The sequence below is a fragment of the Mauremys reevesii genome, linkage group 7 (genome assembly GCF_016161935.1).
Source record: "Mauremys reevesii isolate NIE-2019 linkage group 7, ASM1616193v1, whole genome shotgun sequence".
NCBI classification, from domain to species: domain Eukaryota; kingdom Metazoa; phylum Chordata; order Testudines; family Geoemydidae; genus Mauremys; species Mauremys reevesii.
The window spans coordinates 32,272,566-32,416,744 of record NC_052629.1 but is presented as its reverse complement, the minus strand read 5'-3'; the positions used below and the strand labels follow the sequence as shown (position 1 = coordinate 32,416,744).

The 144,179-nt window shown below is 42.5% G+C and overlaps 1 protein-coding gene and 2 long non-coding RNA genes across 7 annotated transcripts; 1 reads left to right on the top strand and 2 right to left on the bottom strand.

The window, feature by feature from the left end:
* The first annotated feature begins 59,206 nt into the window (after positions 1 to 59,206).
* On the top strand, positions 59,207 to 142,092 carry HECTD2 (HECT domain E3 ubiquitin protein ligase 2). Of its 5 annotated transcripts, XM_039481012.1 has the most exons (23): positions 59,207 to 59,469; positions 59,966 to 60,051; positions 72,216 to 72,273; positions 72,605 to 72,734; positions 85,254 to 85,392; positions 88,643 to 88,745; positions 89,896 to 89,985; positions 94,347 to 94,411; positions 98,235 to 98,280; positions 99,612 to 99,721; positions 100,814 to 100,962; positions 108,422 to 108,545; positions 115,240 to 115,336; positions 115,887 to 115,994; positions 117,375 to 117,507; positions 118,485 to 118,573; positions 120,040 to 120,198; positions 122,397 to 122,471; positions 123,348 to 123,435; positions 123,698 to 123,804; positions 130,118 to 130,233; positions 131,345 to 131,488; positions 137,897 to 142,092. In XM_039481012.1, exons 3-23 carry the CDS (start codon positions 72,253 to 72,255, stop codon positions 138,015 to 138,017), a joined length of 2,214 nt encoding a protein of 737 aa, XP_039336946.1. In that variant the 5' UTR covers positions 59,207 to 59,469; positions 59,966 to 60,051; positions 72,216 to 72,252; the 3' UTR covers positions 138,018 to 142,092. The 5 variants fall into 5 exon arrangements, with proteins under 5 accessions (XP_039336946.1, XP_039336945.1, XP_039336947.1 ...); XM_039481013.1 differs by lacking the exons at positions 59,207 to 59,469; positions 59,966 to 60,051 and adding an exon at positions 61,502 to 61,575; XM_039481011.1 differs by lacking the exons at positions 59,207 to 59,469; positions 72,216 to 72,273 and having other exon boundaries at positions 59,796 to 60,051.
* LOC120368676 lies at positions 60,537 to 65,011 on the bottom strand. The gene is made up of 4 exons (XR_005582721.1): positions 64,847 to 65,011; positions 64,143 to 64,284; positions 63,850 to 64,056; positions 60,537 to 60,886 (listed from the first exon to the last, which is right to left on the bottom strand). It is a non-coding gene; the product is annotated as an uncharacterized LOC120368676 (long non-coding RNA).
* LOC120368675 lies at positions 67,236 to 81,585 on the bottom strand. The gene is made up of 3 exons (XR_005582720.1): positions 81,534 to 81,585; positions 79,854 to 79,976; positions 67,236 to 67,462 (listed from the first exon to the last, which is right to left on the bottom strand). It is a non-coding gene; the product is annotated as an uncharacterized LOC120368675 (long non-coding RNA).
* Positions 142,093 to 144,179: the final 2,087 nt, after the last annotated feature.

Below are 144,179 nucleotides of genomic sequence, written 5' to 3'. Positions count from 1 at the left end.
CCATGGCCTAAAAGTGAATGGTTATAAAGGTAGTGTCTGAATGAATAGTCTTATTCTTGAAGGAGGTTGTTTAGTTTGGAACTTACTGTGATTGATAGAAGGTCTCTGTCCCCAAGGGAGCTTCCAAATTTTGCACCACTATTTGTCTTAATATCTCCTGTTATAACCCAGCCCAGTCCCCCTCTTTGAGTGGACACCAGTCTGTTATGATTGGATCTGGATCTTTTTGCAGGTTTAGAACCAAGAGCTGTGGGGGCCCAGGGTCTCCAAAACTCCCTCATTGCTACCAAGAGAGACAAATGAAAAGGCACCTCACCAGTCTGGGATTCTCAGGTCCCACAGGAAGTCCTATCAGAATACCCAAGGGGCACTGCTACTTAAGCCAGGAAGTGAGCCAGATGGGCTGTCTGAATAACTGCACAGACTCTCTGTTGCTGCTGCATTGGACTCTGCTCTTTGCCTGGCCCCCACGATCTGCAGCCAACTTTTGCTCCCATTTCCTGCCTTGCTCCTGCATTGTGTTTGATCCTTGTCTCATCTTTGGTTTCTGCCCCTACGCCTCACTCCTGACCATCAGCTATCAATCCTAGCTCCAACCCCGGCTCTCGGCTTTGGGTATTCAGACTCTGACCCTTGGCTCCAGTTCCTGGCTCTGCCTCTGCTTGACTCTTGGCTTTGGCATCCAGTTTCTGAACCTCCGCTCCATTTCCTGACTCCTGCTTCAACTGCTAGGCCAGACTCCTGCTCTGACTGCTAGGCCAGACTGCCTGTGTCTTGATTCCTAACAGGATACAGCTACTGAATCCCATGTGCTTCTAAGTCCCCTGAATCTGGATAGTGACTGATCAGTGCTCCTAGCTCTGGGTCTCTCAAGCTCAATCCTAAGTGCAGAGCCAGTGTCTGACAGCCTTCTTGGGAAGTGGGACCCTGCAGTCCAGCCACCTAGAACCAGTGCCACAGCCCTCCCAAGCCCCCAAGTTGCTTAGATACACTCTGCCCTGTCCCCAACCCTCCCACCGAATCCAGTAGTTTTCTAGTTGCACTTTTCAGGGACAACGTGTCACAAAGCAAGGAAACACAGGCCTTGCAAAGGAATTTCTTATCCACAAACACTTTACTCTTAAAAAGCACAGAGAGTTAAAGATCTATAGAAAACAACAAACTCTTGAATGCAGTCCCTATCAGTATCATTTTATAAGCCATGTGAATCCTCAGGTTTGGCTATCTACCTTATGGGAGGCCAATTCCCTCTTACTTCCACTCTCTCCAGCTCGGTCTTCTCTTTCTGGCATTGAGGTGGAGTCCTTGACTTAGACAGCATTTCCCTTTTAAAAAACAGCCTCTGATCCTTTTCTACCCTGGAACTTCTGTTAGGGAACTTCCAGGCTACAAACCCCACTTAGGCTTCTGGGTAGATGACCAGTATAGACAATTACATTTCTGATGACAATAGATGCCTGTGTTGAATTGGAAAAGCAGTAGCAAAAACTTAGATGGATATATACTGAATAAATACACTTGGCCAATAGATGAAATAGGGTGTTGTATTTGAGACTGGAGTGGGAGACAAATGAAAGCATTTCCCCCTCTTCCCACAAAAACCATGAGCCAGTCATGTAGCGCTAACACAGTTCATCCAATGAGACAGACAAGAGTTTATGTGAAAAAACATTTGTAACTGGAACTAACAAAGTGTACACAACTACAAAGCTGTGTGTGGTTGACAGAGATTGCAATGAAGATGCAGACCAGTAAATACTGTAAATGCACTCAATGTATAAGAAAAAGGTGGTTCCATATAACAAGGAGAAAGTGGCTAAAATTCATCAGATAAACTTTTCACAATGAACAATTCAACTAGCTTTACTGGCTAAGATAGTTCTAATTAGATCGGCCCTGATCCAATTCCCATTGCTTCCAAAGGGTGTTGAATTTGGTCCTAAGTAATGGCCCTGAAAATCCAATATTGTCTCATTTCCATGTGCTCTGGCTTTCAGACAGGGTCCGATACCACATCCCTTACTCACTAATCTTTATGTGCATGGAATTGCAATGAAATCAATTAATGAGACTAAAAGTTTCAGGAGGGGCTTCTGTAAGTTTATAATAACAATAGTTTGCAATATTATCTAAAATTTTACTCCACACATAGCTTCATGAAAAACTCTTGTTTTAATACAGGTTCTGGAAGAAAACAATCTTACTTTAATGTACTTCATTATAATGCAAACAATATAGAATGTGTAGTCTAAAATAGCAGATAACACTGAGCAATCATCATTTGAGTTTTATGAAACAGCATTGAATCTAAATGTAAAGAGCAAAATGCAGCATTTAAAATACAGTGTTCATTTGTATGGTTCATAGTGAACACCTGAAGTTCTGTCTCTGCTGCCATTACCAGCTATTTTCCAAATTTTATGAGCTGAACATTTCACATCTCATTGAGATGAAATTAGACATGCAAAGTGTCAACACCAAGGCAAATGACTTCATTAGATTTTTTAAAATAACACTTTATAAGCAGATAGTACAAATGTGAAATCTAGAATCTTTTTTGGAGAAAAGGGTTTTAAAATGTCTTAAATATTTAACATTAAAAAGTAACTACCAGATTTGTACAGTAGGATTCAATAAACACTTAGCACATTTTTGAAATAGTTGACAAACATTTACTCAATGTTTATAACTAATCCACTTCTGAGGCCGGTAATCAGTACATATTCATTACACCCATTTTATAGATAGGAAAAATGAGGCAGAGAGATTAAGTGACTGTGACACAAGGTCAGAAAAGTAATTAAAGTAGGGAGTCAGAAGTAGAATTTTTGTGCTCTTAAGTCTCCCAATTGATTAATCTTGTAAAGGGCTGAGCCCCTTAATATGTCAACTCATGAGTCAAATAAATAGGGAGCTTGTGTACTAATAAAAGTTGCCATGCATAGTTTGTTATACATAAGGAGTAATTACTCTCCTTGACATTTAAAAAAAAATCAGTGTTTCTAAATACAATCTGTTGAAGGGAATGCTAAGGGTAATGCATACTTTAGTATGAAAATCAGTTGCAGGGTAAACCATTCAATACACAAAAAGAGAGACCCTTTGTGACAAGATCTCTGATACCATTGTAGTAGCAGATCTGTTGGGCAAATAGTTCTTTATTTTAAATCTTTACTGTCAGTTTTTAGTACATGCTTTTGTGCAATGCCTGAACCAAGTGACAGCGCTGTAGCCTGCTCCCCTTGGCTATTATAGTCCTTAGTAAAATTCAGTCTTGGCCTCTCATGCAATGAAAAAAGGAAATACTTAAAACAGTCTATTTTTATGTCACCATACTGGATCTGCTATCAAAGTTTCAGCATGCTATCATTCCTGTTGCTCAGGCCTGGTCTACACTAGGATCTTAAATCGAATTTAGCAGCGTTAATTCGAACCAATCGCTCAACCGTCCACACCAGGAAGCCATTTAATTCGAACTAGGGGGCTCCTTAGTTCGAATTTGGTACTCCACCCCGACAGGTGGAGTAACGCTAAATTTGCACTTGCTAGCTCGAATTAGGCTAGGTGTGGATGCAAATCGAACTTAGTAGCTCCGGGAGCTATCCCACAGTGCACCACTCTGTTGACGCTCTGGACAGCAGTCCGAGCTTGGATGTTCTGAGCAGCCACACAGGAAATGACCCGGGAAAATTTGAAATCCTTTTCCTGTCTGGACAGTTAGAATCTCATTTCTTGCTTTGACATCGGGGCGAGCTCCACGGCACCTGCAACGATGCAGAGCTCTCCAGCAGAGGAGTCAGCCCAATGCAAGAATAGAAAGAGATCCCCAGCATGGACAGACCGGGAAGTCCAGGATCTGATCGCTGTGTGGGGCGAGGAGTCTGTGCTGTCGGAGCTGCGCTCCAACAAGCGTAATGCAAAGACCTTCGAGAAGGTCTCCCAAGCCATGACACAGAAAGGATACAGCCGGGATGCGATGCAGTGCCGCGTGAAAGGACCTGAGGCAAGGCTATCAAAAAGTCAGAGCGGCAAACGGACGCTCCGGAGCACAGCCCCAGACATGCCGCTTCTACGAGGCACTGCATGCCATTCTCGGTGGGTCTGCCACCACTGTCCCACCAGTGACCGTGGCCTCAGTGGATGGCATAGTGAGCCAGGACAGTTCCTACTCGATGTTCGCCGATGGGGAAGACGACGAAGGGTCTGTGGAGGAAGGCGCAGGCGACAGCGAACACAATGCCGCTTTCCCTGACAGCCAGGATCTGTTCCTCACCCTCACAGAGATCCCCTACCAACCCTCACCGGCCATGAACCCGGACTCAGAGTCAGGGGAAGGATCAGGCGGTAAGTCGTATAAACAAGAAAATATTTATTTGTTCGAAAACATGTATACCAAAAATATAAATTCTATCTATAAATACTATATCTAAAAGTTTTTAAAGGGAAACTAAACGAACAGTAGGTCTACACAGATTGGGATGGAACAATAGTCCTCCATGGACAATTCCACAAATGCTTCAAACAGTTCCTCAAATACCCTCCGCAGGAGGTTTCGAGGAAGAGGTGCCTTATTTGGTCCTCCGGTGAAGCTCACTCTTCCACGCCACGACATCCTCAGATACAGGGGAACCATCGCCTCTACCAGCATGGCCGCGTAGGGTCCCGGTCGGTGAAGTGCTTCCCTTAACATCCTTTCTTTCTGCACTCGAGAGACACGCCTCAGGGTAATCTCGTTACTGAAGTGCTGCATCTAATTAGGGCAATTAGCGAATAGTTACTGTTCTTAATGGTTTACTTATACTTTGCATAACAAAGCCCCGTGCTTAGCAGCCACGTGCTGTAGGCCACACAGGAAAAGCATATATTGATCTTTCCCCTGCAGTGTCGGGAGTGGCTGCAAAAGGGTCATAGTATCTGATTTCCAGATTGCCTTTAGCATGACGGCACAGCTATCCGTTAACTGATAAGCATAATGTACTGTAAGGCTTACCAGGACTCTCTGCTAGTCGGATTCTGCTATCTCTCCCGACTTCTCCGCTCTCCTGTGCAATGGCGCAGCCAATCAGAGCGTAGGCCAAAATGTTGTGCTTCTCTGGAGACCACGTGACACTTGTTGTCCGGTACGGTCTTCTTCATAGAAATTGACTAGACAGTGTTCACTGTTCGCAAAAATGTATCTGTACAAGGAAATCACTAACTTTCCCCATCACACAGCTTCGGCTCCTTCCCGGACTGCCCCGGCATCCCCCTCGCAGAGACTGGCAATGATTAGACGGTGAAAGAAGACGACTAGGGACGACATGTTTGCTGAACTGATGGCCTGCTCCCGAGCAGAGGCTGCAGAGCAGAAACACTGGAGGGAGACCCTATGTGAGCAGCATCGCACACTCATGGAACGTGAGGATAGGTGGCGGCAGGAAGACCAGCAGACCACCCAAAGCGCTGCTTGGTCTCATGAAGGAACAAGCGGACACGCGCCGTCGCCTTGTTGATGTCCTGCAGGACCGCAGGCTGGAGGACAGGGCCCCCTGCAGTGTCTCTGCAATCGCCCTCCCCGCCAAGAAGTCCTGGCCCCCTCACCCAAAGTACAAGACGGAGGGGTGGTAGAGGCCGTGAGAACTGTCACTGAACCAGAGCAGAGCGGCCGTGTACCGCACTTCTCACGTTAGAAATTTGTAGAAGTGCTTCCCTTATAGGCTCAGCCAGTCCCAAATCCAAGGTTCATCCCCACTGTTTATTAGATTAATAAAAGATGTTTGCTGTTAATCACTGTTTCCGTCATGTCTTTCCTGTCAGAGGATTTTTCGGTGTATGGGGTGGACAGGGTTTCATACTTGCACGGTATAGCCTACAGTACCAGGGTACAGACTTGGGAAAGGATCAACTGCGGGGCACACACACACTGCAGTCAGTAGGCACCAGGGTCATTCTGTGTTGTGTATGCTGCCCCTGATCATTTCGTAATGTGTATGCTTGTCCAGGGTCCTAGCGCCTGCCACGCCATTACTGTGAAGGCAGGCTGCCCTTACGATGCACTTGCAGCGGATCCACGAGCCTATCCGCTGCCCTGAGCCCCAACAAGAGCCCTCATCCACGGACAGATAGTCACCCTTCTCCCACACCCATCACCCCTTCCCACGCAGAAACCCGCAGCCCACTGCCGTCATCCAAACCCCTATGCAAAGAAGGCACCACTCGCCCCTTCCTGCAAACCCTCCCCTTCATGCAGAACCACTTTCATCCGTCCCCCACCCCAGAGACCTATGTAGGAGCAGGAGGATGTCAGTCCTCTATGGAGGAAGCGGTCTGTACGTCAGTGCACACCGTGCCGAGCACAGTATGCGTCCATGTCTCAACACCAGAACAGAAATGCAAAGTAAAAGAAAGATTTATTAATAATGAGTGTAACAATTAATTTGCTTAAAAACGTGCTTTGGAAGTGGGGGAAACTTGGAGAACGCGGCATGTAGCCGCAGATCCAAATCGACACAAACTGACACAGGCCCAGGGTCAGTTTCTCTTGAAAGCAAGTGGAGAGTCATAGGTTACCCTGATCTCCGAGGAAACTTGCTTTCAAAGCCTCCCGGATACAGAGCGCTTCCCGCTGGGATATTCTCTCGGCACGGGTGTCTGGCTGAGCGTAAACTGCAGCCAGGCGATTTGCCTCAACCTCCCATCCGGACAAAAAGGCCTCGCCCTTGCTCTCACACAGATTGTGCAGCACACAGCATGCAGCAATAACTACGGGGATATTCTTTTCGCTGATGTCCGAGCGAGTCAGTAAGCTCCGCCATCTCCCCTTGAGACGTCCGAAAGCACACTCCACCACCATTCTGCACTTGCTCAGCCGGTAGTTGAAGAGTTCCTTCTCTCTGTCCAGGGCGCCTGTATAGGGCTTCATGAGCCAGGGCATTAGCGGGTAGGCTGGGTCCCCGAGGATCACTGTAGGCATCTGCACATCCCCAACCGTTATTTTGTGGTCCGGGAAGAAAGTACCTGCCTGGAGGAGTCTAAAGAGACCAGAGCTCCTGAACACGCGTCATGAATCTTGCCCGCCCACCCGACGTTGATGTTGGTAAAACGTCCCCTATGGTCCACCAGTCCTTGCAGCACCATGGAAAAGTAGCCCTTTCGGTTAATGTAATCGCTGGCCTGGTGGGCCGGTGCCAGGATAGGGATGTGAGTCCCATCTATAGCCCCACCGCAGTTTGGGAATCCCATCGCGGCGAAGCCGTCTATGACAACCTGGACGTTTCCCAGGGTCACCACCTTTGAGAGCAGTTGCTCAACGATTGCGTGGGCTACTTGCATCACAGCAACCCCCACGGTAGATTTGCCCACGCCAAAGTGGTTCGCTACTGACCGGTAGCTGTCTGGCGTGGCAAGTTTCCAGAGGGCTATGGCCACTCGCTTCTGCACACTCAGGGCTGCTCACATCCGGGTGTCCTGGCGCTTCAGGGCAGGGGACAGCAAGTCACACAGTTCAAGGAAAGTGCCCTTACGCATCCTGAAGTTTCGCAGCCACTCTGTGTCATCACAGACCTGCAGCACTATGCGGTCCCACCAGTCCGTGCTTGTTTCCCGGGCCCAGAATCTCTGTTCCACAGCATGAACTTGACCCATTGCCACCATGATCTCCACTGCCCGGCGTACCCTGCTTTCTGAGAGGTCTGCGCCACTCTCCTCACCGCGCTGCCGGAGCCTCCTCGCCCGATTTCTCAGCAGCTGACTGTTGCAGAGGTGGACGATAAGGTGCGAGGAGTTGACAACGGCCATAAGTGCAGCGATGATCACAGCGGGCTCCATGCTCGCAGTGCTGTGGCGTCCGCGCTGTAACCGACCAGAAAAGTGCGCGAACAGATTTCCCGCCGGCACTTTCAGGGAGGGAGGGCGTTTGTGAGTGACGGTTGAATGATGACAGTTACCCAAAACCACCCTCGACACATTTTTCCCCCAGCAGGCATTGCGAGCTCTACCCAGCATTCCAATGGGCAGCGGGGACTGCGGGAACTGTGGGATAGCTTCCCACAGTGCACCGCTTCCAAAGTCGACGCTGGCCCCGTGAATGTGGACTCAGAAATTCGAATTAGTGTATTTAGTATGGATACACAAATTCGACTTCATAAGGTCGAATCCACAAATTCGAACTAAGTTGATTCGAAATAGTCTTGTAGTGTAGACAAGGCCTCAGGCTCATGGGGCTTTCTCCTAGTATATGTCCATCACACAAAGACTCAGATAACAGTAATAGTGCTAGTGTTGGCTGCCAACCTGAGAAATGGACTGAACAGGAACACCAAGTACCTACTCACCTTTCCTTCCCACCATTAAGAAAGCTGGGTTGGGGAGGGAAACATTTGCAACACAATAACTTTTAATTACAATCAGTGACCACAAAGTTCCTTCTACATCTCCAAAGTCAAAAAACAAGCTGATTCACTCTTTCCTTATAACAAACTTAGTCTTAATGGTTCATTTGGCTCTTTAGAGTGAAAAAAAAATTATAAAAGGCAAGTTATAAAGATTTATATGCAATCTGTTGCTTATCCAAGCTAACAGCTGGTGTAACAAGCTTTAGCATTTTCAGATGCAACAATACAAGTTTTCCCTTAATTTGTTGCAGACAGCAAACATCTCTGGCTTGCAGAGTGAAACTGCAAAGAATGAGATGAAAAACACTCCTAACCTCTCCATTCTCTGCTTTATTATTCCTTACTTTTCAATTGCTTTCATGATACCTGCCAATTTAGTGTTATCTGCTAATTTAATTAATATAATATTTACTCAATTTGTAGTCATTAATGGAACCGTTGAGTAAGACCTGCACCCAATGGGATAACACCCTTCCTCCTCCCCTCAGTTCAGGTCACTTCCAATTTGTTAAGGTCCTTCAGACTCTCTTCAGAGCACATTCCCATCCAATGCAATTTGAACAAATTTTTCAAATAACATTGAAGGCTGCGCCACTGATTTGACACCACCAAGCAATCCCCCAGATACGAGAGGTATTTCTTGGGGCTGGTGAAGCTTGTACTGTGACTTGTGTATGGCTGCAGAGGCAGTGACTTTAAACTTGAGAATTTACTCTGGAACATTTCTAACTCATTTATATCTGAGCCTTCAGTATCTGAGTCAGTGAAACAATGAGGCTTCTCTGTTCTTGTTATTTGTATCTCTGGTGGATAGTTATTTAATTTTTTTCCCAGACCACACAACAGGAGTAGTAGTTTCAGTAGAGGTGTATAGCTCTTTGCCTTAAGAAGTGACAGTGTGTTAAAGTTATCCAATGTTGGAACTTGCCTGCCTCATTGGTTGTGTAAGGTTCTTGATTCATGGAGGTTTGTAAAACACTTTGAGTTGCTGTAGACACACCTGTTATATTTCAAATGGTGGAACTGTAACAAGATTGTAAGTCTTGGTTTGTTTTAGTGTCACATAAGACACTCAATAATCTTCCTGCTGCATTTTGTGCTTGGAGAATTTATTTTTAAAGAGTTTTCATGTTGGTCCTGCCTACTGGCAATGCTCTACAGTGCTGGGTGGGAGATGCACATTCAGTTGCCAGGGCCATTCTCCTCTTTGTCAAGATAGTGGTGCTTCGTGTGTTGAGTCCTCTGAGAGGAGAAAATGTCTTGTATTCCTCAGCTCTGATTTCTCTGTCCAGTTAAGTAGCAGAATTAATGGGCTCCAAAGGGAATCTTGTCCTTTTTGCAGGATCATGGCCATGACAAGCAATCTGAAAGATCATTGTAGCCTCAGCATGGGGCCTTTAGAGAGAGATCAAATTAATGTTACAAAAACCTTGCAAATAATATCAAGACAGCTAGTTAATATCAGCTGAACATATTTATAGTAAACACAACTTTAAACCACAACTGTTGTGAGAAGTACATAAAGTAAATTGTGACAGAATTATTTAGTTAAAGGTATATTTACTGGATTCTCACTAAAGTTCTAAGATTGTCTTCAGCCTTGTACATCTGGTATTCCTTTGGGTACCTACAAGTGGTAGCTGCTGTTACAAAAGTAGATCCAAATCTCATCTAAAAGCTAGCTTGTGCACAAACTGTCCAGCTTCCTCTCTTTATTGATTGATGGGATAGGAGATTCCAGATTTTCTTCAGAAATGTGGAATGCTGGAAAAGGATCTATTGTACATGAAAGTCAACAATTTCTCCTTGTCTGAGCACTGTCTGTCGTTTATGCTGCTGAATATGGAAGGAAAAATGTTCTTTCCTATGGCTATGAAATGGGAAGGGCTCAACTTTCAAATTCAGACTCTAAGGTTAGGTATCAAAACCCACTTTTGGGATATGAATCAGCACTTACCTAAAACAGGAATAGACATGTATCAGGGTCAGGGGACAAGATGTAAAGTAACATTGGAAAGATCAACAAGGAGTCCGGTGGCACCTTAAAGACTAACAGATTTATTTGGGCATAAGCTTTCGTGGCTAAAAAACCCACTTCCTCAGATGCATGGAGTGAAAATTACAGATGCAGGCATTATTATAGTGACACATGAAGAGAAGGGAGTTATCTCACAAGTGGAGAACCAGTGTTGACAAGGCCAATACAATCAGGGTGGATGTAGTTCACTCCCAATAATTGATGAGGAGGTGTCAATTCCAGGAGAGACAAAGTTGCTTTTGTTGTGAGCCAGCCACTCCCAGTCTCTATTCAAGCCCAAATTAATGGTGTTAAATTTGCAAATGAATTTTAGTTCTGCAGTTTCTCTTTGAAGTCTGTTTCTGAAGTTTTTTTGTTCAAGTATGGCTACTTTTAAATCTGTTATAGAATGTCCAGGAAGATTGAAGTGTTCTCCTACTGGCTTTTGTATGTTATCATTCCTGATGTCCAATTTGTGTCCATTTATTCTTTTACGTGGAGAGTGCCTGGTTTGGCCGGTGTACATGGCAGAGGGGCATTGCTGGCTCATGATGGCATATATCACATTAGTAGATGTGCAGGTGAATGAGTCCCTGATGGTGTGGCTGATGTGGTTGGGTCCCCTAATGGTGTCACTAGAGTAGATATGGGGACAGAGTAGGCAAAGAGATTTGTTACAGGTATTGGTTCCTGGGTTAGTGTTTCGGTGGTGTGGTGTGTAGTTGCTGGTGAGTATTTGCTTCAGGTGGCGGGGTGGGCTGTCTGTAAGCGAGGACTTGGCCTGCCTCCCAAGGTCTGTGAGAGTGAGGGATCATTTTCCAGGATAGATTGTAGATTGTTGATGATGTACTGGAGAGGTTTTAGATGGGGGCTGTATGTGATGGCCAGTGGTGTTCTGTTGTTTTCCTTGTTGGGCCTGTTCTGTAGTAGGTGACTTCTGGGTACCCATCTCTGTCAATCTGTTTCCTCACTTCCCCAGGTGGGTACTGTAATTTAAAAAATGCTTGATAAATATCTTGTAGGTGTTTGTGTTTGTCTCTGTCTGAGGGATTGGAGCAAATTCGACTGTATCTTAGGGCTTGGCTGTAGACAATGGATTGTGTGATGTGTCCTGGATGGAAGCTGGAGGCATGTAAGTATGTATAGCGGTCAGTGGGTTTCTGGTATAGGGTGGTGTTTATGTGACCATCAATTATTTGCACTGTAGTGTCCAGGAAGTGGATCTCCTGTGTGGACTGGTCCAGGCTGAGGTTGATGGTGGAGTAGAAATTCTTGAAATCCGTGTGGAAATTCTTTGAGGGCCTCCTTCCCATGGGTCCATATGATGAAGATGTCATCAGTGTGGTGCAAGTAGAGGAGGGGCACTAGGGGACGAGAGCTGAGGAAGCGTTGTTCTAAGTCAGCCTGTCACAGGATCCCCACAGGTTTCCACTCTTTCGTGCCTGTGCCCTGCGTTGGCAGGTTAAAATAAAGAGTCCCCACGCCTTCTTCGGTGCTTCACCCTTGTGTCTTTATTTACAGTGCCACAGTGTTATCCCCCTATTTCCCCTAGTGGCTATCCCCAGTCAGACCTGTCCAGGGTCTCCTGGCCTGTGAGGCTCCTTTCCTTTGGTGAGGAGTCAGAAATGTAAGCCTCCTATCCCCTCCCAGGCTAGTCTCCTGACTGAGCTTTCCCCTGGACTTTTATAGCCCCCATCCTCTTCAGCCCAGCTGTCGCTACTCAACTCAACTCATAGCAGTGAGCCAGCTCTTGTTAGGGCTTGCAGCTGGGCTCTCTGCTGACTGAGTGGGCCCCCACACCTGGCCTTCATACCAGAAATTAGGACTTAGCCAGCATTTTAGCAGGGCATTCAAGGGGTTTACTCCTGCCCTGCCACACAGTCATAAAAATGTTGGCATACTGTGGGGCCATGTGGGCACCCATAGCAGTGCCGCTGACTTGAAGGTATAAGTTGTCCCTGTGACGAAGTGGGACTGTTCTTAATGTTTCCTCTGAATACTGTTTGGGTGCCTCCGTTTCTGGCCAACACTCTGTCTCCGTAGCAACTAATGGCCCGGGCCCTTCCCTCCTGCAAGGGGATGCTAAATGTGTGGGAGAACAAAGAGCTCAAGTGACCTCCTGGCCCAGGAAAGAGACAAAGGCCGAAAGGAGGGTCTGGAGGGGGTTTCAGTATGGGGCTGGCTGGGGATGAGGAGTGATTGCAGATGGGGTTGTCTGCCTTCCTGGGCCCCAGAATGGACCCGGCTGAGGGGTCCAGTTCTCTGTACCTACACGCTCTGTTTTAGACCATGTTCCTGTCATCTAATAAACCTCTGTTTTACTGGCTGGCTAAGAGTCACATCTGACTGTGAAGTGAAGTGAAGGTGCTTGCAGGACCCTCTGGCTTCCCCAGGACCCCGCCTGGGCGGACTCGCTGTGGGAAGTGCACGGAAGGGCATATGCTGAATGCTCCAAGGAGAGACCCAGGAAGGTGAAGCCATGTGAGCTTCTTGCCCTGAAGACAGTCTGCTCCAAGGGAGAGGAGGCTCCCCAAAGTCCTGATTGGCTTTGTGGGGAGCAGTTCCAAAGCATCGCCCAGGGACTCCGTGACAGTCCCCAAACCTGAAATGGTTGTGGATGAGGACAAAGTCACAAAGATCAGCCACGAGGTGTTCCATGGCCTCATAAGGGATACTGTTCTTAACAGCTTGTAGTCCATCCTCATGTGGAATATTGGTGTAAAGACCTTCTACATCCATGGTGGCCAGGATGTTGTTTTCTGGAAGATCACCAATGCATGGTGTTAAGTATCAGGGGGTAGCCATGTTAGTCTGTATCCACAAAGACAACAAGAAGTCCGATGGTACCTTAAAGACTAACACATTTATTTGGGCATAAGCTTCCCTGGGTAAAAAAACCACTTCTTCAGATGCATGGAATGAAAATTACAGGCATTATTACACTGACACATGAAGAGAAGGGAGTACTTCACAAGTGGAGAATCAGTGTTGACAGGGCCAATACAATCAAGGTGGATGTAGTTCACTCCCAATAATTGAGAATTGGGAAGATCAGCATTCTGTTGCACCAGAAGTCATGCAGGATTTGCTTTGGAGAGGGTATGAAATTGTGGAGAATGGCTATCACCCATGGCCCACCACTTCCTACATTGTGAAGCTCATACCATGTGCAGCACCTGTGCAGACGCGTCTGTTGAGCCAGGGGAAGTGGGTGGGCATGGCTCTTTTCGCCCTGTCTTTCATCACCTTCACCACAAGAGATGAATGAGAATACACCTCTTTAATTTTAGAAAAGAAAATGTTTTTTCTCCTTTATAACCCAAAATGAAATGTGTAAAGTGCCCACTATCTCCGTTAGTCTTAGGACCAAAGGTCATGCTTAGAGCTAGTTGGGTATTTTCCACCAAAATGATTTTTGAAAATATAGCTTCCACAAAATCAAAATTTTGTGTTCAGGACCCACTTTTTTTAAGTCCCTCCAATTGGATCAGTTTGCATGTTCAGCATGCCACTCCTGGCCATCATGTCTCTCTTGCATGGGAGTGTCCATTAAAACCCATCAAAGTTATGTTTCATTAACTTTTACACAAGAGTCTTTGATCAGAAGTCCCATGGGGGGTGGGGTGGAGACCATATGATTATTATTGCCTCATTATGTTCTGGGAGTTTCCTTCCAGCCTTCTGTCTCCAAGGTCTCCAAGGTTATGTTACTTCAAAAGCCTCCGCTTTTGATCTTGTTCCTGTCTATCAGTGCTAGCTCATACCTCCTTCTATCTATCTAGGGTATTTTTATAGCCCCCATTACCATAGAGTTTGAGCCACTCACAATCTTAGAATAAATACACTGAAGACCCCTATGAGGCAGGGAAGTACTATTACCCCCCTCTTTACAGATGGGAAACTGAGGTACAGAGAAGCCAAGTGACTTTCCCAAGATCACAGAAGAAGTCTGTGGTGAAGCAGAAACTTGAATCCAGTCTAGTGCACTAATCACTGGAACCATCCTTCCTCTCTGCATGCATCCGGTTTCTTTCTGGCACCATAACACATACATGACTGAGGGACTCTTAATCCTCTGTCACGTGCCTAAACGTGCATTTAGTAGCTGAACTTTAGACTCCTATTTAAAAAAAACCTCAGCTATATAAACTCTCTGCATATAGACTCCGAAAAGACATTTCTCAAGAATGTTGATAAGGGAAAACCAAAAAGACTTAAATTTCAAGGGAAAAGTTATGGACCAAGTTCTTTGCTGGTCTAACTGATGTTAATCTCCAACATGCATATATTATTTTCAAAATGCAGTAAGGCCAATTACAATTAATAAACTGGATCATGTGTTTGTTTACTGTGTTTTATTAGAGAAGCTCCATTTTAAATAAGTACATTTTAGTTATGGGTTTTCTTAAATATTCATTTGTTGGACCTATTAGCATATTCCTATAAAAACTTTCCAATTTTAGTGAAGCAAGAATTTTTTATCTATGATTCAAAGTTCTTTTAAAAAAAATAAATAAATAAAAGCTCAGGGAAATTATTTCCTAAGCATTGCTGATGAAAGAATAATGATCCTTTCATTAGATAACACTTTGAAGGCGTATTTTGCTGATACTTCATAGCTGGCACATTCTTTGTCCATCCACAGGCTTGGCCATATGCCAGGCTTATGCAAGCATTTGTAACCCATTTAAATGTGCAGTAGGGTGAGTGATGTATTCTCATGTATCTCAGATTGTGAGCTCATATCTTTGGTTCTTGACAGATCTGAAAGCTTCTGACATCTAGCACAACCTTGTTTGGTACATCTTTCAGACACTGCTCACTAGATTGTCGATATCACATCATTCCATTTGGAAACTAAGGCAAATTAATGATGTGTTAAAACCAATGTTACAGAAGGGTAGAATGTGCATGCATAGGAATTGAAAGATTGGGGGTTGCTGCCAAAATCAACAAAGAACTAAACTGTAACAGACAATTGAATCTGATGTTACAAAACAAAATGTTCCTTTTTCCAGTTCATTTAAGTTTTATGATAGGCTTACCCTAAAGTATGATTGTATTAATAGAAGGTGATAAGCACTAATGGATTTTTTGCTAGAAAATATTTTGCTCTGTGGTTGTGTTTAGATTTTCATATGAAGGATCATTTTTCTTAGTACTATCTTTATCCCCTTAATATGCGTCTGTTCAGTGTCTGTTTTCCCCTATTTGTTATACAAAAACAATATTTAACCTTAGAAAAAGACTTCTTGATTGATTTTTTTTCTTCAGCATGGTATTGCACCATTGTATATGTAATTTTAAAATTCCTGATGTTCATGTATCATTTCAGCCAGATTGGGATATCCTTATTCAAACATATATCCTACTACATAAGCAGTCCCATTGAAGTCATGAGTACAGGTATCACAGTTTGGCCCTTGGTACTTTCCCAAACTAAGTTGAAATGTATTATACAAAATAGAGAAATATTTATTTGTAGTTCAGTAGCACCCACAACATACTGTCCACTCACATCTGAAAACAAAATCCCTGCTCTGAAGAGCTCACAATCACTGTACAATTATACCAACACAACTTTGCTACAAGAGTGATTGTAAAACCCTTTGCTGGCAGATGGAAAATCTTATGCTTCAGTTACTTCAGCCACCATTTAATGAGGTATCTTCATAAAAAAAAAACCTTAATCCTAGTCATACCACATATCCAAAATCCCCATACTTGTTTTGCTATTTCAGTAGCATCGGCTGACAAACACTGTCCTTGTAATTGGTAAAAGATACAATAAAAAGGAGTCCAGTTTAAGCACAGCTAATCTCACAATGGTTTATTTTATTTCATCTAGTTTATTTTCTGTACAATAAACCAGATTCGTTGAAAGAATTGTTAAGGAATGGGAATTTGTTTTAGATTTTGAATTTTAACTAATAGACAGCAAAAGTTTGTCAAAATTTAAAGGTACTGATGTTAAACAGCAAGTAGTTCTTGTGGTAATAATTCCTCTCTCCTAGAAAAATGTCACTTCATAAAACATGAGTTGGATTGCTAGCTTCATATGTTTGCTTACTGCAAGTAAAGGAATTCAGTAACTGGGAGACTGGAGGTCTCTAATTTGTAACAGGATACAAAGACTCTCACTTTGAAGTCACTGGACTGAATTTAACTCAGCCTGTAAGCAGCCAAAAGTAGTTACTATTTAACAGCTATTGAAAGATTTATTGAGAGGCAGGGTCAGTTCCTCCTGGACAGGTGTTCACTTCAAAAACAACAAAAAGTCAAAACTAACATGTTTGCTGGTCAGCCAAGGGCAAAGACTGAACAGTCACAGACTGATCTCCCCATTCATCTCTAGAAGTGACCCTCCAGCTCTGGGCTGTTGAGAGACACAGTGAGTAGTGTAGAAAGGCTAGTGCTGCTGCTGCTTGTACTGTTCATTGTATGTTCTTTGGAAAAACAACAGGCTCAAATGTTCCACACTATGGCTGTTTTGCACCACTCTGGCAGCAGATGGGGCAATCCTCCAGTGACACAGGGCTACCGTGACAGCTCCTAGATCACCCTTTCTGTAGGCCATTCATACCTGCCTTTGTGACTCACTTTCTCAGTCTGAAAGTCATGCTAGAACCGCAACTAGTCAGAAACGGACAGAAACAGGGGAAAAGAGGGATTTTTTTTTTTACCTATCTGTAGCTAGTGAGAAGTGTAAGACCATTCCTTTCAGGTGGAGACCTTGCTACATATTAGCCTTGCCTTTCTCACTTAGATGTTAGAATACTGTAATGTGCTTTACGTGAGGCTATCCCTTAAAGACCGTTTGGAAGCTTAATGTGAAATTAAAGCTGTTTGGAATGTGGCTGTGGTACTTTAGGCAGTAGACATGTCGTTGGTGTTCTGTGGTCTATGCTAGCTTCAGATTTGCTTCCAGTTTAAGTTGTTCTTGACCTACCACATAAAGTCCAAGGGTTTCGGGGGGCTGGCTTTCTTCAGAGGCCATGTTTCTCCCCATGCAATGCTGCCACAGCCAGCAGAAACTTCCAAGGCAAGCACCACTGATTTGGAAGCAGGGGGTGGTGGTAGGGCATTTTCCTTAAGAAAGTCCTTTGCTCTGGTTCTCTTCTCCCCCTTTCTTCTTACTCTAATGGAACCTGGGCCTGTTGATCTTTAGAGTATGTTGCAAGGCTTAGCTCTGTTCTTGGGACTTTGTGGAGGGGTATGAGATGTCCAGATATGCAGAGTGCTCTATCTGTTTGGGCAAGTTTTTGTTTTAGCCAAAATTGCATGGGTAGCTTTTTGTACTTCTATTGCGTTGTCTCTTTTAAATATTAAAAAACTGTTTGGATCAGTGCTTTAAAGAATCCTAAATAAATAGTCTTTCCCAGATGTTGGCTTTGTTAGGCACAAAATTCTGAGCACTGGCAGTGATCAAATAGGAGCTCAGTGCAGAAAACATCCAAGCGGTAGTTCTGGTCCCTGCCAAACTTTGAGTTAGCTTTGTGTTAATTATGGAAACACCTAGTTTAGGACAAAAATTCTGTTAAGAAACTAAAGAAGATAAGTGAAGCACAATGGGGACAACGGAGGATCAGGAACTGGGTTTGTGAGGTGGCCGGTACTCTTACCCTTTCTCTCAAATGTTTTTAACTGAGTGAACCACTAGTAGCTGCATGAAGAGACTTGATCAAGATAAAAGTATCAATTTATCCTTATTTCTCTGATGCAAAATTTACCCTTTTACTATTGTTTTGTGATTGGGTGGTAAAGAAAAGCCATACACTGTTCTAAGATTTCCTTTCCTACTTAGCTAAGGCTCTGGAAAGCAATGCTGCTTAATTGTTAAGTTATTCTTAGATGAAATAGCTCTATGTAACTGATTGATGCTCAAGTATGATTCCCACATCAAAATCTCTGAGTTACATTTATGATTGCTTTACTGCATTCTGTATTAGCACAATCACTAAAAATTCAGGAAATCATGGATTTAAGCTAAAATTTATATCAACATTACTCTTCATTGACATGCTTTGCCACCCAAACCTCATTATATTCAAACATTCACAGATTCCCTTTCAACTCCAACATATTATCAACTACAGTGCACAAATATAACTCCTCACTGTCCAACTATAGCGCCCAACCTAAAACTCCAGTCTTAGCTAGGCTTGTCTGCACTTGAAAGTTAATTCAGATTAGGGTAGGGTGTGAATTTAAAACTCAATGGCTATTCTTGATTAACTCTTTTTGTGGAAACACTTTTATTCTGGAATAAGAATGCCTTGTTCCTGTTTAGCTTAATCCACTTTCAAATTATAGCTATTCTGGAATTATTCTGTGTGCAGACAAGCCGTTAAATAAACTACTTACAGATGTATGTGTAGTGGTAAAGTCTATAGTGTGCTACTTGTACATGAAAAAGTATGAAGTAGGATTTGAGGCATTATATTGGGGTGGATGTGAATGATTATCCAGAAATTTCCTAACTGGGAATGAGTTAATTGCAGTTACAGCTATTTCACAGTAAAATATTTTTTTTATGTTGGAATTTCTCAGGTTTTTAATAAGTATGTCCCTATTAGTATGAATAAGTATCTTCAGTGATATCATTGCTGATATGTATTGTTCTCCAGTAACTTCTCTCAAAGTCCTGATGTCCCCCATGTCCTCTGCCCAACCCTGGTTCCCACTCTGCCCCTCCCACATGCAGCTGTCCTGCTTCCTCATGTCTCCCTGAAAAGCCTCATTTGCCAACCAAGCCTTTCCCATTGTACCCCAGATTAATCCTCTACTCCCTTTCATCTCAGGAAGCACTGTTCCCCCCGCCCTTCTGCACAGATCTACTTCAGTCTCTCTCACTCACTCACCAATGCCATTCTAATGTTAAATGCTGATCTACATTGATATTTATCAATTTATAAGTGGAATGAGATAGGGGACTGGAAGGGCATGGGGAAAGTGGGGCTGTGAGTACAGGAGAATGGGGTCAATATCTAGAGAGGTCAGAGCACCTTGTGGGGAGTCCTAGGTGAGCTCTGATGAATCTCCTTTGGTTTCTCGAAATGGAGCCTTCTATGGTGGTGAACTATAGACAGTATATCCGAGATCAGCTCCACTCTGATGACCCATAGGAGAAAAAGCTGTATTGTCAGAGCTGAGCTGCTAGGCCAGCTTCTTCCCTTCTGAAGTTTGTGGGAGAGGGGGAGAGAGTGGAGGAGAAGTGCGAGGTTGTGCAGGATATGTTTTGGGAGTGGAGGGAACAGGGATTCTGAGGAGGTTGGGGAGGAGCCCAGTTTTTATTTTATGTATCAATGTCTCCGTCCATATGGATGGAATTTCTCACTGAGTTATTACCCTAACCCTAACCCTTGGGGAGCCCTTGTTGTGCTGAAGCCTTGGCACATAGATAATCTCCATTGGGAGCCATGTACTGGGAAAGGAGAGCGCTTTGGCTTTGTACTGCACTCCTTTTCAAGTTGCTCAAATGATATCTGCATTTGTGTAAGTGGTGTGATGCTCTGGAAGACATCATTTTTCTGACCATAATATGGGCTCATTAGATTGTAAAATGTGTACAAGTGAGTTGTTTTTCATGGGGGGCAAAGAAAGTAGGCCTCTGGTGAGACCTGTATATTTTAAAAGTTTCTCTATTTTCCTCCAAACCTATTGGTGTGTGGGCAGACCTTGTATGGACAAGAAAGGGATGTACAGTATTTCAAATGGACCAGAAGTTCTGAGCATTGCTCTATTTGTGCACATTGCTGTTGGTAGTTTCCTGTGCAGAAATCCAAGATGGCATTGACTTGTGCAGCTAGAAAGGAAAGATTCAGTTTTGGTAGATATATACTCTTGTTTTCTTTCTTCTAATGAGGCTAACTCTAGCAAGTTTTAGGATGACTGTTGTTCAAGACAAACTGTGTAACTCCTATTTTGGAGACTCTTTAAAAACTGGATACGGGACTATTTTTTAAGTTTGATAAAATGGGGCTGGAGTGCGTGGAGGGGTTATGGTAGGGCAGTTATGTCTGACCTATAGATTATATATTTAATTATTTATACAGAGTGTAGAGATTGAGAAAAATGAATATCCCATAGCCAGTGGCTAGGGCACTCACCTGGGAGATTAGAGGCCCAAGTTCAAATCATGCAGAGAGGGAATTGAACCCTGGGTTCCTACATCCCTGGTCAGTGGCCTAACCATTGGGCTAAAAGTTATCAGAGGTTGCTGCCATCTCCTCCTTCTCCCATTTTGTGAATCTAGCCTGAAACTTTTTTTGGCCAAAACTATTTGATGAATTTGGGTCAAATTTGTGAACAGTTTTGGATAGACTGAAACCACATTTTTTTTTTACAAATAAACTATTGGCCTAAAAAATCAAGAAGTTTTAACTCATAGGATGCTCATTTTATAATGTTAATGCAAACTTTCCAGAAAAGTGACAGGTTATGCCCATGATACAAGCTGTGAGATGTAATTTGCACTGAAGGGGTATAAGTCTAATGCACATAGCTCTGTGATATAGCCTGAAATATTATTTTTTAGAGAGAGAAGATGGATGAGGTGATATCTTTTATTGGACCAACTTCTGCTGGTGAGAAAGACAAGCTTCTCCTTACCTGAGGAAGAGCTCTGTGTAAGCTTGAAAGCTTGTCACACCAGCAGAAGTTGGTCCAAAAAAAGATATTACCTCACCCACCTTGTCTCTGTAATATCCTGACACTGACATGGATACAACACTGGATACATATTATTTTTTAGTAAGTAAGTTGAATTAGAAGTGCAGTGGAAGTGGAAATTTTTCAAGATTTTTTACTGAGACTATGTGCTAGTGAGAGGGGAATAACTGCTGTTTTTTATTTTTCATCTTAAAACCCAAGATGGTGCCAACTCTTTATATTAATGACCTCATTGCTATTTCTCTCATGCAGTCATATGATACTGACCAGAACTATGAAAGAAATGTTTGAAATGTATACCTAAGTTCGTACTTCTGTTCCAGCAATTTGTACTGTAGGATATAAAGTAATATGAACCAGTAAAAGGGGCACAAGGTGTCAGTTAACACTGTTCTGGAAGGTTTATTACCTTCCCCAAAAATGAGAAATTCTTCTTGGTTGAGTGATGTTATTGTGGTGAGAACTCAATTTGAAAACCCACATACTGTGAAATTCTTGAAAACTTTCCCTTTGTACTACTGTGTAGTAACAGTCTGTCAACCAGTGTCATCCACAGGACTGCTGCAGTAGCAGAAAGATTTTCAACACTATTTCAGGAACAGGAAACATTTTTTTCATTTCTAGCAAGTTTCATCACTTTAATTTAAAAAAGTTAAAAGATACTGTAGTTCCAAATGAGAGGACATGAATTACTGTGCTTCCTTAAAAACAAAAATAAGGTTAAGTACTATACAGTATGGCCTTACTTCATATCACTTACCCTAGTCCTGTCTCATTTCTAAGCTACCTTTCACCAGGAACCCCACTGTGCCATCAGTTTTAGGCTGGATCACTTGTACACTTGATATTAAAGGGCACAGTCCTACAGTTCTTCTTCGAGTGATTGCTCATATGCATTCCAGTTAGGTGTGTGCGCGCCGCGTGCACGTTCGTTGGAAGATTTTTACCCTAGCAACACTCGGTGGGTCGGCTGGGCGCCCCCTGGAGTGGCACCGCTATAGCGCCAGATATATACCCCTGCCGACCCATCCGCCCCTCAGTTCCTTCTTACCGCCCGTGTCGGTCGTTGGAACAGTGGAGCGTGGCTTAGCTGACCTCCACTTCCCTAGCTACTCGTAGTTTCTCTCATTAATTCTTGTATATAGTTCAGATTTATATAGTTGTAGTTAACTTTATTCGTTTGTAGTATAGTTAGTGTATTTAGTTCACAGGGGTTCGGGGATTATCCCCTTCCCTGCACCTGGTGCCGGGTACGATGCCCGGTTCACAGGGTTTCACAATGCTCGGCCGGCCACAAGCCGATGCCGACAAGAGATCCTCTCCTAAGTGCCTCGAGGAATCTCACCTAACAGATAAGTGCCACATTTGTAAGGCCTTTAAGCCGAGAACAAAAGGGGAGCGGGACTTTCATATCAAGCAGCTCCTGAGGGAGGCAGCTCTTGCTCCTCCGCTCTCGGCACCGAGCGCTGGTTAGTCTTCAAGAAGCGCTCCCTCGGCACCGGATCGCCGGTACCGCCAAGGCCTCTCGGCATCGGCCCTCGCTGGCTCCGACGTCCGCTCGGCATGGATTCCTCTCCTGGAGGATGAAGAGGCACAAGACTCTTGCTGCGTCCGAGCCATCTGCTCCGCAGCCCAAGTGCTATACTAAGTCGGACCGCCCGGCACCGATGTCTGCCGCGGCACCGACAATATCGGCACCGTTAACTCCGGCCATGCAAGAGCCGTCGAGTCCGGTGGTGGAAAGCTCCCCAGTACGAGCCATGGTTGAGCTCACTATTAAGCTGCGTCAGAGCCGCCTGCTCCACAGCCCGAGCACTATGCTAAGTCGGACCGCCCGGCACCAATATCTGCTGCGGCACCGACAGTCTCGGCACCGTCGACTCCGGCCATGCCAGAGCCTTCGAGTCCGGTACCGGAAAGCTCCCCGGTATGAGCCGTGGTTGAGCTCACTATTAAGCTGCGTCAGAGCCACCTGCTCCACAGCCTGAGCACTATAATAAGTCGGTCTGCCCGGTTCTGATACCTGCCGCAGCACTGACAATATCGGCACCGTCGACTCTGTCCATGCAAGAGCCATCGAGTCCAGTGTCTGAACGCTCCCCGGTGTGAGCCGTGGTTGAGCTCACTATTTCCTCCACGCCAGAGAAATTTCCACGGCAAGGGAGTTGATGGCAATGACAGCGCCTACGCTGCCTCAACCCCCGGCACCGCCTGTGTGGGTTATATCGTTGATCGGCAAGCCTGCCTTGCTCAGACCACCCTGCGTCGGCACCGCAGAGCGGCAACGTTCACGATCGCGGTCCTGCAGATGTTCCTGGTCCCGTCGCCAAGCCAGGTGCCGACACCACTCACGGTCCTGGCACCGTTCTCCATTTCGGTACCGGTCATACTCGTGGCACCGATCAGCGTCCCGTTCGCCGACCTATACACTCGGCGCCGATCCAGCTCTCAGCACCGCTCCAGGCACTGGATCTCGGTCGACCTCCCGGCACCGCTCCAGTCGCAGGTCCCATTCTCGCTCCCGGTACTGGTATGCCTCCCGGTACCGATCCCCGGTGCCGCGTCGAGCGACATCAGCTAAAGAGGGAGACTCTGCCCAGGGCTTTTAGCTCCTCCATGGCCATCCATTCGGATGTGCACACCAGAGTCTTCCAGGTGCCCAGGCACAGGACCCTGACCCCCATCAGTGGCCACCCTGTACATCTTGGGCGTGCCATCAGGCCAAAGGCCTACCTGTGATCCCATCTCGCTCTGTTCCGTCAGAGCACTGGGTGCCAGAGGCGACAGTTAGCCGTCCCCCTCCGACCGGTACGGAGGAAGCCCCGGTTCAGCCACCGGATTCCCACATCCCACCGGATCAGGAGGTCGCCCAGGAGCGTGCACCCACACAGGACCCACTTGTCCCCGGCCTTTCTTCTCCCTCCTCCCCAGATGAGGCGGGTGGCAGGAGTGTACTCCTCGGGCCCTCCCCTAATCGACTTGGGGACCCATCAGGACCTCCCGAGACGGGTGGCACTCAATATGAATCTCCAAGTGGCCACTATCCCGCCCATGGGCACGGGAGTCGAATGCATGTGCATGGTATCCTCCAGGGGCGACAGGCACCTATATGTACGTCTTTCCCCCTGCTCTCTTGTCATCTAGTCCGTCAATGAGACGCAATGCCACGGCCAACAGGTACCAGCCCCTAAATCCAAGGAGGCTAGGCGAATGGACTTCCTGGGCCATAAGATGTACTTGGCAGGCGCCCTGCAACTTCGTGTAGCAAACCAGCAAGCCTCGCTTAGCCATTACTATGGGCGGTGGTGGGAGAATTTACGGAGTCGGTTTCTCAGAACTCCCGTCAAGAGTTTGATGCCCTCCTGGAAAAAGGGACGAAAGTGGCGAGAGCTTCCCTCCAGGTCTTGTTGGATGTAGCTGACTCCGCAGCCACGACTCTGGCCTCGGGTGTTGCCACGAGGCGCATTTCATGGCTCCAGTTATCGAGCCTTCACTCGCAGCTGCTGCACACTATACAGGACTTGTCCTTCACTGACAAAGGCCTGTTCTCAAAAAAAAAAAAAAAAAAAAAACCTGACCCTAGGCTGCAAGGCCCAAAGGACAGCAAGGTCACTATGCACTCCCTCTCGGCATGTACATGTCGATGTCTCACCGCCGACCTTTCCGCCCAGCCTCGCCGCCCTTACCCTGCGCCTAGACAAAGACAGGGCTTTGCCAGCAGGCGTCACTGACGCAGTCGTAGGCGTTGGTCAGGACCCCAAAGGGGCCAAAATCAGGGTCCTCCTAACCACCAATCGGGCAAAAGCCTATCCCTCCTCGTCCCTCTTAGGCACCCCTCTCACAAGCAATTGCTCTTGCAAGATGTGCGGACACTCCTCCCCATCGGAGCTATAGAGTAGGTTCCAAGGACGAAAGGGGCAAAGGGTTCTAGTCCCACTAATTCCTGATCCCCAAGGTGAAGGGAGGTCTCAGACCTATCCTAGACCTACGGGAGCTCAACAAGTTTATGATATATCTGGAGTTCCACATGGTATCCATGGGGACCGTCATCCCATCCTTGGATCCCGGAGACTGGTATGCCGCCCTCGATATGAAGGGCGCATATTTTCATGTCACCGTTTATCCTCCACACAGAAGGTACCTCCGGTTTGTGGCCAACCGTCATTTCCAGTTTACGGTCCTCCCGGTTGGCCTCTATACAGCCCCATGTGTATTCACAGTGTCTGGCTGTAGTCGCCGCCCTCTCTGCCACCGTCGGATACACGTTCTCCATATCTAGATGATTGGCTCATTCGAGGGACCACCGGGGCCCAAGTTACCACTCATGTGGGCGTCGACAAGGTCCTATTCCTGCGTTTAGGCCTGATGATCCATATAGAGGAATCCACCCTGATTCCCACACAGGGAATAGACTTAATTGGGGGCCATCCTGGACTCCAGTATCGCACCGCCTGCTTACCTACACCTTGATTTCACGCGATGGTACCATTGTACAAGGTCTACGGACCTTCCCGACAACTTTGGCTCGAACTTGCCTAGGTTTCCTGAGTCACATGGCTGCCTGCACATTCGTAACCAAACATGCCAGGCTTCGCCTCCGTACACTTTAATCGTGACTCACCTCGGTATACCACCCGGGCAGAGACAGCATGGTCATGGTCACCTCCACCCCCCCCCCCACTTGAGCGTCCTAGGCTCCCTCGACTGGGAGTTGACGCCCTCCCTGATGTGTGCAGGGATGCTGTTTCATCCACCTCACCCCTCGGTGTCCCTCAAGATGGACGCCCCATCTCTCGGCTGGGGTGCTCACTTGGATCAGTTTCGCACTCAAGGCCTTTGGTTGGCTCAACAGCTGGCCTTGCCCATCAATGTCTGGGAGCTGAGAGCAGTCTGCCTTGTGTACCAGGCGCTGCAGCAGCACCTCAAGGCTGTTGTGTCTCGGTGTTCACAGACAACACAACGGCCACGCATTGCATAAACAAGCACGGAGGAGCACGGTCCTCCCCTCTGCAGGGAGCTATCCGGCTCTGGGACTCCCGCACAGCCCAATCGATGGACCTGGTAGCGTCCTTTCTCCCAGGGGTCCAGAACACTCTGGCGGATCGCCTCAGCAGATCCTTCCTGTCTCTCAATTGATCGATTCCTCCGGACGTTATCCATTCCATTTCCGGAAGTGGGGTTTTCCCCACGTAGTCCTCTTCGCTCTCGCGAGAACAGAATGAGAGAGAAGTTCTGCTCATTCCGAGGCCTCTCCCCGGGCTCGATCTTGACTGCTTTTCTGATGCTGTGGACGAGCCATCTGCCGCACGCTTTCCCACCGTTCCCGCTAGTTCACAGGGTCCTGCTAAAACTCCACAGGGACAGAGCGCACCTGATCATGATCGCTCCAGCGTGACCCAGGCAGCACTGGTACACCATGTTGCTAGACCTGTCGGTAGCCAACCCGATTCCCCTGCCTCTTTGCCCAGACCTCATAACGCATGATCACGGCAAACTTCACCACCCAGCCCTGCAATCCCTGCACCTCACAGCATGCCTGCTGCGGGTTTAAACCAATCCGAGTTACGTTGTTCTGCCTCGGTTCTACAGGATTCTCCTGGGTGGTAGGAAGCCTTCCACGCAGTTAACGTATCTGGCCAACTGGAAGTGTTTCTCTTGCTGCTACGAAACGCCAATGTTTCTCCCACCAAGGTTCCGATCCATTCCATCTTGGACTACCTCTGATCTTTCGAACAGCAGCGCCTGGCGCGGTCATCATTAAGGGTACACTTGGCAGCCATCCCTACCTTCCACACAGGGGAGAGTGGCCGCTCCATATTCTCACACTCTGTGGTTTTTAGGTTCCTCAAGGGCTTGGGGCGTTTATACCCCCAGGTTCGCCGCCCCGCCAAAACCTGGGTCTTCAACCTGGTTATAACCAGACTCATGCCTGCCCCATTCGAGCCACTGACAACATGCTCGCTGAGATACCTGCCCTGAAAGACAGTTTTTTCCTTGTGGCCTTTGCATCGGCCAGACGAGTCTCCGAGCTTCAGGCTCTCACAGTGGACCCACGGCATACTGTGTTTCGCAAGGACAAGGTGTGGTTGTGACCACGTCCGGCCTTCCTCCCTAAGGTGCTGTTGACCTTTCATATCAACCAGGATATCTTCCTTCCGGTCTTCTTTCCGAAGCCACATTCATCGCGAAGGGAGCACATTTGCCCTCCCTAGACGTCCGTAGGGAGCTTTTTATATCGACTTTTTATATCGACCACACAAAGCCCTTTCGTACGCCCCAACTCTTCGTTGTATTGGCAGACCGGATGAAGGGCCTACCTGTCTCCTCCCAGAGGTTTTCATCTTGGGTGACGTCGTGCATTTGCACCTCTTGTGACTTGGCCCATGTTCCATCAAGACACCTTACTGCTCATTTCACCAGGGCTCAGGCTTCTTCTGCTGCCTTCCTGACTCACATACCCTTCCCGGGGATATGTCGTGCTACTACCTGGTCCTCAGTCCACACCTTTGCCTTATTGGTCTAACAGTCCAGAGATGATGCAGCCTTTGGCTCAGCAGTTTGCATTCTGCAACATCTCACTCCGACCCCACCACCTACGTAAGGCTTGGGAATCACCTAACTGGAATGCATATGAGCAATCACTCGAAGAAGAAAAGACGGTTACTCACTGTTGTAACTGTTGTTCTTCGAGATGTATTGCTCATATCCATTCCAGACCCGCCCTCCTTCCCCACTGTCGGAGTAGCCGGCAAGAAGGAACTGAGGGGCGGATGGGTCGGCAGGGGTATATATCTGGCGCTATAGCGGCGCCACTCCAGGGGGCGCCCAGCAGACCCACCGAGTGTTGCTAGGGTAAAAATCTTCCGACGAATGTGCATGCGGCGCGCACACACCTAACTGGAATGACACTTGTGGCATGAGAAAGCAGATACCTGCCAGCACAGAGATCTCGTGCCCTTGGCCTCTGTTGTAAGTTGTATAGCAGTTTCTCATTTACCATTGTATTGGGTGTCAAGCTGTCTGGAGTGGCTGTGAGTGACAACCTCAGGGCAGACTGCTAAGAAGAAGGGCACAAACTCCAAATTGGTTGTGTGTTCTATATTTGGATTTCACCAACCAAGTATCAAGTGTGAACTAGTCAAGTACTATTAACAGCCTTAACTTGGAGTTAGAGACAGTCCCCTTGGGTAACCCAGTCTATCCTGCCACTCAGGTAAGTTTGTCTTTGTAAGAGATGGTCCCTTACACCAAAAATAACAACATTCAGGTTACTCCCAGTCCCAAAGGACCAGTCACTTACCCCAGGTCAATTGTACCTCATCAGGGCTTGTCTACACTACAGAATTATTGACTTCATCTAATTCTACCTTGAGCCTCCAAATTAATTAAGTTGATTGTGCATGGCCACACCATGCTCATTGTCTCAAGGGAGTGCATCCTCACTAGCAGTGCCTGTATCGATGCACAAAGCAGTGCATCGTGGATAGCTATCCCAAAGTGCAACTTACCGCAGTGTGTTTTGGGAAGTTTGTGCAATGCCTCATGGGACCAAAATATTGTCGCAGGGGAGAATGGGAACAGTGCGTCGGCATCCCATGATCAGGGCCAGTACAATCATTTAGGCAACCTAGGCGGTCTCCTAGGGCACTAGGATTGGGGGGGGCGCCATTTTCTTTGGCAGCAACTGCGGCGGCCAGATCTTCGGCCGCCCCGGTCGCCGCCGGTATTTACGTGGAGGGAGGTGGGGCAGGGGGGCACGAGGAGGGACGCCTGCAGCAAGTAAGGGGGGAAGCGGCACGCAGAGGAACTCCCCGCCCCAGCTTACCTCTGCCCCGCCTCCTCCGCAAGCACGCCGTCGCCTCTTCACTTCTCCCGCCTCCCAGGCTTGCGGCGCCTAAGCTGATTGGCGCCGCAAGCCTGGGAGGCAGGAGAAATGAAGCAGCCACAGCGTGCTCGGGGAGGAGGCAGGGCAGGGGTGAGCTGCTTCACTTTTCCTGCCTCCCAGGCTTGTGGCGCCAATCAGCTTAGGCACCGCAAGCCTGGGAGGCGGCAGAAGTGAAGCAGCGACGGCGTGCTCAGGGTGCTCGTGCGCGGAGCAGGGGTGAGCTGGGGTGGGGGGGGCACCTCAGGGCGGAGGGAGGGTGCCGCCCCAGGGGGGGCTCCTCAGGGCGGAGGGAGGGCCTCAGGGCAGGGGTGCGGGGGGGAGGGCGCAAGGTTGAAGTTTCGCCTAGGGCGCGAAACATCCTTGCACCGGCCCTGTCTATGATTCACTGTGCTCAACAGCAAACAACCCAGTGGTTTTTGCGCCTTAAAACCGCTGGGCATACGCCATATCCCTAGAAGCATGGAGCCTGCTTGGCTGTGCACTCTTGCTGTGAGCATCTCAAACACCTCGCGCCTTTCCCTGCAGTATTTCCAGAGCCGAAGTAGGGTCTGCTGCACTGAACATAGTGATATCCTGCAAGCAAGCCACTGAAAAAAACAATTCACAGTTGGTGCTGGCAGTCACAGAGCATCTGCTCTCTGTTGAGTGACGTTTCTGGTCCCGTGAAACAAGCACTGACTGGTGGGACCGCATCGTTTTGCAGGTATGGGATGATGAGCAGTGGCTGCAGAACTTTTGAATGCAGACGGCCACCTTCCAGGAACTTTGTGCAGAGCTTTCCCCTGTCCTGCAGTTCAGCAACACAAAAATGAGAGCTGCTCTGACAGCAGAGAAGGAAGTGGCCATCGCTATTTGGAAGCTTGCAACGCCAGACAGTTACCAGTCAGTGGGGAATCAATTTGGAGCAGGTAAATCAACCATGGGAAGTGCTGTGCTGCAAGTGTGCAGGGCCATTAATCGTCTTATGCTACGAAAAGTAGTGAGTCTGGGAAATGTGCAGGACATAGTGGATGGTATTGCCGTAATGGGGTTTCCTAATTGCGGTGGGGCGATAGACAGAATGCATATCTCCATCTTAGCACCAGACCACCCTGCCAAAGAATACATAAACCGAAAGGGAATGGTGTTGCAAGCACTGCTAGATCACAGGGAGTGTTTCACCAACATCAACGTAGGATGGTCGGGAATGGTTCATGATGCGCGCATCTTTAGGAACTCGGGTCTGTTCAAAAAGCTGCAATCCAGGACTTTCTTTCCAGACCACAAAATGAACATTGACAATACTGAGATGCCTATAGTTATCCTTGGGGACCCAGCCTACCCCTTGCTCCCATTGACAGCAGTAAGGAGCGGTTCAACTATAGGCTCGGGAAGTGCAGAATGGTGGTTGAATGTGCCTTTGGTCATTTGAAAGGGTGCTGGAGAAGTTTACTAACAAGGTTGGACCTTAGTGAAGAGAACATCCCCATGGTTATAGCTGCCTGCTATGTTCTCCATAATATCTGTGAAAAAAGGGGAAACATTTTCTGCAGGAGTGGGCAGTTGAAACAGATCACATGACAGCCATTTTTGAGCAGCCAGACACAGGGTAAACCTTTTGTTGCTCTTGTGCTAGGCACTGTAGAAGCATAGATCAGTGGGGTCCTCCTGCATGACTAGGGTTCCTAGGCACTACAGTAGTGTAAATAAATAATAATCGTAAATTCTGTGTATTGATATGATGACTCCCTGTAGTCTAAGCCAATGAGTCTCTCTATGGCAACACTTTTCCACTTTCACGAATGGAGGGAGTAAAAAGCTCTTTCCCCTCTGGAGCTTCTGGCCATTGGACTTACATGTTATATCCCAAGTAGAGTGGGGCAGGGGGAGGTGGGGAGGGAATCAGATGCTCAGCCATACACAGGAGAACATTGTCAGCATCTAGAGTAGATGTATTTTGTTTTCAATAGATCAACTTATTACTTTACTATACTCTGTTGCATAGGTGCCAACTCCGTGGGTGTTCCGGGGCTGGAGCACCCAAGGAAAAAAATTAGTGGGTGCTCAGAACCCACCAGCAGCCCCCCCCCATCAGCTCCTCCCCCTCCCTGCTAGCTTCTTGTGCCTGCTGGCGGGCCCCGCCAATCAGCTCTTCCCTCTCCCTCTCAGCAGCTCCCACCCACTGCAATCAGCCGTTCAGCAGTGTTCAGCAGGCGCTAGTGGAAGAAGTGAGGGGAGGGTGTGCTCGGAGGAGTGGGTGGAATGGGGTGGGGCAGGGGCGGGAAGAGGCGGGGGTGGAACAGGGGTGGGAAGAGGTGGGGTGGGGGTTTGGACTGGGGACGGGGCCTGAGGTGAAGTGGGGTAAAGCACGCCCCAGCAACTCATAAAGATGGTGTCTATGCTCTGTTGTCTTAACACAGCTGCTAATATATTGATGGTGCACCCCTTCCTGTAAACCTTTTTTAAATACAATGGGCAGATTGAGAATCTTTTGGGATATTGCTTCTTATGGGTTGGAATAAAAAGTGTTAAACCATTTTCTCAGTGAACAATAGTTCCATTATACCCTATCAATTTTTTTTTCTGAATGTAGTGATGCGATCCATGATTTTTCATGGAGAGGACCTACATGTGAGATAACATTTAAGAGTCTTTTCAGATTACACATCTAAGTTCTTATAAGCATTACGCCAATTTATAACTGAGAAAATTTACAGATGAGAACAATATTGTTTTAGCCTATTTATAAGTAATTTTGTTAAGACATTTAGGTTATGTGCTTCTTGAACAGTATAAAAGAAAATAAACTCTAAAAAGTATCTTGCATATAAATATCACTCTTTTTAGTAACACCATATATAATTACACTATTTATTTATGTATTACAGATAATGGGAAAATTTTAAACATTGTTTTAAGAAACAATCATAAGAAATAGTTACTTTACTAAAATATTTAATAATTACTCAAATAAACATATTTTATAACAAAAGGGAAAATATTTGTTAGAAGTACATTATTAAAATCATTTAAGTTTAATCCATATATAGCTTTTGTATTCTTTTACATTTGTCATCACATCTTTCCATTCCTTTCAGATCCATCCCTAAGAAGATCTTTCACAACTGTATTTATGACAAATAAGTGATTACTATGGGCAAATCTAAGCCCACTAGTGTTTGCCTAGGTTATGTTCAACAAGATAAGCAATTGTATGTGCCCAGCATATTTTTTTGGCTACATAATACAGTACATATCAGATATTGTAAACATTTTGGCATGGAATTACATAGACCAGATTACTGGATCCACCCTCATGACTCTAAAATGTTACATGCTATACTACTTCTAGGGGCAGAGCGAATAGACAGTTGCTCATTCATTTTGTGCACCTGTTATAAATTTTTGTTTACTTTTCCTCTGTGTATTCTGTTGATATTAAATTCACATTAGTACAGACAAGGGGAGATTCACCAGAGTAATGTTCAGAGTGTGTTAGAGCATGGGAGTCTCAAAGCATAGGGTTTCACTGTTTGATTAAATTGTATCCCTATATCCAGACATTCACCTTGTAACACTCTACCCAGCCCCTCATCCCCATATCCACCTGATCTGATATTCTAAATAGAATAATAAATAGGTCATGAATAGAATTATTAAAGTATTATTCAACAGTAGAAACATTAGGACAGAAGATTTAATTTTCTTCAATAGTATAGCTAGTGACTTAAAAAGTAAATTATTATAGTAGTTTGAGACTAGTTATGTGAATGAAGTGGGCAGGATTTAACTCTGTATCTCTCTCAGGCTGAGACATTTTCTGCAATCGAATCATATTTGTTCCAGAATCCTTTATCCAGAGTATCCTGTTTACTACTTTTTCTCCATTGCAAAAATATTTTCTTAGAAAAAGTGCCTAAATTGTTCCTCTCCTTTGAATATTTGATTGTGTAGCTTAACAGCATCCCAAATGAAGGTTTTTATTTCATGTGTTTAGAACGCTGCTGACCTTAACCACAATAACAAAAAGGGCCATGGGAGCTTTTTGAAAAGTGTTGTCAAAATATTGATTCCGCTTTAACTGCTGCCTCAAATTAAGATAGTAATAAATGACTCCTCCCCCAGAACAAAAGAGGGTAAGAGAGGTCCCATTACAACATCCTCAATAGATGAGCATGCATTGTGTGTAGCAATAAAATGGAATTTTATATGGTGCAAATATATATACACTGTTCTACTTACATATGACTCATTTCTAATTATAGATAACTGTTCATCCCAGGGGATGGGGGATAGGAATTTGAACCAAGTACTGGCTTGTTTTGTTAGCTACTCAAAGGTTTACTTTAAATGTTTGGTTATAAGATTTCCCTCTCCTATGGTTCCCTCCTCTCCTATGATGACTTACACTCTGTCTTTCCTTTCCGCATGTGATAACACTCCTTATTTACATGCACTCAGCACAGAGTATTTTTAGGCACATGTTAAAACTCCCTAGATGGGAATCAAAACCAACCACAACATTCTCACTTCAATGGTATCATGTCTAACCATTGCTATTCAGCTGGTACAGCCTTAATTATATCTGTTGAATACTAGGTTATAATTCTTTGCCCTTGAAGGTTACTGCAATATGTCATGTGTCAACTCAAGTCATAAGCACAAAATATTTTCTTTTCCTTTTTTGGATATAACCACTAAGAATTACCTTAACGTAGTCACATAATTTTAATATGTAACATTATGAACCATATTATAATATGTAATATTACAAAAAAAATGCCTCCTGTTCATGCGTACTGCTTGATCTACTATATCCAACCATGTGTTTCATATATGAAGGTAACCTGACCCTGAGCTAGATAAGATAAATCACCCTTATATTTCAAGGATTTGAATTAGAGATGGAGTCTAAAAATCATAAAGGGCATGATCAGTGCTTACAGCAGATCAGCATAGCTCCCCTGTTTTGATGGCCATTGTGAAAGATCTAGAGTTTGTGTTGTGATATGAATTTTTTAAAAGAGAAAAAACATATTAAATAACAATGGCTGAATCAGGCTAAAAGAGAATCTCCACAAGCTGTGAATAGTGTGACCCAGCATCTCAGTCAGTTGTGAACAATTTTGTGGTCACAGACTGAAGGGCAACATATCACAAATACCTAACTAGATCTGAAATTCAATCCAGCAGAAGGCATTGTTTTAGGTGTCGGAGAAATTATTATTCCTGGCTTCCACAAGGAAAATGTCTTTAGAAGTTCTTGAATGTTTATTCCACAGCTAGCAGTTTTATGAATTAAGACCTTCTGACAGCTTTTTAAGAAATGGTATGTTTCTTAAGGTGCCACGTTTACAGAAAAACTCATGTTTATTAGTGCCAACTCACTGTGACTATCCAGGGCCAGATTCATCAATTGGCTGTGGATACTTTATGTTGCAATGCAAAGCAGCTGTAAAGATAGCTTAGCTAGCTGGTTAAATTGTAGTGGCACAAAGTAATCAGAGTGTACTAGTGAATCTCGGCCCCGATGTTCTACTCTTGTAATTCTACTCTTGTAAGTGGTTAGGTGACCTAGTGCTTGCACATTCAGTTACACCAGGAGCGGGCAAACTATGGCCCACAGGCCGGATCCAGCTCATTGAGGTTTTGGATCTAGCCCGCGCGATTGCCACCCCCGTGGTGCTGTGGTCCTCGCGCCACTGCTGGAAGCAGCCAGCACCATGTCCCTGCAGCCCCTGGAGGAGGGGGGGCAGAGGGCTCTGTGCACTACCCTTGCCTCCAGGCACCACCCCCTGCAAATCTTATTGGCCAGGAATGGGGAACCGTGGCCAATGGGAGATTCGGGGGAGGTACCCGCAGGGGAGGGCAGCACACGGAGCCCTCTGCCCCCCCTCCCCCAGGGGCTGCAGGGACATGGTGCCAGCTGCTTCCGGGAGTAGCGCAGGGCTAGGGCAGGCAGGGAGCCTGTCTTAGCCCCTCTGCACTCCAAGTAAGCGGCGCTGGGCAGGAGCCTGCACCTCAAACCCCTCCTGCACCCCAACTGCCTGCCGCACCCCTCCAGCACCCCACACCAATTCCCTGCCCTGAGCCCCCGCCGCACCTCTCCCACACCCCAATCCCCTGCCGCACCCCTCCCACACTCCAACCATCTTCCATGAGCCTCCTGCCTAACTCCGCACCCACCTCTCCTGCACCCCAACCCCCTGCCCTGAGCCCCTTCTTGCACCTCACCCCCTCCCACATCCTGCCCTCCTTCCTGCACCTCAACCCCTGCCCCAGCCCTATATTCATGGCCCTGCATGCAATTTCCTCATCCAGATGTGGCCCTTGGGCCAAAAAGTTTGCCCACCCCTGAGTTACACAATACTTTTTTAAATAATTAACCCAATAGCTTTAATCAAACTTTCAAGCTTGGAGAATTTCTGCAGAATTTAGTCTTCATGTAGGTCTTTCATTTTTAAAATCACACACATGTCTAGGAAGAGCAGAGATTTCACACCTGCAGGATGAGGCATGACCATCTGCAGGGGAAGAGGGAATTCCTGTGCCAGTACCCAGCTCTTGTAAAGGACTGGAATTGGAGAACTTCTAAAGGAGTTGGCGCTCTCCTGGACAGTGCCTCATACTGGACAGTCTTTGGGATCTTTTATGAGGTTACCTGCAGTGGGAGCCTCTATGCTACAGCAGAAGTGAATAGAAGATCCTGAAGTAGACTGTATGTACATCCACAGGGTCTCTTGTGCCTCAATGATTGTCTATCCATGATATCTCCATGATTCTACAGATTAGGCCTCAGTTGGTTCAATAAGGCGCAAAAACTGTTCCTCCAAGACAATCAAGCTTGTCTGTTCGCCAACCATCCACCTTGGAGATGCAATACTCAGAAGAATCGAAAGAACCTTCTGCAAGGGACAGATGGACAACAGGACAGTGTGCTTCCTTCCTGGAGCCAAGACAAAGATGCCACTCTAAGACTGGATAGGCTTCTGAAGTTGATACATTAGGATCCACTGGTGATTGTTCATATCGGCACTAATGACACTGCATTGCAGGATATCTTGCAGACAGTAGATTACTTCAAGGAACTCGGAAGCATGCTGAAGAAGAATAATGTTGAAATAATCTTCTCTGAGATTCTTCATGTCCTACAAATGGAGGAAGACTGGCAGAAGATCCTTAGCTAGGTAAGTTGTGTAGAGTTTTGGTTTTGTGGAACATTGGTCCAACTTCTCTGGGGGGAGGAGGCAGTATAGTTTGGATGGCCTCCACTTCAGTAGAAGGGGAACCCATCTTCTTGAGGATAGGCTGACTAGAGTAGTCAGGAGAGGCTTGAACTAATAGCAAAAAGTGAGGGTAAAAAAAGGGAAGATATTAGCACTCTGCACAAAATTGAGATGTTGAGAACAAAATTAATCAAGGAACCAAAGGACACAAAGAGAAGAAATTCTTGAATTGCCTATACACAATGCTAGGAGCCTGGGTAACAAACAAGAGGAATTGGAATTGCTCATTTATTAACATAAATTTGATCTAGTTGGTTTTACTCAAACCTGGTGGGATGAGTCTCACAATTGTAATGTTAAAATCAGTGGTTATAACCTATTTAGGAAGGATCAAGTGGGCAAAAGTGGGCATAGTGGCATTTTATGTCAAAAATAGCATTTTCTCTTTCCAAGTCACTGATAGCTCAGAAGAAAATGATCTTGAATGCTTAGGAATCAATGTCCTAATAGATAAAGATGGATAGTAGTTGATGTCTGCTACAGACTACTAAATCACACTAGGGAACAGGATGACTGGCTCCTTTCACACCTATCTATAAAGGATAGGAAAAAAAGCTGCCTGATCATGGGGGACTTTTGAATAACACATGCTGGAGGTCTCATGCTGCCATACTAAAACATCCTTGGAATTTCTAAATGTAATAGATGACAATATCCTAACTCAAAAAATGTTGCTGCCAACATGGGGGAATTATTATTAGACCTTGTCCTAGCAGACAAAGAGGAACTGTTCACAGAACTAAAAATTAATGGTAGTTTAGGTACAAGTGATCATGACTTGATCACATTTATAATGTGCAAGCAGAATAAAGTCCAAATCAGTATTATATATGTTTGGTGCTTTAATTGGGCCAGTTTCACAAAGCTGAAACAATTACGAGCCAAATCAGCTGGGAGGAAGAATTTAATCAGAAAAATATGAAAGATAATTGGGAATCATTTAAGAATTCCTTTACTAGATGCTCCAAAAGCTACAACGGAGGAAGAAGGCCATGCTGGTTAAAAAATTGGCCTGGTTTAGAGGGGAAGTGAGGGCAACTATTAAAAATTAAAAGAAAAATGTAACAAATGGAAAAGAGGGGATGTTGACAGTAACGAATACAAATCAGAAGTTAGGAATTGTATAAAATTGATGAGGTATGCCCAAGGGACACAAGGAGAAATCTATAGCCTGCAGAATTAAGGACAATAATGATTTTTTTAAGTATATTAGGAGCAAAAAGAATCCTGACAATGATATTGGTTCAATACTAAATGGAAATGTAGAATTATCAATAATGATGCAGAAAAGGCAGAAGTGTTCAATAATTTTTTTCTATTTTGTATTTTTTGGGGAAAAAGGTGATATAGTCTCATTATACTGTGATAACGCTTTTTCCATTCCACTAGTATTTCTGGAAGATGTTAAAGAGAAGCTATTAAAGTTAGACATTTTAAAATGAGCAGGTACAGATAACTTGCATCCAAGAGTTTGAAAAGTGCTGGTTGAAGAGCTTCCTGGACCAGTAATGTTGATTTCCAATAAGTCTTGGAGCACTATTTTAAAAAGAGTAAACAGAATAACCTCAGTAATTATAGGTTTATCAGCCTGACATCGATCCCTGGCAATAAAGAATGTAGGCCGTACTTACAGGACAGAGGACTCTATCCTGGTACTCAGTGACTCTGAAAAAGATTTGGGGGTTGTGGTGGATAATCAGCTGAACATGAGCTCTCAATGTAATGCTGTGATGAAAAGAGCTAATGTGATCCTGGAATCTCTAGTAGGAGCAGAGAAGTTTTTACCTCTAGATTTGGCATTGCTACAACCACAGTTGGAATACTGTGGGCGGTTCTGGTGCCCACAATTCAAGAAAGATGCTGATAAATTGGAAGAGGGCTCAGAAAAGCCATATGAATGATTAAAGGATTAGAAAATAAGCCTTATAGACCCAAACAGATCAATCTATTTAACTTAACAAAGAGAAGGCTAAGGGGTGACTAGATTGCAGTCTATAAGTGTCTACATGGGGAACAAATATTTAATAATGAACTTTTCAGTCTAGCAGAGAAAGGTGTAACATGGTCCAATGGCTGGAGGTTGAAGCTAGACAAATTCAGACTGGAAATAAGGTGTACATTTTTAAGGGAGAGTAATTAGCCATTGGAACAATTTACCCAGGGTTGTGGTGGATTCTCCATCACTGCCAATTTTTAAATCAAGATTGGATGTTTTTTCTAAAAGATATGCACTGGGAAGTATTTAGGGGAAGTTCTATGGCCTAAGGTGTACAGGAAATTAGACTAGGAGATCACAGTGGTCCCTTCTGACCTGGGAATCTATGAATCTATATCAATATTGGTAACATACAGACCAACTCTCCCCTTCTGTGGAGAAACCCACAAGAGAGATTCCTGATGGACAGGAAAACTCTGAGATTCACCTCATAGTGTTTACTGTAATTCATGCTCTCCAGGGGATTTGGAGTTCCTAGAATGGGAAGGGGATGCACCATGTCTCCGACCTCTATGTTGCTCCACTAGTCCCCTTCTCCCTGGCAGTATGACTTCTTCAGGAAGCATGTAACAGTTGGCTAGATAGCCGAGAGGATGATCAGTAACAGAAATGAAAAAGACAAAGTGGTTAATAGAGCTCTGAGCTGTGCCAACTCTCTCCTGGAATTCCATGCAGAAATGAGTGAGGGTTTTGCAGGTGAGAGTGCCCTGACCAGTCCCATGCTCCTCTCCTCCACCTCCAAACCTCCAGGAACCCCTTCACAGGGAGCAAGGGAGGGGAAAGTGCCACAGAGGTGACATTGCATACCTCACCACCTTCTGGGAAGGGAGAGGAAGATGGAGTGATGATATGAAGTTGAAGACCCCATACATCTTCAGCTCCCAGGGAGATGGACCCTTCCAATGTCAATAAAATTATGTATTTTTCTACTTGTACTACATTGGCCATATTATCTTGTCCAGTATGCAAACCCACATTTTCTAGATATAACAACTGCCTTATTTTCCCTGCACTAGAAACTTTTTACTGAGAAAGAATTGACTAAGTAGAGAAGAACCTGCTGTCAGTTTGGGTCACAGTGGGAATCCAGCATTTAGAAATAATAAACCAAATTCTATTAATGTTTGTACTACACATAACTATTTCTTCGCAAAACATGAACATTTTGGATCAAACACCACACTTGATTAGATGAGAAAGTGGGTTCCTAAGTTTTGGTATGTTAGCTATGAAACAAGTTTTCCAAAGGGCATGTGTGAAATAGAGAACATGTTTTCTTGTCATCAAGGATAGTTGTAGGGGGAGGAGAGGAGACTTAATGCCAAATTTCTCATCAAATAATGATGGGGAATGTGTGACCTTGCCAATAATGTATGGCAGCTATATTGTGAAGACTGGTGGCAGTGTATGCTCCAGCTGGCATTATTTCAAAACCTACCCATAGACTATTCTTCATCAACATCTGCCTGAAAGCCAGATAAATTAACTCAGCTTCCTTGCATATTCTCACCCTAACAGAAAGGACTGAATACGGCTTAATTTTGAAGGCTAGAAACATTTGCATTTCATAGAATGTTAAAGATGGGTTATTAAATCTTGACCAGTAAAGAGATTGTTATGGCATTATCATCCATGAATTTGCCACTACTGAATATAGTAAAGTATGTTTTTAGGGAGAAAGGGGCAACGAGATACTATGAAACAATATAGACATGGAATATTCAAATATTACAGTTCTTAAGGGGCAAAATTATTAAACAGTGAACATTTGACTTTATGTATAGATCCAATCCTACAATTCTTTCATCTTGTGAATAACCATTCCACACAGGAGAGGTCCAGTTGAATTCAATGCAATCACAGGATCTGGTTTTAAAAGTGTAAGCACATTGCCAGTTTGTTGAATGCTCATTGTTTTCTGTACAAATGCAATGGATCACCCAGAGAATGGTAACAAAGGAGTAGCACATTATTTTTTATTGGCACTGGTAATTCCACAAAAAGATGATTTCCTACTTGGAAAAAATCAAAATTTAGGAACTTGGAGAAATAACTTCACGCTAAACAGGCAAAGCATGTACTGATACCTTTTCATCATCATTATCGTCTTCAGGTAATCTTGAAACTTGGAAAATCACAAAAAACATGAGTGCCAGAGGACAAGCACACAAAGATGAATATAGATAAGTATTTTATAACCTACTGCTCAACTATTACAGCTTTTGAAAATGTAAATATACTTTTCACACATGCAAATATCTACATGTGTTTTGTCCACACTCTTTGAAAATGGAGCCTTAGTGACCTACATTAAATCCACTGTAACAGACCTGTGACTGACCAGGATTACAATAATCACTGTACTGTCCACTATGGCCAAGTCTTAAAATCATGACTTCAAAAGCATAGCCCCTTACCAGTCAAACTAAATGAGACTCTTCTTTCACAAAAAGGTTCATAATACCTGTGAACTGGTCTGACCTTCCATCCAATTGGGGATAGCTAGAACCCACCTGGTTGAAAGGAGAGGTAGGCATTGGCAGGACATTCTCTATGAGGAGTCCTTAGCTATGGAATTTGCTTCCCCACCAGAGGTCAGATCTGTTAACTCCAGGATGTGCAGTAAGACCCATCTTTTCTTGGGCATAGGGGAGCAAGCAGATTAAGATGTTGGAATATATTGTTTGTGTGTTTGGGTGGTTATTGGGGGGAGTAATTTGATTTTACTATATGTGTGGGAATCTCAGTGAGTGTTACAGATTATTAAAATGTTGTGCTTAATAATATTGTTTTAAAAATTGTGAAGCCCTAGACTTTGACATAAGTGCTGCTAAATAAATAAGGACAACCTTATCTCACATTAAGTAGTATCTTACTCTAGGCCAGATGTTGCCACATTTACTCATGCTTACTCTAGAGAAGTCCCACTGACTTCAGTAGACTGACTTGCAGAGTAAGTTAATACTCAGCATTAGGACAGGTATCAGAATCTGGACACACACACTGAGTAACTCTCCTGGTCTCCTGCTCTTGGATATTATGTTATTTTGATGACTTTTTTCTTTATTTGCTATGTTTGTTACATTGGAAGAGATACTCTGGGGAAGACACTGTGCTGCACTTCTCAGGCTTTAAGCCACCTCTGTTCCCTTCCTATCCTGGGCTGCTCCAGGGGCTGAACTTTGACAGTGTAGGCTGTAGTTATATGGCAACATCCAAGGGCTGCTCTCTGGGTTGTGGTACTGCCTGGAATCTCCATAGCACAGCATGGTGCTGCCCAGCCTCTGACACATCCTTCCATTCCAGCATGTCCCCTATGCCAGGACTTGCGAGGGGGTCCTCAGAAGGCAGCTTTATAGCTGTCTTCTGCACCTGGGAAATTCTCCTTCAGCTCAGACCGAGGTTTTTAGAGCCAATTTACTCTACTCTAACCCTTTTACCAGGGGTACAGGGACCCTTGTAAGGGTAAGGATCTTACCTTCTATTTCATTGTACTGATTTGTAATACTTGGTCATCACAATTGTACTATATTATACTATATCCATCACATCACATCCATCCATCTGTATTTCCCCACCTGGTTTCTGGGGACTCAACTCATATATATAACTATATTTCAGCCACATTATTGGTAGTTTGGATTCTTCTCAGAGAATACAGTTATTCCATTACTGTTATTTTGCCTCCTGTTCTTCATTGCTGAGGACTCTAAATGCTGGGATATGAAATTAAAAATATTATTTTAAAATTAATCTTTTGTAGTTAGAGCAGCTGAAAAATAAAACATCTGAAACCACTGCATAAGTAAACCATTTGACACCTTTAAAAGCTTTAACTTACACTATTTTTAGAATAAAACTAACATCTGGGCTGACAGCTTGAAAGCCAAGTTTCAGCTTGATGTAAATTTAAAATGTCCATGATGAAAACTGCTGAAAAACTGGACATTTTTATAATGAAAACCTGATCTTAAATGACATTCAAAATATACAATAGTTAAGCCACAGTATTTATGATACTATACATCACACATTTGTAAGATGTAAAATAATCTTCTTTAGAATGGGTTTACCAAGAATGTGTCTCGGTCACATGAAAGGTTATTATAAATAGCACTACTTAACTTGGTTGAATAAAATTACATAATAACTTGGCAACACCACTGACTTTGAAGGGACCTTGAAGAACACTGATTGCTATATTCATACCTCATGGTGAACGTGTAATACCAGAATATTTTGTAATATTAACTGAAAATAATGGAGCCTTTGTAGCAGAGAAGAGGGATCCAGTACCCTCCTACAGCCCCTTGCAGCCAGGAACCTCTGTGATAGTGTCCCCATCTCTAACATATACAAAAATAATACTGACCTCAGATTTAGGGGATTTGCCTGGATTAATTACCGTAGTTAATCTGAATGCCCTATTTTGAAGATCTAAAGCATGATGGCCCAAATTCACGCCATGCTACAGCAAGCTAGCACAAAGTCAATGCACCATTTAAATCTCACATAAGCTTGCAAAATAGGTGTAAAGTTGGATTTAACTAGGGCACAGGCCTGTGCCAACCCTCTGCACTGTTGTAAATGTTGTCCTTCATTAGTTCAAAGTATCTGACTACTTTGCAAAGGCACTCAGACAGTGTCCTACTTCTAATGGAGAAACTGGTATATCACAAAAAGGTCTGAGTTGGGGTCCAGAAGCCTACCTGAACTGTATGACTATTTACTTCTGTAGAGTCCCCTCTACAGTTTTTACTAAGTAGCCAAAAAGAATCTAAGCTTATCTGAATTGGATGAATGTTAACTCCTGGAGAGTCCTCTCCACAGCTATTACTAAGAAGCCAAAAGGTGACTCAGCCAATGATCAGATGGATTGTTGGAATCATATTGCTGGGGAGTGGGGCCAATCCAGCCATCTGGCACAGCTGTCATCAATGCAGGAGGTGTTTCAACAGATCTAGGAGTGCCCTTTCCTTCAAGTTGCTGGGATCTGTGGGAGTGGAAGGCTTAATGGATTACTTATTCCATAGTACTCTATGTCCCACCACCTCAAGAGCATGATTCAGTGAAAGCTCTGCACGAAGTTTTCTCTTCTTTTTGCCTTTTTCCTTCAAGGTCAGGTGAGGTGGAGTGGAGAAACAATCTGAGTTTAGCTTTTCACTAACTATCTTTAAAAAGTTATGTTCTATCCACCCAGCTAGAATCAGCCAACAAAATGTTGTGTGACCTCAAAACATTTCCAAGAACAAAATCTAAAAGGTGTTTTGATTTGGGTTTTTTTAGGATCAGGGAATTTTCTGTTTCAGGATTGGTAATAATTGTGACAGAGGTTTTTGAACAGCCGTTAGTTTCAATTTCTGGTTTCAATTATTACAAGTATTTTGTAACCCAAACTAAATTCCTCATTAAGGTAAACAGTGGAAAAGTCCAGGGAGTGTATTACTGTCAGATATTATTTCAAGGACTGGGGAAGCTGGAAATTTTGTGTGTGAAAAGTTTGACCTTTTTTTGGGTGTGTGTGGGTGGGTGTGTGTGTGGCGGGAAATGTTGCTTTTAAAGGAAATTACTCAGGAACAAACCAGTTAGATAAACAGATTTAATATTCACCAGTGCTACACTTAAGAGGTATTTGGTGAGTGGTGTAACACATAATTGTTAAAAAACAAGAATTCCGTGAGGACGAATGACAGAAAATGTATGAAATGGTAAAGAGGATGCAATATAACATGGGTTTATCAAAAGTAGATCATGCCAGACTAACTTAATTTCCTTCGTTGAGAAAATAACCAATTTTCTTTTAGATAAGGGAAATGCAGAAGAACTAATAGACTTAGACTTCAGTAAAGCATTGACATTGTGCCACACTATAAATTATTAATTAAATTAGGGAAGATGGGAATCAGTACAAGCATTGTAAAGTGGATAAGGAATTGGGTACAGGGGAGAAGGCAATGGGTTGTGCTGAAAGCTGAATTATCTGAGTGGAGGGAGGTTACTAGTGGAATTCTTCAAGGATTAGTCTTGTGACCAACCTCATTCAATATTTTTATTAATGACCATGGGACAAAAAGTAGGTGTGTGCTAATGAAATCTGCTGATGATTCTAAATTGGGAAGCATTGTCAATACAGAGGAGGATTAGAATGTTATTCAGGAAGATCTGGATGACCTTGAAGCTTCAAGTGACAGAAATGGGATGAAATTCAATAGTACAAAGTGCAAGGTCACTTAGGTTCTAGTAATAAGAATTTATGTTACAAGATGGGAGGGGGAGGTCATCAGTTGGAAGTGCAGAAGACGAGAGAGACCTGGGTGTGTGAGTCAGCAGGATGTCTATAAGCCACCAATATAATGCAGGTGTAAAAAGGGCAAATGTGATTCTAGGATGTATTAGTTGAGGCATTTTTAATACCATTGTATAGGGCACTAGTAAGACCTCACATGGAGTACTGTGTACAGTTCTGGTCACCCACGTTCAAGAAAAATGAATTTAAATTGGAACAGGTGCAGAGAAGAGCTACTAAGATGATCAGGGGAATGGAAGGTCTATTTTACTAGAGGAGACAAAGAGCTTAGATTGTTTAGCAGAACCAAGGCTGAGGCGGGGATATGATTGCTCTCTATAAATACATTAGAGGGGATATATATATATATACTAGGGAGGGCGATGATCTTTTAACCTAAAGGACAGTGTTGGCTCAAGAAGAACAAATTGGTCATGAACAAATTCAGGCTGGAAATTAGAAGGTTTCTAATTGTGCTTTCCTCTGCATCATGTGGGGTTAGGTCTCTTGCTAGGATTATCTGGTTGTATCTCACTTTCCTTGCCAGTGGGCACTGGTGTATCTCAGTCCCTCCTATCCTCTGCCACTGGCACATAATAGTCTAGTCTCCTGTGGGTTGTAATACTTTGATCTCATTTTGGTTGCTGAGTTAGTGTGTGAGTGCTGGGTGGTGGTGGTGGCCTGTGCTATACAGGAGGCCAGACTGGATGATATAGTGGTCCCTTCTGGTCTCTGATTCTATAATTTTTCTTAAAAAAACCCAAGAACTCTGTGAGGAGAAATGGCAGAAAATGTAATGAAGAACTATGGGTTAATAATTCCTCGGGAGAAGATGGACGTGGAAATGCACATACAGGGTATTAAATATAGTCTGGCTAATAATGAACAAAGGTATTTGACAATATATGAATTTTTTTCACAAATATTTGGGTGACTAATTTATATAAATGTTTGGAGAAGAGGTTTTATTAGCATGAATATTGGTATTTGTGTATGAATGAGCATGTTCATGTGTATTGATGGGTGTTTCTGTCAAAAGTACTAGCATGTTACTCACCTTGGCTGGGCTGTCTCTACACTAGGCTTCTTTTCTGAGTATTCTCTGTTGCTACCACTGGTACAGCCTGAGCCAGTGCTAGGCATAAGCAGACTAAGCAATTGCTTAAGGCCCCGAGTAGCTCAAGGGGGCCCCCTATTAATTATTAGTATGTGTCATGAGAAGGGGGGGGGAATATTCCTGCCTAGGGCCCCCAGTGGGCTGGTACCAGCACTGGTACAGCTCTGTCAGTGAGAGCAGGAATTAGACTACACAGTGTTGATTCTTCACTGTGTAGTCTAATGGTGCTGAGAGCACTTCTAAGCAATTTGTTTTAAACATGGCCAGCTGGTTTATAGTAATACTCCCAGTAGAGCTCCACTTCTGACACCAAAGGTGGGAAACCTTAAGGAAGTCTACTGTAAACAGACCCTGGGTGTTGGGTGTTAGGAGGCAGTGAGAGATACAGAACAGATTTTAAAATCATTGACTTTTTCAAACAAACAAAATAAATACATTATCATGAGCTTCAGTCAGGAGGAGAGGAAGACAGGCATAACAAGTGATGGTTAAGCATCAGAAAAGTCTGTTATCTTCTAGAGGCACTTTGCATGTAGTCTAGACCCAGTGCAGGATGCAAGATATCTGCAGCCTATGCAGAAGCAGGGGTGGGAGATAGATCAGGACCTGGGACCAAAATGCCATATATTCTATATGTATAAGGACCTATGGCCACCATTGCAACATAACAGGTGTCACCATTGCAACATAACAGGTGCCACCGGACTCCTTGTTGTTTTTGTGGATACAGACTAACACGGCTATCCCCTGATACGTAACAGGTGTACTAACTGGGGTGAGAGTAATCAGACCCATGTTGCCATTGTTGGAGAGAAATGTGAGGCCAGCAAGCAGCAGCAGCCAGAGAGAGTCACAGATAAAGTGTGCACTCCACTTATCTACCCTGAGGTATTCAAAACCCCTATGATTTGTTCAGGCATCCCTCCTGTTTATAAAGGTTAGAAGGCCACCTGGTCAGGAAGCAGAATCCATACCACATACCCTAGGTGACCAATCAGACTCACAAAATACCAAAGTCTGAACACCAAAAGGAAAACTTTACCCCAGGGTTGGCAGATCCCCATGTAGATATATATATGTTCCTTTTTTTTAAGTTTGTTGAACAATTACAAACAAGGATCAAATTTGAGAAAATCCTCCTCATTTTGAAGATAATTATTTAGCCCTGCTCTCAAATTATCTAAACAATTTAGAGCAATTTGGTTTTAACAAATAATTCAATCAGCTTTAGTAATAAACCATCCCTCCAAATGTGAAGGATTTGATGAAACGTGAACTGAATCCAAAGTAGTATGCCTGAAGGTTGCCAGTTGCAGCTGCACAGGAGTGGCACAAAAAGCCTATAAAATAAACCCGTAAGGCTCACAGAGCTCATTGAAGTCAATGGAAAGGCTCCCATCTAAGTCTTTCTATAGGCCTCAATAGGTGTTATATCAGATCCATATTACCATATACTGTATGCTGTTCCAGCTTAAATGCTTCAGGCAGCCGACATTCATCCCAGCAATAACCAAGGATAAAATAGCTGAAAGTCCTGACTTGGGTGGGTGAGTATCACTTTGTGATAAGCTAGTTCAGCATCTCAGTGTTTTTATGGGTCACTAAAATGTGTCTTTCTGCTGCCAAGATGTGTGGCCCACTTCAGATAAGGCTGAAAACTGCTTTTGCTTCCCTCATATGGTCTCTACATTTATCTAAAAGAAAACATTCTTTTCAGAACTTTGTTAGCAACACAATACATTATATCCATTGATAATATGGATTTTCCTTCTACAATATTAATGACTGGCTATATTCAAATTAATAATCAGTAATATGATTCATTGTTTATTTGCTTTTGAAATTGCCAACATTTTCAAATGTCATTCCACATGCATATTATGAAAAAGGAGTCACTGTGCCAAAATTATTTCCCCATATGTAAAATCAGGATAATATTTATCCACTTTTGTAAATTACTTTAAGATCTATGGCTGAAAAGTGCTATATACAAGCTAAGTATCATTTACTGGAATGTTTCATTAAATGGGAACCAAGATACATGGAAGGGTGAGATATTGTACCTTTAATGTTTAGACATCAGGTAGCATGTAAATGCTATGAAATTCTCAGTACTTTAGCAGTGTGAAGGCCCCAGTGCTGCAAATATTTACATATGTGTTTAAATTATTCATGTGAGTACTCTCATTTATTTCAAAGATATTATTCATACAAATAAAAACAAGCACATACATTATCTGGCCCTAAATAAATAATTATTAAAAAGGGGCCCAACATTTGGCAACTCCTATATTTGTCATACTTCCTATGAAGTAAGGAAGAATTAAAAAAATAGTCAGGAAATAAGACTATAGCAGTTTGTAATGCTACTTCTATGAAAGATGCTATACTATAATGTGGACATTGTTACTACTAGCATATACTGCTGGACAGCCACAAGAGGGAGCCATAGCCACAGTTACATTATACAAACACCTGTAATACAAATAGTGTTTCACTGACACCATGACTAGCACATTTTGTTTGTAATTCCATAGACTGTGCTAATATTTCAGTTTAGGACTCCTTTAAAGTAAGAGAGAGCACTTATTGGGGGGAGGGATAGCTCAGTGGTTTGAGCATTGGCCTGCTAAACCCAGGGTTGTGAGTTCAATCCTTGAGGAGGCCACTTAGGGATCTGGGGCAAAAAATTGGTCCTGCTAGTGAAGGCAGGGGGCTGGACTCTATGACCTTTCAAGGTCCCTTCCAGTTCTAGGAGATTGGTATATCTCCAATTATTACCTTTTATTAATATGACTTTCTCTTTTTCTCATTTTACTATGTAAGTAACATCAGTTCAAACATTTTTGCTTCCTAAAACAAAAATCAGGCAATTTTACTAATCTGTAAATAAGTGAAGATTAGGCAGTACTCCATATCCTAATAAGCCATTATCCACCTTCATACCTCTTTGTAGGGAGAAATTAGGAAACCAAAGCAAACTTCTTAATACAAAACAATTAAGTGACTTGATTTCCTGCCTCAGACTATTATAGACCAGCACTCTCTGGTATCTTCCTCGTCATGGTAAACTTGCTTTTTACTCGCTTCTCAGGTAGGAATTGGCCTGACAGACCATGCATAAAATCTGGAAGTATCTTTTACAAAGAAATAAAAATAGATGCAGGGTCAGATTCACCAAAGCTGGCACTATCTTTCCTCCTGCACTTTATTGAGGGATTTACCCTGGGGATAAGTAGGCTGTGATACAGCTGTCACTCTCCCTGAGACTTTTTATTGCTGAAGGCCGATGGAGAATTTACAGAGTGAGCACATAGCCAAGCCGTGTCCCATCCTGAGACAGTATCAGCTTTCTGGGAACAGTTGGCCTTTTGTGGGTCCTCTATTGGGGGAAAGGCTGACCACTTTCTACCACCTCACTGTCTCTTTTTGATGGATTTTATCTTGTCATGGGTCTTCTTCAGGGTTTACATCAACAGAAGCAAGTACAGTCCTGGGATTAATATGGTCCATTATTTATTAATAGCCTCTATCCCTTTAATTTTTTTTACTAGCAGACTGGGGAAAGCCTCCAGCTGGCCCATGCCTGCTTACATCATCTAATTGTTAAATTTTCAGACAAGGACCTTTGTGCTTTCTCCCATCGTGCCCCACACGCTTGGGAGAAGCTCCCTGTAAACATCAACAAAGCTACCTCGTTGTCCACCTTCAAATCCTTCCTCAAAACTCTCCTTTACCATGACACCTACAAAAAAACTTGACTAGGACAAGTCTGGTGGAGTGCTGTGACCACGGCCTATGATGTTGACCAGTATTGTGTCATTGTTTCCTTGTACTCTCTGTTGTCAGAGTTGTACCGGTGTGGTGCTCTGCTTTCTCCAATGTTGATATCACTCAGCTGCGTGCGTGTGTTCCCTCTGTGTGCTGCCCCAGCTCTTCGAAGATAGCTGACCCAGCAGACCCGATGAGAACCCCCAATAACCACAAAGTCTAGTAAGGTACGAAGGCACGTCGGCCAGGTTTATTGTCGAAAAAAGCACAGCCTCCGGCTCCCTGGCAAACATAGTCGAAGGTGCTGCTGCGATACAGCTAGCCAGTACATATGTACTCCCTGACAATGGACTCAGCTCAGTCAGTGGCGGGATTTCCACTGCCCCCTAGGCTGGACAAAGACACCGCCCCAAGGATGCATCCTTATACACAGATACAAACAAGTTACACATCACACCTGACGTATTGAGGTGCCACCCCTCTATGCAGCAAGGTTCAACCTCTCTACGTATTACGGTGCCACCCCTCACCTTGTACATGTTGGTTCGATCAAAACAACTCTATCCATCATTTTACCCTTTTGCCCCTGTCATTGGGATGGGTCGGCCTGTCCTCCTCTTATCTAGGGAATGTTTCAGTATAGTGTGTTCTAGTGCTGTGTTTATGCTAGGTGAATAAATGTTTATGCAGCATCAGCCCTTTTCATGCCAGCTTCTGTGAGCAGGGCCTACCTCTGGCTCACAGCTTAACTTTGCTTTATGTTAGCAAAGTCTTGACCATTACTTTAGTTCAGGCCTCAGGCCTCATACTGGGCCTTTATCAGGGCCTGCACTTACTACACTCTCCCATCAGTCTCTCTGTATCCATCTGTTGTCTTTTATCTTATAATGTAAATTGGGAAAGCTCCACAATGCATCAGTGCCATCTTACTCCAGCTGAGGCCCTGCCCATAGGAGCATAAACTCCAGTACTGAAGTTGTAATTAGGGTTGTCAGCCCTCCAAGATTGGCCTGGAATCTTCCAGAATCAGCATCAATCTCCCAGTGACTATTGAAAGCAATCAGGAAGATTTAATAGGATATTTTAAGAAAATGACATTACGTCATGTTGAGGGGAAAAAAATCTCCTAGAATAGCTTCAGTCAGAGTTGGCAAAAGATAATCACGTAAATGCTTGGTGTTTGTACAGCTATGCTTGATTATTTATATTTGTACAAACTACTGGAAGCATTTGCGAACCAAACATGGTGAGAAATTGAACCTGAAAGTTAAACAAGTTATCTTTTAGTAAAGCCAGCTCTTAAATTAAATTTAAATTTAACTTAGTAAGAAAGAGCAGGGAAAAGCACATTCTTAATTAAATCTAATAAATTTAAGTTTTGAGTTAACTGCTTGTTAACTCAAAAAAGGAAATAAAAAACTTAATTAAATGTTGTTCTACCACAGGGGTTGGCAACCTATGGCACGCGTGCCAAACGTGGCATGCGAGCCAATTTTTAATGGCACGCGGGGCGGGCTGAGCGGCTCAGCCCGTCGCCGCTCAGGCACTTTCTGCACTGGCTCCTGCCAGCGGGGGACCCTCTGCCAGTCTCACTCAGCACCCACTGCCGGCCTGGGGGAAGGAACCCCAGGCTGGCAGGGGGCTGAGACCCCAGCTGGCAGGAGCCCATGGCTGAAACCCCAGAGCGGTGGCGGGCTGAGCCGCTCAGCCTGCAGCGCTCTGGGATTCCCGCTGCTGGCCCTTTGCCAGCTGGGGTCCCCCCTGTGGCAGCCCCACTTACCTTGTGCAGGCGCCCTTCCAGACAGGGTCCAGGCCTGCGGCCCTGCTCAGCCCTACCGGGGCCAGCTCACTCACCTCAGCTGCCAATCTGGGGTTCCAGTTGCTGACTTCCTGCCAGCCCGGTCTAGATCTCCAGCCCTGCTCAGCCTGATTTCTGGCCTGGAGTCCCTGCAGGCCACCCTGGGCTCTTCTCCTGGCCTTGGATAACTGCTCTGCAGCCTCACTGCTGTGGCCCACTGTTCCCAGTCTGGGACAGTGAGGGTTGCACACAAGGGAAGAGGGGGTACAGCTCAGCACCCCCATCTTAAAATTGTTTATCTCAGCCCACACTGTGTTTGACCTTGTGCCTGTCTTCTATCGCCATTTTTTTCCCCACTGAGAGTTGAAGGGAACATTTGACAAAATGGCAGCTCCTAAGAAAGTGAAGCTAGATGTCCGATCATTTCAGCCTGCTTGGACAGACGCATTTGGGTTTATTGAAAAGAAGGACCGTGCTATTTGTGCTTTCTGTTATGAAAGTGTTGTTTGTCGCACGTCAAGTGTTTGACGACATTTTGAAACGAAGCACAAGAAAACTTTTCTTGACGAAGCAGACAAGACTGAATCAATCAAAAAGGCAGTAGCAGCCTATGAGAAGCAAAGTAGTGTTTTTAAAAGCTTAAGTGTAAGTAAAAATCAAGCTACAGAAGGAAGTTACAAGATTGCACAGTGCATTGCAAAAAACGGAAAGCCGTTTACAGATGGGGAATATATAAAAAAAATTTCTCAGCAGTTCGGAGATTTTGTTCAATGATTTGCCAAATAAAGATACAATCATATCTAGAATAAAAGAACTGCCCATCTCTGCCAGAACAGTTGAGAGATGCATAAGTGAAATGGCAGAAAACATTAAGGAAAAGCAGATGACTGCATTGAAAGACACAGCAGTGTTTAGTGTTGCAGTTGATGAGAGTGTGGATATAAACGACGTTCCACGTTTGGCAGTTGTTGCAAGATACTGAGCTTCCGATGAAATCCAAGAGGAACTTTGTTGCCTAAAACCCCTGCATGGCACAACAAAGGGGGAAGATATACTGGAAAGTTTTGTAAACCATTTTGAAGAACGAGGAGTTGATATCAGAAAAATATTTTGTGTGACAACAGATGGTGCTCCTGCCATGGTCGGAAAACAAAAGGGATTTGTAAAGTTGCATGAAGATCAAATTGGCCATCCGACAGTCAAATTTCACTATATCATCCATCAAGAAAACCTGTGTGCTAAAATTTCTAATTCAGAGCTTAATAATGTGATGAATACAGTGGTGCGAATTGTGAATTTCCTTGTTGCTCGATCTGCTTTGACTCGCAGACAATTTCAAGCACTGCTAGAAGAGATGGACAGTGCTTATAACGACATCCCACTTCACAGCAATATTCGGTGGCTAAGTCGTGGCAAGGTTTTGGTGCGCATTGTTTTGATGCAATCAAGGCCTTTTTGTCAGAAAAAGAACAAAACTACCCCGAACTGGATGATGACAAATGGCTGTGTAAGCTCATGTTTCTGACTGATATCACCACTCACCTAAACGAACTCAACCTCTGTCTCCAGGGTGCAGGGCAAACAGGTCTGGATCTTTATGAAGCCTGGAAAGCATTTGTTGTGAAACTAGCAGTTTTTTCCAGGGATATTCAAACTTCTACTTTCCGCTATTTCCAACTCATAAAAGAGCTATCGACACGTTGCACTGTCAATGTCGGTGAGATTGGAAAGTACATGCAAGAACTGGAATCAGAATTTTCTGACAGATTGCAAGATTTCCAGCAATTTGGCCCAATGCTTTCTTTTCTAATTAAACCTGAAAAGTTCAACGAAAGCGACTTGGATTTGTCTGTATTTCAGTGGATGAGTGTTGAAGATTTCGAAATGCAACTCATTCAGTTAAAAAGCTCAGAATTGTGGACATCAAAGTTTGTGGATCACTCAGAAGCCTGTGTGCAGCTTAAAGTATCCAAATACGTTCCAGACATTGGAAAACTCAGCAAGGAAAAGCAAAAGTAAGGATCACACTAAACTGATAAGATCTGCATTTTAATTTAATTTTAAATAAAGCTTCTGAAACATTTTGAAAACCTTGTTTACTTTACATATAACAGTAGTTTGGTTATATATTATAGACTTAAAGAGAGACCTTCTAAAAAACATTAAAATGTATTACCGGCACGCGAAGCCTTAAATTAGAGTGTATAAATGAAGACTCGGCACACCACTGCTGAAAGGTTGCCGACCCCTGTTCTACCACCTCAGTATCTATTGCAAATTTAATTCAGTCTCTGCTCACTGAATCCTTACATGGGGCCTATATAACTCTTTAGATCCACCATCCATCCCATCCCACTCACCATGGGTAATTTGAGTATTGACAGTGTTAAGAAAAAGTATATGCTCTGTTTTCATCTGAAAAGTCACACATTGAAAAGATTTCAAAAAAGTGACACATAGCTCATCTTTGCATTCCCCTGATATGGCTGCTATGTCGGGCCATTCTCCAGGCATAAACTAGAGTAGCCTGAGGGCAATTCTAATTTAGACTGGCTGCTAATAGTCCAAAGAGCCAAAATCAATCTGTGCAGCTGAATGACATGGCAGCCATAGTTCCCTTCTGACTCTGACGGATTCCCACTCCCTTGTGCTCTCACCACCTTTACAGGCAGAATCTGCCAATGCTATAGTGAAAAGCGGCTGCATTTCATCAGAGGATCTAGCCCAATCAATGTGTCCTGTGTCATGAAGATGAATTCTCATAGTGCAGCATTGCCAGCAACTGTGCAAAGGCTGTGGAATAGTTACTAACATACTTCTAGTTCAGGGGTCCCCAGCACGGTGCCCACGTCTAAGTGCACCCGTGTACTGGCCGGCGGACGAGCATCCACCAAAATGCCACCGACAAGCTGCATCATCCAGAGGCGTTGCCGCCGAAATGCCACCGATTTTCGGCAGAATTTTGGTGGCGATGCCTCTGGATGACGTTAGTTGTCAGTGGCATTTCGGCAGCGACGTCTATTGACGTTGCCACTTGTTGGCAGAATCTCGGTGGATGCTCATCCGCCGCCACAGTCCTCCGTGGTTCGTCGTCTGGCGCCTGCCAGACAAAAAAGGTTGGGGACCACTGTTCTAGTTTGTCTAAATGGACTGAAGATGAGAAATTGCCTGTCAATGGGCAATATTATGTTCTCATTTGGCAACTAAACATTGTATGTATAATTGGGTTATGTTTTCCAATATGCGTTACTTTGCATTTATCTACATTGAATTTCATCTGCCATTTTGTTGCCAAGTCACCCAGTTTTGTGAGATCTCTGTGACTCTTAGTTCTGTCCAAAACTGACTGCAATCTTGAGTAATTTTGTTTCATTTGAAAACTTTCCCCCTCACTGTTTACCCCTTTTTTCTAAATCATTTATGAATATGTTGAACAATATTGGTCCCAGTACAGACCCCTGAGAGACACCACTATTTACCTCTCTCCACTGAAAACTGACCATTTATTCCTATCCGTTGCTTCCTATCTTTTAACCAGTTACTAATCTATGACAGTACCCAGGGGCGGCTCTAGGAATTTGGCCGCCCCAAGCAGGGCGGCACGCTGCAGGGGGTGCGCTGCCGGTCGCCGGTCCCGCGGCTCCGGGGGACCTCTTGCAGACGTGCCTGCAGAGGGCGCGCTGGTCCCGCGGCTCTGGTGGAGCATCCGCAGTCATGCCTGCGGGAGGTCCACTGGAGCCGCGGGATGAGCGCACCCTCCGCAGTCATGCCTGCGGGAGGTCCGCTGGTCCCGCGGCTCTGGTGGACCTCCCACAGGCATGACTGCGGAAGGTCCGCCGGAGCCGCCTGCCGCCCTGCCGGCAAAATGCTGCCCCAAGCGCGCGCTTGGCGCGCTGGGGTCTGGAGCCGGCCCTGACAGTACCTTCCCTCTTATCGAATGACTCCTTACTTTGCTTAAGAGCCTTTGGTGATGGACCTTGTCAAGGCTTTCTGAAAGTCCAAGTATACTATATCCACTGAATCATCCTTGTCCACAAGTTTGTTGACACCCTCAAAGAATTCTTATAGATTGGTGAAGCATGATTTCCCATTACGAAAGTCATGTTGACTCTTATCCAACATATTATGTCATCTGTGCATCTGACAATTCTGTTCTTTACTATAGTTTCAACAAGTTTGCCTGGTACTGAATTTAGGCTTACTGGCTTGTAATTTCCAGGGTTACCTCTGAACTCTTTTTTTTTAAAATCGGCATTACATTGGCTATCCTTCAGTCATCTTCTACAGAAGCTGATTTAATTGATAGATTACATGCCAATTAGTAGTTATGCAATTTCATATTTGAATTCTTTCTGAATTCTTGGGTGAATACCATCTGATCCTGATGACTTATTACTGTTTAATTTATTAATTTGTTCTATAACCTCCTCTATTGATACCTCAATCTTGAACAATTCCTCAGATGTGTCACTTAAAAAGAATGGTTCATGTGTGGGAATCTCCCTCACATCCTCTGCAGTGAACACTGAGGCAAAGAATTCATTTAGTTTCTCCAAAACAGCCTTGTCTTCCTTGATTGCTCCTTTAGCACCTCAGTTGTCCAGTGGCCCCACTGATTGTTTGGCAGGCTTTCTGCTTTTGATGTACTTAAACTTTTCTTTTTTTGCTGTTAGTTTTTGTGTCCTTTGCTAGTTGTTCTTCAAATTCTTTTTTGGCCTGTCTAATTATACTTTACACTTTACTTGCCAGAATTGATGTTCCTTTCTATTTTTCTCTGTAGGATTTGACTTCTAATTCTTAAAAGATGTCTTTCAGTCTCTAACCTCCTCTTTTACTCTGTTCAGCCATGGTGACCTTTTTTTAGTCCTCTTACTGTTTTGTTTTTATTCGGGGTATGCAGGTAGTTTGAGACTCTATTATGGAGTTTTAAAATAGTTTCCATGCAGCTTGCAGGCATTTCACTCTTCTGACTGTTCATTTTAATTTCTATTTAACTATCCACCTCATTTTTGTGTAGTTCCCTTTTTTTGAAGTTAAATGTTACCGTGGTGGGTTTCTATAGTAGTTTCACCCCCTACAAGGATGTTAAATTGAATTACATTATGGTTGCTATTACCAAGTGGTTCAGTTATATTGATCTCTTGGACCAGATCCTGTGTGCCACTTAGGACTAAATAAAGAATTGCATCTCCTGTTGGGTTTCCAGAAGTAGCTGCTCCAAAAATCAGTCATTAATGGTGTCTAGAAATGTTCTCTCTCCATCCCATCCTGAGGTGACATGTTACCTAATCAATATAGGGATAGCTGAAATCCCCCCATCATCAACTGATTTTCTGTTTTTGTAGCCTCTCTAATGTCTCTAAGCATTTAATAGTCACCATCCTGGTCAGGTTGGCGGCAGTATATTACTACTGCTATAATCTTATTATTCAACCATGGAAATTCACTTGAGATTTTACTCTATTTGATTCTATGCTGTATTTCACATATAGTGCCACTATTTTATACTCTGATAGTACCATGTCCCATTGGTTATCATCATTTCACCAAGTTTCTGTGATGCCTATTATATCTATATCCTCATTTAATACCAGGTACTCAAGTTCACCCATCTTAGTATTTAGACTTCTTGCATTTGTAAACAAGCACTTTCAAAATTTGTCAATATTTTGTTGTCTGGCTTTATGTGATGTAAATCAATCAGACTGTCTTTCATTTGACTGTTTCTCTTCAGTTCCTGTACTTTATAACTTCTATCCTCTCCTCTTTATTAGGATATAGAGTATCCCCTTTAATAAATCCTCACCTAATGAATGTGTCGTCAGAACCATGTGCTCCACGCATATCGGCTTTCCCCCTTCCCTTACTTTAAAAACTCCTCTACAACTTTTTTAATTTTACCTGCCAGGAATCTGGTTCCATTTTGGTTTAGGTGGTGCCTATCCTTCCTCCTTTCCCAAAAGGTTCCCCAGTTCCTAATAAATCTAAATCCCTCCTCCAAACACCATTGTCTCATCCACACAGAGACTCTGCAGTTCTGCCTGTCTAACTGGCCCTGTGCTTGGAGTTAGTAGCATTTCAGAGAATGCTACCATGGATGTCCTGGACTTTACTCTCTTACCTAGCAACCTAAATTTGGCCTCCAGAATCTCTCTCCTACCTTTTTCTTTGTCATTGGTTCCTACATCTACCATGACCACCATCTCTTCCCCAACAATGTCTCAAGAAGTCTGCAACCTTTGCACCCTTCAGGCAATTCACCATGCAGGTCTCCTGGTCATCACCAACGCAACTATCTATATTTCTAATGAATGAAACCCCTTTTACTATTACCATCTCTTACTAATAGTAGTGGTCCCCTCCCTTGGAGAGATGTCCTTAGTGTGAGAGGTTACCCGGACATCATCTAGAAGGAGGCTCCCAACTATGGGATCATTTCCCTCACTCCAAGTTCTCCTTTCCCAAGACTTTCACACTCCTCAACAGCACACAGGCTCTCAGATGGGACTGTGATGTGTCCTGAAAAGTGTTATCTATGTACTTCTCTGTCTCCCTTAGCTTCTCCAATTCAGCCACTCTGGTCTCAAGAGCCCAAACTCTCATCTCAGAGGGCCATGAGCTGCTTGGCTGAAAAGGGACCCTGGCAGCTCCAGTCAGCACTGCTGACCAAGCCGTTAAAAGTCCAGTTGGCAGCGCAGGCAGGCTCCCTACCCGGCTCCGCATGATTCCCGGGAAGCTGCTACATCTCCTTCTGGCTCCTAGGCGGAGGGATGGCTATGGGGGGCTTTGTGTGTCTCCCCCCCCCCCCCCACAGCCTGCCAGTGCCAGCTCAGCAGCTCCCATTGGCCAGGAACTGCGGCTGAGGGGAGGGTGGCTGCAGGTGTGGGCAGCATGCAGAGCCATGTGGTGGCGCCTCCACCTAGGAGGCAGAGGGAGATGTTGCTGCTTCCCAGGAGCCACCTGAGGTAAGCATCGCCCTGAGCCCACACCCCAACCCTGAGCCCCAACCTGCAACCCAAACCCTAGTGCCACCACAGAGCCCTCACCCCCCCACACACACACACCCTAGCCCCCTGCCCTAGCCTGGAGCCCTTTCCTGCACCCCAAACTCATCTCTTGCTGGCCCCACCCTGGCATCTGCACCCCCATCCCTCACACCCTCCTGCACCCCATGCCCCTCAGCACCAGCCCTGCCCCAGAGCCCACAGCTGGGGCCTTCACTCCCTTTCACACCCCTGCCCCAGCCTGGTGACAGTGAGTGAGGGTGTGGGAGAGTGAGCCAGGGAGGGAGCGGGGATGTGGCTTTGGAGAAGGGTGTTGGGTTTTCTGCAAATAGAAAGTTGGCCACCTTATGGTCACTGGTGAGGGCTCTGGCTTCCCCTGGCTTCTGGGGACGTTTGTTGCCTAGTGCCATGCGGTTGATGGGGAACGCTTTGTCCCCAGACCCCATGCGCTTCTGCGTGGGCTTTGTGAGCTGCACAGCCCTGAAGGGCAGCTATCGCCGTGGTTCATAGCTGGAAATTGACTGGGGTTTGATCCCCGAATTGCTTTGAAATGCTGCGGGGGGGGGGCAAGATAGGGAGACTCCCTCGATGAGAGGAGAATTATCCTCCATCTGGCAAACGGGGGTGCGACAGAGGAAGGGCTGGTTTGATTGCGGGGGAGGAGGAGAAATCCCCTCTCCGGGGAGGGCGAGGGATTCCGCTGTCCTGTGAGGAGGGGGAAAGGGAGGGATTCTCTGTGTGCGGGCGGGGAGGCTCCGCTCACGGGGTGCTGCTGAGGGAACGCCTCACGGGGGGGGGGGCTGGGAGAGACCCCTTCGCGGGCCCTCGCGAGCCCTGTGAGCCCCCGGGCGGCGGAGGGTGTCGCAGAGTCCCTAGGCGGGCTGTACGCCCATGACGTAAAGGGTTGGTTCCCCTATGCCCGCCCTCCCGGAGCGCTCGAGTCTGCGGCTGCGCAGAGCGAGCGGGCAGTCCCTGCTACGTGACCGGGGCACCGCGGCATTTCTTACGCTGCGGAGTTTCCGTAGCCGTGTCCCCCCGCTGCCTTCACGCTTCGCTCGTGTGTCGCCAAGCGCGTTTCTATGAACAGCCCGTAAACAACATGGCGGCTGTGCCGGCTCCTTGTCCAACTCTTGGGCTGTAGGCGGCTGTGAGGGACGCGGGCAGCTGCGGCCGCCTGGAGCGCTGAGGGCAGTGGGCAGGGTTCCGAGAGCGGGGAGCGCGACAGGTCTGGCCGCTGGGCCCAGTGAGGGCGGCAGGGCCGCGCTCCCCCCACAGAGCCGTGCGGGGGTGTGTGTGAGCCCGCGAGTAGCGCCCGCTGCGGCACCGCGGCTTGTGCCCGCAGTGCGCTGGGCGGTCTGGGCAGGGGGCGTTAGGGGAGCTGGTTGGGAGGTCTCGGGGGGGCTGCGGAGGTGACTGGTTCTCTTCTCTGGGGTGGCCTTAGTGGTTTTGGGGAGGCGGTGGGTGTTTGGGGGCGACCTGGTTGGAGGCGGTGACCGAGAGGCTGGTGCCTTGGGGAGGCTGTGGGCGCGCGTGGGGAGGCAGTGACTTGTTGGGGTGATGAGTTTGAGGGGGTGATTGGGGTGTAGGGGCTACTCGGGGGTGTTTGTGGGTTTGGTGGGGGCGGGGAGGTGTCGTAGACCCGGTGCGTGTTGGCAGGGCGAAGTAGCGATGTCACTGCAGACCCCGCAGGCTGCCACAGCCGGCTCAGATCTCCCCACTGTGACCGAGAAAGGGTCCTTGCTGGGTTACAAAATGGGCGAGGACAGTTTTGTTCCCCCGTCAGTGGAGGAGGAAGAAGAAGACGGGGAGGAAGAAAAGGAGAAAGAGAAATTGCCTCCTATCCTGACTGCATCTAATACTGCTGGTGGGGTATGTGGAGAGCAAGTGCCTTTTCCCTGATGCCATAAGGCTCTTGACACAGATGCTTTGTGAATCATTATGAAGGGGATTGTGTGACCTGTCACTTTTCGTTAAAGAGCATAACTCAGATTTAATCCAATTTTTTTTAAGGGCTTGAAAACCAGGAAGCAAAATGATTAATTTTTAAAGTTTTTTTTTAAATTTTACTTTATTTTATTCTTAGTAGATAGACATTTTTTCTTTTTTATGTTACTTGCTTTGAGGTGTTAAGTTTTTGTTTTTTAGAAAGTGTACCAATAATCAGTGACATAGCTGTGAATTTTAAATTTGCATGTGGTTGTTTGTTTTATAGTGACGCTTCCGTTTTTTGTTGGGAATGAGTGAGGTCTACAACATTGCAAATTGATTTAAAAACACTTTTTCAGATTGTAATATACTTATGGTAAATTTACCATCTTGAAAGTAATGTAAATGCTAATTATTTTCAACCCATTGCATTGTCTGCAGTATTTAAAGAATTTATTTAGAAGATTCTTTTATGTTTTTCAGTCTGCTTAAACAAAGATGACAAAATATTGTTGGTGATAGAATTACTGCTGTATGGGTTAATGCAGACCGCTTTAAACTTACAAATGTGTGAAACAAAAATGGCCATATTGGATGAGAACAGCGGTATCCTGTCATCTGACAGTGACTGGTGCCAGATACTTCAGAACAGGGCAGTTTATCAATTGATCCTTCCTTTGTCATCCAGTCTCAGGTTTAGGGATACCCAGAGCATGAGGTTGTGTCCTTGACCATCTTGGCTAATAGCCATTGATGGACCTATACTCCATGAAGTTATCTAATAAAATTGAAGATAAAGAAAGCTAGATACGCTGGAAAAAAAATCCATTTAATAAACCTTATTATTTTAGTGAAATCTCCGTACTTGTTGTAATTTAAGTTTATTTCTGATGAATATATAACATTTCCCACAATTTAACCTTGATTTCCTTGCTATAATTTGCCATTTTTTAACTAGCTCAAGTAACTGGGACTATTTTCCTAGAATAAAGGAGCAAACAATAGTTTCACTAATCCTCTAGTGTCAGAATTCTGAGGTTGAGTAGATTTAAATGATGCCTGAATTATTAGAACTTATCATTTTACACAATTTAATTTTTAAACTGAGTGACTGCAGTGCTTATGACACTGACAGCATTAAAGACCAGCTAGTGAAGGCAGACTATGTAAACTTCTCTGCACAATTCCACCAGTGCACCTTGGTGTTTGTGTACAATCAAATTCAAGGCCTCTGGTTCATTAAAAAGATTGTCAATTTTGCAAATCACTAATCTGCACAAATATGGACTTGGATAAGATCCCTAGATTTATTTGCACCTGTGAACTCAAGTCAGAATTAGTAGGAGATAATCAGAAGCACAAATGGCAGTTCTAACTCCTGTTGAAAGTCAGTTGGAGTCAGGCACCCAACTGCCACTTGGCCTGGACACATGAAAAGAAAGACAGAGAGAAAGGAATATGGCTTAGGTAAGGCCACAGCTTTATTATTTAACTCATCTGGGAACAAATTGTTACAGTGCAAGTCATGATTCCTTAAGTTACTGTTGGAGGGCTGCCATCAGCTCCCCACCCCTCCACAGCTAATTGCTAGGACCCCCCACCACCTTCCCTTCATATGAAGGTTATGGGGCTGAAGAAAGGGAGTTGTCTCTTTGCTCTACCGGATGTTACTTGCCCCAGCCCAGTTATCCAGTTTCTTTACATCCAATGACTACATGTACTGGACACTAGCCTTAAGGAGACATCAGCAATTAGCTTGGCTGACTGCCCACACACCCCAAGCTGGGTTCCCAAATAGCTAACAGTTCTTTCCCTAGTGGCCAAGTAGGTGTACCCCATTACCTGAATAATTCAGGTACCAAATATATTTTGGGTGGATAATTACCGATCCTCCCAGATCCTATTCCAGATGCTTCATATGACTACTGGCTTTGTCAAGCTGCACAGACCAGGTGGCTCGCCACCATACCTATTGAAGCTTTTCAGACAAGTTTACAGTCATGCCCCAGGCAAATGTTGTGAATCTGCCCTATATCTCCTTGGGCTCCAATTAGGAAGTCAATCCACTAATGGAATCCCAAATTGTTTTCACCCAAGTGTACTAGAATCATTTTAGGTGTCTGCTTCCTCACTGCCAAGAGTATGAGAGAGTTATAAATTGGTTTTAGAGCATGTCCCTCTTGCCATGCCAATTCAGATTCGCCTCTCCACCAAGACCCACCTGTAAACCTCCAGGGGAACTCTACTTGTACAGGTCCAGACAGACTCTCATGACCCATTTCCCAGCTGCCTGTAGAGCACCCCTGCATTCATGCTAACTCAACTGCCTCATCACTTATGCCCAGCAGTATATTCCTGATGCCCAGCAGTATGTTCCTGGAGGAACCGGCTATCTGCCTGTGTGCCACATGCACAATCTTATCTCTGAACATCTAGTCACCAACTCCTGTGACCCAGTCACGTGATCCTGAAGGTTTAGTGCACAAACCACTGAATTATCCTCCCAATAGGAACCTCCATACTTTTATATGCATTTGGATGTCACCAAGTGTAGGCATAATCTCTTAGGTTCCTATTCCAGGATGTGCTGTGGATTAGCGCTTGGCAAAGAGTTTATTTTTCATTTTTCCCAGCAAACCAAAAACTAAACTAAACTATTGATTTGGTTCTGAAAATGTTCAGAATTTGTCAGCAAATCAGAAAAGTCTATTTTATGTCGGTCACCTTCAGCAAAGCATGTGTCCATCCATTCCTCTTATAACCTTTAGCTTAGTGCTTAGGGCTCTTATGTGGAGGGTGGGAGACCTAGGTTTGAATCCCCACTCTGGAGCAGGGACTTGAATTCTGGATCTCCCATGTGAATACCCTAACCCAGGGATGGGCAAACTACAGCCCGGGGGCCGCATCCGGCCTCTCAGAAGTTTTAATCTGGCCCTCGAGCTCCTGCTGGGGAGCGGGGTAGGGGGCTTTCTCCACGCAGCTCCTGGAAGCAGTGGCATGTCCCTGTTCGAGCTCCTACAAGTAGGGTTAGCCAGGGGGATCTGCACGCTGTCCCTGCCCCAAGCACCACCCCCGCAGCTCCCATTGGCCACCCTGAACTCATTTCTGGCCCCACTCCAGAGCCTGTACCCCCAGCTGGAGCCCTCACCCCCTCCCAACCCCCAATTTCATGAGCATTCATGGCCCACCATACAATTTCCATACGCAGATGTAGCCATTGGGCCAAAAAGTTTGCCCACTCCTGCCCTAACCCCTATGCTATAGGCCAGTGATATTCAGACCTCACTGGTTCAGGAGCCAAATTAGCAATCAGCATTACCCAAAAGAGGCACAGTACTGTGAATTCATTGTTTCATTTAATATAGTACTATATATTCATATTAAAACAGTATGATGGGGCAGTATTTGATATTTTATATATATAAAATTAATTCACAGCAAAATGGCTGACCAAGTAATATTCTTTTATCAACTACAGTTGGTTAATGACATAGTAAAAACATCCTGATTGGTTAATAATTAAATCACACTGTTTTAATATCGTGTGCTGCAAAAAGCCACAGGAGGCATTAAAGAGTCACTTGCGGCTCAGGAGCCTCAGTTTGAGTATGATTGCTATAGGCTTTTGTGCTCTTAATCTATCCTGTTAAAAGCTGTTTCACTTTATATAAACACATAACTATTCATTGGACCAGAAAGAGAATCAGAACAACTTTATAGCTTATTGATTAAAGTGCTCACCTGGGAGATGATACTCAGGAGATGTGGATTCATCCAAAACTGCATTTACAAAGATTAAACAATTCTTCCATAAACATTTGCCCAGCTCTGCTTTTGTGTAACCAATCCAGTCCTGGCAGAATGAGATCCCACTTTTATCAGGGGAACCTCAACAACATGCGCTTTGACATTGCCATAAATTGAAAATCCTTTCCCAAGATAACTCCTCTGTGAAGAAAAAGTGGCACCTTCATTGGTGCTTTGATTGGGCTAATCTCAGCTTCCCCACACTCTCTTGAAATATTATGCTTCACCTTGCCATCCTTTAATTGTTTTTTGACATGCTGAAATTCATTGTGTGAGATCCATCATTTTGCTTCCCTCCTCATTCCCTTTGCAGTTCTCTAAATTCTGAAGACCTATCTAGATCCTTCCTTGGTGAACTCCTTAATAGCCCTGATGGAGAAAGAAGTAAATTTCTCCACATCTTCAATGTGCACCTAAATATAGAAGCTTTAAGTTGCACTAAGACAAAATGGTCAATCAAATACTAAGCAGCCAGAGGTCTAGCTGCACCAGAATGGCTTCCTCACTGGCTGCCAGCACCAACTCTCAAATTCCACCTCCCTCATACTCTGAGCAACTCAAATGGCTAGTTACTAATGTGGACTTCTGCCTGAATCGCCTCTCTAGTCCCTGACTTCATTCTTGCAAGTAATTTCCGCCACTGGAAGGAGAAAGAGCTCTGTATGTTATGCTCTCATCCTCCCCCAGATCCAATGAGCACTGCTTGCTGTGGTGAAAACCCCAGAACAGATATCCTCAAGTATATTCTAATCAACTTTTCAGGTCCAACTGTCATCCATCCTCCCTTCATGGAAATCCTATTGCACTGACTAGGAGATTTTCCAACACTCAAAACCTCCATCTCTTTCTTTTCCCTAAATAAATAGGTTCTGGACATAACTGAGGAAATAGCCAGCTACGAAGTGCAAAATATCCATCACAAGGGCACCACCTAAGGTGTGAAATTGAAGATGGCTAGGCTTGTAGTTCATGCAAACTAATCTTGGACATCCCAGTCCTCCACAGCCAACTCCTACAATCCTGCAGTTTATTAACAGCAAGTAGAGATATCTTCCTGTCTCTGATGCAGACTCCAGACAAGCCAGCCGGAGGCTCACTGTGATTTCTTTACTGGTATTATTCAGTGGGCTTGTATCCTCTCTTGAATTCACCCTTGCTGCAAATAAGAGTATCCAGGTGACCACCACCTGCAAAGTTGGTCTTAACCCAACTGTAACATTTGTGCTTCAATTACTCAGTGTCAGGTGGGGAAAGGTTTCCTGTTGCCACCCCTACCCCCAAGTTATGGCATGCTCTCTCTTGTGTGTCTGTCCCTATCCCTGCGCTGTGTATGTGTAAATGAGTAAACCCTCTCTGGTTTAATCTTATACTCCTTTCCCAGGGACAGCTTCCTCTCTCTGCCCCGCCTCCATGTGGGCTGCAAGTCAGGGTCCCTTGACTGAAGTGTCCCTCAATAGCCATAGTCGCCCTCTGTAAAAGGTCTTCTATTATAAGCATAGCTACTGCATATATACTTTTCCCACCCTCTGGTAGGTATCCCATATTGTGCAGTACTCCTTAAGAGCCTCAGTTTCCACTTTCAGCTGAGATTTTAGTCACAGCAACACTGAGCTGTGCCTCAATTTCCCAGTTTAGGCTCCCAGTTTCAGCTGGGATCTTTCTTGGCCATAGCAACACTCAGCTGTGCCCCAGTTTCCCCCTTCCAGCTAAAGTTCTAGCCACAGCAGCACTCAGCTGTGCCTCGATTTTGGCTGGGATTGTGGCCGCAGCAACATTCAGCTGTGTCTGTTTAATTGTTTTGGCTACCTCACCACTGTGCATACTCTCACGCTGCAATGTGGGAGAGCCCAGCCAGCCCTTCTACCCTCTAGGAGCCATATGCTCAGGAGAAGCAGTTGCTGCCCTGAATTGCACCCCCACCACACACGTGCTCTTGCCCTACTGAGGGGGAGGGCCAGAGGCGAGCCAGCTTCCCTTTCCCCCAAGGGGCTACCCACTCATTTTGTGGTGCCCAGCCAGCCTGCCCCTGCTGAGAATCACTCGCCCTTCCTCTTCTGGCTCCAGCAGCTGCTATTGCAGGCTGCCTCTGTGTTGCCCCTTCATCCTATCCCTTCTTCCCATATGCATGTGCTCTCCTGGCTGGCAGCTGCACCACGCATGCTTTTGCTCTGGGCAGAATGAGGGAAGGAAAAGGCACAGCCAGGTAATCAAGGGGGCTCACTCAACCTTCTCTGGCCCAGGGAAAACTGGTGAAAAGCTAGTACACTGAACCATCTATAGTTAAAAATCAAAGTCATGTTATATCAGGTCTGATGTGTATTATGCTGAGGTTAATTGATATTGTCAGAGTGCAGATACTATAACTTGAATCTAGATCTGAATTACTGGAGGTTTTTAAGAACAGGTTAGACGAACACCTATCAGGGATGATCTAGATAATACACCTCTACCCCGATATAATGCTGTCCTCGGGAGCCAAAAAATCTTATTGCATTATAGGTGAAACCGTGTTATATCAAACTTGCTTTGATCCATCGGAGTGCACAGCCCCCCCTCCCCCCCCGGAGCACTACTTTACCGTATTATATCCGAATTTGTGTTATATCAGGTCGTGTTATATCGATATAGAGATGTACTTAGTTCTGCCTCAGTGCAGGGTACTGGACTAGATGACCTATCGAGGTTTCTTCAGGTCCTACATTTCTATGATTCTATTATTCTAATGTAGTTAATTCAAGGAAGATGTCGGGTCAATATACTGCAGAAGTTTTTTAAAAAGTGAATAATTGTTTGTCCTGTTAAAACAGAATAAAACATTACAGTGAGATAGTGTAAATTTGTCTGAGACTTTAATACTTCATTCAGTTTTGATCACCTTGTTTTTAAAATGGTATAAAAGAGATTTAAATAGATTGATCTACAGCAATAAACCCACTTTAGAAGATGCATGAAGGACTTTTATAAGTAATACATTTACTTAGCACTTTTTATCTTCAGTTACTTAAAACAATCTTTACATTAGTCTTGAGTTAGGTATTTACTCATTTTACATATGGGGAAACTGAGGCAGAACAGTTAGTTTGTTGTCATGCAGAGGGAGTTGGTTTCACACCTAGGATCATTACTCAGGAGTTCCTGACTCCTAATATTATGCTTTAATCCACTTCATGCCCTTCTTACATGAAGAATGAATCAGAAGACTTGAGTTCTTCATACTAATAAGAGTAGGTGTAATAAAAGCACGTTACAATAATTAACAGTATAAAGAAAGCAGGCCATCGAATCCACAACTTTACTTCTGTTTTCCTAAGGATTGTAGGGGCGGAGAGCAGGTGAAGCTATGAAGTCATGAGGAACTTTACCTCTGTGTACGGTCAAGAGAACAATATTGGGGATCTCACCACTGAATATGACTTTAAGCAGCAGCTCAGAGGTCGATGCAGAGTGAGCATCTGTAGTCCAAACATTCCTGCAGAAAGCTCTGTTGAGGATTAGAGCTCTGGGCCTGCAGCCGTCTCTTGTCAGTCATGTGTGGGATTTTCAAACCCTGGAGATACATGAAGTTTTTAATTATAGAAAGAGAGTTGGTGGGACTTTAAAGTTTGCAAAAGGAGTCATGGTACAAGGCCTGATGTTCTCCATGACCCTGGATTTCTCTTTATGTAAGCATGGAGAGAAATTTTCAAGCTGAATAGACAAAATTGGTAAGGTTGCTAAGGTCACTGGTTATGGAGCAAGCTGCTTTGATGAAGCTGATGAACCTTGGAAAATTGCTTTGCTGTACCCTTGTGCTCACTAAACCCAGATATCTGGTTCCAGGAGCTTGTATAGTGTGCCACCAGATCCAGTGCACCTTACAAGTTCTTTAAAACCAAATTTTTTGTTGGTGCATCAAGATCAGTGTTACAAAACGCAGATCAGGTCTTATAAAACACTTGTAAAAGAAAAAGAAAATTCTCAGACCCAATCTTATTAAGTTACAATGAAGGTTGCAAGTTTGTATAACAGCTTAAGAAAAAAATCCTTATTAGAACTTGTAATTTTACTTTAAAAAACCCACCACTGACCTTAACATGCAAGGAATTTTTAAGCTGAAGTCTCCTTGCTTTAAAACAAAAAACAAAAAAACACCCCAAACTCTGTACATGTGAAAATGCAGTTAACTAACTCTAAAAAGCATTAACTTTGCTGCTGTATCCCTGTATATATGATCTGTCCAAATTTATGTGACACATCTGACATCTTGTGAAATGAGCATCATACTCCTTCTGCAATACTCCACTAGATTTTCCTGTACTTGATATATTATGGCAATGTGCTAGACAACAACTGTATATTTGTACAACTGACCTCTCTAGACTGTCTTGTAATTATTCCTTGATGAACCAAACAACTCCTTGGATGTACATCAACCAGTTATGTTACTAGTTATGAAAGTGCAGCAGATCCAGCTTCCTGGCTGATGAGAAAAAGTATGCCTTGCTGTCTGCTACTTTACCGTTTTTCTCATGAAACCTTGGTGATGGAGGTGTCAGGGCTCAAGGAAAGGCTGTCAGCACATAGGTAGTATATCACAGAATCCTGAGCTGTGGCATTTAGAATCATTTGTATGAAAGGCTTACATATACATGGCTGTAGCCCTTTGCATTGTGACCCTTCATGGCCATAGGTGAAGTGGAACTACAGAAGGAGGATTCCATCATGACCTATCCTCTTCCCTAAGAAAAATGTTGGGCACTTAAGAAACTTGTACATGAGTGCATTGGTCTGACCATGCAGTCAGTTCAGACCTTTGCTGTGCATCAGGGCTTCTCCCTTTAGGATATCAATAGTTCTGTTTGGCTGTAGGTATCCAGATTCCAGCAAGAGAAAGTTTAAGAACTTGCCTTTCACTAAAGAGAATTTGTTTGAGGAGTAGGTGGTGCCCTCTGCCAAGGAAACAAAGGCCACTCTGCATTTTCTGGGGCCTCTTTCACCTTCATGTTCTTTTTTCAAGGGAGGAAAAGGAAGGGCTCTGCTTCATAAACAGGTATTACATTGATGGTATGCTTCAAGGGAGCTGAGTGCCTTACCTCTTGCAGGGAGTTCAGGCTTTATACCAGAAATGTAAGTGTCCTAAGCCCTCTTTCAGCAAATGTTGTTGTTATTTCTATTACCATAGTTCCAAAAAAAAACATTGACAGAGATTCAAGAGTGTTGAGTCCACCTGCCTTTACCAATAGTCTGCCAGGACCTCCCGACTGGAGGAGGATAGGGAGCATTTTATCTTCAGTGGCCCCTGTTCACCTCAGATATGTGAGTCGTGAGCATTGTTTGGATCTGCAGAAATCAGGTTTTCAGAAAGTTCTTAAAATCTGCCTCTCCTTCCCTGTGGTGCAGTACAGTTAGATTCAAAAGGATGCCTTTATTTGCTGCTCACAAGCGCTGGGCTGTCTTCTTCACTTATCTTAAGTCTAATTTATACTCACTTATACGCACATTGGTAACTGCTTCGGTCTGTCATGAATTCCTTGAAGGTAGGCTGATGTCTGTCTAGCCTCTTGTCAGATTCATGCAGGATTTAACTCAGGAATTCTCAGTTGGGACCCCTCAGAGGGTCACAAGGCTATTGCGGGGGGAGGTTACGAGCTGTCAGCCTCCACCCCGAGCCCTGCTTTGCCTCCAGCATTCATAATGGTGTCAAATATATAAAAACGTGTTTTTAATTTATAAGGGGGGGTCACACTCAGAGGCTTGCTATGTGAAAGGGGTCACCAGTAACAAAATTGAGAACCACAAGTTTAACTTTTTTGAAACTCTTCATTAATAAATAGTATAGTGGGTTAAATGTGATCCTAACAAAGATGATAAAAACCTTTTTGAATCACTTAGTTCCAGTGAGCTTAAATTTTGTACATGGAAGTTCATTTTTCTGATGGCAGTAAGTGCGCTTTAGCCCCTCGTGACTGGCTGACCACCTTACAAGTTTTTATAAGAATGAGATTTAAATGTATCCAAGATACTCTCCAAGGAAGTGTCAGTTCCTCATTAGCAAGTCCATAGCCCCTTTTCCATATGTTTGATGTTGAAAAGTCCTTGACACTCTGCTTGGAGCAGACTAATGCCATTAGATTGTTAACTTTTTGTTTCATTTGATACCAGCATTCTGGGCAATGCTGTTTTCCAGAGGACAGTTTCTTGTGGTTCAAAGGGATGTTTCTTGTGGTTCACATTGCTGTGCCCTGGCTAGCTTGAAATTGAGAAGGCCCTGAAAAGGGTTGTATAGTCAGAGATAAGGCTGCTACCACATCCTGCTTCAGAGATGTTTCCATTGCATTTATCTACAAAGCAGATTCATGGTTCTCTGTTCTTCATAATTGAACTCAAGTTCCAGGAGGTTGTCTGGCTTTGTATTCTGCAAGCTACAGTACTTGATTGCAAGGTGGCCACCCCAAAAGAGTTTTTCATTTCAAAGTGTTCCTTATTTTCAGCTGACTAGTTCTTGCATGTTTTTTTCCTCAGGTTGTGGATTTATTCTACAATCTTGTATGTTACACACGTTACACATGATAAGTTTTTCATTTTTAACCTTTAAGATAGAATAATAGTTTGAGTGGTAGCCTAGCACATTGCATGTCAACTTTTCTGTGACCTATTTTTAGCACCTCTGGCATGTCAGGGGTTTACAGTAGGAAATTGAAATTCGTCAGTCTAGAGGTCCTAAAGATGTCTTGTGCTGTTCTAAATTTGTTCAAATTTGGCTGAGCCAGGGAAAATGGCCGCTTGTGTAAGTGCAGTAGAAATTTCAAAACTGTTTAAAATTTCTGGCAATGTTCCAACTCCTGCCATGCTTCAATGTGCAATTTTCTGGGCCCTTCTGAGCCTACTGTAGTATTTCAGAATGACTGTGTGGATGTATAGCTTTTCTCAGAACTCTACCTATATGATTTTTTTACAGATGTGTTTTTTTTTTAAAAGGAATGAGAGAACTTGGGTTTTAAAAAATGGGTGGAATAATGTATTTCTAAAAATAATATTGAAATTACAGTTTGAGTTATGAAGATTTATATAAAAAGTTATAATTTAATGTAGAAACACAAAACAACTCCATATTTGTAGTGATCAGAGCATTGGCAAGGTTTGTGGGCCAAATTTGTCATTGGATTAGTGTGAGGACCAAATTTATCACTGGCAAAAGAGTGAAATTAAAGAAGAGTAAATTCTTGAAGTGAGAAGACCTTGAATCTGCCTATGCCAAATGTGAATTGAACCTTGAGAGTTCTAATAATCTCCACTCTACTGCTGACTTCCTGTGTGATCTTGTGCACGTCACTTAGCTTCTCTGAGACTCACTTTGTTTGTTTGTAAAATAGGAATAATATCACTTTTGTAAAATTCTATAGAAGTGCAAAGTGTTGTTTCTTAAGGGAAAAAAAATAATAATCTCCCCCTTAAAATAAATTGACATAATCATTTGCATGTTCCATCATACTGGTTCACGTAGGCTCGATGCTGATTTTTAAAGTTTATTTCCATACAACATTGATGGCAATTGTTTATGCAGGTTCCTCACTGGCATCAGATGTTCAAGCAGCTTCTCTTGTTGTCTCAGAGAATGCTCAGTAGTTAACCTTTTATTTGTAAGTTAAGTGGCAGCCAACATTGAAAGCTCAAGTTATTGGCCTTCTGATTGGCCTGTAGATTAACATTACCAGCAGTCAGCCCACAGTTCATGGCCACATGCCTAAGTTCAGGCGCTCAGGGAACCGGCCCATGGACCTGCTGGGGTAGGTGCGCCCCTCCGTTGGCCCGAACCCAGCCATGGCCTGGACCTGCCAGGGGAAGGGCACCTGTCCTGTGGTCCCATGGAGCTGCCATGGTGGGGAAAGGCAACTCTTCCCCCCAAGCCCAGGTGCTGTTGCAGGGAAAGAGAGCTGGGGGGAGTCCTCTCTCCACTCTGTAGCCCCGGAGCACCCTCCAGCATCCCAAACCCCTAATCCTTGACCCCAACCGAGAGCCCACACCTCCAGCCAGAGCCCTCACACCCCTGCATCTCAACCCTCCGCCCCAGCCCTGAGCCCCTTCCCACACGCCAAACCCCTCGGCCCCACTCCCTCAACATTACTTTTGTTATGTGCACCAATATAAAGGTGATGTGTCACATACCACCTCCATATTGGTAGGCACATAACAAAATTCATTCTGCACATGGGTGGTTAAAATTAGACTGAACACTGAAATTAGGGACATTTTTAAATATCAGATTTTTTTAGATTTCTGCTCTAAAAACAGTTGTAATACATAAAAGTATTTTGATGTAGGAATGTGAGACGTGCTGTTGGATACGAACTCAGTTGCATGCAAAAAAGAAATACAAAGGTAATTATTAATTAGGATACAGGGAGTTAGAATAATATATTGAAATCATTTTAGTCATATCTGCTACTCCCAATTTATCTACCGAACTCTTAAGTACTGTAAACTACCTTATGCATTTTAAAACATGAGGAAAATGGGAAGGAATCTTAGTGGCTTTTATTATTCAATTTGAAACAAATTTGTTCAAAAATATTTAAGTATTACTCATGGATCTGTTCCTCATTGAAAAGGCATGTTGTTTAAGTGTTCCATAGAATGATTTATGAGTAAAATTACTTTTGCAGTAATAGATATTAGTGCTTTATTATTATTACTGCCTTCCTAATTACAGGGATTGGAGAGAGGAACCAAAAGCCAATTTTCTACTTTTAGCAGTTTTATTTCCACTATCAACCAAAAGAAAGAAGCAGCCGGAAGCAGCAGCTCACCTACACAACTTGTTATACCCAACATCAAAAATGGTAAGAGAATAAAATGCCTTATTTAGTTAAGTTATTAAATTATTCTGGGAAATGTTCAATATGCTGTAATAATTATCTATATTACCATAGTGCCTTCAAACCTTGACTATGTTGAGTCTCCATTGTGGTAGGCACTGTACGAGCATATATTTAACAGTCCCATGCTCTGAAGAGCTTACATTCTAAAAGACAAGACCTAACAGGTGGGTGAGACAAACAAGTGGGTCAGTGGATGGAGAATGGAGAACAAAGTAACAGAAGTTTTAGTGTAGACTCTATATGCACAAATTGCAGAGCCAGTCAGTAGCAGTAATCACAGCTTTCCTATCCATCGTTAGATGGCAGATTTTGTAGACATCATGGCAAAGATGGGTTTTAAAGAGGTACTTGAAGAATAATGTAGATATTCTGCAGGAGAAAGTGGACTATACCTTGCAGGATTGGGCCCTATATTACTTAATGATGACGATATCTGTATCCACGCTGGCTATAGTGTGACTACTGTGCTAGGTGTATTAAAATAAATGTAACATTAAATTTCATAGCTGTTCTTGAGTAGACAAGTACTTCAAATCAGAGATAACTGAACTGCAAAAGGCAAGGCAATTACAAATCTATAAATCATGTAGTTCATCTTAAATTAGATATTTTGGGGAGGATTCTCCAGTTTGCTCAGGTTATTTTGCACAATACATATAGTGCAAAGTAGCCTGAAAGTAGTCAGAAAAGGCTAGTGGAGGATTATCCTAGTGTAGAGTTGGGAGTGGGTGTGTCAGGGACAGCATGTGGGTAAAACGAAGAGGGGAGGTGTTTTATGAATCAGGTCAGAGCTGTGCCCTCTGCTCCACTGGCATAGGTCAATTCAGGACTTCCTCTCTGCAGCCCTAGCTTAAACCAGGGCCAGGGGTCCTGAAACAAGAAGCTGCAACCAGCTCCCTATGGCCCTCCCTCTCACCCTTATAAATGTAAATAAAACCTTTCAAATGTAAACTGAGTATAAATTGATGCAGTCCGTTAAATCTGAAAAGATCTCTGAAAAATGTAAAATTATCCATTCAAATCAGTGCACTGTTACCTCTGGAAGCTAAAGACGACATTTGTCAATATTAAATTCACCGGTAATCCATTTTTGACAGAAATGTATAGTTAATGTGCTTATTCCACAATCCCAAACTATTTCCTTTGTCTTGCTGATGCCACAAACCCCAGTTGTTTCCTTTTCAGCTATAAAACTCTAGCATCGTGGAAAAATTGTATAATGCAATCTTGTGTTGTCAATACCAAAATCTGCAGCACATTGAAAGTTGGAATAGTAAAATAAATTTAATATTGAAATAAGTAACACAATGGATATAGTACCTTTTCTAGAATTCACATCCATATTTAAATTTTAAAAACTCAAATTTTCAATTTGTCTGTAGTTGCCAGAGAATATCTTGTCCTTCACTTAAGTGCCAGAAGAATTTAGGTCCAGCTTTTTTAATGGAACATAGACGCCTGGTTATTATTACCCCAGCAATAGTGATTTTGTATGTATTCATTCAGAAACACTTATTTTGGTTATGACTAGATTTTCTCCTTATTATACAGTCAATCCTGCAAACACTTTAGTAGTCTCACAGAATTTGCTAGTACTCACATATTTGCAGTATCAGTACCTAATTTCACCATAATCTGTTATGATGAGGGGTAGAAAATTTTTCAAAACTTGTTTGATTGTGTCTTTCATAGATTGTACCAGATACTGATACATAACTTTACGCTTTGTGAAATTGCTCATTGAAATAAACCCAAAATTGTAAAAGCTTTTCCTTTTGTGTCCCTTTATTTTAATGAGAATTATGGCATTTGTTTAGGAAAAAATACAAGTGAATGAATACATTAAAACCTTGATAAATTAAAGTTAGTGGAATTCATATACCATGAAAAAGATAAGCTAAGGCAAGTACTGTTGATAACATCAAATTATGTTTAAGTACAATTGGTATAATAGCAGCTACAAAGATTGAATTGGTATTACAATACAACGGCATAAATATCTATAATGAAAAGTCTTTTTAATCAGGTTGGTTTTTCTAGTTTTACTGTATAGTTAAAATATGGATAGGGTTTTTTTTTCACTTTGACTGATTGGAAAGGCTGATTGCTCAATGGTTGTCAAGTCATTTCAGAAATGCCACTGTTCTAGACCCATTCATTTTTAATGTCTTTGTAATAATCACTCCCCCCGCCCATACCAGTATGGTTTTGTGCCTCAGAGTTCTCACATTGCTTGTTACATATTGGTTAAGGTTTTACCTAATGTAACTAAGCAACCAGCTAAAAATGGTAACACAATAGTATAAACATTATTGCTGCTTATCAATTCAGCACATAAAGTTCCAAGTATTAGCTGAATGGAACTCAAGTACCAGGTTTTTAATTATGAATATTTTTGTACCTTTACAGAGCATTATGATGTGGTGTACAGTGGAGAAACTGTGCATTTGTTATGCATGGTGGAAGTGTTTAGAACATCAGTTTGAGATTAATTTAATATCTCACTCTCCTCTTTGTTGCTGATTACTACTTTTGCCTTTAGATTGTTTAAAAGTCCAGCTGTGAGAACAGGCAAAAAACACTCTCAGATCAATGCTACTGATATTCAGGGGTCTGAGGACAGGTCTCATCTATTGTCATCTCATGAGTGAAATCTGAATAAGTCACATCAGTAGTTTGACTCTGTCATTAATGTGGGTGAAAAGAACTGACATTCTTTCTTCAGCTGCAGCCTCCTTCTGGGATTAGTGGAATTGGCAGCAGACTAGCAATAATACTTTGGTATTAGTTAACATTTTTTCTAATTAACCACTCAAACAAGTTTTAGTGAAAATGGATACCTGTTGGGTTGCAGATAAAAGTTTTAGATGATCTTAGGTTTAATATGCATTTATTGTATGTGACATCTTTTTGTATAGCATCTTTCATCCAAACAATACCTCAATTATTATACATAATTTAATAATAAACAACAGGAAAAAAATTAGTAGTATAAATAAGGGAAAAACAAGATATTTGAGAAGTGAGAGAGGGTCAATGAAATGTGTTTTAAGTATGATCTGTTATAGTTTGTTTGATCTGACTAATCTTAGCAAAGGTAGGGCAGATTGGAAAATCAAGATAAAATATGGAGTTAGATGAAAAGACCTCAATGGAACCCTTTTTCTTCCATATGGAGAAGATGTTCTAATGTCATAGTGACAAAAAGTTGGAAGGTAGAGTAGGCACAGTAAAAATTATCTGCAAAGAAGTTAGAGTTGAATTTGTAGACTTTGCAGACCTCTGCCTCCTATTTAATTCAGTAGCGGGATTCTTAAAGAAGGATGACCTCCCTTTGTCCTGTGCTTCTATTGTAGGCTAATGGAACCTTGGTGCTGTAGTGCTGATGATTCAATAGGTGACATTCTTCTCTCCAAGTCAATGATAAAACCAGTGATTGAGTGCCAGGTCACTGAGCTACTAAGATGCCATCTTTTTAGAAAGAACAAAAATTAAAGTTTTGATTACACATGGTCATTCTAAAATTCTTCTTTGAGTAGTGCCCCTGTGGGTGCTCTGCTTCAGGTGCACGTGTGCCTCTTGAGCCATTGATTAGAGATTTTCCGTTAGTAGCGTCTATTCAGCCTGCTCATGTGCTCTGTACAACCTTGTGTCGCGCTCTCAGGGTATATAGGGCTGCATGGGCGAACCACCCTCAGTTCCTTCTCTACTACCTTGGACTAAGACAGAGCTCTAGCATGTGTACCTCAGTGTGTTTACAGTTGTTATTTAGTTTGTTAGTTATTAGTATTATTTAGTATTGCTTATTAGGAATAGTTAGATAGCTTTGAGAGATGTCAGTTTGTCCTCTCCCGCTTTTTTTTCTGGGGAATTGATCTGGCCTGGCTTGCCATGCCTGGCTCACCAGGTTTCAAATGCTGCCTGTCTAGTTAGGAGGCTGTCCCGATCAGTGATGGCCACTCCAAGTGCATGCATTGTTTGGGATGTAATTTTTGCCTGGCTCTCAAATCTAGAATATGGGAGAATCAGGAGATCAAATTGAAGCTGCTATTGATTGCCTCCAAGTCAGGTCAGGTCAGACCGCCCTCAAACATGTGTCTCTGGGCCGATCCAGTGATCCTTCATCTTCAGCTAAGGTATCTCCTATGAAGGGAAAGAACTCAGGGAAGACTCCAAAAAAGAGGAGCTCTGTCTTTCATCACAGGGAGTCAGCTCCCAAAAAGCCCTGATCTCTCACTAGGTCTATGGTGTTGGAAACCTTGACCTTTCAACGTGGTACCATGGTGGCAAACTCTTCCTCCAGTACCAGTGAACTAGGGAGAACCCAGAGCACTTCAGAGAAACAAGGCTCCAGCAGGGCCCCGGTACTGTCCATGAAGGACAGGGAGGTACAAGACATACATTCCTCCAGAATGTCACTGTCTACCTCGGCCTTACCAACAGTACCTTCACACTCAAATCCATCATTGTCAACAAAATTGAAGCCTTTGGCATCAGTGCCTACAAGCTCCAAATCAGCAGTTTTATCTGCTGTGTCAGTACTGACCCACTTGGTACCTCAGAAATTCCACTACAGCAGGGACTTGTCAGTGTTAGACGAGCAGGAGTCCCCACTGCTTATGGGGACTGAACAACTCTTGGTGCTGAGACCCGTCTGCAGATTACCATCACTTCCCAATACTGCAGAATTCTCTGCCCTTTTCTGATGGGGCCCTCCCATTGGATAACAATGAGGAGGCTGAAGGAAACATTCAATCAGACTCCTCCTTTTCAGTGCAGAATTCACCTCCACATCGTTCCAAGAACCTATATTTTGACAAGGATCCTCATCCGTGTCAGGAATGGTGGAATCAGCCCTGAGTAATATCCCCTCTCCTGCATGGGCTTCCTCAGTGGCTATACAGGGATCCTTGGGTGATGTATCGGCAGAAATTTGCCAGACCTCCATCTCCATTCCACAGGGAGATTAGAGCCACACAGTCCCCTATACCAAACCACCCCCATGAAGAGACCTTAAAGGAATAGGAGGCTAGGGTGGACAAGGAGGCTACCCCTCAAGGCCCTATTTCATCTCCGGACGAGGCAGTCACCACGATTGATGGCCAACAATTTTTGTCAATTCCAGCACCTTGTGAAGAGGGTGGTTAATGCCCTCCAGATACCTCTTGAGGAGGATAGGCTCTTAACATGAGCGCCTGGACATTTTGCAGTCAGCAACACCCACCCAGCATGTGCTACCAATTAATGAAGTGCTCCTGGATCCAGCAAGAACAGTGTAGCAAACTCCTGCCACCATCCCACCAACTTGTAAATTGGCAGATAAGAAATATTCTGTTCCTACAAGGGACTAAGAATTTTTGTTTTCTCACCCCTAGTTTATTTAGTTCACTGCTGGTGAACACTGTAAATGACTGGGGTCAACAGCAGGTCTAAAGGCATATTTATCTATGACCCTCCAGTTTTGGATTGCAAGTTATTAGGTGATCACAGACAAGTATGATTACACAAATTACAAGAAGTTTGCATTCTTTATTGAGTATCTTCCACAGGAGCATTCCAGGCCATCATTAAGGAGGGTCTTCTATTAGTAAAGCAGCTTGGGCAGCCCCTGGGCCAGCCGCACCAGCCGCTGCTGGGGCAGTCTCAGGCCACCACCCCCTACCCCTCTGCAGCAACAGGAGTTTGGGTGTGGGAGGGGGCTCAGGGCTGGAGGTTGGGATGAGGGAGGGAGTGAGGGTTCTGAGTACTGCTTACCTTGGGGGCTCCCCAGAAGCAGCGACATATCCCTCCCTTAGCTCTGCATGCTGCCTCCGCGCAGAGGCACCACCCCCGCAGCTAATGGGAGATGCGAAGCCAGCACTTGGGGCAGGGGCAGCGTGCGGAGCTAGAAGCCGAGGGAGGGACATGTCGCCACTTCCGAGGAACCGGGTAGGGATCCTGCCAGCCCTGCCAACCCCCTCTCCCAGCAACAGCGGGGGTCCTAGGCTGCATGCTGCCACCCGCCCCACCCTCACCCTGCACCAGCAGAGGTCCTGGGCTGCTCCCTCCCCCAAGCACCTGTGGTGCCCCCCAGATTACTCCCTGAGCACCTATGGCACCCCCTGGGATGCCCCCCCATGAGCACCTGTGGCACCCCGGGCCACCCCCGACCCCACCCCCAAGATTTAGTGAAGGGTACATAGTACAAGTCATGGACAGGTCATAGGTCATGAATTTTTGTTTACTGCTTGTGACTTGTCCATGATTTTTATTTAAAATACTTGTGATCAAAATGTAGCCTTACTTATTAGCCAAAACCTTTCTTCAAGTGTCTTTAGATGCTGCGGATCATCTCCACAGCAGTTGTTGTGCACAGGGCGTCTTGGCTCCAGTCACCAGGTTTCTAAGAGTAGTTCAGAATACACCTCTACCCCGATATAACGCTGTCCTCGGGAGCCAAAAAATCTTACCACGTTATAGGTGAAACTGTGTTATATCGAACTTGTTTTGATCCACCGGAGTGTGCACCACCCCCCCGGAGCGCTGCTTTACCACATTATATCCGAATTTGTGTTATATAGGGTCGCGTTATCTCGGGGTAGAGGTGTACTGGTTAAAACCTCCTGTTTGATGGTCAAAAACTCTTCTCAGGAACAACTGACAAGTCCTGCACATGCTGAAGGACTGTAGGACCACACTGAAGTGTCTGGGTATATACACCCCCACAAACAACAGATGATGTGCAGGCAGTGTACAATGCAAAGTGGAGATGGGCGGATCATGTAGTCCCCAGGCAAGACAATAGGTGCACATCCCACATCAGTGACTGGATCCTCAGAGACCACAAGGGGGGAGGGATAGCTCAGTGGTTTGAGCATTGGCCTGCTAAACCCAGGGTTGTGAGTTCAATCCTTGAGGGGGCCACTTAGGGATCTGGGGCAAAATCAGTACTTGGTCCTGCTAGTGAAGGCAGGGGGCTGGACTCAGTGACCTCTCAGGGTCCCTTCCAGTTCTATGAGATAGATATAACTGCTGGGCAGACCAAAAACACACTGGAAAGAACGTGCTCCAACAAAACAGAATGGTGTAACATCGACTTACGTTCGTGGAGGGACAGACGAAGACAAGCCACACAAAGGTGAAACAACAGAAGATTTAGCAGGTCTTAAACTGCCCAGTGATCGCTCCCAACTCAGTTCTCTAGTTTTCACTGAACCACCAAACCTGTTAGAAAAAGACAAAGGTTCCAGAGGAGAAGAGCATCTCCCCCTCCATCATCGAGTATCCAGTCATCATCAAAACAGCAATTTTCATGGGCTGGTCAAGGGTTCGACCCTTCCCTCACCTATAGTTTGTAAGCTGCAACCCTTTGCCCACTTCTCCACTTTTGGAGATTGCCTTTGCCATTTCCAGCAGGCCTTGTGGCATGTTACAACAGACAAGGAGATGATAACTTTGGGCTACACCATTCCCTCACTGCCACCCAGCAGCAGCTGTTAGCTGCCCACACCCTGTGACCCATAATCCAGAGAGGTTCAGCGTGGATCCCTAGCTAGCTGTCATGACTACCCTGCTTCTCTGTTCCTGAACTCCTCAGCTCTGACTTGGATTCTGATTCCTGATTGACCCCTAGAACTGCAACACAGACCCTAATACCTGGTATTGACCTTCAGCCTGATTCCTGACTGTCTCTGACCCTTGTCTTAACTCCTGACTCCGGTTTGACTCTCAGCTTGACTCTTGACCCTGATACTGGCTCTGACCCCTGGCTTCAGTTCCGGAATCTCAACCTCCTGCCACTAATCCTGCCTACCTTCGCCCAGAATCCTGACCAGTACTATGCTATCAGTTAATGTTCAGAAGATGATACCTGGATTAATTTTTTTAATGTTACAGATTACTACACATGGAAAAAGTACTTCAGATTGATTTCCGATCTTCAGCAAAAAAGAAGCAGTTCAGTGGTATTGATTATCAGCTTTGTTTATTATGCCAAAGGAGTTGTAATGAGGCACTAGTTATGACATCAGCATCCATCCAGAAATAACTGGAATCCATCTTCAAATGGTATGCATATAGTTACATAACTTACATTACTTAACATAATTACAATCCCAGAGTAATTTATAAATTTACAATCCAGAGTAAGGATAAAACAGTATCCTTGTTTTTACTTTGGTCTCAATCATTTTTAGGAATTAATGGGGAGACAAAGAATACCAGCTAGCAGCAGAATCTTTGGAGAATATCACCCCGGAGGACCTGATTGAACACAACACTTGGCATTGTGAACCAAATTTTTGCAGGGAAAAAGTTGTGACTTGCTGTAGAATCACACACCCAAACACTCGTTACCCTTCAAAAATGCTAACTAGATGTCATCTTAGAAAAGCATACTGATGTGTTTTAAGTTGTTTCTCAAAGGGTACAGGACTTGCAAGATGAGTTCCACACGTTCAGTGTACATTCTGTATTCAGTGACCATTATTATACATGATGGAGAGCTGCAATATCACAGAATGGATCATGAAATTTAATGAGGTTAAATTGATGACAAAGCCAACTTTTGGATTAGTGCAGTAATACATGAAGATGGTTGAGTCTTTGCTGCTCTTTATTTGATCTGCTAATTAGAATTTGCATCTCACACTGGAAGACATAGCAAAATACGTTTTTGCTTTAGATTTATCCAACTATTCTGGGATGATTGCCTGCTACCTCGCTGAAATAAGAGGTGTAAAAAGTCTGACCTTCTGTTATCTTATTATCAAACTATCTTACTGGAAGGTGTTTGATTCAGCCTCCAAAGACTCTTTCCTCACTCTGAAAGTTCTTGGAATGCATGAGACAGTCACTGATGAGGTCATAAATGAACTGGAAGCATTAATATACCAAGTTTACCATTTGAAGACTAACATTATGACACTTGCAGAACTATGTTGGTGAATGTTTTCCAAGAAGCAGATAAACTGAGAAAAATTGTCATTGATGAGGGGCACTATTTATACTTGGTGTCATGAGGGCAAATTATCAAGCAATGGAATGTTCTCTGGAATGATCGACCATATCCAGAACTACCCTCCCCTACTGGGCATGGTTGGGTCTTGGAGAATGAACTGATCTCACCAGTTGTGTGAAATACCATGTGGTCCCAGTCAGTACTTCAGCTAATCAAATGCTCATGTGCAAAGACCAGATGCTTACCATTCTGCAAATGTTTGGCCAGTCGCCTGCCTTGCACAGACTATATGCAAGTGCAGCTCAGACAAGGATCAGTTTGAGACTATATCTAGCAGTTTGAGACTATATCTATATCATGGTGCCCTAGATGACGATGACATTGATGACTTTGATAAATAAATGTTTTCAGTCCTACATGTCAAGGCTAACTTCCCTAGAATTGCAAAAGATCAGTGTCTTTTTTATGTAAGCAATGCATCCCTCTGTTAAAGTATAATTTTAAAAATGTTGATTTTAAATATTTTCTCGAATATATCTACATAATTGTTCTAGGTTTGTCATGTTTGGTGCCATTGTGTTGATGGGGGAAAGGGGCTTTCGAATGATACCCAACTCAAGCCATTTCTGACAGCACTGTATTATCAACTGTATTATCAAAATTTCTACCAACTGGACGACCTGAAGCTGGGTGCCAGGGGAGCAGTAAGCCCTCCCCACCATACCACAGACGGTGGAACAATTGAAACTGTGATTCTGTAGGTTTTTAGAAATCAAATGACACCTCCATCACCTTTCTATCACTAATTTGCCCACCGAATGAGATTTTACTATATTGTGTTCCCAGATTTATGCTGAAAAATTTGGGTAGAGCTGTGAATAATACAATATAGGGCTATCGATTAATATTAGTTTTAACTCATTCGATTAACTCAAAAAAATTAATTGCAATTTAATCACACTGGTAAACAATAATAGAATACCAATTGAAATTTATTATAAATATTTTTGGATGTTTTCTACATTTTCTAAAACAGCAAAAGCTATTTTATTTGGCATGTTGGGGAAGTGGGGATGCCGGTAACTGAAAAATGCCGGTTAACTAAGAGGGTTTGGGTGCGGGAGAGGGCGGGGCATGGGCTCTGAGAGGGAGTTTGCATGTGGAAAGGAACTCAGAGCAGCAGGTTGGGGAGCAGGAATGGGAGCGGGTTGCCTCCGCCTGCAGGCACCGCCACCACAGCCAATGGGAGTTGCAGAGCTAATGCTTGGGGTAGGGCGGGGGCAGCCTGCCGCGCCTCTGCCTAGGAGCAGCCAGGACAAGTTACCACATGTGAGGGACCGCCCAAGGTGAGCACCCCCCGCCCCTGGATCTGGCACCTCACGCCACAATCCGCGCCACAACCCGCTGCCCTGAGCTCCCACACCCAAATGCCCTTCCTGAGCCCACACTCCACAACCCCTCCTGTGCCCCAACTCCCTTACCCTGCCCCGTGCCAATCAGTCTATAAACTGGAATTTCAATGAAGATTAAAAATGCTGGTTTATAGAACTTTACAGATGGTGAAGTGTCAGATAAAACAGCTTTCACTGTATATTGATTTCAACACAGAATACAAAGTGTACAGTACTCACTTTATATTATTATTTTTTATTACAAATGTTTGCACAATACACATGATAAAGTACTGAAGTGTAATCTCTTTATCGTGAAAGTGTAACTTACAAATGTTGATTTTTTTTTGTTACATAACTGCACTCAAAAACAAAATAATGTAAAACTTTAGAGGCTACAAGTCCACTCAGTCCTACATCTTGTTCAGCCAATAACTCAGATAAACAAGTTTGTTTGCATTTGTGGGAGATAATGGTGCTGAAAGTGAGAACAGGCATTTGGATAGCACTTTTGTAGCTGCCATTACAAGGTATTTACAAGCCAGATATGCTAAACATTTGTATGCCCCTTCATGCTTCAGCCTCCATTTCAGAGGACATACTTCCATGCTGATGACACTCATTAAAAAAATGTGTTAATTAAATTTGTGACTGAATTCCTTTGGGGGGGCCTGTATGTCTCCTGTTCTGTTTTACCCATATTCTGCCATATATTTCATGTTCTAGCAGTCTTGGATGATGACCCAGCACATGTTGTTTGTTTTAAGAACATTTTCACTACAGATTTGACAAAAAGCAAAGAAGGTACCAATGTGAGATTTCTAAAGATAACCACAGCATCCGACCCAAGGTTTAAGAACCTGAAGTGCCTTCCAAAATCTGAGAGGGATTGGGTATGGAGCGTGCTTTCAGAAGTCTTAAAGAAGCAACACTCCAGTGCAAAAACTGCAGAACCTGAACCACCAAAAAAGAAAACCAGCCTTCTGCTGGTGGCATCTAACTCAGATGATGAAAATGAGCATGCGTCAGGCTGCACTGCTTTGGATCGTTATCGAGCAGAACCCGTCATCAGCATGGATGCATTTCCTCTGGAATGTTGGGTGAAGCATGAAGGGATATATGAATGTTTAGCGCATCTATCATATAAATATCTTGCGACACCTGCTACAACTGTGCGATGCAAATGCCATTCTTACTTTCAGGTGACATTGTAAACAAGTAGCGGGCAGCATTAACTCCTGCAAAGTAAACAAACTTGAAGTAGGACTGAGTAGACTTGTAGGCTCTAAAGTTTTACACTGTTTTATTTTTAAATGCAGTTATTTTTGTACATAATTCTACATTTTAAATTCAATTTTCATGATAGAGATTGCACTACAGTACTTGTATTAGGTGAGTTGAAAAATACTATTTATTTTGTTTTTTACAGTGCAAACATTTGTAATAAAAAATAAATATTAAGTGAGCACTGTACACTTTGTAGTCTGTGTTGTAATTGAAATCAATATATTTGAAAATGTAGAAGAGACTAAAAAATATTTAAATAAATGGTATTCTATTTAACAGCATGATTAATCATGCGATAAATTGCGATTCATTTTTTTCATCACTTGACAACCCTAATATAATATAAACATTGCAGCTGGTCAGGCAGTAAGTAAGCTTCACTAAAACAGTCAAAAGAAATGAAAATTTCTGGTTTAATTTGAAATGTGATTTATTTATTTATTTTACATTTTTAAAATTAATTTTTTGGAAAAGATTTGGAAGAGAAAATACCATTTTGTCTCACTCCTTTTAGTTATTTTCACTGCAAAAAAGTAAGAGGAGGAAATTAAAATAGCAAGAATGTGTTTTTTCCCAGTGAAATTTTAAATTTTGATATTTGTCCAAAAAATTAAATTTTGAGCAATATGGAAAAAATTTAAGCTAATTCTTATACTGGTTGAAAAGGCATTTTCTGTCAGTTTCACATATATACGAGTTCCTAGTTTACAAAAACAATGTTTAGGTTCTCTTTACAGATTACTTTAATCCTTTTGTATAGTTCATATACCTTTGTGTTTTGCAAGCTAAATAAATCAATGTTTCTTTGTAAATTATGTACATGATTACAATACATTTAACACTTCTTTAAATTTTTTCAATAAGTGAGAGATCTACCACCAATTTGCCTTGATGTTAGGCAAAAGCAGCGCATCTCTATAGATACACTACCATCGGAACTGAAAGCTCCAGTCCCACCAGAACCTTCCCTTCCCATCCGAACCAAAACTATGAAAGACTTCCAGTAAGTTGTATTGGTTTTAGCTGTATACTCTGTTTTGGTTTTTATTGACTGACTTTCCATTTTATTTATGTATGTATGTTTGTTTGTTTATGTATGTAATATATTTATTTTCTGGCTGACCCCTAGTGATGGGATCAGTACAAGATAACAGAATGATAGATAGAATGTATTTACGTACGTTAATTTGGCTAGGATGCTGGAATGAATACTTCTGTGTCTGTGGAAATTGTCATGACTCCTTGCTCAGCTTGGGTTTTATGCATCACCTAAAAGATAGCACCTCAGCAGCTCAGTGCCACATGCATTTTTTTCTACCGTTACTGTTTTTTGGGAGGGAGAGGGGGAAAGAACTACTGATATTTAGTGGATATTTATTTTCAATCAAAGATCCTCAACTCTGACTGAAGACATTGTGTACCAGGCCTTTAATTTGTAATGTTCTGTATTTTTGGACCTTTGACAATAGTTAATAATATAAGCTGTGCTACCTCTCACTTAAATGTTTAAAATGTAGAAATATTTTTTCATATTATGTCAAAGGACACTGGTGTCAGCAGTTCACTCTTTTTGTAGTTCCTTTTTATTTTTTTTATCCTCCTTTCTATTGATGTTAGTGCTATTTTAAATAGTGTAAGTAAGCTTGAAACCATATTGGGGAAATCCCTTATGTGAGAAGCACTACACTTACTAGGCCTTTTATTTTTGTGGACTTAGATCAGAGTCCATACAGCTTTATACTGCTGTCCTCTTACAATTTGGCAAAAGGACAATATGATCACTGTGCCAAATCAATTTAGGTTTGTTCCACTTTCATGTTTACTCCCTCTGTCAGAACACAAACCTAACTGACCTCATTTATCAAGGAAAAGTTCACAGTTGTTCTTAGTGACATATGAGTTTATCTTCTTTTAACAAGTTGGTTGCTTTTTTTGTGTGTTTGAGATTTCTCACTTTCAGTAGGAGGTTAAAAGTAACAAATTTTCTGATTTGTCAGGTGTTTCTTTACTTGGTGCAGAATGAGTCAGGTATCACAAAGGAATTGGTAAAAGAATATTTGTCTAGAACTCAAGTGGTCAAAAACGGAAATGTGACAAACCCATCTACCATGCATTTTATTAATTTTGACTAAAATTTTCAAAAGTGTCCGTGACTTAGGAACCTAAGCCCCACTGACTTACAGCAAGACATGCTCCTAAATCCTTTAAGCACTTTGAATATATTATGTCTGTTCTCACATTTACAATGTGTTTCATTGAAATACACAGGTTTATCAGATGAGTGATTATATAAAAATGTTTTATGTTGTGGAGGAAAAAATAAATTATGATTTGTATCACTAACATGTAGGGCCAATGTTTTCTGGAAATTGCCGCTATTACTGCTTTTTTTTTTTTTTTTTTTTTCCCCCTAAATGACTCTTCACTTCTGGAATAGCCCTTAATTTTTGGAATTGCCATTCAGAGGGTGAGCAGGGCATGCAGGGTGATGTCCACAGTACCTGTCACCCACTCATCTCCCCTGCACACAGCTGACTCCTTTCCCCTGCCACGCAGCACACAGCTTGCCTGGCCCTCATCCAGTCCTGCTCTGCCTCCAGGCCGAGCTCTGCCCTCATTTCTTCTCTGCCCCTAGACCAGCTCCACCTCTAGCCCCAGCTCCCCCCCCCCCCCCCCCATCCCCAGTTCTCCACCTTCTGCCCAAGCTCTGCTGCTAAGGCCTGGTCTACACTAAGGGGGGGGGTCGAACTAGGGTACGCAAGTTCAGCTACGCGAATAGCGTAGCTGAACTCGAAGTACCCTAGTTCGACTGACTTACTCGTCCAGACGCGGCGGGGTCGAACTCCGCGGCTCCAAGGTCGACTCCGCCACCACCGTTCGTGGTGGTGGAGTTCCGGAGTCGACCGGAGCGCGCGGGGAGTTCGAACTATCACGTCTTGATTAGACGCGATAGTTCGAACTCCGAGAAGTCGAACTCACCGCGTCGACCCGGACGGTGAGTATAGACCTACCCTTAGGAAGTCTTGGCTATGCAGTCATGGTGTGGGGGGCGGGGGAAGAGAGAGAGACAGATACCATTACTGGTAAGAGGCAGGATGCTACTGGAAAAGTTTGAGCACCGTTATTGTAAAGCAGGGGTAGGCAACCTATGGCACGTGTGCTGAAGGCGGTTCACAAGCTGATTTTCAGTAGCACTCACACTGCCTGGGTCCTGGCCACCGCTCCGGGGCGCTCTGCATTTTAATTTAATTTTAAATGAAGCTTCTTAAACATTTTAAAAACCTTATTTACTTTACATACAACAATAGTTTAGTTATATATTATAGACTTATAGAATGAGACCGTCTAAAAACGTTAAAATGTATTACTGGCACGCAAAACCTTAAATTAGAGTGAATAAATGAAGACTCGGCACATCACTTCTGAAAGGTTGCTGACCCCTGTTGTAAAGGATTGCATATTATTCATGTTTATCAATAAGTGTATTTTTATTAATATAATGCATATCAAAAATATCTGAAATATATAGCTTTGAAAATACAAAATTACTGTTTTAATTGCTGGAGAACACTGGCCCTACTAATATGAAAATAAGTTGTAGATTGGCTTTGCATAAATGTTTTTACTTTTATTTTCAGGATATTTGGAGTTTTCCATTATATCAGACATTAGTTCTTTATGGGTGTTTAAAATGTTCACATAACACATCCAACTCCCAGCTTTTAACTAGGTGTGAATCTCTGAATTTTATTGTTACAACAATGAATGTGATCTTACACATGCTATGTAAAATTTAGGAATTTTAAAGCTTGTAATACAAGCAAAGATCAGTACCTGTAATGTTAAATTAACAGTTTTAGGAGGTTACTTACTATTTTAAATTATTTCTACATATTGCATAAGAATTGATAATACATTATTCTATTACTAATTTGTTTTAAAATACTGAAATCATAATCCACTGAATTTATAAATATAATGATCAGGTAGTGTTGAAATATATTTTGCACAACCAATTTCAAATGCTTCCATTCTTTTGGAGTGTCAGTGTTTCTAGATTTTCAGGTAAAATATTAGAGTAAAAGTTAACTTGCACACATCAATTCTTAAATTCGCCCTTCTCATAAATCGTTTAGAGATGAAAGACACTGGAGTAATAGTGAAGTATGAAGTACAAAGTCTATTTCATAAAGCGTTTAATATTTGTACATAAACTTGTGTGATATATATTTATTTGTGAATTTTCTTTCTAGGGAGGATATGGAAAAAGCTAAGTCATCAGGAGATTGGAAAGCTGTACATGATTTTTATTTAACAACATTTGATTCTTTCCTGGAGCTAAATGCTGCTTTTAAGGTCAGAATGCTGCTTAGCTCTTATAGGCTTTATATCTTCAAGATGCTAAATATCCATCACATAAAATTTATATTTATCTTTGTTTAAACAGACTAGACTCATAGTATTATCTTGTTTACCTTACCCATACACTTTGTAGTTATAGCATTTCATTGTTTCATTTACTAGTTCCATCTATTATTTGTTTTTAGCAAACCATTTGTTCATTATTCATGTATTAGTAAACCAATGTCTCAAGCACATCTGTAGGATTTAAAACAAAAGAAATACAAAAATTGGTGTCCGGAGAATTAAAGAAAATGCAAAGACTTTATAAAAGCTGTCTCTGTACAACCCATTTCTGAAAGATTAACTTTGCATTATAGTAAGTGAAACTATATACATATTATTCTGTTAAAATTTGTAATACTTTATGACTATGGAGTTGCTTTACTATCTTTTTAGACTATTGTTGATGTAGATTCCATTGCTAGTAAAATAGTTATCTGACAGCCCTGGAGACTGAAGCCCTTAATTCCCCAATCAAATACAGTATGTTTTTTGGAAATGCATTCTTCCTTGCATTGCCTTCTTAATGTGCCTCAGTCCAGTTCTGAAAGGATCACAATTGTGGGTGGGTGCTTCAGTCACCATGCACAATAAATCCTTCGTATTTTTTCAGAATCTGTGTGTGTCAGTGCAAAATGTGATTGTGCTATTTGATGTGAACAGTGGCATCTGAATTGAGGCAATTAATTCATGTCACACAGGCTATCTAACAGATAGTGCATGGTAATAATTTTGTTGCTCTTGACTGTTGCTGAATTTGAATTTGAACCAATGACTAGAAATGGTAGACTAAATCACCCATCATGTATCAGCTGACACGTCTAATGTAGTCTCATTATTTTAGACTTTTGACAAATTGGACCCATGTGAACTTCGCTAACATAATGTATTCTTGTATCAGAACTTGAAAAGATACAATATCATATCTGACCTGGTTTCTTTTTTGTTGTTACAAAAAATTACCATTTTTTTTCTCTGTACATACTTTTTTCTAAAATTGATACAAATGTTAGCACACGATAACTTTTATTTTTCAGGGATTTTTTTAAAAATGACCTTTGAAATAACTTGAGTAAAAAATGCTTATGATTTGAATTTGCAGAAAGATGTCAGTCTCCCTTTCAGTACCATTGAAGACTCTGGAATCAATGCTAAATTTGTGAATGCTGTCTATGATGCCTTACTAAATACTGTAAGTAAAAAAGATGTTTTTAAAATGTTTTAAAAGATTCACAATTATGAACTGAGGAATCTGCTGAAATTGCAAAAGCTGTGCAAGGTTACATGAAATCACCATAAAATCCTGAAAACTGCACTCTACAGATAGAACAACTTTTAGTTAATAATATTGTTTATATTTTGGTAGAGACTAGAGGCCTCAATCAGGACCAGGACCCCACCATGCTATATGCTGCACAAACATAGCAAGGCATGGTTCCTTGCCCCAAAAGCTTACAATCTGGATTGAAAAAAGATACAGAAATGAGTGTAGGAAGCAATGGGGAAGATGGAATGAGGGTGACAGTCATATGAATATGCATAGGCAAGTTAAATGTGCAAATGATGGGTTCCAAATAATTTGAAAGTTATTTTTCTTAATGATTAAGTGCACAATATAGGCAATTCTTGACCACTTCTTAATTTAGCCAATTTTTTATTATTTATTTCATTGATTTTGTGTGACCTTTGGTGTTTTGCTGGACAAAAATATTTGTATCTGCTATAGTGAATTTAATATTACTGTTCAGTAAAGGATATTGTGTAACTATTAGTTTGCATCTAGGCTATCTGTTTGCATGGTACTGAACTGTTCTCTTTTGAGAGGTATGAAAGAAAAAATGGTAATGAGGGGGTTTTCCTCACAACATCTGAGGTTCTTTCTTAGGCACAGATCTTGAAAACAGCTTTTGCAGGTAGATTCCTGTGATTGTGCAGGGCACCACCGATTTCAAACAGGCGCTACATTGTGTATAAGGGTCCACTTGTGCAGTGTTCTAGTGAAGTTAGAAGGGCCCTGCACAGCATACAGCTCTTGCAGGACTGGGGACTTGGACAGTAGAAAGAAAGCCTTTTCTTACATACTAACAAGTAGGCAGGAAAACAAGATAATAGAAAAAGAAACTATAAGATAATATAGAACAGGGGTTGGCAACCTACGGCATGCGTGCCAAAGGTGGCACACGAGCCGATTTTTAATGGCACGCCGAGGTGCCGGCTGCCGGCCCCACTCAGCCCGCCGCCAACCTGGGTGAACGAAACTGCAGGCTGGCAGTGGGCTGAGCAGTACGGCGGCTGAGACCCTGGCTGGCAAGGGGCCAGCAGCCGGAACCGAAACCCAGCCAGAACCCAGAGCCGGCCGATGCTGGGGCACAGCACGTGGCGCACTCCCAGCTGGGGGGCTGCTGGCTGTGGAACTGTCCTGCAGGCTGGCGCTGGCGGCCGAAGCAGCAGGCAGTCAGGCAAGTGAAAGGGGCCGGCGGGAGGCGCGGTGGAGGTGACCGCGTCCCAGCCTGTCCTGCTGCCCCTCTCTCGCCACTGTGGCTGGATACCAGGGCACTGCAGGCATGTGCCGTCCCTGCGGCCCCTGGGGAAAGGGAGTGGCAGGCCAGAGGGTCTTCTGCAGGGCCGGCTCCAGCATTTTTGCCGCCCAGAGCAGCGCGCAAAAAAAAAAAAAAAAAAAAGCCTCTCTCGCGATCTGCGGAAGCTCTGCCGCCCCCGCTTCAGTCTTCGGCAGCTGGTCCTTCCCTCTGTGAGGGACCCACCGCCGAAGAGCCGGACGTGCTCCCCTCTCCGCCTTTCTGCCTCCTTGGCAGAAACAGGAACAGCGTGGGTCAGGGACCCATCCAGGTAACCCGGCTGCAACCGGGACTGTCCCAGGCCAGCCCCAAGTCCCCGTCCCCTCGGGACTTCCCTCTACACCCCGCAACCTCCTGCCCTGAACCCCTCACGCCACCCAACTCTGACTCCTACACCCCCCATGCTCCCAGCCCTGACTCCTGCACCATCCACATCCCCACCCCCTGCCCTGATCCCCCCACACCCCAATCCCCTGCTCTGAGTGCTCCCCCACACACATCCCAGCCCCTGAGCTCCTCCCCCCTGAGGGGGGTTGTAATACGACAGTACCTGTAAGAAATTTAAGTTACTTTTACCCCTGCTGGAACCTCAGACCAGCAGTGGACTGAGCGGCTCGGCCCACTGCCAGTCTGGGGTTCTGGCCGCCAACCCAGGACTCTGCTCCTGGCCTCAGCCACTCCCTGCTGTGGTGCACATTGGAAAACTCAGCAAGGAAAAGGATCACACTAAACTGATAAGATCGGCATTTTAATTTTATTTTAAATGAAGCTTCTTAAATATTTTAAAAACCTTATTTACTTTAAATACTACAATAGTTTATTTATATAATATAGACTTATAGAGAGAGACCTTCTAAAAACATTAAAATGTATTGCCGGCACGCGAAACCTTAAATTAGAGTGAATAAATGAAGACTTGGCACAGCACTTCTGAAAGGTTGCCGACCCCTGATATAGAATATGTAAGAGACACTAGTGATACCAAAAGTTAAACTTAGTTGTGCAACAGAAAAACATATTGCTTCCCAGTGTATTGATCCAAAACAATGGTGCAATCTTTATCTCATCACTTTCACTGGACTCCCACTCTAAATCCATCTTCCTAAGTTTGGGTGATATACTTTTTAGATGATGTGGCTTTTTTTTTTAAACATTTTTTTTTCCGTGTTTGCATCCAGTTGAAATGTTTTGTGCGTATTTAATAGGGCTTAATGTAAGATAAGGTCTTCTGGTAACTTAAACGATATTTTATTTAACCAAATGTACAGCCTAGCTAGCTGTGATTTGTCTAGGTGGTCTCTGTTTTTGTTTCTTTTGCTACGCATCCAGCCTTGATAATTTATATTACTTTAATAATCCTCCTATGGTGTCACATCTAAATAAAGATTTGGGGGAAATGTAATAAACTGATAACGTTTTGATTGGGAAATGTAGCTATGGTGAAAACACACTTGCTCCCATGATTTGTTTTTTCTTTTTCAAATTCTGCTTGTAGTATTACCAAGCAAAGCTTTGAAAGGTCTGCAAACTAAAAGGTTTAAGTTTATATATGAAAAGAAAAAAATATTTATTGAACTTTTTCTAGACTGACTAGATTGATGGGATTTGCCTTTCCTAATTTTTACAGATGTAATCAAGCTATTAAACAAGAGCTTCTGTTGACTAGAGCTAGAATGATCGAGAAGTATTCAGTAGACCTTGGGCATTTAACTTTTGTAGAGAAGGTAATTTGGATGAAGGAAAAAATTAGGTCAGCTTTCTTATACAATTAACCTAGTATCAGTAAAAGGTCATTCTTTCTATTATCATTATAAGAAAATTAGTATTTTAATTCTAAATTAGTAAAATGGAACCTTGAAGACTGGAAATGTGGAAAAGTGAAGGTAGCATTTATTGCATATTCAGTGACTCATTAAGAAATTTAATATTATTAGTTCTGCATTAAATCTGATACATACATATTTAGTTGTCAGTCCTAAAATGAGAGAATTTTAATAACCAATTTAATAACACTTGCCAAATCTAATTTACCTATAGACCTAGTATTCAAAATTCAGCTAGCTGAACTAAATATTCATCTGAGAGTTGTAAGTAAAATAATGTTACATATGCAATTTTCATTGAAGGTTTCTCACAGATTACTTTAAAATCAGTTTCTCCTATAGAGTGGGTGGAATTAGAATCTTAAAATTTACTGTTCAATGTAGGTTTGTATGTGCAGTATTCCCATTTTAAGTACTGTATAGGGATAACCACAAATACAGTAGTGTGGTAAAGTCAAGTTTTTAATGGCACCAAAAGTAAGTTTAACATTTTCTCCTATCAAGTATCAGAGGGGTAGCCGTGTTAGTCTGGTTCTGTAGAAGTAGCAAAGAATCCTGTGGCACCTTATAGACTAACAGACGTTTTGCAGCATGAGCTTTCGTGGGTGAATTTTTTTCTTTTCGTGGCTTGCATCCGAAGAAGTGGGTATTCACCCACGAAAGCTCATGCTGCAAAATGTCTGTTAGTCTATAAGGTGCCACAGGATTCTTTGCTACTTCTATTTTCTCCTAGTTTCTTTGTACAACAGTAAAAGCCCTAATTCTTCTACTGATCTATTAATGTTACTTCATTGTGAACAAAGGGCAAAATCCAATAAACATTTACACATGAATAATTTTATGCACCTGAATAGTCCCAGTTGGAATTAACCTGGGCATTTCTCTCAATGAAGGTAGCAGAATAGTATGCATATAAATTTCCTCTTAATATTAATTGGATTATAATTAGTTTGGGTTATTTTAGTTCTATGTTTTCTGTAAAGTAGACAAAATAAAAAGTTGAATTTTATTGTGGAGTAAAAACTATTCCTAATATTTTAAATAAGAATGTTATCCTACTGTCATGTTTCAACAATTGTATTATATGAACTGTAAAAAAGACGTGTACTCTTTAACCTAATGCTGTTTGGTTTTTTTCTTTACATTTTCCCTAGCCTCAAGATATTCAGAAGTCTGTCCTAAAAGGAATAATTAATGGTCTGTTACAGGAGTGGAAAGGGTAATTGTAACGAGCATTTGCACACATTTACATTAGTGGAAAATCTGGGTTTATTGTACTAATATATTATCTTTCTTTAATACATGAAAAGGATCTCGCATGTTTTTAGACCAAGAATGAAAAATTATTTGTGTTACATCTTCTTTGCTTTATAAGTTTCTCCTTTAAAGAGACACATCCGCTGATCATCTAAATCTTCAGTCAAATCCCCTCTGAGTGATCTATCAGAAATAGCTGGAGCTCTCATGGTATTACTACATTGCAAAAAAACTTAAATTAGGTAGGAGAGACAAGGAGGGTGACATACTATTTTTGATGGCTCAACTTCTGCATTAGCTAACTCAGGTTATGAAGACATGGCAAACTCAGCATAGCAGTTCATGTTCAACCCCAGGCTTCCCTCTAAGACTCAAATTCAAGCTGCTAACTCATGTTAAAAACCAGGTTAGCCATGTCTTCACTGCTATTTTAACCCAAGTTGGCCAATGTGGGTTAGCAAACTGAAGTTAAGAACACACAGGTTTTTTTTCTTATCCTTTCTTTATTTTTTACAATATAGATAGATCCTCAGTCATGGTGGGCACTGGTTCAAGAGGGCCTCTCCCTGACTTCTTATTAGAAATTTCTTAGGAAATGGGTATGCGTCTCTGGAGCTCCCTCATGCTTTTCCAATAAACCTTTGTTTTTCATCTGGAAGCCCTCTTTTTCTGTTCAGCTTTTTGCTTTCAGAATCTCTTCTCTCTGCTGCCTCTCTGCAATGCAAGTTGCCCTTCTATTGCCAGGGCAGCACTTAAGCTAGTGGCTTACGATGGGGTTCCAGACAGAGTTATTTTCCCCACTCCACTCTTGGTCATTATTGCCTCTTTTGGTTGATAGAGCTCTGCTGGATAGAGGGGAATGTGATGGATAAGCTACTTCCCAATTCTCACCAAAGTGGCTAGGCAAACAGCAGTAGCCTAAAACAGAAGAGCCTGAAGAGGCACACAAAAAATTCAGTGAGGGAGGCAAGTCTCAGCAGTGACAGTAACAGCAGCAAGAAAGTAAATAACAGCAAGAAGTAGCAAAACCACACTGATATACCAGTCACAAAGCACAAAAAGGCAGGTAGGCAAATCCTCTACCATGAAGGGCGATGAGAGCATCCATGCTCCAAGATAGAAAAAAGAGTGAGGAACTCCTTCTTTTCTACACTATTCCCAGCTCCTCATGCATCTCCCATTCCATAAGATTCCCCCCACCTCTAAGATGTGGGGATGGTTTTTAATAAATATTTATATTAACTGATATTTGGGTCCCTTGTGCTGGGTGCTGTACAAATATAGAAAAAAAAAAAGATGCTAAGATAGCTAGCTGGCTGACATTGTTCCTGTTGCTCAAGGTCCCCCTCACTTAGAGAGTAGCCAGAATTTGGTAAGGGTCTTCCCAAAGGTCTCTTTCAGTCAATTATTTAATGGAGAGCAATGGGATCCTATATGGAATGAACACTAAAAGAGCTTATTCCTCCCCCCCTCTCCCTCTGAATCCGTAGACACTTTCTGTCATGAACATAAGATCCACGATTGCATCTTAAGATCCAAGATTAAAGAAATACAAGAAAAAATTAGGAGCTTTGGAAGTGCTATATGATTCCTCCACCAACTCAACCACTTCCTTTCATTCTCTTTCCTCAAAGAACAACTGTCTTAATCTGTTCTTTAAAATCTGAACTAAGCTCCCAAGAAAGACTTTTTGTCCCATGGAATACTGCAGCACCATGATTAAAAGGATTATTTTTGGCTCTGGAGTCCTCACCAAAAAAAGGCAAGAAAGAATTCGTTAAAAACTAGGTGGTCATATATTTTCCTACTAGCACATGGACTTTCTTTTGAAATGATTGCTTAAGGAACTCAGAATGGGAGCAGCCATGAAAAAGCAATTGCATAAACTAACAGATCAATAACTTTTGAATAAGCTGCAAAGAAAGGAACTGTTCACAGTGCCCAAGAGTGATGCTGTATTGACAGGCATGATGAAGGAAACAATCTTCTTCATTAAGGAAGATTTCTTTCTTAAGCACTATGTTGGACAGGAAGATCAAAGCACCATTCCAAGGAAATTCAGGCCTTCAGGAAATTCTCTGCCATCTACTTTGCTGGAGCATCTGTATTATAGTTCAGGAAACTTAGGGTGGGCTTTTCAAAAGTCCTCAGCATTGACCTTCTCTAGTCCCATTAAATCCAATGGGAGTTTTATCATTGACCTAAATGGAAAAAGAAGTATGCCAGTGCTGAGAGCTTTTGAAAATTCCATCCTTGAAAAACTATGGCCTTCAAACACAAATAATGCAGTCCATCTTGAAGACTTCTCATCTCTTCTTTCATAGTGATGCCATTAGCTCAGTTTGATTGTCCACAAGATCACTGATTCCAACCACCATTGTCAGGAAACAAACATAGCTGTGTTTATGGAAAGCTAACCACTAAAGCAATTGGTAACCCTTTAACACCTTTGCATGGAGGAGGATCATTTGGTGAAACTCTCAACAAGGTCATGATTAAAATCTCTTGAAGACAATTGACCCAAGAAATATAGACCATTCAGAAATTGCATGCTCTTTTCACACAGCTCCAACAGATGCTACAAGAATGAATTCACTTTTTCTAAACTATGAAAGCCAATGATTACAAAAAGCACACCAGGGTTTCTGCAACGTTTCCTATGTCAGAAACAAGTGGGCAGTTTGATTATGCTTGTAATACTAAGGACGTTTGAGAATGATTCCTGCTTTCTGCTCTCATGAGAGGGATTCATTAGAGACTTCTATTTCCATACTCTTACGTGGATTTCAGACTTAGAAGTGTATCTCATGTCTTAGTGTCCTGTTATTTTACCCTAATCTAAAATGCTCTCAAAAAGAAAACTGATATCTCAGATTTTTGGTTTGTTCTCAAGATTTATCTTAAGAGAACAGAAAAGTATTGATGGTCAAGTTTTTGTCTTTTTTTATTAGTCTTCAACATAGGAGTCAGAAAATCCAAACAGGACAAAGTCTGTTCTTGAATCAAATGCTGTTAGTAAAACATTGAAGGCCAAAGGTCTCTCCTTGGAGGGACTGCGGACACGCTTCTCTGAATCAGCTTCATTTTCATGGGCAGAGAAATCTTGAGCATCAATCAAGGAAATGTATAAAGCAAACATTTGATTCCAAAGAGGAGTTCTTGGTATCTCCTCATACAGTGTTTCATATGAGGGTATTCAGTGAAGTGGTGCTTCAGCATTTTTTTTCTATGCTTTCCAGTGTTTCTGACCGAACCTTGTTTTCCCTGCCTATCTACTTTTCACTTCTGGCTATGCTTTTTATGCAAAGGATAAATGGACAAGTCTCTCTCATAAGAAAAATGTTCTTTCTTGTCAGTTTCTCTTATCTGGGCATGTCTGCTGTTCCTAATTTATATTGTTGCAGGAATACATAGGGTCAGTCAACTTGGAGTATCTTCAAAGGATTCTTCAGGATCATATTGAGATCCTTTTAGAAGACATTTTCCCTGTGTACATAGTTATTTACAGTAACATGCTTCTTGCTTTTAACAATTTTGGAAGTACTCTCTATGGCAGAAAGTAGGTGGATGGTGGGTTCCTCAGCCTATGGTTTACAATGATAGACTAATTTTGCTTCTCCTGACCAATCAGTGTAAGGGATCCAGAGTATGTATAGATTGTAGAAGATCATCAGATATGGTATCTTTGGAGAAGCAAATCTGAGAAGTTAGATACATGTTTTCATTGACTGTTAATGTTTTTTTATACTTACATATGATTTTGGTATAAATTTGTTTGTTCTTAGGCCACGAACAAAAGATGATCTTAGAGCATACTGTATACTTTTACAGGTAAGAAAAATAGAAGCTTTTTAGTAAAACACATAATCTGTTTAATGCATGATGTACAATCCTGTATGCAATCAAAGTGTAACTAAAGTGTACTGTAAATTAAAAATATACGTTGAGAGGCTTTACATTAAATGGATTTATATTTAATTTCCTTCTGTATGGAAACTATGTACTGAAATATTTACAGCTACCCTACAGAAAAGTCTACTGCTGTGGGTTTTTTCTTCTAAAATTTTAAATTTATATGAAAAATAAAGGCTTTCTTTCTAATTAACATGCAAAAAACAATACAAATTTACTGCTTGGAAACTGCCATCTTGCAGGATGAGAGAGCAAAGTGGGTTATTTTATTTCCTCCCCATCCCCAGCTCTCCTGCATTGATCTGCCCTTGTGCCCACTTTCCCAACAGGCTACATTCTGCATATTTTGAGCAGAGTTTTGTTCCAACAATTAAATAAGGCTGTAATGTTGCGGGAAATATACAAATATTATCGATAAATGCATCACAATACAGAGGTATGAATGCCTGAGTCTTATTTATACTAGCATTTGACTGCTGCTGCTACTGGTGGAGTTGCATCACTGATCAATAATAAGTCCAAATTTTACTAACATAGATGAGGCTTGTTGGATGTGTTTTGTACACATTGGGGGGAGGGATAGCTCAGTGGTTTGAGCATTGGCCTGCTAAACCCAGGGTTGTGAGTTCAATCCTTGACGGGGCCACTTAGGGATCTGGGGCAAAAATTGGTCCTGCTAGTGAAGGCAGGGGGCTGGACTCGATGACCTTTCAAGGTCCCTTCCAGTTCTAGGAGATTGGTATATCTCCAATTATTACCTTATTACCTATTATTACAAGAGAGCAGTTCACCAGTATTTGGGGATAAAGTCAGCTGGGAATCTAATTCATGTAGGAGAAAAGGTTTTCAGTACACCAGGGAGGGGAAGCAACTGTGAATTGTGTGAAATGTAACCTGCTGTGATAGTGGGAATGTGATCAGACCAGTGCAGGGGTGATGATAGAAATTAAGACTAATGCTCTAATCCTGGAAGATGTCAATAAAGTTGTATATAATATTGAGCTGTAGGGTCAATGCTAACCACAGCCATAAGAATATTGAAACTTTCTTGAGTATTGCTTATTCAATATGTTTTCATTGATGTTCACTTATAGCAAAGTCTTCGTTAAATAAACAAACCTCTGATTTCTGTTTAAAACCAATTTTCAAAATGATATTTTCATCCATGATTGTATTGGTTGGAAAAGTCTAATGGCTTTTTTTTAATACTAATTTCGGTACTAACAACATGTTTTTAATATCTTTTGCAGAATCCTCAGTTTAGTAACACATCTACTTATGTCATCTATGCTCACTTGCTAAGACAGATAGCAACCTTGGCAGAAGCTGACCATCATTTCCTAGCTCACTGGTTTAAAAAGTAAAAAAACCAAACTTTCCATCATATAGGATCACAATTTTTAATGTACTTTCATTGATAATGAAAGTTTTTGTATTCTGACAAGCTTTAATTATATTAACTGAAAAGTATTATTTTTTTAAACATATATGGAGTCCGGCAGGAAGGAGCAGGCTGTGAGGTACATACATAGTTCTCCTAAACTCATGGAAGTTACAAGGCTATGTTAACTTCTGCACTGATCCAATTGGTGGAAGTGTGGCCCTGTTGGAGCTGTGCTAGTAGGGGCCACTGGGGCTGTAGCCTCATGTGGATACAGGACTTCTGTCTGAATGAGCCTGGCCTTGCAGGTTATCTGCTAGGTTTGGGGGCAGCTTTTCCATGAGGAGGTAAAAATTTCCCCCTCAAACTGAGATGTGTCCTAGTTTACCAAAAACTCTAAAAGCTATAATTTGATTTGGCTCACTGTTTGAAAAGGATGATTGTTATCTTGGTTAAGACGGTAACATGAAGATTGATGTTTTTCATTTACGGCCAGGATAGAAAAGCCAAACAGTACTAAAAATTTGAACTTTTTATCTTTTAAAAGATTGTGCATTTCTCTTACTACATACATGGAAGCTATGTATTGTACAACATAAAAAGTGTTTGTAGAATACTTAATCTATACTCGAGAGTGCATGAAGTTCTTTTTAGTGTCTCTTTTCAATGAAGCAAAATATCTCTAAATAGAAACTTCAAAAAAGTTGTCAGATTTAAAAGATAAACTTCACAGAGAGGAGATAATTTCTATCTTTCTATTTACCACTTTAATAAAGAGCCAATTAACTATTTAGAAAAGAGGTAACTTTTGAAACAGTAATCTAAAAAGATGTAGAGATTAAAGCATATCTATAGTATGCCTGATGCATTCAATAGAATTGCTATATCCTTTAAAGAAGAATATTGCCACATGTCAATGTTTAGAAGTAGCAGGTGTCAGTAAACTTATTCGGTAAATCTTAATTGGTCATTTTGTCCATTGGAATTTTGTCCATTATGTGGTAATTTATTATAATGGGCTTCAGTGGAGGCAGTACTAGCTTAAGAGTAACTTCAGTATGTTTCTTCTAGGATTTCGCAGAGGAGGTTTAAGCAGTTAGTAGACAGGGTGCTGCAATTTATTTCTTTACGTCTGTTCCCTGCAAAACCTGAAGAATTCCCACCCATGATAAAATGTACTTGGTGGATTCCATCAGCAACCAAAGTCTTATCTTTATTCAGTAAGTTTTTCTAATTAAAATTGATTATTCTTCGTTCATAATTATGTTATGATATATTGGCTTTTTCTTTTTAGCACAGAGACATAAAATGGTAACTGAGGCCTGGTCTACACTAGGACTTTAAATCGAATTTAGCAGCGTTAATTCGAATTAACCGCTCAACCGTCCACACCAGGAAGCCGTTTAATTCGACCTAGAGGGCCCTTTAGTTCGAATTCGGTACTCCACCCCGACGAGGGGAGTAGCGCTAAATTCGACATGGCTATCTCGAATTAGGCTAGGTGTGGATGCAAATTGAACTTAGTAGCTCCGGGAGCTATCCCACAGTGCACCACTCTGTTGACACTCTGGACAGCAGTCCAAGCTTGGATTCTCTGACCAGCCACACAGGAAACGACCCGGGAAAATTTGAATTCCTTTTCCTGTCTGGCCAGTTTGAATCTCAATTCCTGGTTGGACATCGGGGCGAGCTCAGCAGCACCTGCAACGATGCAGAGCTCTCCAGCAGAGGAGTCCATGCAATCCCAGAATAGAAAGAGGTCCCCAGCATGGACAGACCGGGAAGTCCTGGATCTGATCGCTGTGTGGGGTGATGAGTCTGTGCTTTCGGAGCTGCGCTCCAACAAACGGAATGCAAAGACCTACGAGAAGGTCTCCAAAGCCATGGCACTCAGAGGATACAGCCGGGATACAACGCAGTGCCGCGTGAAAATCAAGGACCTGAGACAAGGCTACCAAAAAGTCAGAGCGGCAAACGGACGCTCCGGAGCCCAGCCCCAGACATGCCGCTTCTACGAGGCACTGCATGCTATTCTAGGTGGGTCTGCCACCACTGCCCCACCAGTGACCGTGGACTCTGAGGATGGGATAGTGTCGAGGGGCAGTTCCTCGGCGATGTTCGCCGATGGGGAAGATGAAGGGTTTGTGGAGGACGACGCAGTCGACAGCGCTTACAATACCACTTTCCCCGACAGCCAGGATCTCTTCATCACCCTCACAGAGATCCCCTACCAACCCTCCCCGGCCGTTAACACGGACTCAGAATCAGGGGAAGGATCAGTCGGTAAGTGTTATAAACATGGAAACATTTATTTCTTAAAAAACAGGAATATATACTATATAAAAACTAGCTAAAAAGTTGTCCATATAAAACTATATAAAAAGAAGGTCCACACATATAGGGATGGAAGAGAAATCCTCTTCGGACACTTCCACGAAGCTCTCGTAGAGGTGCTCGAAAAGCCTCCGCAGGAGGTTCCTGGGGAGAGGTGCCTTATTTGGTGCTCCGTGGAAGCACACTCTTCCGCACCAGGCCATCCTCACGTAAAGCAGAATGATTGCCTCCACCAGCGTGGCTGCATACGGTCCTGGTCTGTGCAGGGATTCCCGCAGCATCCTCTCTCTCTCTCTCCGAGTGACCCGCCTCAGGGTAATGTCGTTCGGCGACTGCTGCATCTAAGTAGGGCAATTAGTGTACTGTTACTATTGTGACTGCTTGACTTTTACTTTGCATAGCAAAGACCTTCGTTCAACAGGCACGTGTTGGAGGCCGCAGAGGAAAAGCATACAGTGATCTTTCCCGGGCACAGCCACGAGGGGCTGGAACAGGGTCGGACTTTATGCTTTCCAGATTGCCTTCTGCGGGAGGGCACAGCTACCCATTAACTGTTAAGCAGCCTATAGTGTAGGGCTTACCAGGCCTGGCTGATAAACGGATTCAGCTGTACCGCCCCACTTGTCCGATCTCCGGTGCAAGACCACAGCCACTGAAAGCGTATTCCGAAATCTCGAACTTGTCCTGAGAGCTCGTGAGACTAGGTTCCCTGTATGGTCTTGTTCACAGAAACTGAGTAGACTGTGTTCACTGTTCGCAAACATGTATCTTTTCAAGGAAATCACTTCCTTTTTCCCATCACACAGCTGCGGCTCTTTCACGAACTGCCCCGCCATCCCCCTCACAGAGGCTGGCGCAGATTAGGCGGCGAAAGAAAAAGACTAGGGACGACATGTTCTCGGAACTGATGGCCTGCTCCAGAGCCGAGGCGGCCGAGCAGAGACAGTGGAGGGAGACCCTATGTCAGCACCAGCGCTCACACATCGAATGGGAGGACAGGTGGCGGCAGGAAGACCAGCAGGCGACTCAAACGCTGCTTGGGCTAATGAGGGAGCAAACGGACACGCTCCGGCGCCTTGTAGATGTTCTGCAGGACCGCAGGCAGGAGGAGAGAGCCCCCCTGCACTGTATCTGCAACCGCAATCCCCCGCCACAAAGTCCTGTCCCCCCCTCACCCAAAATAACAAGAAGGAGGGGCGCTAGGGGCCGTGAAAACTGTCACAGCACCCCAGCAGAGCGCTCATGTACCACACAGCTCTGATGCCATAAACTTTGAGAAGTGCTTCCCTTCCTGGATCACCCAGTCCCAAATCCAAGTTTCATCCCCCCACTGTGTAGTTGAGTATTAAAAGTAGTTTGTTGTTATTCACTGTTTCCGTCCCGTTTTTCTTGTCAGAAGACTTTGTGTGAAGGGGGGGGAGGGGGGTTTTAATCGCATAGGACAGCCTCCATTACCAGGGTACAGACTTGGGGGCAGGATCAACAGCAGGACACACACAGACTGCAGTCACTAGGCACCAGGGTCAGTCTGGGAGGTGTATGCTGCCCCAGGTCAGTCTGTGAGGTGTATGCTGCCCCAGGGTCCTAGCGCCTGTCATCCACAAATGGCAAGGCAGGCTGCCCTTACCATGCCCTTCCACCCTAGCCACGAGCCTCTCCGATGCCCTGAGCCCCAGCAAGAGCCCTCATCCACGGACACATACTCACCCTTCCCACACACCCCTCACCCCTTACTACGCCCCAACCCCCAGCCCAGAGCCTGCATCCAAACTCCGTCCCAAAGACGGCACCCGTCACCCCTTCCTGCAAACCCACCCCTTCCTGCACACCCACCCGCAACCGTCCTCCCCCCAGAGACCGCTGTAGTAGCAGGAGCCTGTCATTCCTCTAGTGTAGAAGCGGTCTGTACATCAGTGCACACCGTACCCACCACAGTCTGCGTACATGTTTCAACCCTAGAACAGGAATTCATAATTAAAGAAAACTTTGTTAATAATCAGTGTTCAATTAACTTTATTTTAAAACGTGTGTTAGAAGGGAGGAAACCTGGAGAACGGGGTATGTAACCGCAGATCAAAGTCAACAGTCACTGAAACAGGCTCAGGTTCAGCTTCTCTGTAAGTCAAGTGGACAGTCATAGATTACCCTGCTCTCCGAGGAACCTAGCTTTCAAAGCCTCCCGGATGCACAGCGCTTCCCGCTGGGATCTTCTATCGGCATGGCTGTCTGGCTGAGCGTAATCAGCAGCCAGGCGATTTGCCTCAACCTCCCATCCCGCCATAAAGGTCTCCCCCTTGCTCTCACAGAGATTGTGGAGCACACAGCAAGCTGCAATAACAACGGGGATATTTTTTTCGCTGAGGTCCGAGCGAGTGAGTAAGCTCCACCATCTCCCCTTGAGACGTCCGAAAGCACACTCCACCACCATTCTGCACTTGCTCAGCCGGTAGTTGAAGAGCTCCTTGTCACTGTCCAGGGCGCCTGTATAGGGCTTCATGAGCCAGGGCATTAGCGGGTAGGCTGGGTCCCCGAGGATCACGGTAGGCATCTGCACATCCCCAACCGTTATTTTGTGGTCCGGGAAGAAACTACCTCCCTGGAGGCGTCTAAACAGACCAGAGTTCCTGAACACACGCGCGTCATGAACCTTGCCCGGCCACCCGACGTAGATGTTGGTAAAACGTCCCCTATGGTCCACCAGTGCTTGCAGCACCATTGAAAAGTAGCCCTTTCGGTTAATGTAGTGGCTGGCCTGGTGGGCTGGTCCCAGGATAGGGATGTGAGTCCCATCTATAGCCCCACCGCAGTTTGGGAATCCCATCGCGGCGAAGCCATCTCTGACGACCTCGACGTTTCCTAGAGTCACTACCTTTGAGAGCAGTTGCTCAACGATTGCGTGGGCTACTTGAATCACAGCAAGCCCTACAGTAGATTTGCCGACGCCAAAGTGGTTCGCTACTGACCGGTAGCTGTCTGGCGTTGCAAGTTTCCAGAGGGCTATGGCCACTCGCTTCTGCACAGTCAGGGCTGCTCGCATCCGGGTGTCCTGGCGCTTCAGGGCAGGGGCCAGCAAGTCACACAGTTCAAGGAAAGTGCCCTTACGCATCCTGAAGTTTCGCAGCCACTGTGATTCATCCCAGACCTGCAGCACTATGTGGTCCCACCACTCCATGCTTGTTTCCCGGGCCCAGAATTGCCGTTCCACACCATGAACTTGACCCATTGCCACCATGATCTCCACTGCGCGGCGTACCCTGCTTTGCGAGAGGTCTGCGCCACTCTCCTCACCGCGCTGACGGAGCCTCCTCGCCCGATTTCTCAGCAGCTGACTGTGGAAGAGGTGGACGATAAGGTGCGAGGAGTTGACAACGGCCATAAGTGCAGCGATGATCGCAGCAGGCTCCATGCTCGCAGTGCTGTGGCGTCTGCACTGTAACCGACCAGAGAAGGGCGCGAACAGATTTCCCGCCGGTGCTTTCAGGGAGGGAGGGCGTGATTGACGGTTCAATGACGACCGTTACCCAAAACCACCCTCAACACATTTTTTTCCCCAGCAGGCATTGGGGGCTCTACCCAGCATTCCAATGGGCAGCGGGGACTGCGGGAACTGTGGGATAGCTTCCCACAGTGCAACGCTTCCAAAGTCGACGCTGGCCCCGTTAGTGTGGACTCACAAAGTCGAATTAGTGTCCTTAGTGTGGATACACAAATTCGACTTCATAAGGTCGATTCCACAAATTCGAATTAAGTTGATTCGAAATAGTCTTGTAGTGTAGCCGTACCCTGACAAAATAGATTCTGCAGAGGACCATGATGTTCCCACAGCACTTCTGTTTTTGCCACTGCATAATGAGGAGAATGCACCCATGTCTACACCTACCAAATGCTTTTTCCATTATCCTAGAAGAATGCCTTTAAACTGTACCCAAAAGCAGATTCTCCCTGCAGACGTGATCTAGTCTACATAACTATCACTTCTTTCCTAATCCTGTATGTATATTTAGGGAGAAGGCACCCTCTTATCTTGCACTTCAGTGAATGAGATCTTCTCCGATAAAATTGTGACCAATTAAGATTTACAGTATATACTCGTTCATAAGCTGAATATTTTTGGTAAAAAAGTGATGCATCGAAGAGTGGGGCTTGGCTTATAAACAGGTCTACACCAAAATTTGATGATTTTAAACTCTATGGAATCATTGAATTGAATATCTAATACATTGTCATTTTGTTTACCTGGAGCATTCACAGGCATGGAGCCCCTCGGCTTCTTGTGGCCATGATTTGCCGTTCCCAGCCAATGGGAGCTGCGGGAAGTGGCGCACCACTTCCTGCAGCTCTCATTGGCTGGACACGGCAAACCACAGCCACAGGGAGCCACGCTCCCATTGGCTGGGAACGGCGAACCACAGCCAGAGGGAGCCGAGGGGCTCCATGCCTGTGAACACTCCAGGTAAACAAAATGTCCAGGCCCACTAGTGGCATACCCTAATGGGCCAGGAACCAAAGTTTGCCAACCCCTGAAATATAGGGTCAGCTTATGAAAGGGTCACACAGTTTTTGCTATGTTTACCTAACCATCTTGGGAGGTCGACTTGTAAACGAATGGGCTAATGAACGAGTATATACGGTAGTCAAAGCTCACAGGTGCAAGTAGGAATATATTGCTATAAATGATTATAGAGTAGGTTGCTCCAGCAACTGCATAAGACTGTAATGTTGTAGTAAGGATACATATATTCTTACCACATAAATACGTATAAAAAGATATAGGTAGTCTGAACACAAATCAAATTGAATGGTCAGCATTTAGCCTGTTTCCCCTTAAAAGAAAATACATCAAATGAATGTGAGATACTCTCAGTCACATAGATAGCCCATATCAGTCTCAGTGATATTGCCCATGAGTTGCTGACATATAAATTCAGCAATCGCACTGGCACAAGCCTGTTAGCAAACATGCATGTGGATTAGCAGATCTTAAAAATTTCCAATATGCAGCATTCAACTTATTTCGCATCCAGTGAAAGTCAGAACTCCTGTTATAGTGCAGTACTTTATACAAGTTTTTTATTGTTGAATGAACAGATATTTACAAACCTTAGTATTGCATTGGATTAGCAATCCCAAATATATTGCTTGACTGATCGCAATAAATGCATTGTGACTAATAAATTTGGGCTTGTTGAAAGGAGTCGTTATTTGCCATAAATATTGGGTCAGTTTTGGGGAGTGGTTTCAAGTCTACACTGTGGGCCCTCTTTTTACATCAAGACAACAGTTGATTAAAAGTCAGATCCCCATGTAATGACAATTTGGCTAAATCTCGTTCTCATTTAGTATCTAATTATTTCATTATGAAGCTCAAATAAGGTGATAGAGAATTGAAACCCTGAAAGGAAATAGGCAGGGCCTGGGGTGCATCCACGTCTTTTTTCCTTTACTAAAACTGCATTGAACTCATACATGAAACATAACATATTATGTCAATAGATGTGTTTTGAAATATCTGGATAAATTAAGAGTTCAGGGAGTTGAAAAATAATATAAGTAATCAATTGATTCCTTAATCAGAAGTGTCCATTGTTCTGGTGACTATACTTTACTCTCTTTTATTTATGGCTTATATGAATAGACTACTCTTTGGTGAAATCCTGGCCACACTGAAGTCTATAGGAGTTTTATTACTCTTTTATGAGGCAAGATTTCACCCTTATATTGAGATACGTCTAACTTAGATATTTTTTCAGGAAAGCAGTCTTCTGTTGTTGATGAGTAAAATACTTTTTAGACTTCCATTGGAATTTCAGTTTTCTTAAATTCTTAAAGTATATTTGGAAAAAATGGAAGCAGAAAAAATTATCTTGGAATTTTGGCCCCTGTTTCAAGTCACTGATCATAAGCATTAGCTGGTACTTTAATTTCAGTGACAAAATCTGTTGCTTCATAAAATACCAAAAAAGTAAATTATGTGTATCAATTACATGTCAAATTTCCATATGTCAGAGACATGTCTGAGATAGCAATTTGAGTCCCTAGACTTACTATTTTTTAACATTCAAACTGAAAAATAAAGATATTTTTTAAATGATCTTGAGATTAGCACTTGTTTGTCTAGTTTCTCTTTGATTATAGTGGTTTGTAAAGTATTCTCATTAAATGTTGGTGTGCCAGCATGACAATATTTATTTTAGCAGAGTGATAGCAATGCTATAGCTAAGGTTCAAAAAAGATGACTGTATAACAGCTGATCTTGACATTCACATAACTTGAAAATGGGTGTGCCTCATTGGGATAGTAGTTTGAGAGAGTTCCTGAAACTGATTCTATATGTTTTCTTTGTAGGTGCTGCAAATAGCCTGGCTAATCCTGCTATTATTTCATATACGGATTTTTATAATTCTACGTTGGATCATATTGATCTCATGGAAGAGTATCATAACTGGCAGTGTTATGGAAACTCTCACAGGTAAAAGAGAAACTGGCAAGAGTCAGGTTTTGTCTAACAATAAATAAAAATAGATTATGCTTATTTTTGTTGTTCGTTATAGGCTTGTCTATTTATTTTAAAGTTCAGCATCATGTCTTTTTCAAATAGATAGCTTTGACATTTTCAGTAAAATCCTGACCCCATTGAAGTCATTGTAAGTTTTGCCATTGACTTCAGTGGGGCCAGGATTTCACACTTTGATTTAAATCAGATAAAAGGTAAAAATTTTAGACAGTAATATAAGTTCATTGTTTGCTAATATTGACTGTACAAAAGGCAGCTAGTGAAGTCTAATTACAGTAGAACCTCAGTTACAGACACCTCAGACATGGAGGTTGTTCGTTACTCTGAAATGTTCATAACTCTGAACAAAACATTATGGTTGTTCTTTCAAAACTTTACAGCTGAACATTGAAAGAGTTTCCTTACCTTGTCAAATCTTTATTTTAAACTTCCCCTTTAATGTTTTAGTAGTTTATATTTAATACATGTTTTTTTTTTGGGGGGGGGTGGGTGGACTGGTTCGGTCGCTACTGCTACCTGATTGTGTAGTTCGGGTTCCAAATGAGGTGTTTGGTTGACCGGTCAGTTCGTAACTCTGGTATATGTAACTCTGAGGTTCTACTGTACAAATTTTTTAATAAGAATTATTTTTATCATGATACAAATTATTTTGTCCTCCACACAATAAGAGAGACACCTATTAATATCAAATGGCATTTACCATTTTATATATAAAACATATCAAACATTCATATACTATATGTGTCCTTCCAGAATTTGGCTCTGATCGTGCCAAGACTTAAACACATGCTTAACTTTACAGACTGTGATCAAGTTCACTGTGGTCAACAGGACTATTTTCAGTGCATAAAGATAAACATGTGTAAGCCTTTGAAGGCTTACGGTCCTTTAACTGTCACTTTTGGCAACAAGTCTCCTGTTCTAAGTAGTACTTCAGGCTATTAAAGTGGAAGAAAATGTAACATTCAATTTATTTTTCACTCTTAGGCTGTTCTTATTTTTTGCATTTTGCTCAGCTTGTACAGTGAAATTAAGATTTTAGAGTCTCATGAATCAGCACAATGTTTGGGTTACGAATATTTATTAAAACTTTCCTTTGAATTTAAAAAATCTTTAATGAAAACATTTTTCATTGATTTCACAAAAGCTTGTTTTTACAAAATGAAAATTTTGGATCAGATTAAACAATATAGCATTGCATTAAGGATTTCTGAAGGGATCTTGATGGCTTGAATCATGAGAGATTAATTACATCTTTCTTTATTTTACTTTTTATTATTTTATTTCAAAGTACACTGAAATGTTCTCAATAAGTTAAAGATACTAAAAACCAAATGTGGCCTTGTGTTTATATATGTGCAATTTGTATTGACTTTAGTAGGAGTTGAAGAAGACCTTAAGGGCAGAATTTGTTCGCACCATTACAGGTATTTTAGATCAGGCTTCAGTGTGAGGCTTGATATTTGGATTTGGAAATATAAAAGCATTTTACAAATTTCTAGTATCATGGAATATTATGGTACAAATAACTTCAGAAAACTACATAATTTCATTGGCATATTCACATGTATGTCCCAGAGCTGCTGAGCTTCAGGAACTTTCTAGAAAACAGTGCCAGTTGGGTTCACATGAGTGCCTCCTTGTGGCTCTGAACATTCAGAACAAAGCCTTTAGGAGGGCTATCTGGCCTCCACCCCACTTCAGTTCTTTCCTTTTCTTGGGGTACATCCATACTACCCGCCGGATCGGCGGGTAGCAATCGACTTCTCAGAGTTCGATATATCGCGTCTCATCTAGACGCGATATATCGAACTCTGAACGCGCTCCTGTCGACTCCGGAACTCCACCACCGCGAACGGCGGTGGCGGAGTCGACGTGGGAGCCGCGGACTTCGATCCCGCCCCGTGAGGACGGGTAAGTAGTTCGAACTAAGGTAGTTCAACTTCAGCTACGCTATTCGCGTAGCTGAAGTTGCGTACCTTAGTTCGACCCCCTCCCCTAGTGTAGACCAGGCCTTGGTTAGCTGTGGACATCCGGACCTATTGTCTGTAGTCAGACATGTTTTGTTTGGCTTTTGATCATAGTGTAGTTTAGTCCAGCTATATCACTCTTGGTGTAATTTTAATTCTTTTTTACTTTGGGGTTTTTCCCTTGTTTCTGCAATATTACATAGTCTAAATCCCCAGTGGGGTCTCAGAACATAACACTGTAGCCAATCTGGACAAGCATACCAGTTTCAAGCTGTATTTTTTGTGTGTGTAGTGTTCACCGTTCTTGCTATCACAACCAGCTCCAGTAACTCTGACTTTCTCCTCCCTTCAGCTAATATCTGTGATGATCTGCCTGGCTTGGAGGTGGAAAAAAATAGTAGTTCATTTTTGACTGCTGATGTTCACATGGCTTTTGCATCCACTAAGCAACACATTTAACAAATTGCCTGAGAAACCTGTGCCATGCATTAATTTCTAGTCGTCTTTGTCGGTTGGGGACCATTTGGTCCATTTCCTTGAAATGTGGAGTGAAATTACCATGGATGGTTAAAGTTTGGTTGGGCCACACAATCTAATTCCATGGGGCAGCCCAATCTCTCTTCCCATATGCTTATAAGGGTTTCTACTAAGTAAACACTATTCAGAGCAGAGGAGAATTCTCTGTAAAGTTTGAAACTACAGAAGAAAGGTGCCTGATCAGCACAAAGGGGATGTACTGTCTATTCAAGATCATTTCTCATGTTAAAAAATCGGATAGATCCATGATGATATGAAGGCTAAAAAAGTTAACAGACTTAATGAATAAATTCAAATTACAAATGCTGATATTGGCTTCCATCGTTCTTATCCTTTCTTTATGAAGTCTGAACAAAGCTATCAACTTTTTAAAAAGATGCTTACATATCTCATTCAGACTTACTCAACACAAATATTTAAATGCAGGGAACAGTCATTACTGTTTTCTGATTTAACAGTTGTTTGGCTGTGGTTGCATCATACTTCTGGCATTAAGGTATTCCAATTTACCTGTACTTGGAGAACTGGCTGGTTTGCATTTGTATACCACAAACCTTAGAAGAATTCCTGAAAGTGACATGGGTATTGCTCAATTTCTCTGGTACCTACTCAAAAGATATCTTCTTATATTGGTGCAGTCCTGGACTCTTTGCAAGCCATTTTTTTCCCCTGAAGAGAGATTTTTGGGATGTTTTCTAAGATAATTTTTCTTTAATGGAATAGTATCAAATGTCAGTGAGTTTCTTTCTAAAGCAGGTAAGTCTCGTGGCCTCCTACACCTTTGTCTCAAGACCTAGGGGTCCCTGCCTGTGAATGAAGCCACTGCAGCACTAGTTAGCTGCCAGTTACATTCTCCAAACAAGGATGACATGAGAGCACTTCTCATCATCCTGTTTTATACCTCATGATCAGGAATATAAGAGGCAAACCTTGGAAAAGAAAATGATTATTCTTCTTCGAGTGATTGCTCCTATGCATTCCAGTTAGGTGTGCGCGCCGTGCGTGCACGGCTCTTCGGAACATTTTTACCCTAGCAACTCCGGCGAGCTGATGGAGTGCGCCGTGGAAGTTGGCAGTTTGTCCCCGGACGGTGCCGAGGATCGGTGCCGACCGGCGCGGTGCCGGGATGGAGATCGGGACCATCGACTGCCTCGGTACCGGGAGCATGACCGCGATCTCGATCGGCGGTGACGGGAGCGGCTTCGGGAGTCGCGGTGCCGAGAACGGTACCAGGAGCCGGACCTCCTGCGGTACCGGCGGTCCGGTGACTGGGACCGGGAGCGTCGCCGGGAGTGCGACCGGTACCGCGATGCTGAGCGGTATCGGGACTGCGACCGGTGCCGAGATGGGGAGCGGTACCGAGACGTTGATCGGTGCCGGGATCGGGATCGGCGTGACGGCGACCGTTTCCGGGACCGGGACCAAGACTTGGAGCGCAGTCTATCCCGTCTGTCAGGGGTTGGGGGCCGCATCATCGCCGGCTTGCCCACCGACTGAACAGCCCGCACCGGCGGTGCCGGGGGCCGGAGGCTCGGTGCCTCTGTGAGCTCGATGAGCTCTCTCGCCGTCAAGAAGGTCTCGGGCGTGGATGGGAGATGTAGCTCGACCGCGGTTGGCACCGGGGAGCAGGGAGGTACCGGACTCTACGGCTCTTGAGGTGCCGGAGTCAACAGAACCGTGCACGGCTTGTGCACTACCACAGCCGGTGCCGGAGGTGCCGGTGATGGCTGGGTAAGCTGTCCCGGAGCATGAGGCTTAGAAGCCGTCTGCGCCGTCTTCCGTTTCCTCGGTGGAGAGAGGGAACGGTGCCGGGATGCCGGTGCCGGCTGCGAAGCCCGAGCAGTCTTGGTACCGGGGCGGCTCGGTGCCGCTGGTGCGCTGCGCGCCGAGGACGATTTCGGTGCCGCTGGGGTCGGCGCAGGAGGTTGAAGTGCCACCTCCGTAAGGAGCTGCTTCAGGCGAGAGTCCCGCTCCTTTCTAGTGCGCGGCTCAAACGCTGTGCAGATTGGGCACTTATCTGTTCTGTGGGATTCCCCGAGGCAGCGCAGGCAGGAGTCGTGCGGGTCCCCGACCGGCATGTGCCGCTGGCAAGCCGCACAGGGCTTAAATCCCGGTGCCTTGGGCATGAGCCCGCACCGGTTGTGGAAGAAGAGGGGCTAAACCCCCCTAATTCCCTTACTATACTATATCTAACTAAACTTATTCAACTAATCTAACAACTAAACTAAGTTAACCAACTATGTACACTGAAGAAATGGAGAAACGCTAGGGCTGTGGAGGTAAAGGAGCACTCCACTGTTCCAACTGGCCGTCACGGGCGGTAAGAAGGAACTGAGGAGCGGACGGGCCGGCTGGGGTATATATCTAGCGCCATAGAGGCGCCACTCCAGGGGGCGCCCAGCCGGCCCGCCGGAGTTGCTAGGGTAAAAATGTTCCGAAGAGCCGTGCACGCGCGGCGCGCACACCTAACTGGAATGGATAGGAGCAACACATCTCGAAGAACAACAGTTACTACGGTGAGTAACCGTCTTTTCACCAGCAAATATAGTTCTTTAGAAGGGTTTCCTCTGCATATTCACACCCTGCTCCCACCTTTCTCTCTTCTTCACAACTTTGTTCTCGTGGAATTATGGAGTTCACTTGGTGGTTGTGGACTCCATAATCCTTTGTATAGGTTTGAGTCTCAGTGTTCAGAGCACTGAAAGTGGAGTGCTTTCTAGAAAGTTCCTGAAACTCAGCAGTACCAAGCCACACATCCCATAAATGTGAACAAAAGAAATACACTCAACTTAAAGTTATTGGTAAGTAATCTTTTTTGTTAGGTTTTATAAAAATTCTTGATAGAAATGCTGATGTGGTTCACATACATTTCTTATTTTTTTTTTTGTCTGTTAATGTAGCTGTAAATGTTTGTATTATAACAGGACATGTGGACCACTTCATCAGTCTTAGAGTTAGTTTCAAATTGATTTTTAATGAGTGGTGTAGAATATTTAGTAAGTTCATTTTTAGTTTACATGGTGAATCAATGTTTCTGCTGTCTTCTTTAGTGAATGATGCCTCCGATGACTAAGAATACTAACTGTTGACTTGTGGCCCATATAATGTTGTCAAAGGTGAAGGATGAAAGAAACTTTAGGTATTAGATGAAAGATGACACGGGTTGTTTGACAGATAGTATAATGGACTAACATTATCCTTTCATGTTGGGGGCCCAAAGTCCAAATTCCTGCACAAGTTCCAAGGCAGATTTTGTATTGGGAGGAAGTGTCATACTTCACTGTAGTAGCTTTATGATATGTATAATGTTCTACACAGTTGTCAGAGAATAGGCTAAAGAGACAAATAACATTATTGCATGTAATGACTGAATACTAGCGGAGCCACGTGAGAGAGCTTGGACAGCATCTACATGCTCTGTTCTTTGCTCAAGCTAATGCTGCTATTCCTCACTTTCATGAGAGCTTAAATTTAACAAAGAAAACTAACAAAAGAACCATTGGTGTTTGTCATTTCTGGGATTCTTGAGTGTTTATCATCCTTATTGCTGATTGATTGAAAAATAATGTTACTGATGGCCTGATTTTTTCAGAAATGCTGGATACCTGCAGCTCCCAATGTCAATCAGGCCCCAGCAAATAGCATAAAATACAAGTATTTCCATTATATGCTCTAATTGACTGGAAAATAATAGACATGAGACATCTTTTTTGCAATCAAAATAATGTAAAAGTTAAGTTTTTTTTATTCATTAGCTCTGCTTAACAATTCAAATTTAGTATTTAACACCAAAAATGCTGTTTGCATACTATAGTGGCTGACTTTGTTCTTCAGTCACATGAAAGGGCAATGATGGTAGATGCTACAATAAAGATTAAAGGTCTATTGTGAAAAAGTATATACAAATACTGTGAATGCTAAGTCCTTGTTAGTTAACACTAAAATGGTTTGCACAAGATTAAATTAACATCTGTGCACACAATGCGGAAAGAACGATAGCTATTTCAGAAGAAGAGTTATTTACAAATGAGATATTAATGGAGGAGAGAATTACTAAACAGTAATACAAAGATTGATTCTTGTTTTATTATCTTTAATAAAAATTACACCTTATTTAACTTCCTGTCTATTTTGCCATTCAGGTTTTCTTTCTGTCAGTATCCATTCATTATTTCTATAGCAGCAAAAAAAGTTATTATTCAAAGGGACTCAGAACAACAGATGATAAGCATGGCACGGGTAAGTTACTTTGTGATAAATGATCATGTAAAAATAATGTTATACATTTTAATCTGTTAAACATTCTGTAAAATTATACATTGCAATCTCTGAAATTTAGGGCTAACCTCTAAATTAAAAAAAAAGGTCATTCTGTAACTTCTAGTCTGCAAAAGGCCATGAAGAATGCTTACACAGTGTTTTTGTTTTAGTTTGCTTAGGGCGGCAGTAGCTTCATAAATGTTTCTACAGTATAATGTGCTGCTCTTATTCTTCTGCAATATATGAATCTTTCTTCACCATGCCCATGAGTGACAGGCAAGCCAGATTAAGGAGGAGGATAATTTTGAAGAAACACATTTCCCTGAAAAGCCTTGTTAATTGTCAATTTTATTCTGCAAAGGTGGACAATGATAGATCAGAATACAGGTCACAGGACAGGGTGTTGCATATAAGGGAGAAGTGACTGTTAAGAGGAAATGGTACTAGGTAGCGAGGGCTGATTTGGCTTCTTAAGCAAAAATGTTGTGTGTGTAAAATACTTTTTTTTTTTTTTTTAAATTCCAAATAGCAAAGCCTAGTGGACAAAGTCTCTCGCAGGCAGAGACCTGACATGAATATGTTGTTCCTGAACTTGAAAGTGAGAAGGATGCACCTTGTTAGCGATTCACTTGATGAGGTACAGAAAATGGAAATTAATTAATGTTTTGTTGAAAAGTATCTGTAACATTTTGAATTCAGTCTGATAGGACTTATTTCTATAGTGAATCTATTTAAAACATTTGTAATGGTAGCTGAGGAAACTAACCACGTTTTCAGTCATTGTCTCCTGCACATTTACCCACTTCACACACACAGTTATGTACATTTTGTGTATGTACATGCTAACTAAAAAGAAATTTTAAAAATATGAATATAAAGTGAACCCATTAAGAATACTGTGCATAATCATCAGATTATATTGTATCATATTCCAAGGTAGGAATTCCAACTTCTTCTAACTAATTCTTTACATACTGTGTGATTTCTTTCTTCACGACCTTCTCTCCTCAAGCTTTATAGTCTAGGAGCACAATATAGTAAAATTTCATTCTGTGGTGGGCAAGCTGGTGTTAGCAAGATAAGGGGGGCGGTGGTGTTTGATTTGTAAAAATCTACTGAATCATAATTACAGTGGCATGGCAGGGGGGCTCACTTCTCCCCGGGTCCCCACTCCAAGTCCTCTGGTTGGTAGAAATTTTGATAATACAGTGTGGTTGGAAATTGGTCAAGTTGGGTATCATTCGAAAGACCTTTCTCCCACAAACACTATGGCCCCAAACAGGACAAGGCTAGAACAATTATGTAGCTATACATTGAAGAAAACTTTTTTAAATAATTTTTTAAAATTATACTTTAACACAGGCATGTCAAACGTGGCAGCCCTCACAAAGTTTTATTGAGGCTCTTGACTGACAATAATGTGTTACCAGTTAATGGCCAGAACATGATACCCAGATTAAATTTTTTTTAAGGTTTCAGATTAAATGGAAGGAATGCTTGAAGTTGATTGCCATCATCGGTTAAAAAGATGATACCATTGAAATTATGATTCTGTAGATTTAAATGACTCAAGTGACACTTCCCTTACCTGTCTATCATTAACTTGCCTACAGAATTACACATGCTCTGAGATTATTAAATACTTTAGACTTCCTTCCAATTTCTTACCCAAATTTTTAATCCACTGCTACTATAGCCAGGACCCAGTTACTCAGAGAGAGCATGGATGAGAGCTATTTGGTGCCTTGACTCCCAAGATGGCTTTCAAGAGATGGACAGAGACCTCATGAGTCAGGAGGGAGAGTGGCCAACCAGTTATGATTAGCTAATCCAATCCAAACAGTTATTTGCATATAAACTTGAATTATGAATTAGAATTCAGTAACTTTATGGATTCATATTTCACTCAACTAATAGCTGTAGAAATAAAATAAACACATTTGTTTTATCCAGAAGTTCTGTAATACTAGATACGTTGTGAGTCTCTGATTTATTGTAATTTTTATTTTTTTAATAGCTGACACGGAAGAGGGCAGATTTGAAAAAAAAGTTGAAAGTTACATTTGTAGGGGAGGCTGGTCTTGATATGGGTGGCTTGACAAAAGAATGGTTTCTTCTCCTTATTCGCCAGATTTTTCACCCGGACTATGGTGAGTCCTCATAATTTACTTCTTTTAAGATTAACAAATTAAAAACGGGATTAATTAAAAACAGGGATGGAGAGGCATTTTTAGTTTTTCAAATGTTTAGCCCATCCACCTTGGATCTTTTTTTTTTAATATTCTCTGTTGGGTCATGTAGCCTGAGCCCTGCAAGCCCGAGTCGGCTGGCAAAGGCCAGCTACAGGTTTTTCTTTGCTGTGTAAACATACCTTCACTGTCTGTAAACTGAAGCACAGTAACTGTGTATAGATGTGGGACTTACCTGCATGAGGGCCAGCTCCTTACTTGAGAACTGTGAACGTGATAGTCAGTATTGCACTATCCAGAGGGGGTCTCAGTCACCTCAATTTCTAAACCACATACTTTGCTTTTGTTTTTTTCAGCAAATTTGACTCACTCTAACACTCTAATTTTTGGCTCCATAAATATGGATCTTAAATACAATTCTTTAGCGAATTAACTTTAACATTGTCAATTTCACTATTGTTTGGTGATTTCTGTCACACAGCCCACAACCGTGCCTTATATGGCAATACAGCTTGTGACATTAGTGTCAGTGAATATGTGTCAGCATCCTTCAAGATTGCCAAACAACTATCTGTATTGCTGTGGAAAGGAAGGAAAGTATCTAGAATGAAGGCACTCACTGATACATACACTCTGTTAGCTAAGAAAAGGATGAAGGAAGGCAGAGGGAGGGATAGCTCAGTGGCTTGAACATTGGCCTGTTAAACCCCAGGTTGTGAGTTCAGTCCTTGAGGGGGCCACTTAGGGATCTGGGGCAAAATCAGTACTTGGTCCTGCTAGTGAAGGCAAGGGGCTGGACTTGATGACCTTTCAAGGTCCCTTCCAGTTCTATGAGATAGGTATATCTCCATATATTATAAGCATGAGACAGATACATGCTTTGGGGGGATTTTTTTCATTGCAGATAAATAATGTGAAATAATTTTTACATTCCACAGGTATGTTTACATATCACAAGGATTCACACTGCCACTGGTTTAGCATCTATAAATGTGATGATTACTCTGAATTCCGATTGGTTGGAGCTGTATCCTTTGCTGTACACTTGGATGTGCTACCTGCATAGTATTTTAATCAGTTACTAAATGTAAAAACAAAAAGCTAGGAACTTCTGATTGAAGTATAAATATACAAAGTCAGAATTAGTTTTTATTATGCTTTTCTTTTTCAGTAAAAGATTTTTTTTTGCTTTAAGGAGCTAAACAGAATACACTGACTAATGATTCTTGTAGGAAAATTAAAAATAAGGAAAATACGTATTGTGTGTATGTATACATATAAATTACATACAAAAAATACATTAAAATAATGTTGTTAGCAAAATCAAGCACTCCAAAGTTAGGAAATTAAGAATTAGATTTTTTTAAAGTATGAAACCCTTATTAGTAACAAGTTTAAAATCTATTTTATTATAATAGTTTATTGACTATAAAGTTTCATCTTTAAAATTGAATCTTTGTTGGAAAATAATATTTTCTTGCTGACTGTTAAACCAACTGATATATAATCTAGTATAGGTTGCTCACACTGCTGTTATAAATGACATAACTTTTCAACAGAATGATTAGCAATAGATAACTGATTTTTTTTAAAAAAAAATCATTAAACAGTATAGTCATTACAAATAGAATGAATACATACAGTAAAAAGGATTTAATCTGCTAAATACAAAAAGAAAAACAGCCTCGTGTAATAGGCAGCAAATCGGATGGTTTATGTATTTGTTTATTAGAACTGGCATATTTAGTAAATAGAAATGAATAGCCTGGTCTTATATTTAAGTTTTATATAAGGAAAATATCCCATGCGTTACCCAATTGGCTGCCTGGCATAGGAAGGTTAAACTAATGGGATGTAATAACAAATCTGGCAGTAACCAGTAACAACCACAAAAAAAGGGGCAGCTTCTCTTGATGGATAATTAACTTCTCAGATACAGCAATAATCATACTGATTTGTACAAAAAAGCCTAAAATAAACCTAATTTCTCATTAATAGTTCCCCAAAACTCTGGATCTTTGTGCAGTCCCACCAAATATGCCTGAATAGGCCAGCTGGTAAACTATACTGTCAGCATAACTTTGTCTTAATGTGTTTAATTTTTATGGAAACATTAGTATGTTAAGACCTCTTTAGAATTTTTTAGATTAAAGATACCCATATCTATAGTTTCATTTTAACTTTTTTTTCATATTATAGTAGTTCAAAAAATGCTTCATGCTGTATAGTATCTTAAGTATGAAAGGATTCAAGTGTTGAATAGAAGTGCATTATTTGATCATGTTAATATTTTTTAGTTTACTAGGTCTTACATTAGACAATAGACTCTTAAAAGAATGATGGCAATGTTGAAAAAGGAACATATTTTCTTGCCTTTTCAGTTTTGTTTAATATTTAAAGAATACTCTAGGTAACACTGTAAAATATTCTTCTAAAGTGATCTAAAAAGAATAATAAGAATGTGATTTTCTACTTAACATCTGATGTGTATAGCTTATGGGACTTGCCGTGTATAACAGTATCACCTTGGATATTCGCTTCCCACCTTGCTGTTACAAGAAACTTTTGAGTCCTCCCATTGTTCCCTGTGATCAGAACTCACCTGTAGGCATCAGTAGTGTTTCATTAGATGACCTGTGTCATATTATGCCAGTAAGTAAAAAGCAGTATTTTAAAGGATAGTTTATTTAAATAATAATTGGTTTCATTTATCGGTGCTTGGATTTGGGTGCTTCTGTTTCATTTAAATGTTGCAGAACATTTCACATTATGAGCCCCTTTTTTATATGCTTTCCAAACCACTCACCATTTTCTCTCTTCTTGAAGATCTTATTTATTTATTTTTTGCTTGTAAAAGTTTGAACAAAATTTTCCCTTCTGCCATTTAAGTTATGGGAATTTTAAAAAAAACTACACACAAACACATGAAACTTCACATCTAAGAAATGTACTATGCAGAACTCCACTCTAAGAGACCAGTGCTATACTTTGTAATCCATGGTATCACTAGATGCAGTAAAACTCTCAACGGTGTACATGAGTCAGTTCTGGATCTAAGCATTCCAAGCGAAGTTACAAATGGCCTCAGCCATTTAATTGACCTTAGTTCCTCTATAGTCACCTGCTAGATCATTCTCATTCTTCATTCCTGTGGTTTAAAAAAACCCATAAAAGTATTGTAATGGACAGATTCGTTTCTAGTAATTTTAGTGGGGTTAGTTTCTACAATTGAGTAGCAATATTCTGAAATCTGCATCAGCACAAGATGACATATCCTAAAAAGAGTTTGGGAATCAAAAAAAGGTGCCCCATGCAGTTGGAAGATGTCGCTACCCTATCATTAAGGCCCTTTGTATGCTGATGGGTACTTGCATTAGTATTATTTTTTTGTGTGTGGCACCATATTCCAGGGTAGGGGTAAGAAGCATGAGCTCAGTCTTAAGCTTCTCCCCCTGGATTGAAGTCTGACCTGCTCAACTCCTTTCTTCAGAAGTCTCAGAATCTTCGACTTTGAAATCAGAGGTGATCTTTCGGTCCAGCTTCTCCAACAAAGAAACCATCAGATCGTAAATTGAAGACAAGATCTTCAGATCTTATTTTGCCTGGCAAGAAACCACTTTATCTATCAGTAGGTTCCATTTTTGAATACTGAGCGTCATAGGTCCTCTTGCATCCATATTGAAGAGGAAGGGGGAGGCAAAGCATTCCTCCAGATACACATACGCAGGCCAAACAGTAGATTTACAAAGGTACATAGGAGCCTAAAGATGCAGATAGGCGCCTAGTGGGATTTACAAAAGCACTCTGTGAGTTAAGTGCCTAACTCCCATTGGTTTTGAGTAGGAGCTAGGTACCTAACCTACTTAGGTATTTTTGTAAATTCCAGTAAGCACCTAGATGCATGTTTAGGTACCTAAGTACCTTTGTAAATCTGGCCTATGTTGTCTTCATGCCACAAAGAGAAGTTACATAAGCATAAGCTGGACATGGAATGGGCTATTTAGTTACCATCTGGACACACTGAGCCTTTCACTCAGGCTCATCACAGTTATTTGGGCATTTCGGGAGAAGTACATTTCTCCCTCAGTAAAATGCCTCTGAATCCCCACTGTAGAAGGATAACATACAGTAACAGAACCAAGTGATGTCAAAGGAGTACTAATTTTTTTTTAATTGAAGAGCTGCTCTCCCAGTATTAGCATCTGATCTTGACCCCAGTGTCAAGAGTGTCATGATTATTTAAACAATATAAAGCTGGAAACTAAGCTTCAAGTAGCAGCCCTACAAATTTGCAAAATACATACATTCTGGATGCAAACATTCCAAGCAGCCACTCCCCTGGTAGAATAAGAGTTTATTGTCTGTGGCACTGGGACTCCAGCTTGCTTATTACAGACCTGGATACTAAATTTAATCTACTTGAATAAGTGTGATATAATGGTGGTAGGCAAAATGCAGAAGCAGCCCCTTTTCTATAAGCTCTTTGTTTAGTTGTACCTTTCTTTCAGAGGTAATGTCTGGGGAACAGTTACTGATAAATAATCTCCCTTTTTTCCATTTGTTTAAAAAAAATCTAACGGGTTTTTTTTTTAGATCCATTTGTAGCTGATGTTTGAAAAATGGAATTCAGTATGAACATATTGGAAATAAGTTCTTTTGCCTGGTGAGGGAAAAAATTCAAAATATAGTTATTAGTAGTTGAAAAATCATTTCTGCACATGCGGAGTAACAGGTTGCTTTATGTATAGTATGCTTTAATGTGCAATTTTGCCCAAGGTGTTTCTCAGTAGTAAGTTATTGTACTTTAAAAGGTGGAATTGTACCTAATTCATTAACTTTTTTTTCCCCAGGAGTTGGCCCATGGACTAAGTGAGCTTCTATCCTATGAAGACAACGTTGAAGAAGACTTTTATTCAACCTTCCAGGTACTGTAGGAACACAGAGTCTACAGTTTATAGTAATTATTGATCCATCTCAGGAGATTTATTCATAGGTAGAGTAGTCCATCATAGAGAGTGATTGCTGATTGTCTGAAGTTCAGTGGGGTTGGGCTAAAGAACTATAAAGTTCGCCCCAGCTTTGAAAGAGTCAGTCTAGCCTAGGAGATTGGCCCAAACAGAGGCTTGCTGTAGTTTTGGAGGACTTGGTAAATTTGGGGTTGAAGTTGGCCTGGAAGCCTGATTTAGGCAGAGGCCTACCTAACTTGAAAGACTTTACCTAATCTGAGGGCTAGTTTTAGGCAAATGCTTGCACTAACTATTTGATATACTCCAACCTGGAAGACTGTCTTAAAGAGAATCCTGATCCAATTATGAAAGACTTGGGTTTGCCATAGGAGTTTTAAACTAAGCAGAGGCTTCCTCTAATCTGGAATGATTTATTTTAGCCAACGAAGCTTGGGTTTAGACCTGCACCAGCCTGAAAACACTGACATAGGCTTGTTCTAGTTCAAGGCTTTTTTGCTTTTGCTTGGAATTATATTGTCATCAAGTGGTATGAGAATCTTCATAACCTAAATTATTTTCAATTCTGTGGGACCTACAACTAAAAGAGAGTTTATTTCTTCTAATATATTTAATCTCCTAAATCCTTTTCTGAATCTTTCTCCTTCGTGGTATCCGAGTCTTACCACACAATTAACACATTTTAAATAGTGTATTTGTTTAAGAAAAATACTAAAAACTATAACACATAATTTTAAAAAATCTCTCAAAAATATCCAAAACTATTGATAAGTGATTTATTTGCCATAATGGACCAAAGGTGTTACATGTGCTATACCATCTTCTCTCTTTCTCCAGGTTTTTCAAGAAGAATTTGGAGTCATAAAATCTTATAACCTAAAGCCTGGTGGTGATAAAATTCCAGTTACGGCTCAGAATCGGAAAGGTACATTAAAGATATAAATATGCCAACTGAAATGCACCAAACTTCACTTATAACTATAGATTTTGTTATTTAGCTGAGTAGTAAAAATAAAATTCAGACTGAACTTCCTAATATACTTTCTATTTATAATGCTATGTAAAGTAAAATGTATTTTAAAAGTTTTAAATTATTTCAACTCAGTTTAAGACAATGCAATAAATGATAGTCTGAAATAATTTTATTAATATCTAATATAAAGGATATCACGTGTTGTTTTTTTTAGAATACGTGCAGCTTTATGTTGACTTCATTCTCAACAAATCAATCTACAAACAGTTTGCAGCTTTTTATTATGGATTCCATAGTGTCTGTGATTCATATGCATTGATGGTAAGAATAAGATGAAAAGTCTTATAATAAACTTTATTTCATATTATCTTAAAGTTTGGTTTACTTCTGTTATAAATCTGTGACAAAGAATTGAAAATGACTGATCTGAATTATATAAACTTTAATAATTTAACTGACTTTTTTCAGCATTCATAGAGGTTCTGATTCATCAAAATGTTTAAGCAAATGCCTAATTTTAAGCATATGAGTAGGCCTACTGGGATCAATGTGCCTTGCTGAATATGACCATTCAAGAAAGAGATCTTGGAGTCATTGTGGACAGTTCTCTGAGAACATCCACTCAGTGTGCTGCAGCAGTCAAAAAAGGTAACAGAATGTTGGGAATCATTAAGAAAAGGATAGATAAGAAGACAGAAAATATCAGATTGCCTCTATATAAATCCATGGTATGCCCACATCTTGAATACTGCATGCAGATGTGGTCATCCCATCTCAAAAAATATATATTGGAAAAGGTTCAGAAAAGGGCAACAAAAATTATTAGGGATATGGAACAGCGTCCACATGAGGAAAGATTAATAAGACTGGGACTTTTCAGCTTGGAAAAGAGACAGGTAAGGGGGATATGATAGAGGTCTATAAAATCATGACGGGTGTAGAGAAAGTAAATAAGGAAATGTTATTTATTCCTTCTCATAACACAAGAACAAGGTGTCACCAAATGAAATTAATAGGCAGCAGGTTTAAAACAAACAAAAGGAAGTATTCACACAATGCACAGTCAACCTGTGGAACTCTTTGCCAGAGGAGGTTGTGAAGACCAAGACTGTAACAGGGTTCAGAAAAGAACTAGATAAGTTCATGGAGGATAGGTCCATCCATAGCTATTAACCAGGATGGGCAGGGACAGTATCCTTAGCCTTTGTTTACCAGAAGCTGGGAATGGGTGACAGGGGATGGATCACTTGATGATTACTGGTTCTGTTCATTCCCTCTGAAGCACCTAGCATTGGCCACTGTCGGAAGACAAGATACTGGGCTAGATGGACCTTTGGTCTGACTCAGTATGACCATTCTTATGACCAGAAAACTATTTGAGAAAAACAGTATATAATTGCATTAATATTTAGGACTCTGCAGTATTACGGAGTTGGAAAGTATAGTGTTTTCATTGGAGAGTCGTAAAGATCTTTAAAAATATTTAATGTATTTTCTCTCACAATACTGCTAGTAAGTAACCAGTATGAAAGACAGGTTTCATAGACAGATAGTTGCAACAGATTAAGGCCAAGATTTTTTTTTTCCAGTGGGTAGGATTTTTAACAGTTAGGATTCGGTGTGGCCTGATTTTTCAAAAGTGCTCATCACCCAGTAGTATTCACTAAACTTAATGGCTGCTCATCTCTTTTGAAAATCAGGCCATTTATTTAGGTGCCTAAATGTAAACTCGAAACATTAATTTTAGATATCAATTTTTTAAAACCTTGTCTTAAGTAATTGCAACTATATAATAAAACCACAAAAGGGACCTCTGTTTCCTCACTTTAGTCCTTAGTTTTAAGCCAGTGATTCCCAGGTGTGCTGAGCTAGATCCCCTCTTCTGTGGCACGTTTGCAGAGGTGCCCCCATTGTCTCTCATGATTAGGGTTGCCAGCCTTCCAGGATTGTCTTGAAGTCTCCAGGAATTAAAGATTAAACTTTAATTAAAGATAATGTCATGTGATTAAACCTCCAGGAATTCATCCAACCAAAGTTTGCAACCTACTCATGATATAGCCCAGGTGGTGTCACTTAGTGTAATCCATTCTCTTTCCTTCTCTACCCTTATTCTTATTCTATCCTTATAATCAAGGTGGGACTACTAGAGTCTGTTAATGAACAGTTCTGTGGGCATTTTTGGTTAATTTTAGGTTATTTTCATCTTAGAAAGTAATGGGAGAAAAAGCAAAGAGACGTCATCCAAAACTCAGCAGAATGAATATAAAATCCTTCAGTAGACCCCACACCACTGGCTGGTTGACATGAAAAATCATCCCTTGAAATTAATATTGTTCCTCCTTTTTCCCTGAAACTTCCCTTTTCTCCCTCACTTCTCCCTGTGGCTTGTCTCTTCCTAGTGACCAACCTTGTTTTGGCTGCAAAAAGTGCCTCGTGGCTGCTCAGTGCCTCCTCCCTGCTGGCTACCTCTTTTCAGTGCATGCAGCATCTGGCTCCAAACTAAACCCTTTACTGAGCTGAACACATCTCTAGACCATTAGAGAGGATCAGAACTGGAATATGTGCAAGTGAGAAAAGTTGCCAGCACATAGTAGAGGAAAGAGTGGTTGCCTGTCATGCACACCTGCGATGCTGACCAGGACCTGAGTTATGTTGGGTAGGTTTTCTAAAGCCTGGCTGATTCTGGCCAAATGAGGACTAATGGTAGATATACTGGTGGCTTCCCTCCTCTGCCCCTCCCCCATTTCTAGTTGGATCATTGGGAGGGCGCTGTCAGGATCACACAATCTTGTGTACTTACAGGAGAGTAAATTATGGGTACAGTGTTACTGTAACGGGTTGGACTCACCCCCGCGGCACCTCCTACTGGTTGCTCTCCGAATAGAGCTCAGTCCAGCTCCGGAGCGCCCTCTGCAGGCCGGTGATCCACCTGTTCTTCTGGCCCCCGTGTCCCTTCCTAGACCCGGTGCCCCTTTCTCTGGGGTGCTGCCCCCTGGCAATAACCCCTTTCTTACTCTGTCTGGGTTTCCCCTTCCTTGGGAACCCACCACCCTACTATCCCCACTTCGCCTCAGTAGTGGCTACTGCCAGTCATTGTCTAGCCCCACACGCTGGGGCAGACTGCAGTATCAGCCTACTCATCACAGGCAAAGTTGGGTTCGGACCTGCTGCCTTGGCCTAACCTTAAGTTGCCCTCTGCAACCTCCCAGTACCTTCTGCCCTCTGCTAGGCCACAGCCTGGAGCTTTCCAGGCCAGAGCTCCCCCGCTCCTTAGCCTGTCCCCAACCCTGCTTCACCCTAGGTACCTTGTCTCATCTACCAAGCAGCTAGGCCCATCTCTCTCTATCACCAGAGAGAGACTGTCTGGGCTCCTGGCTTCCCTGCCTTTTATAAGGCTCTGTTCCTCAGTTTGGGGCGTGGCCCCCAGCTGCAGCCACTTCTCTAATCAGCTCAGCTTGAGAGCAGCAGCTCTCAAGCCCTGCCAAGCTGTTTCTAACCCCTTAAAACCCCGGAGCAGGGGTCCACCCTGCTACAGTTACTCAAAGAGAACATGAAGAAAAGCTAGGTAGCCATCTTAAAAGCCATTCTGGGTCCCTCAATTTCAGGCCCCCCATTTATGGATCATCCCTACAGTGGGGGCAGGAATCTGACAAGTTCTCCAGCTCCACTTCTTCTCTCTTCCAGTCTTTGCTGTCCTTTTCAGCTGCTACATCCATCCCCTTTCTCATGAACCATGGGGCCAATCAGAAACTGGCAGGGAAAGGAGCTGACACTGGAGCTTAGTCTCCATTTGTTTTTTCACCACTTCTGCAACCTGATAGTTCAGCCACATAGCTTGCAAGTAGCCACAGGGAAGTGGTGCATGTTTGAATATAATAATAATACCTCCACCACTAGATGGTAGAAAATTGTCTTAATTGGAATTACATAATTAGAGCTTATTAGTTAAAGATTCATACAGCATGATACAGAATACAGAAAGTATACTTTACTACCCTCTGTAAATTGTGAGGAGAGGGCAGCTTGTTCTCTTTTTATATATAATATATATAAAGTAACTGAGATGGCAACTTGTTCACTTCCAACTAACTTTCCTAAATGTATTCCTTTATCTACTGGTTTAGAACAAAGAAAGTTTATTTGTTGGGAGGGGAAAAACTACTTTCCCACAGTTGATTGTGTGTGTTTTGTTTTAATATTTTAATTTATTTAACTACTTAGGGAATTTTTATGGTATTTTAATTTACATGATTGGTCCGCTAAAGGGATTTCTAACCCCAGTTATTGTTATTAAGAACATCTGTTCTAGCAAGCACTTCCAAAGGAGTTAAAAACATCTTTTAATGTGTCATTTTTTATAAATTACAGAAAATATTTGTATTCACGAGTACCTCTTATTAATCACAGAACATATCTGGATTGTAAGCACCCCTTATCAATTATCCAATCTTGTTCATTATATCATACTTCTATAGTAATAAGTATCCTTTGTTAGTGCCAAGACTCCCTTCCTGGACATCTGGATTAGATTAAAGGAGTTAAATTATACACATTTCATTATTGAGTACATGCCTTCCTTTATTTTCTTACTCAATAAAGTTTAACTTAAGCACAGAAAAAGGATTTTGGTTAACGGGTTTGGTTATATGGGTTTTACGATATCAGTAGAGATTGAATATGATTGACAACCAGAAATCCCAATCAAGGAGTATATCCTTCCCACTTACTGACCAGAGAGCAGTGAATTTGGTGAGACTGAGGCAGCAGGCCCATTGGTCACTGGGACAGCTAATTCCTTCCTGGACAGGGAAGAGCCTATTAAGGTGGTTTGGAACCGACTTTATGGTAGTGTGGCTCCTAATCTGACCAACAGCATGTCAATGAGTGGCTCCAAGGTCTTGCTTCTGATTGATTGGGAGCTTTTCTGGTCCTGAAATTAAGGTGTTGCAGGTTCATACGTACTTCTTCCCTGCTCCCTATGTTTGCAGGCACCACACTAGTACTTCAGGAAGAAGTGGGAGAGATTTAAAACTAGTAGCATTTTCAGGGTGAAGACTCTCCATTCTCAACAACTGGAGCATTGGAATATTATGCAGAAAGAACTAGAGGACTGGGGTAATAGAAATTAGATGAAAATTAATAATATCAAGTTCAAAGTCATGCACTTGGGGAATTATAATACAAATTTCTACTACAAGCTGAGGCGCAGCCTTTGGAGGCAACAGAAGAGGAGAGAGACGTGGGTGTGTGGGTTCATCCCAGGATGGCTATGGCTATCAATGAGATGCAGCTGTGAAAAGGGCAAATGTGATCCTAGAATGTATCAGGTGAGGTATTTCTAGTAGAGACTGGGAAATATTAACACTATTGTACAAGGCAGTGGTAAGACCTCACCCAAAATACTGCATACAGTTCTGTTCACCCATGCTCAAGAAAGATAAATTCAAACTGGAACAGGTGCAGGGAAGGGTTACTAGGACAATCAGGGCATGTGGGGCCTATCTTATGAGAGGAAGCTGAAAGAACTTAGTTTCTTTAGCCTAGCAAAATGAAGGCTGAGCGGGGATGTGAGTGTGCACAAATATATCGAGGAGATAAACACCAGAGAGGGAGAAGAGCTAGTTAAGTTAAAGGAAAATGTTGACACAAGAACAAATGATTATAAATTGTCCATGAATGAATTAAGGGTCAGAAATTATAAAATTGCTAACCATCAGAGGAACTTCCCAATAGGAATAGATTGGGCACGCAATCTAATTAATTTTAAGATAGAGCTTGATAAATTTATGAGTGGGTTTGTATGATGGGGTTGCATGCTGTGATGGGGGATTGGGTATAGTGGCCCTGAGGTGTATTCTGTATTTTTTTTCCTCCTTCCTCTGAAGTATGAGAGAGGACACTGGACAGGATGGGCCAGTACTATGAGGCATAAAGGGAATTCCTTCTCAGATGCTTGGCTGGTGGGTCTTGCTCACATGCTGAGTGTTATACCGATCACCTTTTCTGTTTTCAGGAATGAATTTCCCCAGGTTAGATTGGCAGAAACCGTGGGATGGGGGTTGCCTCACTCTGCAGCATGGCATGCATGTCGATTGTTAGAATCATCTGAGTATATCTCACCTAATCAATTCCCTGCCATTACAGGGGCCTTGAGTATTAGTGCACCTCACTCCTTCCTGTTCTCTGGCTGTGGCACACAATAGTTTACTGGTGTTGGGCTCAGGACTGGATAATTGGGTTCAGTTTAGGGCTTGTGGATGTGTGCAGGTGGTCAGACTCGATGGCCTAAATCTCTGACTCTAAGTAAGAAAGTGTAAACATCAGGAGGAAAGGGGAATAAGGGGAATAGTAATAACACACTAATGGATATTACCCACATTTATTTTGCTTGTTAGTAAACAGTTTTAAAATTAAGCACCGAGGAATTGATCTTCCTGCAAAATAGTAAATACTGGAGTTCAGATATAAACTTTTATCCATGAAAAATGTTCTTAAGAAAATAACATACTTTGTCTACAATGCATAACAAAACATCTGCAATTTAATTTTTCAATTCTTAGTCTGAATCTTTATTAGCATCATTATTTATCTTTAAAAAAGTGTTCTGCCAGCAAATGTTATGACTTTTTGGCAGCTACTTCGTCCAGAGGAAGTTGAAATTCTTGTTTGTGGAAGCCCTGAACTGGATATGTATGCTCTACAGAGAAACACCCAGTATGACGGCTACCTGAAAACCGATCTCACTATACGGTAGACTTAACTTTTAATCTTCTTAATATTCTTACAGAAGAACAGTATAGACTGATGCGCTAATGGGAGCAATTAAAATCTGAATTTCAATATAGTCTTGAAGTACTTAGATATAGCTAAGTTTTAAAAGGTTATCTCAAAATGAGATAAAAATACTGTAGTCTTATCTCCTTAAGTAGAAAAAGTTATATTAGTTGAACCTCTTTAGCTATGCCAAGCAGGGATGGCTCTAGCTTTTTTGCTGCCCCAAGCACGGCAGGCAGGCTGCCTTCGGCGGCGCGCCTGCGGGAGGTCCGCCGGTCCCGTGGCTTTGGCGTACCCACCGCCGAATTGCTACCAAATCCGCAGGATTGGCAGACCTCCCGCAGTCGCGCTGCCAAAGGCTGTCTGACTGCCGCCCTCACAAGGACCAGCAGGGCGCTCCCCGCGGCTTACCACCTCAGGCACACGTTTGGAGCACTGGTGCCTGGAGCCACCACTGATGCCAAGTATCTTCAAAAGGACACAATCCGTTTAAGTCTAGCAGTTTCAGGTACTACACCAAGCTACTGTGTGGTTTTACAACATTTTCCTATATTTTAAAATATTCTCTCTCTTCTCTGATTTGTGAAAGATCCACACAAACTGGGGCAACTGTCTGTACACAAAATGTAAAATGCATAAAAAATTGAGAAGAAAAGATTTCCATCTGATCTTCCTGTAATACCTAGTAACCATAGGCATTTCTTGTAACTAATAGGTTTTAAATAAAGTTTCAGACATAAATGTAAATATGTATGTTTTAACTAAACCAACATTTGAAAAATAAGGGTTTGTAAGATACAGGCAGCCAAAACATCTCTTCCCTTTGCCCCACTATGCCAATTATAAAATCTGGCTCTAAATAATGGTAGGAGGGAGGAGTTGTATAGAGGAGTGTCACTAGCACATTTTTGATAACACAGTGTTTGAAAATGTACATAAATACTTTATGCTTTTAAGTTCACCTGTTAACTATATATTGATGGGAATTTTTATATTAAGTGACAATATCTTAGCCTAGGGCATAGTAATAACTTTACATTGCTTTTATCAAGCTATTAACTCTCCCCTTCCCTAATTAATACTGTAGATACTTTTGGGAGGTAGTACTTGGATTTCCTCTTGATCTCCAAAAGAAGCTACTGCATTTTACTACAGGAAGTGACAGAGTACCTGTGGGAGGGATGGCTGATTTGAATTTCAAGATTTCAAAGAGTGAAACATCCACTAACTGGTAAATAATGGTCCCTTCTGATCTTGAATTCTATGATTCTATGATTCTATGAAATAATTTTCAGTTGTATTCTTAAATATTTTTAACAGAAAAGTCTTATTGTAATTTGTGTATGTAGTGTAAAAAAGAAACAAACTGACTGAGAAACTATATTAGTTCCTTTAGCTTGGTTTACAAATGTTATTAAAACCATTTATTGATTACACAAATTTAGCAGATGTTCATCTAATACAGAGCCAGCTCTCCAAACAATGTGTAAATCTGAAGTCCAGTTACTGCTTTTTAATACAAGTGGTCCTTATGCTTCAATTCAAAGAAGCAATTTGCTTTAGTCCATGACTGGGGCTGAGCTGGTGAAAAATAAACTACCACATTTACCAAGAGTTCTGCTGGATCCATTTGGGTGTTCATCACTCTGGATACCAGTCTCTGCAGCTGGCAGAGTGCCCTTGTTTCTTACGGCTGATCAAGCTTTTTAATGTGTGAGCCCTGAACAGACTGACCATTGCTTTGGGATCTCTATAGAGTAAATGGATAGATGGTCCAGAAGTGGTTCTCTGTAGGCGAAACTAGAGAGTCTGTAACCTGAAATTAAAGGTTAAATATTTGTGTGCTCTGCTGGAACCTTTTATATCCTTTTGAACTCATGCGGGAAGTTTCTCATTCCTTACTATTAAGCTAGTTTTTTGGATGGCTCTTTTCTCCAGACGGTTAGGAGAAATTCAGCTCTGTTAATTTGGAGAGTGAACTGTCACCAGAAATTCCTGGTTCCACTTTGCATTGTCAAGTCTTCAGCATCACAACTAATTATAGATTTGAAATAAGTACAGTACATGAGACCTTTTTTCAAAAATTCATTTATTGTAATTGGCCTTATCATAATGGAGTAGTAGTTTTTAAGTAAAAGGTAAATATTAGAATAATGTAGGACCTATTCCTACAGTGTCATCTTTGTAGTCAGGGTCTTGCACCCATGCAGAGCCGTATTGACTTCCATGTGCCTCTTCATAAGCATAAGGATCCACCTGCATGGATCATATTACAGGATCCAGGCAGTAGTAATGGCCAAAATTTTCAAACCTGAATGCCCAATATTATAGTCCTAGATCCATTGTATAGGTACCTACTAATGAAAATGGCCTGAGTTTTAAAGGTGCTGAGCACCTGCAGCTCCTGTTGACTTTAGTGAAATGCATGGATTCTCAGTGCTTGTAGACATCTTTAGCCTGGTCTTCAGTGGCCTAAAGGCTGTGATTTTTTCAAAAAAAAAGTTAGGCCACTGCTGAGAGCATTTGAAAATCCCACCTCAAATATGAATTTAGAAACTTAACTTTAGACATCTAGCTTTGGAAATTTGCCAATATGTCAAATACCTCAAACTGAACTGAACTGTAATTCCATACATATTCCACTGTTGGTTCATCTGCAGCCCCTGCACTTGATTTTTGGATTCTTTTGGCATACGGGGCCATGCCTGTGCTCTGTGTCCTTGCGCTTCCCATCTAAGGGTTTAAGGACAACTCTACCCATCCTTCAGTTCCTTCTCCGTGCCTGTGGTTCTGAGTTGGAACTTTGACAGTGACTGAGCCTCTCGATCACTGTGCCCTTTCTGTTAGGATTAGCTTTTTACTTGATGTTTCCAAAAAATTCTCTGAACAACTTCACCTGGAACCAGGGTTAGTCCTTATAACAGAATAGAAATTTCCACAATTTAAGAATTGTCTTTGTGAGGCAGTAATGCCACTTAAAGATGGGTATACCGGTGTTTATGCCTTAGCAAAGGGGCACGGTCCTGAGAGAGGTGCCATTTTGCAAATCGTTCTTGAAGCGAACACCAAAGGGAAGAGAGATTCTCCAGAAGCTTCTTTTACTGGAGATGTCTGTGCCTCTTCAGGTATTGGAGTGGCTGGACACGAAATTCCTGAGCAAAAGTGCTCCAGTCAGCTCTTCAGTCTACTCTCTGAGGCACATGTCTAAGGGACATTCCTCTCTGGCTGGTAAAATATCTGAGGTTGGGGGAGAAAGGAGCATTGCACCTCTGAGAGGCACAGATCTAGGTTCCCCCCTCACTACGTCCTCTCATTCCGCTACTGAGAAGGGTAGTTCAAATGAGTGGGTATCCCTCTGGCACCCAGTCCAGACCAGTCACCATATCCGAGTCCCAGCTCCCATAAAGCATCATATATCATCCAGAACTGACTTGTCACTGAGGCTTCTGGTACCAATCTCTTCCGTTCACTTAGTACCACCATGCTAAGTACCAAGACCTGTTGCTGCATCAACAGACTTCACACTCTCTGCAGTACCATTGTTGTTGTTCATCTAACTTCTTTCTGAAGTACCAACCACTACTCTGTCTCTTCAGTACTGAGCACATCTGTGGTACCAGGTAGACAACATACTCAAAGCTTGCCTAGCACCCGAGCTGGTACTGCCCCTCCATTAAAAGAGCAGTAGTTTTTCTCCTCCTCTTGTTCAGACAATAACAGGGAGGGGTCACCATCTCATTCCCTGGAGTCATTTGATCCCTACACACCAGAAAAGGATTCTAAGGCACACTATTACCATCTAAGGTTCAAAAGTTCTAGGAGAGACACTATGCCTTGACCCCCATGGTTCAATATCCATACCAGGACCCCGGCAGTCATATCCACTCTCATGGCTCCCTTATCAATATTCATACCAGCACCCTGGCAACCATCCCTCATGCACAGCACAGCCCATCTGAGAAGCATCAGAGATTCCAAACAAGGAAACCATCAGCTTCTGCTGCATCATCATCTCATCCACCTTTGCTACTGAAAGCCTTGGTCACAGATGCCTCCAGTCTAGGGTGGGGAGCCCACCTAGACAATCTTCAGCCACAATATTAGAAACTATATTAGTTCCTTTAGCTTGGTTTACAAATGTTATTAAAACCATTTATTGATTACACAAATTTAGCAGATGTTCATCTAATACAGAGCCAGCTCTCCAAACAATGTGTAAATCTGAAGTCCAGCTACTGCTTTTTAATACAAGTGGTCCTTATGCTTCAATTCAAAGAAGCAATTTGCTTTAGTCCATGACTGGGGCTGAGCTGGTGAAAAATAAACTACCATATTTACCAAGAGTTCTGCTGGATCCATTTGGGTGTTCATCACTCTGGATACCAGTCTCTGCAGCTGGCAGAGTGCCCTTGTTTCTTACGGCTGATCAGGAAGCCTGCACTTCTCAGGAAGCCTGGTTGCATATAATACTAGAATACCTCCTGTCATTTAGGGAGCTTGTAGACAGCTCTGAATTCCTTAAGGTTCACCTAATGCCATTTCAGCTTTCCATCATCCCATTTGATTCAGGGCTATTCAGCATTCTCACACCTCACAGTAGGTAGATTCCTGAAGAGCCTTATAAGGGTATATCTCCCAATCAGGGACCCTCCTCTTCCTTGGGATCTTAACCTAATGCTGACAGGTTTGATGAGTCTTCCCTCCCCCATTCCTTTGAGCTCCTAGCTACACATTCCCTCCTGTCCATCAAAACAGCCTTCCAGATTGCAATAACAACAGCTGTCAAGGTAGGAAAAATGCATATGCTCACTGCAGAACCTCTTGCTAAAGGTAATCTTGCTAAAGGTAGTCTCTGACTCCCATTTCAACCTAGTAATACACCTGCCTGTGCCATTCCCAAGCCATATGCCAACAAGAAAAAATTACAGCTTATTCTACCAGAGTTTAAGCAGCTTCTGAAGCATTTTGATAGTGGAAATATATAGGGAAGCAACTTCAGAATTACGTGCATACATTTACCAAACATTACTCCATAGATGAAGCATCAAGATCTGATGCTCCTTTTTGGCAGAGCTATCTTATTGTTAGACTCCAAGCACCCACCTCCTGTGATATAGGTCACTGCTTGTGAGTCACCAACCATGGAAAATATATATGGACAACTAACCAAGAAGAAAATTGTTACTTGCCTAAAAGTAACTGTGGTTCTTCAAGATGTTATCCATTTATATTCCACAGCCCACCTTCCTCACTACTACAGAGTCTCATAATACCTGGATTCTGTATTGGCAAAGAGTCTGAGGCCTGGTCTACACTACGTGTTTAAACCGATTTTAGCAGCGTTAAACCAATTTAACGCTGCACCCATCCACACAACGATATAAAGGGCTCTTTAAATCGGTTTCTGTACTCCTCCCCGACGAGAGGAGTAACGCTGAAATTGGTATTACCATATCGGATTAGGGTTAGTGTGGCCGCAAATCGACGGTATTGGCCTCCGGGCGGTATTCCACAGTGCACCATTGTGACTGCTCTGGACAGCAATCTAAACTCAGATGCACTGGCCAGGTAGACAGGAAAAGCCCCGCGAACTTTTGAATTTCATTTCCTGTTTGCCCAGCGTGGAGCTCTGATCAGCACAGGTGGCGATGCAGTCCCAAATCCAAAAAGAGCTCCAGCATGGACCGTCCGGGAGATACTGGATCTGATCGCTGTATGGGGAGGCAAATCTGTTCTATCACAGCTCCGTTACAGAAGACAAAATGACAAAGCATTTGAAAAAATCTCCAGAGGCCACAGCAGGGACTCAGCACAGTGCTGCGTGACGAGCGTAACGGAAAGCCAAAGAATCAAATGGATGCTCATGGAGGGAGGGAGGGGGTACTGAGGACTCCAGCTATCCCGCAGTCTCCGAAAAGCATTTGCATTCTTGGCTGGGCTCCAAGTGCCTGAAGGGTCAAAAACATTTTCCTGGGTGTTTCAGGGTGTATGTCATCAATTTACACCCTTCACCCTTTCCCCCCCAGAAAGAAAAAGGGAAAAAATCATTTCTCGCCTTTTTTCAATGTCACCCTATGTCTACTGCATGCTGCTGGTAGACGGGGTGCTGGAGAGCTAAACAGCAGCATCCTCTCCCTTCTCCCCGGTGGCAGACGGTACAGTACAGAAGGACTGGTATCCGTCCTCATCATCAGCCCGTGAGTGCTCCTGGCTGGCCTCGGTGAGGTCGGCCGGGGGCGCCTGGGTAAAAATAGGAATGACTCCTGGTCATTCCCAGCAGATGGTACAGAACGGCTGGTAACCGTCCTCATCATAGCAACTGGGGGCTGAGCTCCATCAGCCCCCCCTCTGTCATGTATAAAGAAAAGATTCTGTACTGCCTGGACTATCATAGCAGCTGGAGGCTTCCTCCCCCTCATTTTATCTCACTAAAAAGTCTGTGTTTCTTATTCCTGCATTCTTTATTACTTCATCACACAAATGGGGGGACACTGCCACGGCAGCCCAGGAGGGTTGGGGGAGGAGGGAAGCAATGGGTGGGGTTGTTGCAGGGGCACCCCCTAAAATGGCATGCAGCTCATCATTTCTGCGGGATCTCTGGGGCTCTGACACGGAGCGGCTGTGCTCTCTGGTTCTCTAGTACACTTGCCCCATATTCTAGGCAGGACCGACTCTATTTTTAGACAAAACATAGGAAGGGAATGACCCAGGGGGTCATTCCCATTTTTGCCTATGCGCCCCTGGCCGACCTCAGTGAGGCCAGCCAGGAGCACCCAGGATAGCAGCAGATGGTACAGAACGACTGATAACCGTCATCTCATTGCCAATTTACAATGGTATGGTAGACGGTACAATATGACTGGTAACCATCTCTGCTATCTTGCAAAGGCAAATGAATGCTGCTGTGTAGCAGTGCAGTACCGCGTCTGTCAGCAGCATCCAGTACACATACGGTGACAGTGACAGAAGGCAAAACGGGCTCCATGATTGCCATGCTATGGCATCTGCCAGGGCAATCCAGGGAAAAAGGGCGCGAAATGATTGTCTGCAGTTGCTTTCCCGGAGGAAGGATTGAGTGACAACATTTACCCAGAATCACCCGCGACACTGTTTTTGCATTGGGATCTCAACCCAGAATTCCAATGGGCAGGGGAGACTGCGGGAACTATGGGATAGCTACGGGATAGCTACCCACAGTGCAACGCTCCGGAAATCGACACTAGCCTCGGTACATGGACGCACACCGCCGAATTAATGTGCTTAGTGTGGCCGCATGCACTCGACTTTATACAATCTGTTTTACAAAACCGGTTTATGTAAAATTGGAATAATCCCGTAGTGTAGACGTACCCTGAGGGTTAGTTGAGGTTTCCTCACCCTTTATGCACTGAGGTGGGAGACACAAGGACACTGCTGGCCAAAAAGAATCCAAACTCAAGGACATGGGGCACATGTGCACTAACTATGGAATATGTTTGAACAACACATGTTGAACCCCAGTTACTGTGAGGTAAGTAACACTTCCTTTGTGTGGGTTTGTAAAAGTAATGCACATAAATTAAAAGCATACAGGTAATATCCTAGTGCTATTATATTTCTGTTAAAAACAAATGGTGCATTATTTTTTAAATATTTTTAGGTTGCCTGTGGCCCACACCTGCTTCAACCAGCTTTGCCTCCCACCTTACAAGAGCAAAAAAGAACTGAAGCAGAAGCTGATCATTGGAATTTCAAATGCAGAAGGTTTTGGTCTAGAATAAGATGAAAGATTTAAAATACAGGATTTTTTATGTAGCACTCACTTTCCTCTTATTGTGCCTTTAAGCTTTTCATGTTTCTGTCTCTTGATACTGTGCCAGTCTTATCCAATTGAAAACATGATTTTTTTAATTAAATGCAAAGTGCATTTGTTTTTGCTGTATGGCAATACATTTACTGCTTGTTTTTTCAGAAAGTAATTTTAATAAAATACAGAATGCTGCATTACTTGACAGAAGAAAGCTGACAGAGGTGACAAATTCCAGGTTACAGTTTTGTCTCTGATTATTCTTGGAGCACTTTATAATTAATCATAATATGCATCATGATGCATATTCCACTGGGAAAGGAAACACAAAAGGTTTCTTGATTAGGTAAGCCAAGTGGCAGAATGTCTTTAATTAATACATGCAGTAGCAAAGCATATAACTGCCATTCATGTGAGACATGGGGCCATATTTTCATATTGAGACATAAAGCAATTTTAGCCTAGGTAAAATGTATACAGTTTTAATGTTCTGGCTTTCGTTATCAAATAATTAAGCAGGATATTTAAAAAGCATGTAAATAACTGCCTGTGGAAAAATAGGATTTTGATAGTGCCATTAATTGCTAAAGATTTATTTTTACAAATACACAGTTTTAGATGTTATATATTCAGCTTTTACAGATCAACAGAATTGATTTGTACAGGATTGTTAAAAGTACTATTTTCAGTATAACTGGACTCAAGGACAAACTTTAAGTATTAAACAACCTGCATGTTAATTTTATGAAGTTGGCAGCAAACTAGTCAGTTTGCCTGTAGATATTGTAGTTTTGTAACCATGGCTTACTTAAAGAAACTGGATGTTGACAGGTAAATTCTAAATCTCTTTGAATCACTTCAGACATAAGTGATATCCACATCACATGGAAAAATATTAAAATTTTAACTTGTGCATTATACTGTCATTTGATCAACAACTTTATGATAGAAATCTTTTTCTAAAAGTTTATTAGAGTAAGCTATGACAAAAGTGAATACAAGAACATATCAAAATGCTGTAGCTTTCATTTAACGTGAAGGTCAGTATTTAGACAATGTTTTGTTTTTTTCACTGCACACTAATAAAGTAAATGTAAAGATATTCTTGTCTAAAAATCTTAGCAAATTTGGAGCTGGGGAAGAAACTGATTGTAAAATGCAGGCATAATTACAAGTCCATTTTTATTCACAACCTGAGACAGTTAGCAGCATACAGTATAGTATATTGTATTTTTTTACATCAAGTAATACCTACTGTATGTTCTATAGATTTTGCAACAGAACTTATTTGCAATAACAAAATATACAGTAATTTTTCTGATACTTTTCTTATTCTGGCTATTTCTTCCTTTCTATACTACTTACTTACAGCCAGCAGATTTCTACATTGGTTAATAAACTAATCTGGCTACTCTGTAACCTTAATGCCATTAATCCTTTAGTAAATAACTACACATTTCATTCTGTTCTGATCCTTAAAGAAGGTAGTGATATTTTACCATTTTTATTTTATTAGGAATAGAGATTAGTGGTGGGATTTTTGAAAGCATTCAGTATTGGCTTAACTCAGCTCGTCTTTAAGTCGGTGGTAAAATATTGATTTCAGTGGGAGCATATTTAGGCCAGTAATTGGTGCTTTTAAAAATACCACTCTAGAATTATATTTTTAATCTGAAAATGTAAAGTGAATCAGTTACACAAATCACACTGCTTCATCACTGTACTGCCTGAACTAAAAAAACATTTAAAATGGGTAAAATATTAATAAGCACAAAAATGTGAGTGTATTTTAGAAGTCAGAATTATGTATATTTTTATTAGGTAAACTGGAAACAAAATTTTTGTTAGATGGGGTGATTCATGGAAAGTTGTCTTATGCATTTTTGTTTTTGAATTAATAGCTATACAGTTTCTCATATAAAAATGCACATAAGTCAATATTTTTATGACTCAAGCCCACATTTAATAATAACTGAAGCATTGTTTCTGCCTATTATTAAGATAAAAGCTTTACATTTTAATCTTTTATCACAAAATTGCACTTTGCCTTGGTTTAGTTTTAATTATTAAAAGCTTTTTGGGTTTACTGTATAATATTACCTCAAAATTTTAAAAGCTATTATATTTGCATCCATTTTTAAATAAACTAGAGAACTGTCATTGAATTACATTTTATATTTCCTGACATTAAGTTAAATAATTGTAATTTTTGTATTTGTTAAATGAAAGCATTGCACAGTATTTATGAAATAAGCCTCTGATCTCCTCATTTAACATTGTTTGCTCAACTACATTTTGTTTTTTGTCTTGCAATGTAATCCAACGAAACCTTCCCCCCCTTTTTTCTCTCTACATTTTTTTTTGTACATTACCTAAGGAAATCTGGTTTGTATACATTTGTTCATTACTGGGTATCTATTTTTATGTATTGAAATTGTGCAGTCATTAAATCAAACATGTTTCAGTTTCTGAGTCTGACCTATTTAAGTGCAGTATTTTTTCCATTGAAACATTTTCTTTGCACTAGCAATTCATAATCTTCTATTCAATCTCTGCATGTTTCAATGAATAAGAAATCTTGACTTACTAATACAGAGATGCCCACCAAAAAGCCCTAAAATAATATTCCATATTCTGTCTTGAACTACTAATGTTGCAATGCATACCATGCTAGAAACACAAGAATGTAAAATAGTGTTGATCCCGAACCTATTTCTCCTTATTTCCAGGAACAATCCTGATCCCTCAGCTTCAGGGCTGTTCTAATTTGTGATGATAGAAACTGGCTCAGATGTTATCATGCTCCCACCATATCTCCTCTCAGTCCCACAATGACCCCTAAACCAGGGGGGAAATAAGGATAAGGAGCAAGAACTATAGAACTAGGCTCTCTGGCTTTGCGCTGCCTGAGGATTCCTCTATGCAGGCATAATCTCCAGCCAGCTGTTAAAGCCATCTTTCCATCCCCTTTGCACTACTTGAGTGGCACACAGGGCACATCAGGGACCAATATCTAAACTATTTATTATAAACGTCAGAGTTCCTTCTTAAACCATGACTTAACTTTTAGGTCTATATACAATGAAGAAATGTTTTATTTTCTAAATATGCTGTTTCTTTATGATCGCTTAGCCAGTAGATATAAATCCTCCTTCCAGCAAATGGAGATGGGGGGAGCAGTTCTCTTCTGACATCACTTTGTAGAGGGAGAGGTGGCAGATGACTTGCCTAGCCCTAGTATCCTGTACCTGCTTTCATTTACCTTGCCAAATTTGGCTTCTCAGCCCTCTCATTGTGTCTTTCATCTGGTGAATGCAGGTTGTTAATCTTCACCATCGAAGTAGTCATCATAAGAAAAATCAGATCTTTGTTAGACTTCCTTACACTCCACTACACACACTTCCCCTGTTTTTCTGTTCTCTTTTTATTACTTATACCCACCTAAACCAAGGGGGCGTCCTACTAACGTAGATCGAAATAATGTGAGGAAATCAGATCCTGTCATATGTTGCAATAAATTTATGTTTTATTATTGATATATTCTTCTGAGTTATACGTACTTGATTCATTTTTTTTCTTTCTTTGGATTGACACAAAAATTGGAAGAACAAATTAAAGGGGAGTATGAATACTGGCAACATGTCTTGCAGCATGTTATAGGTGTTACTCAAACATTAGCTGAATGTGGTTTGCCTTTCCGGGGATCAAATGACACATTCGGATCATTGCAGAATGAACATTTCTTGGGATTGTTGGAGTTTGTGGCTCAGTTTGACCCATTTTTAGCAGGCCGTATCTCAAAATATGGGAATGCTGGCAAAGGTAACCCATCATACTTACCCAAGACAATATGTGATGAACTCATTGGTCTAATGAGTGACAAAGTTCGTTCAGCTATTGTGGATGAAATAAGTACTGCTGGGTACTTCAGTTTATCTGTCGACTCTTGTCACAACTATAAAGGGAAGGAAACAGCCCTCCTGTGTACAATACATTAAAATCCCTCCTGGCCAGAGACTCTAAAATCCTTTTACCTGTAAAGGGTTAAGAAGCTCAGGTAACCTGGCTGACACCTGACCCAAAGGACCAATAAGGAGACAAGATACTTTCAAATCTTGGTGAGGGGAAGGCTTTTGTTTGTGTGCTCTTTGTTTTTGGGGTTGTTCACTCTTGGGACTAAGAGGGACCAGACATCAATCCATGCACTCCAAATCTTTCTAAACCAGTCTTTCATATTTCAAACTTGTAAGTAACAGCCAGGCAAGGCTTGTTAGTTTTATCTTTGTTTTCTCAACTTGTAAATGTTCCTTTTTGCTAAGAGGATTTACCTCTGTTTGCTGTAACTTTGAACCTAAGGCTAGAGGGGGTTCCTCTGGGCTCTATGAATCTGATTACCCTGTAAAGTTATTTTCCATCCTGATTTTACAGAGATGATTTTTACCTTTCTTTCTTTAATTAAAAGCCTTCTTTTTAAGAACCTGATTGATTTTTTCCTTGTTTTAAGATCCAAGGGGATTGGATCTGGACTCACCAGGAATTGGTGGGGGAGAGGGAGGGGGTGGTTAAATTCTCCTTGTGTTAAGATCCAAGGGGTTGTGTAGCAGGGTGGACCCCTGCTCCTGCCCTGAAGGGGTTAAAAACAGCCCTGGGAAGGGGCTGTGGCTGGAGAAAGCAGCCTTTAGGCTGGGGCAAGAAGCCTGGGCTGATTGGGGAAAGTAGGCTCAGCTGCGGCCATGCTGCAATCAGGCCCAGCTGGCCCCTATAAGAGGCTGTGAGCCAGAAGCCAAGACAGTCTCTCTCTTTAGCTATAGAGGGAGATGGGTCTGGCTGCAGGGAGCTGGACATAAGGTACCTGAGTGAAGCAGGGCTGGGGAAAGGCAGAGGAGCTGGGGAGCTCTAGCCTGGAAAGCCCCAGGCTGCGGCCTAGCACTGGGCTAACAGGTACTGGGGGTTGCAGAGGGCAGCCCAGGGGTAGGCCAAGGCAGCAGGTCCAAAACCTCCTTTCCAGTGATGAGTAGGCTGATACTGCAGTCTGCCCCAGGGCGTGGGCTAGACAATGACTGGCAGTAGCCATATACTGAGGCAAGGTAGGGATAGTGGGTGGGGGTTCCCCAGGCAGGGGAGACCCTAAGACTGAGGGGTTACTGCCAGGGGGCACAACCCCATGTAAAAGGGCACCGGGTCCAGGGAGGGACACGGGGGGCCAGAGGTCAGGTGGATCACCAGCCTGCAGAGGGCGCTCCAGAGCTGAATTGAGCTAATTCCGGAAGTCACCAGCAGGAGGCGCCGCAGGGGTGAGTCCGGCCCGTCTACAAGTTGGATCAGTGTTCACTAGGAACTTGGTGAAGAAGTCTCTCAAGACTATCCAGGGAAGGGAGTTAGTATTTGGGAGTGGTGGCAGCAAAACCAAATCTAAGCTGGTAATTCAGTTTAGGGGTTCACATGCAGGTCCTCATATCTGTACTCTAAAGTCCAGAGTGGGGAAGGAACCTTGACAACTCTACACCTGATCTTTCACATATTGATCAATTGAGTTTTTTACTAAGATATGTCTCCCACAGATGGAAAACCAGTTGAACAATTTATAACATTGCTCAATTTGAAAAGCCACACTGGTGAAGAAATGGCAAATCAAGTACTGCATTATCTGTGCCAAGTTTGCAAAATAGATTTCTCGAAGTGCAGAGGTCAATCTTATGACAAAGCTGCCAACATGTTAGGAGTTTATCAAGGAATGCAGAAGAAGTTTTTGTAACAGAACAAATATGGCATATTCATACCATGTGCTGCACACACTCTCAATCTTGTTGGCCACAGTGCTGTTGATCGTTGTCCGGTGGCAGTAAGGTTTTTCTCAACAGTCCAATTACATTATACATTTTTCTCTGCCTCAACACACCGATGGACAGTTCTTAAAACATATTTGAGCAATGATTGTGTGTTGAAATCTCTAATACTCGCTGGGCAGCACATGCAGTGGCAACAAGTGCAATTCTGGAGTCCTACTCAAAGATCATGGATGCATTAGAAAGTATAGCTGAAGACCAATCACAAAAGGGAGAAACTATACGAGAGGCAGAAAACATTGCAAACAAGGAGCAAGAACTAGAGTTTGGATTCACGCTGAGCATGTGGA

Coding starts and splice junctions, on each gene's coding strand:
- HECTD2 (XM_039481011.1), top strand. CDS start 59,851: ATGTCACTGCAGACCCCGCAGGCTGCCACAGCCGGCTCAGATCTCCCC. Junction 89,986..94,346: donor ATGATGCCTTACTAAATACT/GTAAGTAAAAAA, acceptor CATTTTCCCTAG/CCTCAAGATATTCAGAAGTC. Junction 117,508..118,484: donor GATTTTTCACCCGGACTATG/GTGAGTCCTCAT, acceptor TACATTCCACAG/GTATGTTTACATATCACAAG.